This window comes from Papio anubis, chromosome 6, assembly GCF_008728515.1.
Source record: "Papio anubis isolate 15944 chromosome 6, Panubis1.0, whole genome shotgun sequence".
Classification (NCBI taxonomy): Eukaryota; Metazoa; Chordata; class Mammalia; order Primates; family Cercopithecidae; genus Papio; species Papio anubis.
Genome location: NC_044981.1, coordinates 29,899,774 through 30,043,952, shown reverse-complemented (window position 1 = coordinate 30,043,952; position 144,179 = coordinate 29,899,774). Strand labels below are relative to the sequence as shown.

General features: G+C 43.3%; 2 protein-coding genes and 1 long non-coding RNA gene across 12 annotated transcripts; 1 reads left to right on the top strand and 2 right to left on the bottom strand.

The window, feature by feature from the left end:
- Positions 1–68,127: 68,127 nt before the first annotated feature.
- Positions 68,128–70,842, bottom strand: RPP21 (ribonuclease P/MRP subunit p21). Of its 2 annotated transcripts, none has more exons than XM_009204716.3 (5): positions 69,744–69,868; positions 69,573–69,673; positions 69,398–69,480; positions 68,426–68,551; positions 68,128–68,270 (listed from the first exon to the last, which is right to left on the bottom strand). In XM_009204716.3, the coding sequence occupies exons 1-5, from the start codon at positions 69,798–69,800 to the stop codon at positions 68,173–68,175; spliced, it is 465 nt and encodes a 154-aa protein (XP_009202980.2). In that variant the 5' UTR covers positions 69,801–69,868; the 3' UTR covers positions 68,128–68,172. The 2 variants fall into 2 exon arrangements, with proteins under 2 accessions (XP_009202980.2, XP_009202981.2); XM_009204717.3 differs by having other exon boundaries at positions 68,210–68,272; positions 68,421–68,551; positions 69,744–70,842.
- Positions 70,843–71,210: 368 nt separating this feature from the next.
- On the bottom strand, positions 71,211–88,799 carry TRIM39 (tripartite motif containing 39). 8 transcript variants are annotated; one of them, XM_017957744.3, is made up of 8 exons: positions 88,271–88,799; positions 86,208–86,361; positions 85,477–85,936; positions 84,343–84,438; positions 79,282–79,512; positions 75,002–75,024; positions 74,309–74,424; positions 71,211–73,230 (listed from the first exon to the last, which is right to left on the bottom strand). In XM_017957744.3, exons 3-8 carry the CDS (start codon positions 85,927–85,929, stop codon positions 72,683–72,685), a joined length of 1,467 nt encoding a protein of 488 aa, XP_017813233.1. In that variant the 5' UTR covers positions 85,930–85,936; positions 86,208–86,361; positions 88,271–88,799; the 3' UTR covers positions 71,211–72,682. The 8 variants fall into 8 exon arrangements, with proteins under 8 accessions (XP_017813233.1, XP_009202985.1, XP_017813232.1 ...); XM_009204721.2 differs by having other exon boundaries at positions 86,208–86,341; positions 88,271–88,357; XM_017957743.1 differs by lacking the exon at positions 88,271–88,799 and adding an exon at positions 87,812–88,122.
- On the top strand, positions 88,115–129,940 carry LOC103883590. Of its 2 annotated transcripts, none has more exons than XR_001901679.3 (4): positions 88,115–88,914; positions 119,858–119,973; positions 121,154–125,701; positions 126,627–129,940. It is a non-coding gene; the product is annotated as an uncharacterized LOC103883590 (long non-coding RNA). The 2 variants fall into 2 exon arrangements; XR_001901680.3 differs by having other exon boundaries at positions 88,795–88,914; positions 121,154–125,671.
- The last annotated feature ends 14,239 nt before the right edge of the window (positions 129,941–144,179 follow it).

Genomic DNA, 144,179 nt, shown 5'->3' with positions numbered 1-144,179 from the left:
ATTTAGTTTTGCTCTGATCTTGCTAATTTTTTTCTCTTACTGGGTTTGGGGTTGTTTTGTTTTTCTTTCTCTAGTTCCTGGAGGTGTGACCCTAGATTGTCTATTTGTGCTCTTTCAGATGTTTTGATGTAGACATTTAATGCTATGAACTTTCCTCTTAGCACCATCTTTTCTGTATCCCAGAGATTTTGATAGTTTGTGTCACTATTATCGTTCAGTTCGAGGAATATTTTCTTTTTTCTTTTTTTTCTCTTGAAACACGTCTCGCTTTGTCACACAGGCTAGAGTACAGTGGCGGGATCTCCACTCACTGCAACCTCTGCCTCCTGGGTTCAAGCAAAGCAATTCTCCTGTCTCATCCTCCTGAATAGCTGGTACTACAGGTACCTGCCATGAGGCCCAGCTAATTTTTGTATTTTTAGTAGAGACAGTGTTTCACCATATCAGTCTAGCTGGTCTCAAACTCCTGACCTCAGGTGATCCACCTGCCTTGGCCTCCCAAAGTGCTCGGATTACAGGCGTGAGCCACTGCACCGGCCAGTTCAAGAAATTTTTCTATTTCCATTTTGATTGTATTGTTGACCCAATTATCATTCAGGAGCAGGTTATTTAGTTTCCTGTATGTACATGGTTTTGAGGACTCCTTTTGGAGTTGAATTCCAATTTTATTCCACTGTGGTCTGAGAGAGTACCTGACAAAATTTCAGTGTTCTCAAATTTGTTGAGACTTGTTTTGTGGCCTATCATATGATCTGTCTTGGAGAGTGTTCCATGTGCTAATGAATAGAATGTATATTCTGCAGTTGTTGGGTGGAATGTTCTATAAATATCTGTTAAATCCATTTGTTCAAGGACATAGTTTAAGTCCATTATTTCTTTGTAGACTTTCTATCTTGATGACCTGTCTAGTGCTGTCAGTAGAGTATTAATGTCCCCCACTATTGTTCTGTTGCCATCTATTTCGTTTCTTAAGTCTAGTAGTAATTGTTTTATAAATTTGGGAGCTCCAGTATTAGGTGTATATATATTTAGGATTGTGATGTCTTCCTGTCGGACTAGTCCTTTTGTCATAATATAATGCCCCAATTTGTTTTTCTTAACTGTTGTTGCTTTAAAGTCTGTTTTGTCTGACATAAGAATAGCTACTCCTGTTTGCTTTTGGTGTCCATTTGCATGGAACATCTTTTCCCATCACTTTATCTTAAGTTTACATGTGTCCTTATGTGTTAGGTGAGTCTCTTGAAGACAGCAGATGGTTAATTGGTGAATTCTTATCCATATTGCAATTCTGTATCTTTTCATTGGAGCGTTTAGACCATTTACATTCAGTGTTAGTATTGAGATGTGAGGTACTATTCTACTCATTGTGCTAGTTGTTGCCTAAATACCTTTTTTTTTAAATAGTATGATTGTTTTGGCCGGGCGCGGTGGCTCAAGCCTGTAATCCCAGCACTTTGGGAGGCCGAGACGGGTGGATCACGAGGTCAGGAGATCGAGACCATCCTGGCTAACACGGTGAAACCCCGTCTCTACTAAAAAATACAAAAAACTAGCCGGGTGAGTTGGCGGGCGCCTGTAGTCCCAGCTACTCGGGAGGCTGAGGCAGGAGAATGGCGTAAACCCGGGAGGCGGAGCTTGTAGTGAGCTGAGATCCGGCCACTGCACTCCAGCCCGGGTGACAGAGCAAGACACCGTCTCAAAAACAAAAACAAAAAAAAAAAAATTAAAAAAAAAAAAGTATGATTGTTTTATAGGCCCTGTGAAATTTATGCTTTAAAGAGGTCAAATTTTGGTGTATTTCAAGGTTTTGTTTCAAGATTTAGGGCATCTTTTAGCGGTTCTTGTAGTGCTGGCTTGACAGTGGCAAGTTCTCTCAGCATTTGTTTATCTGAAAAATACTTTATCTTTCCTTCATTTATAAAACTTACTTTTACTGGATACAAATTTGTTGGCTGATAATTATTTTGTTTAAGGTGTCTAAAGATTGGACCCCAATCCCTTCTAGCCTGTAGGGTTTCTGCTGATAAATCTGCTGTTAATCTGATAGGTTTTCCTTTACAGGTTACTTGATGCTTTTGCCTCACAACTCTTAAGATTCTTTCCTTCATCTTGACCCTAGATAACCTGATGACTATGTGCAGAGGTGAGGATCTTTTTGAGATGAATTTCCCAGGTGTTCTTTGAGCTTCTTGTATTTGAATGTCCAGATCCCTAGCAAGGCCAGGGAAGTTTTCCTCAATTATTCCCTCAAACAAAATTTCCAAACTTTCGGATTTCTCTTCTTTCTCAGGAACACCAATTATTCTTAAGTTTGGTCATTTAACATCATCCCAAACTTCTTGGAGGCTTTGTTCCTTTGATTCTTTTTTTTTTGTTTTGTTTTTATCAGAGTAATTTGAAAGCCTTGTCTTGGAGCTCTGAAGTTTTTCTTCTAGTTGTTTGATTCTACTGGTGAAACTTGCCAGTGTATTTTGCATTTCTCTATGCCTGTCCTTCATTTACAGAAGTTGTGTTTGTGTTTTATTTATGATATCTCTTTCTCTGAAGATTTTTCATCTATATTCTATATTATTAAAACATTTTTTTGGTAGTTTTCACTTTTCTGTGGTGCCTCCTTAAGTAGCTTAATAATTGACCTTCTGAATTCTTATTCTGGCAATTCAGAGATATCCTCTTGGTTTGGGTCCATTGCTGGTGAACTGGTGTGATGTTTTTGGGGTGTTAAAGAACTCTGCTTTGTCGTATTACCAGAATTGTTTTTCTGGTTCCTTCTCATTTGGATAGACTATGTCAGAGGAAAGATCTGGGACTCAAAGGCTCCTGTTCAGATTCTTTTGTCCCATGGGGTGATCCCTTGATGTGGTGCTTTCCCTCTTTCCCTTGGGATGGGGCTTCCTGAGAGTTGGACTGCAATTATCATTATTGTTCTTCTGGGTCTAACCACCCAGCGAAGCTATTGGTCTCCAGGCTGATAATGGGGAGTGTCTTCAGAGTCCTGTGATGTGATCCATCTACAGGTCTCTTAGCCATGGATACCAGCACCTGCTCTGGTGGAGGTAGCAGGGGAGTGAAGTGGAATCTCTGAGAATCCTTGGTTTCAGTTTTGTTTAGTATGCTGATTTTCTCAAATGCTGGTCATGCTCAGACTCTCCTTGGATGGGGCTTGCTGTGGTCATTGTGTGGGATGGAAGGCTGGTTCTCAGGCCAATGGAGTTATATTCCAATTGGGATTATGGCTGCCTCTGCTGCTTCATACAGGTCACCAGGGAAGTACGTGAAAGTCTGGAGTGAAAGGTCTCACTGTCACTGCAGTGACAGCTCCCATCTTGCCCCAGGCTATAAGCCTCCCTACTGAGAAAGCAAGCAGGGCTTTCAGGTCTCACCCCTCCCTGCCTGCCATGGCTTCTGTGCTCATATCTGCCCTTATCGTTCACCCCGTCCACACTTGATATTGCCCAAGAAAATTCACGCTTGGTCAGAACTGTTACAAAGTTTCACTGGAAGCCTCCTTCTCCCTGTGGCCCTTCCCCAATCCCACTGTCTGCCCTCCCAAGGGACTGCTGTGAGATATAGTCAGAAATGACTTCCCCGGGCTTCCTTGGGCCCAGGAGTGCCTACAGGGCTCTCCCCACTGCTTCTTCTACCTTTATATTTCACGGGGCTCTCTAAATTTGTTTCAGCTCTAGGTAAGGTTAAATACTTCTCCCCTGATCCAGACTTTCAGGTTCCCCAGTGAGGATGTGTGTTTGGAGGCAGACTTTCCCTCTCTCACCCTTTGGGAACTCACAGTTTTTCAGCTGTCTCACAGAGTTTGCAGCAGCAAGTCACTTATTTCAAAGGGTCTGTGAATTCTGTTGGTTTCCCTGATATGATCCTGTGGTGGTTCTTGAACCAAAAGTTCACGATGTGAGTCTCCACATGCTGTTCTGTCCACCCCAGGGAAGAGCTGCAGTCAGTCCTGCCTCTTATCTTCCATTTTTCTCCAGATCTGTTTGTTTACTTCTTACTATTAGTGAAAATCTAGGGGAGCAAACATCATTGAAGTAATAGGGTAAGCAGAAGAATGGGCTCCCAAAATGTCCATATCCTAAGCCTTGGAGCCTATGAGAATGTTCCCTAATATGGCAAACAGGACTTTTCCACTCACTCTGCAGGGCCAGACCTATAAGTCCTTCTGGTCTCAATTGCAAAGTCAGTGAAAATATCTTCGGAATATCTAAAAGCTAAACATCAGAATAGGGCTAATTCAAATCAAAATTGTGTGCTGTTCTAAATATATGTCTTACCTTCCTTTTTTAAAAAAGTATCTTTTCATTTCAGATGATATGAAGAATAATTTACATTCTTAATGCCTTATGGTCAATGACTAGAAAGTTGAAACTAAGTGAGTCAGTTTAAATGTTCATTACTCGATTCCGTTCAATTTCAATCACCTACTAGTTTGTAATCCAGTTATTCGCCAAAGATGAAAGTTGCAACAAAAACCAATCACAAAAGATAATCATTTGAAATTTATACAAAATCACAATGCCCGCCATATTCGAGTTTATACCTCTAAGTATACAACTTTTAGATATTAGTATTGTTGTGTCATCATTATTATTGTTTGAGACAGGGGTCTCACTCTATTACCCAGGCTGGAGTACAGGGGTTGTGGCATGGTCATGGCTCACTGCAGCCTGAGCTCTTGGATTTAGGTGGTCCTCCCACCTCAGCCTCCTGAGTAGCTGGAACTAAGGCATGTGCCCACCAGTCTGGCCCAATTTTCTTGTATTTTGGTAGACAAGAAGGTTTCTGTCGGGTACTCAGAACTCTGGTCTGTAGAACACTTCTGGGCTCAAGGGATCAGCCCACTTTGGCCTCTCAAAGTGCTGGGATTACAGGCATGAGCCACTGCACCCGGCCATCTTTAAGTGTTAACTGCTGCTTATGATGCAATTTGAAAGCAAACACTTTTTGTACTTTTAAATCAAATTGTGTTGGGAAATAAAAGGCAAAAATATTGGCAAAATTTGTTTTTGTTAACAGAAGACGATGCAATAAGGAATCCAAATGAAACGTAGGACCAGTGTTTACGATTTCTAATAAAAAGTGTAACTTTCAACTGTGGCCTCATAGCTAGCTAGCGGTTTTTAAACACATGTACAGCCTGCCAACAGTTCTCTAAAACATGTATATGCTACATTAAAAGATCTCTGCTTAAACATCAACGGTATTTCAATAGGTCTTACTGAAGTGGGACTTTCACGATACTTTAAAAAGCCAGTGGTTTAAAAAGTGAGTATGATAGGGCTACAGTAACAACATTACTATTAATAAAAGTTACAGAAGAGATTATTGCTGTACTTTTCCTCATAAACACCATCAAATTGTGTTGCAGTTACAAAAAGTACGACCATGTTACTTTTTCTCTTACCAAATTTCATTGTCTCCCATGTCTGTAAAGTTTTGATTCAGCAGAAGATAATTCTTACACTCTTCTGTAAGAAGTCAAAGTATTTAAATGTGTAACTTCATACTATATTACCATGTTTTGCCTTTTCTGTTTCCACAAAACATATATATCTTTTTTCAAAAATGAAACCAGATGTCCACATTTTAAAGAAACCCTGCATAGGTTTGGACAATTAGAAGAAAAAATTTTAAAAAGCCTACAAAAATGCTTGAGAGCTAAAAAAGATTTTCATATGGCAGGAAGTGATCCCTGCTAGTCCAGAGTTCAAAAACACTCTAATGAAGTTCATTTATATATATTTTGTTTGCTTTTCATGGAATACTACATTTATTGAGGTGAAATCACCTTTTTATAGTTCTTTAAGTCAACAAGTGTACCCAAGTGTTTTTCAATACATTTATTAAAAATAGACCAAGTTGAATGTGCCAAAGGGATCCCATTCAGTTGGGTTTCTAGAGTCATCAGGAAAAACATTAGAGAAAGGATTTCCTTGGTTGGTTTCCATAGCTTGATAGACCAAAAAACAAACAAACAAAACCTACCACAACAACAAACAGCAAAATTTTTGTCCATATGGAAAAGGCTCATTCTTTTTTTGTCTTTTCTGACTTGATATCTGCCAAGGGAACACACTTAGGAACATATTTAGATGTACAAGATTCTGCCATCCTGAACTCACTGAGTTCAAATGGCCTGCCTGTATGTAGCCCCTTTGACTGGTCTGCAGCCATTCCTGTTGGTGTAGATGCCACAGGGCAATGTTTCTTTACGAATATCCCTTTCTACTCTTCTTTTCTGTATTTTGTTTTGTTTTGTTTTTTGTTTGTTTTTTTGTTTCAATGGTCTCTTTGGAGTTTGGGGTATGTTTGAAAATTTACTGAATTGCAGAATAGGAGCTGCATGCTTGAAATTTCCAGTCACCTACTGACAACTAAGGCTTTGTGTCCTGAAGCCACTAGATTTTCAGCTGTGGGAGCACTCTGTGAAATTACTGCATGGTCTATTCGAAAATGTTCTGGTTTCCACCCTCTTCCTTGGCCTTCTCCTCAGGTCTCTGGTAGAGACTCTGCTCCAAGTCCCTACTGCAGGCCTGCAGAGCTCCGCCTTCCGAAGCTCCACTTGTGCGTTCAGCCTCAGTTATTCCGGCGTGAGAATAGCTCTATCTCAAGTCTTCTTTGCTTTAGTGTTACTGGAGTCTTTGCTCTGCCCTTTAGTGGTTCTCTCTTCTCAAGCTTGATCTCTACTTTGGTCTTCTTCATTGTCACAGTATCTACTAGAACTTTTATTTAAATTCGGTCTTCCATTTTCTGCTGAAGATTAAATTGTTAATCCTTAATCCGCCGAGATGGGCGGATCCCTTGAGCTCAGGAGTTGGAGACCAGCCTGGACAACACCGGGAAAACCCGTCCCTACCAAAAATAAAAAAAAAAAAAAAAAAAAAAAAAAAAAAAAAAAGCAGCCGGGTGAGGTGGCGCATGCCTGTGTTTCTAGCCACTCGGGAGGCTGAGGCACGAGAATCTGTTTAACCAGGGAAGCGGTGGCTGCAGTGAGCCGAGATCGCACCACTGCACGCCAGCCTGGGCGACAGATCGTCCTTGTTCCTTGGTTTCAAGGGTTTTTTTCTCACACCGCTTCCTGGTTGTTCTCCAGTAGGACTAGGTTTCTCTCCATACCTCGCAAGCGGGTCCACGAGATCTTCATTAGTGAGCGCGATTACCTCAAGATCAGCTTTATCTTTTGGTCTGGGTTGATCTGTTTTCTTTGTGGCTTTCCTGCTCCGGGAGGCCCGGCTCCGAAGCCAGGACCAGGGTGCACTCGCAGCTGCGAGTTCCTCGAGCTGGGGGAGGCGGGGCCCTCGCTGTCGGCGCCCGGGCGGGTAGAGGTAGCGCCCAGTGCTGCAGGCGGAGCTGTGCGTCCTGGTCTGCGCGCTGCTCCGGGCCGGGAGCCTCACTTTAATGGCGACCAACTCACTCTTCAACTTGTCCTTCGTCAGTTCCCAGGAGCCTTCCAGGAACGCTGGCATCACCAGGAGCTGCAAGTCCCGCTCCCCGCAGCCTTCACAGCCGCCGGTCCCGCCCGAGCTCGCCCCGGCCTCGCGGCTCCCGCCCCTGAGAAGCGCCGCGGAGCAGGGCAAAAACTCTGGAACACAAAGCCAAGCCAGACCCGACACAAAAGCCCCGGGGCTGAACCACGGACACCGGTGGCCAAGCCGGAAGCCCGCACCAACCCCAGCCCACACACTACAGGCCACTTATTTTATTTTACTCTTTTTAAAATGTTGATTTCTGGTCTGCGCAGTTTACCTCGGTGTGACTCAGGAAGGACACTGGAAGTCCACTGATCTGGCCAGGACAGAACCACATGTATGTTTAGGAAAAGTGGCCTTATTTTTCCAACCCTAGGGGCTCACGGGATGCCCTTAGAACAGACTGACTACAGCAATTCCCAGTTAAGGCAGAAGGTTGACATGACATCAGTGTTTTAGGATTAAGTTCTCACGAAGGGCAGAAAAGTGGGAAGCCCGTGCTTTTCCATGTTAATCAGTTGGCTCCATAAACATCATTTCATTTATGTTTTTGTGTTTTTTATTAATAATTCCTTTGAGCTTCACTGGGAGAGATGAGTATGACTGCGGAGCTCCGTTTTGTAAAGCATGGGGTGGCTAAGAAAGGGAAGTAACTGGCCCCAGAATCTCACAGTCACCCAGTGACCTTCAGCCCAAGAATCTGATGGCCACGCCTTCACTCCAAGGGAAAGGAGGCCATCCAGAGAGAAGAGAATTACAAGAATAAGAGTGCAGAGAGTGTCCCAAACACAGTCCTGAGATTCATAGAGAAGCACAGGAGGAAGCAAGTGTCCAAGTATCCAGAGTCCTATGAGGTAGGGATTTCAGTCCTCAAGGATACCCTCTCCCATCTGCCAAGTCTTCTGTGGACGAGCGTGGCTGTGGTTCCCTTCCCATTCCCTCAGGGCAGTGTGCTGTAGGTTTCCACGTGAGGACCAGTACTCCTTGCCTCTCCTCTCCCTCTCCAGTTTGCTGCAAATGCAAGGGACCCCATACTCGCCTTTGCCCCACCCCTTGCCTCTCCTGGGGACATTCTTCCTGCTCAGTGGTGGGCCTTGTGAGGACTTGCAGGACAGCCTGAGTGGGAGCTACTGCAAGGGCTCAAGGAGTTCCCGGAACCCCTCTGCACTCACTCACTTCCCCACCAAGCGCCCCTGCATTCTTCCTGCACCGAGCTCCAGGTGTTAACAGCTCCTGGGCAGGGTAGCGGGTTCCAGGCAGCCCAGGCTGAATGGAGCTTGGGAGCTGAGGTCCTCTGCTGGGGATTCACTGTTCCAAGAGGACAGGGTTCTGAGTTTATGGGGGAAGGACTGGATAGGAACTAGGAGACCAGTTATAGGCCTGTTGCCATCAATCCTGGGACCAGTTAATTGATCTGTGTTCAGTTCAGGGTAGCACAAATGAACTTGGCCTTTTCTCTGTGTAACTTTTTTCAGAAACCCTCTCACCCAGCCTTCCTTCCTGGGCATAGAGGAGACCTGCCTCATGTAGAGTACCTTTGCAGAATTAAAAAGTCTCTTGGGCTCAGCTCTCCCCAGGGGCCTTCAAAAGAACTCCGCAAGGATAAAGCTGCAGACTTCTGCTTGATCCACACAGCAACTAAAACCGATCCATCTACAAGTCAATTGTGAATCAATCTTTCCTCCTCTTGCCGCAGTGTTCCTCACTTAGTCTTGGATGGAAGCTTCAGTCCCCTCCTGGGCCCCAACCCTGAGGTCCCAGGTTCCCCGTTTTCACGTCAATCTCAATGGACCCCTCCTCCACACACTTTTGACCACCCAGCCCACAGAAGGCCCGGGCTTCCAAATGGAGTGGAGTCACCTCAGAGGCAGGCAGGTGAAGAGGGAGCATGGACACCCAACGCCTGCTGGGAATGAGCCCAGATCTGGAGCAGATTGAGCTGTCCGAAGGACCAGCCGGTGGCCTGGCAGGTCTTCTCCTGTCCTCTGCTGTAGCCCCAGACCCGCGCTCACAGCTATCCTGGTCACCAGTGCTGCCCTCTCGGCCACGCGGGCAGAGAGAGGGACTGGATGGAAGCTGCAGTATTTGGGCGCTGTCAAGATCAGCATTGTGAAAGCCGGGGAGACCTGATGTGGACCCCGGGGAGGGTCTGGACCCGGAGGCTTAGCATTGGCAGGAGGCCTGCCTCTGCCCCTCTTCCTTCAGGCCTCTCCTCCGGGAACCTCTGCGCGCCACCTCATCAAAGCAGAGTGGTTTCAAACAGACCACCCCAGCATGCCGTTAAGGGTTGTCGCCCCAGCTGGGGTGGGTGCTTGTGCAGGTGCTCAGGCACCAAGAACCCCACCCGCGCGGACCCGGTCTCTCCTCCAGGCTCGGCTGGGCCTCAGGGGCAGCGAGCGGAAACAAACAGGGAATTCGGCCATCTGGCGCTGCCAACGGGGCCAGAAGCCTTCCTGGCCCACCCAGGGAGAAGCTGAGTTCAAAGGCTTCCGGGAGGCCAGCGGATTCGGAGCGAAGTTTCTCAGGCGACGAGCTCGAAGGAAGCAGCCCTGGTTTCCCTGAGCCCGGGCCCCACCGCTGGGAGGAAAGCGCCGCTGGATCTTGCAGCCATAAAGGCCTGGCACTCCTCCTCGACCACAAGCCGCAGAAAACAGGCGGCGGCACTCTTGGCAGCGACACGCCTCTTTGGCGACACACTCTTGTGACACACTCTTTAAAGTTGAGGTTTTCAATTGTTTGGGGTTTTTTCAGCGGTTCGCTGTTTCAACTTATTTTGTCGTAATAACGCTTGTATTTCAGTTTAGTATTTCCGCTTAGTTTTTCGTAGTATAGAGAGAGAGGTTTCTTCCTCTTCTGGGGAATCAGTGTTTGGGGAGACGTGACTTCTGTAGTTCAGAGCCCTGCTTGGTCGTGAAGAGACGACTTTGAGGTGGTGATCCTCCAACCACATCGGATATCGCCACCCTGTTCCCCCGTCCGGTCTCAGCTCATCAGCAAAAGGGCTCGGTGGCTCTCTTCAGAGACTGGACAGGGGTCCCGTGTGGCTGGATCAAGTGTTGCCATGTCGGATGGAGCGGGTAAGCCACGATGAACCCTGAGCATGGTACCCAGCATCTGGGGTGTGGGGTGGGAGAGGAAGCTAGGGCCCCACAGTGTGAGGAAAAGGAGGCACATGATCCAAAACAGACAGGCAGAGCCCTCAGTGTTTAGGAATCTCTAAATACTAAATACTACATCTCATCACTAAATACTGAGCTGGGATGGAATCCTGTGCTGGAGGCTAGTGGAACAAAATACTTGAGGGAACCACCCTCAGGTTAGGCTGCGGTTTCTCGTCTGCAGGCACAGGTGACTGACTGCCTTCAGCATGGGCCCATCTGTCCATCTCTCCTCCTGACCCGGTCTCATTACAGGAGAGGGAACCGGGTGCTAGAGGGTGGGGAATCCAGGAAGTCAGAGGGGTCGCACCTGGATGAAGCATTTTGCAAACACAAGTCCCAGGGCTGACTGTTGATTTTACTACATGCAGCCTGTTTTTATTTATGAGTTTCCTTTCTTCTCCCTTAAATTCCAATGACAAACTATAACAAAAATCAACGTCCTTAAAACGTATGCAATCCTCTTCATTTAGCAACTATTCTGACCTCAAGTATCCATTCTCTAGTCAAGGGTTATACCTATTTCTCCTACCCCCAACCAGTGCTGGGTCTGGTGTACCCCTCCCGCAGTATCACCTCCCCCTAAACAAGCACTTTTCTCTATAATTTCTTCCTTTTTCTCTATGCCTTCCCATCATGTTTGCCCTTGCTGTGAAGTAAGGAAACGCTCCCCAATTCTGTTTTTCCTTCCTACCCCAGGAGATTTCTCCCTCTGCGCTGAGGATCTCACTGTGCACGTCCAGCCCTGGATCGTGGTGGACTCTGGTGGCCACTGGAGTCCTTGGAGCTGCCTCCCTCTGGTTCTGCTGGGTGAGTGCTCTTCTATCCTCTCTTTCTCCACTGATAAAAACAAATCCGAGAATATGTTCAGAATAACACTTCCAGAAAGGGTGGTGTTGAGGGGGATAGGGAATAGGGGAAGGAACTCCACTCCCTTGGATGAATTTGGAGACAATCTGTTACATTAATCTCTGGACAGGAGCCAAGACAGCCTAGAGTAAGCCAGGCTGCTCAAGTCAAAGGTTTGAAGGCCTCCTCTTGTCCCTCCCCACATTTCAGTAGACTCAGTGCCAGGGTCTTGTCCTGGGGGCAGGTGGCCTCAGCCACAGTAAGTTCCTGAGATCCTGGACTGCTGTGTGGAACCCTGTTCTCCGCATGAGGTGGGCTCCAGGTGCTACCTGCTTCCCTTTCATTTCCCCTGTTCCAAAACATGGTCTCCCCTCTACTCCCTCTCAATCCTTCCTAGCCACCAGCTTCCTGGCAAACAACCACACAGAAGCCTTTTCGTTCATATGTTGTTCTTTATCTTTATGTTTCTTGATAATATACATTTATGCCACTTCAAATGTTCCCATTTAGATGTATATTAAACTTTTCAATATCCCTTCGTCCATAGTACCTTCCCCAGCACACACGTTTTTATCCTCCTCGTGTAGGCAGGTAGAGATTTTGAGTGCACTGAGAGCCAGAGTTAAAATTATTGACTTATGTGAATGCTACTCAGACCTGAGCCACATGTTAAACTCTTTTAGTTTTTCTTTCCATACATGTTGATGTTTTCAGAGAATTGATAATTGCCTGGCATTTTCATTTTCTGACTTTCCATGAACCTTAATAAATGAATTCACCAACTGTCCCTTAGATGAGTAAATGTCTTCTCAACACCTTTACACTTATGGTGGCTGTTGTCAAGGTCATCTTCTTGGAGATGGCTTCCCCTCTGCCGTCCACCCACCCAGGTGACCCTCTTCCTTTCTGGTCCTGTTGCCCTTTCACCTTTTCATGGGTTGATGCCTGATTCTATACATTCCGCGTCTTGGTCTGCTTATTTTTGTTTTGTGTTCTTTTAACATATATTCCTTCCTTCTCTTCTTGCTATGTTCCCTCCTCTCCGAGTACATCCTTCAACTTTGCTATTGGGAGAAAATGTTCCATGCCTTACAATGTCTGAATTTCTTCTCATTTTACAGGGTTGGATTCGGGAGTCGAGGTCATCCCCAGCAGGAACAACTAGGGCCACTGGAGGATCCCCGAAGGCACAGGTCACCCTTCTCATGCAGGAAGAATCTGAATGGTTCTCACCCAGTTTCCTGGGCAGGCAGCAGAATCCAACACGAGGGGCTGCGGTCTTCTCTGACTCTTAGGGCCCTTGCAAGGTCCTGTTCTGGGTGATTTAGCTGAAGGGCAGGGTGATTTGGGCAAGCATCCTCAGGGCTCTGGGCCTCAGTTTCCTTCACTGGGTGATGGGTTGATCATATAGATGGCCTTCCTCACATAGCTAAAAATCAGATGTGGTGAAAGTGCAGTGAGACTGGAAACAATGTTATTGTTCTCAAATACATGCCCAGAGAGCACTAAATAAATTTTTATTCAGCAGGCATTTCTGTTCCTTTCTGAACTATGGGACTGATCAAAAGAGAGAGGTGAAGTGGGGTGAGTGTGGGTCCTGGCCAGGAGAATGTAGGAAGGAGGGAAAGGCTGTGAGAAGAAGTGGAAAGAGAGGTACAAAGGATGCAGGATGGTGTCACTTCAGGGAAGGGCCTGGGATTCCTAGTAAGTATAGAGGAGAGGTGGCACCTGGGATTACCTTTGGAAGCCCACACGTAGCTGATCCCACAGCTTGCTCCTCCTCCTGCCTGGATGTCTACGCCAATCTGACTAGACGCACAGTAGAATGGAACTGGCGCTTGATTCTCAGACTGGCACCGTCATCTACCCTCAAGAGTTTTTTTTCATTCCCTTCCTCCCTGTTTCCCCACCCCAACTGCCAAACCCATCGCTCCATTCTTCCCACATGACTCTACCAGGTGCCCACCTCTTGGGTTCTAGTCATGTTCGACAAAGTCTTTTATTAATTTATTTCTTGTAGAGATAGGGTCTTGCATTGCTGTCCAGGCTGGTCTTGAACTCCCGGCCTCACCTCACCCTCCCATAGTGCTAATATTATAGGTGTGAGCCACTCCTCCCTGTCTGTGTCTGACAAAGTCTTGAGTGACTAAAAGAGGCATTTTCTTTTACTTTGTAGTCTTGGGCTTCCTTCAGTCTGCCTCTCTCCTCTTTTCCTGTGACCCCAGGCAGGCTTTGTCCTTCCCTTCCTCCTCTGGGGTGCCCTCTGGGCTTCAAACAGCCCTGGTGAGAATCTGCAGGGCAGCCTGCACACTAGCTGGCTGGGCTTCTGAGCCCCTCCACACTCACTCATACCCCTCTCCCACCTCCCTCCAGTGATGAGATCCGGAACACAACTCACTGAGTCTCTGAGTCCAATGGATTTTCTGTCCCAGGGATGAGCATCTCCTCTCATCTTCTGTGAAGTAGAGGGAGGCTTCTGTTTCCTTGTGGGCTTCAATTCTGCACTTCCAGAGTTCCCCATTCTTCACGTTTAGTCACTGCACCTCCCTACACATATTTTTGGAATCAATCAACCAGGCTAGATGGACCAGCCAGTCCCCAACGTGAGAGCTGGCAGGGAAGTTCTTAAATAACGGTTTATTTTTCCTATAGTGTGACAAAACTCCAAATGCCAAATGAAACCCCTTTAGTGCATGCCCCATGTACTCAGAAATTTGCCTGATACTCCTTCACTCACACAGAAAAGCGAAGACAAAAACAAAATGACAAAATTCAATTTCCACAACTAAATTTCCCATGTATTACTTTTCCCAACAGAGTTAATCAACAAGCCTGCGATACCTTAGGATCTACTGTGTTCTGTAAATCTAAAACACCGCTTTACATTTGTAAGGCTAACATTTACAGAGCACTTAGTATGTCCAAGACTCTAGTCTAATATCCAAGTAGGCCGGGTGCGGTGGCTCCCAGCACTTTGGGAGGCCGAGGCGGGTGGATCACAAGGTCAGGAGATCGAGACCATCCTGGCTAACACAGTGAAACCCCGTCTCTACTAAAAATACAAAAAATTAACTGGGCGTGGTGGCGGGCGCCTGTAGTCCCAGCTACTTGGGAGGCTGAGGCGGGAGAATGACATGAAACCGGGAGGCGGAGCTTGCAGTTAGTGGAGATCGCGCCACTGCACTCCAGCCTGGGCGACAGAGCAAGATTCTGTCTCAAAAAAAAAAAAAAACAAAAACAAAAAAAACGACTACTAATAATAATATCCACGTAAATACTATCTGATTTGTTCCTTGTGATGATTAATTTGGCTTCTCAATGTGACTGGGTCACAAAGAAGCCCAGATATTTGGCCAAACGTTATTCTAGGTATTCCCATGAGTGTGTTCAAAAAATGATTTACATTTAAATCAGTGGAATTGACTAATGTACATTGCCCTCCATAATGTCAGTGGGCCTCATCAGATCAATTGGAGATATATGCCTCCTATTCATTCTGCTTCTGTGGAAAGCCTTGATCAATACACTGTTCATAACACCAGTGTTTTGGGGATTTATTAATTAATGGAGGCACAGTGTGGTTACTTGCCTAGTAAGCTAGAAGAACACTAAAGACGAAGTGTAAGAGCCAAAATTGCTTTTTAGTAGAACTCAGTTTGAAGTTTCCTTGCAGTGGTGAGTGTGAAGATGGGTTCAGCAGCGTAGTCTGCAGTGGGTTTGCCAAGAGTCTCTGGGATTCCACCGAAATTTCTCTCCACTGAAGGGAGAGGCCTAGAGGGTGCCTCCAGTGATCTCCAGAGGAAATTGGGTCAGCTTCATTAAGAGTTCCTCTCTGAAGAAGGGAACTGATGATTCTGACCCTGGAGCAGGCCCTGGAGTCTGAGGCATGAGGAAGAAGCCTGGATCTTGGAGAGGTGGAGGAAGGAGGAGAGGAATCATAAAGATGGGGCTTTGCCTTTGGCCAGAAGCATTCTGCAATCTCAGGGATGGATCTAAAGACGGAGGAGGGGGGTTCTGGGGATAGGAACCTCTGTTCAGTACCTATTTTGGGGGATGAGGTGGGGTCTCTCATGTTGAATCACAAGAAACAGATTCTATTTTATGATAGTATGATCTACTCATGGTCTTGTTTTTAAACCCTTGCAGATGCTGGGTCTGATAACAGTCATCAGAGTGTGTTCTCTGACGTTGATAATATTAAATTGGAAACTAATACCAATAAGATACTTTGGAAACTCCAAATATGTGGAATGAAACCACATATTTCTATATAAATGAATGGCCAAAGACAAAATCACCAGGGATTAAGAAAATATTTTGAATTGAATAATCACAAAAACAACATATCCAAATGTGTGGAGTACAGTTGAAGCAGTGCTCTGAGGCAAATATGAAACTTTAAGTGCTTACATTAGAAGAGAGGAAAGACCTAATATCACTTCCACTCTAGGAAACTAGAAACAGAAGAGCAAAAACAAACCCAAAGTAAGCAAAGGAAGGAAATCATAAATATGAGAAAAGAAATCAAATAAATAGAGAAAGCAGGTAGCAATAGAGAAAATAGAAAATCTTTCGACTCTCCATCTCCATGAGTTCAATTGTTTTAATTTTTAGCCCCACAAATAAGTGAGAGCATGTGAAGTTTGTCTTTCTGTGTCTGGCTCATTTCACTTAACATAAAAACCTCCAGTTCCATCCATGTTGTTGCAAATGATAGGACCTCATTCTTTTTCATGGCTGAATAATATTCCATTGTGCATATGTACCACATTTTCTTTATCCATTTGTCTATTGATGGACACTTGTATTGCTTCCAAATCTTGGCTATTGTGCATAGTGCACACCTATGACTTTCTTTAAAAATTGTTTCCTATCACTGCAACTTGGGCTTGGTAAAATTCCCAAGAGAGAAATGTTTCTACCAAATACATCCCTTGTCCCCTCAAGCAGCCCATGGGCCAAAAGGGGCGCCTCCTGACAGCATGGTCGGGCAAGTGTGTGAGTGCACGGGAGGCCTGACACCTGCTCCAGGCCGAGCAGGGAGGGGGCGATGGGAGAAGCCTGCTCCGGAGTGGAGGAATGATGGAATGGACAGGCGCAGTTGGACAATCCCTGGTGCAGAGGGCTGACTTTCCATAGACTGCAGCAAGGGAGCTGCTCCGCTTCCTGAGAGCCCTGACCCAGAAGCAGGTCCTCTACAAAGGTTCAGGACCAGGTTTCCCCACCAAGGTGCAAATTGCCTGATAGGCAAGGGAGAGGCCACCTTTCTGGTCTAGCCTTGTGTCTCAGGATGAAGGGTTTTTGCACCGAATTGGCTCCTGCACAATCATGGAGATGGGCACTGGCTACCCAGGTCCAACCAAGGCTCCCTGCTGTGGCTTCATTCTGCCTTGGTGGGATTCTGACTTAGAGGCGTTCAGTCATAATCCACTTGTATTGTTTAATGGTTAAAACCAGATTCCTTCCTTAGGTCCTTTAAAAGGTACCTTAGGGCCTAGTAAGACGGCTCAGGCTTGTAATCCCAGCTGAGACTTTGATTCGAGATCAGCCTGGGCAACATAGTGAGATTCTCCCCAACTCCCACACCCCAACAAAAATGAAAAATAGTAACTCCTCACCTCTGTAATAAAAACAAATAAATAAATAAACAAGCTGTTCTTGGTGGCACATGTCTGTAGTCACAAATACTTAGCAGGCTGAGGTGGGAGGATCACTTGGGGCCAGTAGGTCCGGGCTGCAGTGAGCTATGATCATGCCACTGCACTCCAGCTTGGGTGACAGAAGGAGACCCTGTCTCTAAATAAATAAATACATACATAAAGCTGCCTTAGGTTCCAAATGCACCATCAACTCTACAGGCAAGTGTTCTATTCTGTTAATTAATCTGTCCTCAAAGCACATTATATACTTTCTGGCACCTGGGCCATTAACTCAGCTTTTTCCTTTCACCTGGAATATCTTTCCTCTCTTCTGCCATGCACAGACTCATAAACACTCAAAGACCACTGAAGTGTCATTCCATGTCTTTGCTTTCCTTTGACCTCCTCATCCCTGCATCCCTATTGTAACGACAAAATTTAGTCCTCCCTCAGTGGTTTCCCCTTAGCAAACATCGGATGTACTTTTTTTCTTTCTTTTTTTCTTTTTTTTTGTTCCCCAGGCTGGAGTGCTGTGGCGCGATCTCGGCTCACTGCAAGCTCGGCCTCCCGGGTTCACGCCATTCTCCTACCTCAGCTTTCCGAGTAGCTGGGACTACAGGCGCCCGCCACCACGCCTGGCTAATTTTTTGTAATTTTAGTAGAGACAGGGTTTCACTGTGTTAGCCAGGATGGTCTCAACCTCCTGACCTTGTGATCCACCTGCCTTGGCCCCCCAAAGTACTGGGATTACAGGCATGAGCCACCGCGCCCAGCCCTGGATGTACTTCTAGGAGAGCATTTTTTTTTTTTTTTTTGCTAGGAGAATGCTAGCCCACAAGGCTAGTGTGATAGCTAAATAATGGCCCCCAAACATATCCATATCCTAATCATTTTTATGATTAATGCTTTATGTTGAAGGCTCTTGATGGGAACCCAGGAGGCCAGGTATAGTCTAAGCACTGTTCCCCCTGGAAATAGTTAATATACCAATTGCATTCAATAGAAGAAAGCGAAAACCACCTTGGACTTAAAAAAAAAAAAAAAAATTCTTGGCTGGGCACGGTGGCTCATGCCTGTAATCCTAGCACTTTGGGAGGGCTGAGGTGGGCAGATCACCTGAGGTGAGGAGTCCGAGACCAGCCTGACTATTATGAAACCCTGTCTCTAATAAAAATACAAAAATTAGCTGGATGTGGTAGCACGCACCTGTAATCCCAGCTACTCGGGAGGCTGAGGCAGGAGAATCACTTGAATCCAGGAGGCGGAGGTTGCAGTGAGCTGAGATCACACCATTGCACTGCAGCCTGGGCAACAAGAGCCGAAACTCCATCTCAAAAAAACCAAACCAAACCAACACACACACACACACACACACACACACACACAAATAAAAAAACCATTCTCAAAGACACTGTCACCCCCAGGCTTCTTTCCGTGGGCATGGGGGTGGCCTGACCTTGCCTTTTTTCATCTGGGCAATAGAGTGTTCTTCAGAGATTGCCCGCAGGATCGGAGATCCAAACCCCAGGGCCAACCAAGAGAGGTTTCCCACTTCTTTCTTGTGGCCCACACTGACACCCACACCCTGAAGCCACCAGTGAGGTCTGCTCCCTTGATCACCAAAGGGGAAAGAGGGTACTGGAGAGAGCAGCAGAATGAAAGTCCTTTCAAGTTCACTGTTGTGACAAACCTGGAGACCAGAAATAGAAATAGGGAAGCCTGGCCTTGATGCGGGGCTGACCAGAGGCCACAGGTCTCCCACTTCTCCTTCACAGTGCTGGAGGCTTCACAGGCTTTTCCCAGGGAAGCCCAGTGTCTGTCCTGGAAAAGAGACTGGTTCTCAAACCCTTGGAATGCGGATCCAGTACCCTAGGCACCCGATTGTACCTGGTCCCCAGGCAAAGCGTGAGGATGATGGGGTCTCCAGGCCCCTGGGAGCTGCACCGCCCTTCACACCTGGACACCGACTGCATCTTTCTTTAGGTTCTCCTCTGTTTCCGTGAGCCACAAGCAGCTGGGCCCTGCAGGAGATCCCAGCCCACCCAGCCCAACTCTGACGGCTCTCCTTGTCCACCTGGTCTCGCTGTTCCAAGGCTTCCTGAGGAGGCCAGCGTGAATTTGGAGTGGAAGTGTTGCTTATGCTGCAAGCCCTACTCAGCCTGAGAGAGAAGGAGCCCTGGTTCCCTGAGCCCAGGTCCAAATGCTGCTAGAGTGGCCCTCAGATCCTAGGTCTGCTAAATTGTCACCCACTCTTCCTCAGCTACCAACCGCAGAAGCCAAGTGGGCAGCTTTACAGGTGTTGAGCTTTTGGTTCCTCAGCAGATGGCTGCAGTTGGACCTGGGGCCTCCAAACTGCAATGTACAGCACATCCAGTGTTTGCCAAGGGAAAACCACTGAGGGAGGACTACTTTTTTTCATTACAATAGGGATGAAGGAATGAAGAGATCAAAGGACAGCAAAGACATGGAATGAAACTTCAGTGGTATTTGAGTGTTTATGAGTCTGTGCATGAGAGAAGAGGAGAAAGACACTGCAGGTAAAAGGAAAAACCTACAGGTTTCTTCTTGTTCTGGAGGCATCTGTGGTTAGAAAAGGACTTTGGTGTTTATTCTCAATTTTTTCTGAGGTCTCAGCTCAATTTCCCCAATCAGTTCAAGCTTATTAGCAAAGAGCACAACAGTAGGGAGACAGGGGTCTCCAGTGGAGTCTGGAGGAGATCTTGGAGAACCACTGGACCTGAGGTTTTGCCAAGTTCAAGACAGCGGTGTGCACGGAGCTTGATTGGCATATGGATCTTTCGGTCCGGAGTTGGAAGAGGAAAATCAAGGTTATTATATTTATATAATCAAAGTCCTTAAAACATGTATGTAAACTTCATTTAGTAATTATTCTGAACCCTCTATTATCCATCTCATAGTCAAGAGTTATACCTGCTACTCCCACCCCTCGCCCATGCCCACCCTGCCAGGGCCCAGAAGCCATGTGTCTCCCCATCACCACCTTCTTCCTTGCCCCTAAACCATCCTGACTAAGCCTGCTTCTGTTTAGAGGTAATTTCTTCATGTTTCTCTGTGTTTTCCCATGATGTTTGCACTCTCTATGAAACAAAGGATAGCTTTGTCATTCTGGCTTTTCCTTTCCACCCACAGAAAAATTTTTCCTAGGAGTTGACACCCTCACTGTGGACCTGGAGCCCCAGACGTGGTGAGCTCTGGTCCCTGGGGCAGTCCCTGATGCACTCCTGCTCTGGCTGGGCTAGGCGCCCTTGTCACCAATTGGTAAAAACAAACCCCAGAGTATGTGCAGAACAACATTTTGATGAAATGTTGGTGGTGTGGGTACGGGAAATGAGGGGAGGAATTCCACTCAAGGGGAAATGAATTTAGAAAGAATTTGTCACATAACGCTTGGAAAAGGAGCCGTGAGGGAGACTAGAGTAAGCCTTTCACCTGGAATATCTTTCTTCTCTTCTGCCATGCACAGACAGAGAATTTGGGATCTCAGGGACCCGCCAGCACTTCCTGGAACCCTGTTTTCTGAGGCTCCAGAGGCTGCCTGCTTTTTTTTTTTTTTTTTTCACCAGTTGCAAAATACTGGTTCCCCTCTACTCCCTCTCAACCATTCCCACCCACTGCCTTTCAAGTAGACAGCCCCTTTCAAGACTTTTGGCTTACGTTTTCTTCTTTCTCTCCATGTCTCTTAACAGCATACATTGGAGTGACTTAAAACATTTCAGTTTTAGGCACTCTGTACTGATTTTTCAATTTTGCTTTCACCCTTGGTATCTGGCCCCAACATATACAATTTCATCCTCTCAGTGAATATATGGTAATTTTGACTTGATTGGGAGTCAGAGATACAATTATTTATGCATGTGAATATTAGCCAAACCTGAGCTGCATGTTAAACTCCCTTCACTTATCTTTTCCATGCACACATACTGATGTTTTCCAGGGATTTAATAATTACCTGGTGTTTTCATTTTCTTACTTACCATGTTCTTCTACTTTAATAAATGCATCCCCCAAGTCTACCCTAGTTGAGTAAATCTCTTCTCGGTATCTTCAAACTCATGGAGGTTGTTGTCAAGGTCATTTTCCTGGGGAAGACTCTCTTTGCCTTCCCACCCACCCGGGCCTGCTTGTCACTTTCTGGGCCTGCTGCCTTGTCAACTCTTCTCCTACCCCCACCTACTTCTCTGGTGAGTTTCATCCCCTCTTACCAGTGCCGCAGTTCCCCAGATCCAAAATCTTCCTCTTTGGGTATAGGTCTTCCTTTCTGGAACATATCCCAAAATTTCCTGAAAAAGGATTCAATTCTTGATGTATTGCATGTTTGAATTTCTTCCCATTTTACAGATATGGATTGTAGAGATGAGGTCATCTTTGGCCGGAGCAACTGGGGCCACAGGAGAAGCTCCTCCAAGGGCGTAGGTGGCCTCTTTGATGCACAAAATATCTAAATCATTCCTATCCAATTTCCCCAGCAGGCAGCAGAATAAAACACCAGGGGCTGGAGTCTACTGTTTTGAGCTAAAAGTTGGGCTTTCTACTGTTAGGGTTCTTGCAAGATGTTGTTCTGGAGGTTCAGCTGAAGGATTGGATGAACTCAGGCAAGCGTCCTTAAGGCTCTGGGCCAAAGTTTCCTTCCCCAGGCATTGAGTCAATCTGATGGCCTTCTCATAGCTGAGGATCAGATGTGGGGAAAATGCTTTGAGACCAAGGACAATGTCATTGTCCTCAAATACACTTTCAGAGAGTACTGAGTAAATTATTAAAACACCTAACCTCAGCCTGCATCTGGTTCTTCCTAAGCTATCAGAGGGGAAAAGAAGGGAGAGGCATTATGAGTGGGGCTCCAGGCCAGGAGAACAGAGAGGGAGGGAAAGGGTGAGAGGAGAAGAGGAGGGAGGGCAGGTTGGTGTCAGCACACAGAGGCATCCCAGGATTCAGGATTCCGGATTCCTTGCTAGCAAGTGTGGCAGAGGAATGGGGCCAGGGAATACCATCATGAGCCCACATTTGGCTGGTCTCACAGCTTCCATTTCTCCACTTGCTGGAGTCTCTCACCAATGTGATTATAACCTGATGAAGCAGAACCCAGCACCTGGTTCTGAGACTGGTGCTGTCACCCAGCCCCTAGTTCTTTCTTTACTCCCTTCCTGTCTCCTCACTCCCAACCACTGACCCCTTTCCATGGTGATATTCTTCCCATCTTGTCATTCTTCCCACCACAAACTACGGGGAAGCTACCTCTTGGGCTCCTGTCATGACTGAGAAAACCTTGAGTGACTAAAACACATAATCTCTTTTTACTCTGTAGTCTGGGGTGTCTTCCCATCTCCACCTCCCTCTCTGGTTCGGCAGAATCCAGGTAACCCCAAACATGCCTTTCCCCTCCGATGCCTCTTCATCCTCTGCAGGACAAATCTTTTCACCTCCTGACTCTCTCTGGTGGGGACCTGCTGGACAGCCTGCATGCCTGTCCACCCCAGGGAAAAACCCAACTTCTGGTGTCTCTCTGTACTCACTCACCTTTCCCCAGGACACCTTTCCTGGCTCTAACTTTAAGACCCTCTCCAGCTGTTATAAACTCCTGGGCAGTGTTTCATCAATCAGAGTGGCAGGACACTGGCAGCTCAATTAGTGGCTTGGGAGCTGGTATCCTCTGCTAGGTGTTTGCTATTTTTCAAGAGGAGGAGAGACTTGCTTTTAGAGGAGAGGAGCTAGATAAGATCTTAGGAGGCCCATTCTAGTTTAGGCACCATCCTCCTGGGGAAAGTTTAACTGACAAGCTGGACTTTTTAGGGGATGGCACAATCCACCTTGACTTTTTCATTTTATTATTCTCTCCAAAGGCATCTTCACCTCCAGGTTTTCTTGGGGCAGAATGGTCTCGGCCTGCCCAGTGTTCATCCACTTTTCCTTCAGAGCCTCCTCCTCCCAGGGAAGCTCCCCGCGTGTCCTCAAAGCAGAGAGTGGTTTCCAAACGGACCCCCACCCCCAGCATCCGATTGGGCTATCCCGCCCCAAGCTGGAGGGTGGGGGCTCATGGGGTCGCCAGGCACCAAGGGCCCCACCCGCGTAGACCTAGTCTCTCCTCCAGGCTCGGCTGGGCCTTGGAGGGCTGCGAGCAGCTCGGCTCTGAGGGAGGCCCCGGGCCGGCGCTGCCCAACTTGGACAGCCTTCCTGGCCCACCCGGGAGTTGAGTTTCAAGGCTTCCCGGAGAGGCCAGCCCGGATTCGGAGCGGGGGGTTTCTCAGGCGGCGAGCCGCCTCGGAGAGAAGCAGCCCTGGTTCCCTGAGCCCGGGGCCACCGCTGGGGGGGAGTGCGCTTGGATCTTGCAGCCGCTAAAGCCTCGCGCTTCCTCCTCGACTACAAGCCGCTGAAACTAAGTGGCAACTCCGCACTATTTAAGTTGAGGTTCCTCTGCCATGGCTGCAGTTTGCTGTTTCAGCTTCGTGTACCACTTAGTACTAAGTTTAACACTTAGTGTACTTAATGTAACACTTAGTGTGTTAAGTGTTTCAGCTTAGTGTAGAGAGGCTTCTTTCTTCCTCTTCTGGAGGAGTCAGTGGTTAGAGACGAATTCCGTGGTTAGAGCCCACTTGGTGGTTAGAAGACGACTTTGGTGTCCATCCCCAACCCCATCCGAGATCGCAGCCCTGTTCCCTGTCAGTCCCAGCTCCTCAGTAAAGGGCTCGGTGGCTCTCTCCAGAGGAGACTGGACGAGGTTGTCAAAGCGGCTGGATCAAAAGTGTTCCCACGTCGGAGGGAGCAGTGTCCACCATGAACACCTGGTACCAGCCTGGTACCAGCATCCGGGGGTGTGGAGTTGGGAGGGAAAGCCACAGTGTGGGGAAGGAGGGGCGTGATCAAACCACACTGGGCAGAGCCCTCGGTGTTTAGGGATCTCGAGTTGGGATGGAAACCCTGAGCTGGGGGCCATCCGTGGAAACTCATTTCCGCATGAGGTCCAGTCAGGTTCGGCTGCGGTTTCTCCTCTGCAGGCACAGGTGACTGACTGCCCTTCAGCATTGGCCCATCTGTCCGTCTCCTCTCCTGACCCCAGTTCATCATAGGAGAGGGAACTCGGTGCTGGAGTGTGGAGAATCCAGGAAGTCAGAAGGCTCACACCTGGGTAAAGGGTTTTGAAAATTCAGGTACCTGGGCTGACAGGCGCCTGTTTTCACTTATGAAGTTTCCCTTCTTTTCCCTTTACTTCCCATGATAAAATAAAACATACATCAAGGAAAAGACACTGTAACTACTAGCATATTTCAAGATGTAAAGTGAGAAATTTATTCTAAGTATAATTTTTAATTTGCAAACATTTTACCCAATTTTATAATTATAATTATTATAATTATAAAATTATCTTATTTATAATTAAATAAACATATTTATTTATGTTAAATAATATATGCATATATTTATTTATGTTAAATAAATATATACATATATTTATTTATGGTAAATAAATGTATATAAATAAAATTTATTTATATACATAAATATATATCATAATTATCATATTTGGGCACTACAGTGTAAATATTTTCAAATTATCTGTAATTTAAAAATATAGCAGTGTAATTCTATGCTGTGTGGAAAAAAAGAATTCAAAAAAGCAAGCTTGTGTTAGCTTGGTAAATTATTTTTTATGATATAAGAGAATATTGTTGTATGCTGTACCAAGTTTAATGTAAAAGATGGACACCTCACACAGATCATTCAGTTATCCAGAAACATTTCACTGTGAATGTGTAAGTGGAAGTTGAACACAATTCTAAACATGTTGGGTGTTTCAAAGGATCAGGACCTTGAATTTAGCATCACTTTTGTATATATTTTATTTATTTAATAGAAGCTCTAGAACTTACTATGTCTCAGGCACTGTTCTAGGTGCTTTTGACGCATTAAAACACATTTAATCTGGCCGGACGCGGTGGCTCACATCTGCAATCCCAGCACTTTGGGAGGCACTTTGGATCACCTGAGGTCAGGAGTTCCAGATGCGCCTGGTCAACATGGTGAAACCTCATCTCTACTAAAAATACAAAAATTAGCCAGGCATGGTGGCAGGCATCCGTAATCTGAGCTACTCGGGGAGCTGAGGCAGAAGAATCGCTTGAACCTGGGAGGCAGAGGTTGCAGTGAGCCGAGATTACACCACTGTACTCCAGCCTGGGCAACAAGAGTGAAACTTTGTCTCAACAAACAAATAAACAAACAAGCAAAACACACAAAAAATGGAAAAACCACATTTACTCCTTCTAACAGCGCCAGGTAGAGGTGTGCCCTACCTTGTAACTTGGAAGTACCAGCCTGGGACCCTGTGTGCCAGCATTTACTCTTTTGTAAACCACCTGTGAAAATGAAGGACAAATTTATTACCTTGATGATTGTAGTGATGGTGACCTGATCTCAGCAGTCACAAGTTAGAGAAAGGTTCCTGCTGAGGACAGACCTCAGGAAGGCAGTTGGTCCAGGACCCACATCACCTTTCTTGATGTTTCCTGACATTGCCCTGGGTCTGCAGTCACAGTTCTGCAAAGTTCTCTGGGATCCAAGTCTAGGACTCATGGCCTAGGACGTCATGGCCCTGCCTCTTCCCTGGCCTCTCACAGGACATTTTCTTCCAACAGGTGGAAAAGGAGGGAGCTACTCCCAGGCTGCAGGTAAATATGAAGGGCGCTAATCCCTGAGATCCTTGGGATATTGTGTTCGAGAGCCCATGGGAGAGTTCACCCAACCCAAAATTTTTCCTTTAGCCACATCTCCTGTGGCCTCTGACTGGGTCCTATTAATTTTTTCTACTTTCTTTATTTTATGGAATTTTAGTGGTTTGTGTTTGGTTTTTGTTTTGTTTTGAGACAGGGTCTCACTCTGTTGCCCAGGCTGGAGTGCAATGGCGCCATCTCAGCTCAATGCAGCCTCTGCCTCCTGGGCTTAAGTGATCCTCCTGCCTCAGCCCCCTGAGTAGCTGGGACTACAGGAGCCTGCCACCATACTCAGCTAATTTTTGTATTTGTTTTTTGTGAAGATGGGGTTTCTCCATGTTGCCCAGGCTGGTCTTGAATGCCAGGGCTCAAGTGATCTATCTGCCTTGGCCTCCCAAAATGCTGGAATTATAGACGTGAGCCACTGTGCCCAGCCTGTCAGATTCTTTCAATTTTTGGTTTTTAACTTTTTATTATGGAAAACTTTAAACATAAAAAATTAGAAAGAATAGCAAAGTGTTTCCATCACTCAGTTGCAACAATCGTCCCTTCCTTAGAGAATCGTAGTAATCTGGACAGGAATGTGGATCAGCAAGGCCTTTTTAGGTGACTAAGGCAGTGAAAAATTATCAACATCAGTTGTGTGGGATGAGTTTTCAACAGCAACACCTATAGCAGAGAAGGGCAACAGCTTCCTTTCTTCTTTTCGGTTCTTAGGACTGAAGGAGACTGTGAGTATCCCCTTTGGCTGTAGGGTGCTTAGACATTTCACAGGAAGCCTCAAGAGGCATTAGAATGAATCACTGGAAAAATAAAGTTGTGAATACATTTGTATCTTGGAAGTTCACATTAGTTACAGTTATGGCACAATCTATCAATCTATTTTCTGTATACCCAGAGACTTTTTTTTTTTTTTTTTTGGTCACAAGAGATTTTCAAGGGGAATTAAAAAACATAAGAAACCACTTTTAGTCTGAGCAATAGTACACTGTGGTACATTGCCATAATCAGCTCCAAATAGAAGACAGTGCCAGGCCCTGCAGCTTGCTTCCTTGAATCAGGAGCACTAATTAGGGAACCAAGGCTGGGGAGCGTGGGGGAAGGCCCAGGCTGACCTTTCGTTCCTGACCTTCTTTCTCAGAGGTTGCTGGGAAATCTTACATGGGAGTTTCTGCTCTCCTTGTCTATTATTTCTCCCTTCTCCCTCCATGTGACTGAACCTTCCTCCTGCAAGGATGCTTTTCTGAGCACACAGTTGTGAAAATGTCATCAGGGTACAAGAGGAGTGAAACTGTCCAATCAGGTGGGCAAATTATACCTCTGGGGCCCTCAGCGGAGGTTCCCCTCATCTCAGTAGACCTCCTTAGTAGACCTCCTCAGGAATGATCCCATCATATTTCCTCACAGAGCTTGTCCCTGGAAGAAGGTATATGATTTTCAAGGATCTTGGCTTTCAGTGTCTTTCTTTGGAAAAATATTATTATTGAGACTTCAAGTATGACATAAGTAGGGAAAATAGTACAATGAACCATCACATATGTATCGACCATAAATTACCTTCAATAATCATCAACTCATAGCAAATCTTGCATCATTTATACCTTCAACTGGTTCCCACCCCCAATACATGCTGGATATTTTGAAGAACATTTCAGTCATACTTCATCAGTAAATATTTTTAAATGTGGCTCTAAGAGAACTTTATGAACTTCATAATTACAATAAATGACCATTTCTAAAAATGGATGTGTTTAAATCACAATCCAAAGGGATGCATTTATTAATTTTTGTCATTATGTCTGTTTAGTATCTTTAAATTCACTGTTTCACTCTTTTTTTTAGCCTTAACTTCTGCCACAGTTGACCACATCTTCCTGTTTCCTCCCCTTTGTGGTCACAAAAACATTTCTTAGTTGAGATACAGACATGTTCTCAACTCGAGTCTCTTTTCTCTGTAGAGAGAACATCAGTACACGCTCTAGATCTCAAAAAGAAATATTGATAATCTCATGTCAATAAGTTTGACAAGCAAATGAAATGAACCATTTCCTTTAGAGGGAAAACTTATGAAAACTGACCTGAGAAGAGATAGATAATGTGGTCAGCCATATATTGATTGTAGAAATTGAATTTGTAATCAAAATCCTTCTCATATAGGAAACTCCAGGAGGCTTTACTGATGAATTGTATCAAACATATAATTCAGAAATAACATCATTTTTACACATACCTTTTAGAAATTAAAGGAGGCAGCTTTTCTCAATTCAATCTATGAAGCCAGCTGTATTAGTCCAATTTCACGCTGCTGATAAAGACATACTCAAGACTAGGAAGAAAAAGAAGTTTAATTGGACTTAAAATTCCACATGGCTGGGGAGGCCTCAGAATCATGGCAGAAGGTGAAAGGCACTTTTTACATGGCAGTGGCAAGAGAAAATGAGTAAGATACAAAAGCAGAAACCCCTGATAAAATCATCAGATCTTGTGAGCCTGATTCAATACTACAAGAACCGTGTGGGGGGAACTGCCCCCATGATTCAAATTATCTCCCACTGGGTCCCTCCTACAACATGTAAGAATTATGGGAGTACAATTCAAGATGAGATTTGGGTGGGGACACAGAGCCAAACCATATCATTCTGCCCCTGTCCCCTCCAAATCTCATATCCTCACATTTCCAAAACCATCATGCCTTCCCAACAATCCCCCAAAGTCTTTCCTCATCTCAGTATTAACCCAAAAGTCCACAGTCCAAAATCTCATCCGAGACAAGCCAAGTCCCTTCCACCTATTAGCGTGTAAAATCAAACTCAGGCTAGTTACTTCTTAGATACAATGCAGGTACAGGTATTGGGTAAATACAGCCATTCCAAATGGGAGAAATTGGCCAAAACAAAGGAGTTACAGGGCCCATGCAAGTCCTAAATCCAGTGGGGCAGTCAAATTCTAAAGCTCCAAGATGATCTCTTTTGACTCAGTGTCTCACATCCAGGTCATGCTGATGCAAAAGGTAGGTCCCTGTATCTTGGGCAGCTCTGCCCCTGTGGCTTTGCAGGGTATATGCTCCCTCCTGGCTGCTTTCACAGTGTGGCCTGAGTGTCTGTGTCTTTTCCAGATGCACAGTGCAAGCTGTTGGTGGATCTACCATTTTGGGGTCTGGAACACGGTAGCCGTCTTCTCGCCGCTCCACTAGGCAGTGCCCTGGTAGGGACTCTGTGTGGGGGCTCCAGCCCCACATTTCCCTTCCACGCTGCCCTAGCAGAGGTTCTCCATGAGGGCCCTACCCCTGCAGCAAACTTTGCCTGGGCATCCTAGCATTTCCATACATCTTCTGAAATCTAGGTGGAGGTCCCCAAACTTCCATTCTTGACTTCTGTGCACTTGCAGGCTCAAAACCATGTGGAAACTGCCAAGGTTTAAAGCTTGCATCCTCTGGAGCCATGGGCCAAGCTGTACCTTGGCCCCTTTTAGCAGCAGTGGGAGCATCTGGGACGCAGGGCACCAAGTCCCTAAGCTGTACACAGCATGAGGACCCTGGGTGGGACCCACAAAACCATTTTTTCCTCCTATGCTTCTGGATCTGTGATGGGAGGGGCTGCCATGAAGACCTATGGCATGCCCTGGAGATATTTTCCCCATTGTCTTGGGGATCAACACTTGGCTCATTGTTACTTATGCAAATTTCTGCAGCTAGCTTGAGTTTCTCCTCAAAAAATGGGTTTTTCTTTTCTACTGCATTGCAGGGCTGTAAATTTTCTGAACTTTTATGCTCTGTTTCCCTTTTAAAATGGAATGCTTTTAAGAGCACCCAAGTCACTCGTTGAATGCTTTGCTGCTTAGAAATTTTATCTGCCAGATACCCTAAGTCATTTTAAGGAAAAGCTAGCATGGGGAAGAAGAGAGAAGAGAAGAAAAGAGCTCCCTGTTTCTAGTGAGCGAAGACTGCCGCCCCGAGCTTCTCAGCCCTTCATATTTATTGGGTAACAAGAGCAAGGAGGAGGATGCAATGATTGGTCAGCTGCTTAATTGATCACAGGTTCATATTGTTACTGGCAGGCTTCAGTTGTGCCTAATCATACGAAACATTCGTGTGGCCTCCAACATCTCCTCCTTTTTGTTTTTAAATTAATTGAGCAACGCAATTGCAGGCTGTGCAGCTTTTAATTGCCGGTTGGTGATCCAGCTTCATTTTTCTTAGCCCTTATTCAAAATGGAGTCGCTGGGGTTTGAATGCTTCTTACATATTTCCCCCTTCCCTTTTACAAGAGGCCCCTTAATCCTAAGGGTTGCAGAAGGATGAAGGTCTGTTTTCTGCAACTTCTTCATACTGAATAAGGGCGATGATATTCCTGCCTAACTATTAGGGTCTCCTGTATTCAGGGTAGAGAGGAGCTCAGTCAGAAAGCATCAGTCCATTAAGCATCGATGGTACTTCTGAGTTCCAGCAAAAGGTGAAACCCTGGCGCCCCAGCAGTTTCTCAGCTTCCTGTGTGGTTTTCTTGATCTGTCCCCATGTTATGGGGGTTGATGTCAGTGTGACTCCGGTCAGTCCTCATTCCATCTTCGCATTCAGATTCAACTGGCTCATGGCTCGTACTGGGGGAACCAGGTCCAGGGCTGGGATCCATGGGTGCCTCCAGTCTCCCGTTTCAAGACACACCTTGGAAAAAAAGACACAAACCACTACCATCTGTGGCCCATGCTTTTTCCTGAGAGGGTTTTGAGGACTTCAATACTTACAGGGGAAAGAGCAGGCAGAAGGGGAAAAATCTGTCAACTCTGCATTCATCTTTTGCTCAGTAAATCTGCATTTTACATAAGCTAAAGTAAATACACAGTAGTCAAATACGCACTTGTCTCCGGGTGGGTGGAGGGATGGTTTCTAGTCTTGTGTTTGTCCTGTACCTGTGAAGATAAGCTGTCAATTTACATTGTTGGGGGAAATTCAACAAAACTCTGTTTTAGGGTAAAGATGTTGGGGCCCACAAGGAATTACCTTGTGAGCAGTTTGTGAGGGAGGCCACCTGGGGAGATATGTGGTCTTCTATCTTTGCAGGTATTTGTTTAGGAACAAAAGAAAGGCAATTTTTCCATGACTCAGCTCCCAAACTTAACTTTTCCCTTTGGCATTGTGAGTTTGGGGTCCCAAGATTTTATTTTTCTTTCACACTCAGTATTGCAGCTTATTATTGTCATAGCTTAAATCAGCAGTAATCATAGCTTACCTCAACCTATTTTGGCACCAAGGACTGGATTCATGGAACAAACTTTTTCCACTGACCAGGGCAGGTGGCGCAAGTGGGCAGGGATTGGTTTTGGAATGAAACTGTTCCACCTCAGAATTCCACCTCAGGCATTAGAATCTTATAAAGGAGCGTGCAGCCTAGATCCCTCGCATGCACAGTTTACAGTAGGGTTCGTGCTCCCATGAGAACCTAATGCCACCACTGATCTGACTGGAGGCAGAGCTCAGGCTGTCATGCTTATGCTCTCTCCCCCACCCCTCACCTCCTGCTGTGTAGTCTGGATCCTAACAGGCCACAAACTTGTACCGGTCCACTGCAGGGGAGTTAGAGATCCCTGGTTTAAATTATGCCACTATAACAGAACACCTGAGACTGGATAACTTACAACGAACAAAAATTTAATTGGCTCTTGGTTGTCGAGGATGGGAATTCCAGCATCAAGGGACTGTATCTGGCAGAAGGGAGAAGTGCAAGAGATGGTGAGCGCTAAAGGGAGTAAGAGGTCGAACTCACAGGCTCAGGTCCTTTATGATCAGCCTTAATGAGGGCAGCCTTAATCAGTTCATTAATGAAGGCAGAGCTCTGATGGTCCAATCACCTCTCAAAGGTCCCATCTCTTAACATTGTTGCATTGAGGATTAAGTTTCCAACAGATGCTTTTCTGGGGAAACATTCAAACAATAGCAGTTTTAAAGGATACAAATGAGCAGCCAGATGAAGTGCAGGGGGTGACGTCTGGAAGCACCCTGAGCACAGAACCCTCTGTCCCCATGGAGATGGGGTGCACCATCACTGTCAAGAGACAGTATCATCTCTTGCTTATACCTCTTTTTTTTTTAGGAGTTCATGTAACATTGGATTTTCCTTATTACACAACCAGTTTATTCATTCATTTACCCTCAGCTACTAATCCTCCTTCTCTTCATTTATACCAAACATTTCTAGTTTTGGAAGGAACATTAGGTTCTGCTACCGTGCTGGCCTAGACTGAAGGGAACAATACTGTTCTAGCAAGTGTCTCCTGTCAGTCCATGCCAGTTTGTAGAGGTTAGGGTTATGCAGGTGGAGAACTGAGCGGCTATCTGACCCCGGGCAATACAGCTGCACTCAGTGTTATCCCCAACTTTGCCAGATGCAGTGAATGCACAACCTACTCCTCCAGGCCCTTAGGAATTCTTGCATAATGGTTTTAAAATATATTTACAGTTTCTTGCTTAGGAATAATTCCTGTTTCTGGAACTTTTATTTGCATCCCTAGTCGTAAGACCACTGCTTCAGGTATGAGAAAGGAGAGTTGAGGTGAAGTATAGTCATCACTCCAGTGTCCTCTTGCCATGGGAAAAGTTGTATGTAGAGTCACACCAGCACCTTTCCCTGATCCAGCAGGAAAAAAGAGGACACTCTCTAGTGGGGACACTCCTTTGTCCACACTTGTGTCCAGTGTGAGCACACTCATGAAGGTGTGTAAGCCCACCCTTCATGCTTATGTCTCCCCACTCCTGCTTTATAAAAGCAATGGGTCAACTGACCATTTTTATTCTCTATGAAACTATTCCTCTGAGCAAAATATTTTTCTGAACACTGTTGGACATTTTGGGCAAGTGTGTTTCCTGCTGTGAAGAAATGTGACTCAGTGATGCAAATGGTTGCAGTATCTTCCATCCAGGTTCTATAATAGTACTCGAAGCATTTGCATCTGAGATGAAGTAGGGATTTCTCTTAGAAGCCTGCCAGGCTTCCCTAACATGGAAATAAAGGAAAATGTTGAGTTCCTTCAAGAGAAATTCCAGGCATCTAGCCAGCCCTAAAAAGCAAGTGAGTGAACTTGTAAGCAAGCAGGTAAAAATAGCTTAAAACAATAGCCAAGGGAGCTAGAGTTACAAGATGTTTGATTCTTTATAGAAACTAAAGAGAACATCTTAACATCTTGAGTAGTTTTTCAAGAATCCAGCCTCTCACCAAACAGAGCCAGGGATGAGGAGACCTCAGAAAAGGGGAAAATGAGGACTCAATGCTGACTGTGATTCTTTGTTCTAAATTTGTTCCTGAAGGGCCTGGAGACAGTCAGGCCCACAGACCATACCTGAACATTCCTCCCTTTTGCCCTCAAGTGTGTAGACAAAGCTTTAGCTCCTTATCCAATCACAAATCAGAGAATCTTTCAATCCACCTATGACCTGTAAGATCCCTCATCAGGATACCCCACCTTTTTAGGCCAAACCAGTGTGTAATTTCTATGCATTGATTTTTGATGTTGCCCATAACTCTGCTTTCCTGAAATTTACCCCAGTCTTAAAAACTCCTGCTTGTAAGCCATTGGGGAGGTTAGGTCTTAAGTGTGAGCTGCCCGATTCTCCTTGCCTGGTGCCTTGCAAATAAATGCTTTCCTTTCTCCCACTACAAAATTTCAGTGTGGGTGTTTACCTTTGTTGCACCAGGCGAGTGGGCCCCAGTTCAGTTTGATAACATATCTACCACCAGCTGATCAATGCTCACTCCAGGGTCAGTATCTATTCCTGCCAAGACCCATTTGCTGCCTCCTAGGGATACTGGTATCAGTCTAATTTGCCAGCTATCTATTTCCAAGCCCTTCCCATGAGAGAATCTGCCACATAGCCATATGCTGTCTCTCTCTCTTCTTAAACAGAACAGTCCTTAGGGGTATTTCGTGCCTGTGAGGTGGAGGATGTAAAAGGAATATGTCTTGATTCAGCCCATCTCTGCATTGCTGCAGCCCTCAGTGTCTACTTATTTCATGGAATCAGGTGATCACCACAAGCAAACGTGGATTTTTTTTGAGATGTGGTATTGATATTTTCCCTGGTTGGACTCAAAAGTTGCTGAGGCAAAACTAAAACTCCTGGGCTCAAGAGATCCTTCTGCCTCAGCTCTTCTTGTAGCTGGAATTACAGGTACACCCGGAAAGCACTTAGAAATAAATGCTTGTTGATTTCAATCACCTTCCAAACCTGGAGGGAAGTTATTCTGAGGGGCATTGAACAGCACTGAGGGGATGGTACTAAACCATTCATGAGAAGCCACCCCCATGATCCAATCACCTCCCTCCAGGCCTCACCTCCAACACTGGGGATTATATCTCAACATGCGATTTGGGTGGGGACAACATCCAATTTATATCAGACATCAACATGTCTTACATTAATGCACCCCTCAAATTACCATAGTGATTTCCATAGGACTGTGTCCTATGTGGGTTTTCTTTTCATGGGCCAGTTTTTCATTGCTCTCTTAATTATATGGCCAGGTCATCAGTCACTGCCCATAAGTCAGAAAAACTAAAACATAGGCACTTCTGTCATTGTTCAATTCTGTCATCACTTCTCAGAAAACATCATGCAATTCAACAACAACAACAAAAACTGTCCTGTTTTTAACTTCTTTGATCAAAGGGGTGGACTTCCAAACAGGATGTTGTCCGCTCATCTTGCAAATGCTGTACACAAACCAACCAGCTCTTTGTGGGTCAGGTGACTGATATTGCAGTTCAAATCCCAGGATGTCTGCTGCAGAGTTCTATGTTGTTTGGGGAGGGTCACATTATAGAGGTCAATCTACTTTACTCAAAGCCTAGCAATTATCAGGTTCAAGCGATTCTCCTGCCTTAGTCTCCTGAGTAGCTGGGATTACAGGCACCTGTCATCATGCCCAGCTAATTTTTTTGTATTTTTAGTAGAGATGAGATTTCACCATGTTGGCCAGGCTGGTCTCGAACTCCTGACCTCAGGTGATCTGCCCACCCCGGCCTCCCAAAGTACGGGGATTACAGGCATGAGCCACCGCACCTGGCCACTCATCATTATATAAAATATAAGATGGTCTGTCCTCTATGTCTGCGTGTTCCACATCTGTGAATTCAACTGCCTGAGGATTGGAAATGTTGTGTTGCTGCTGATGTGTACTATGTAGTTAGGACTACCTACAGTGGTTACATCTGTACTGAAGATGTACAGACATTTTCTTGTCATAATTTCCTAAACATTATAGTGTAACTATTGTTTACAATCATGGACATTGCACTAGGTGTTGTAAGTAATCTAAGATGATTTAAAGTATATGGGATGATGCACATAGGTAGTAGGCAAATACTAGGCCATTTTATACATGAGACCAGAGCACCCATAGATTTTGGTATCCACAGGGGTCCTAGAACCCATCCCAAAAGGATACCAAGGGATGACTATATAAGACTGACATTTCTTTTTTAAGTTTTTGAAAGAATTGATGGGAAGAAATGTGGTCAAGAAGTTTTTCTGGTGGGAAGGAATTTAATTAGAATTCAATTTCTTAATGGATAGAGGACTATTTATATTTTCTATCTAGTTTTCTGTTGGCTTTATTCGGCTGTGTTATTCAAGAATTCATTTCATTGCACCTAAATTTTAAAAGGTATTGTCATGAAGTTGTGTCTAATATTCTCTTATTTTTGTTTTAATAAAATCTGTGGTTTTATAAGTTGTCCCTTCTCACAGTGTTCATTCGTGTTTTCTCTTTTTGTGATTGATCTTTCTGGGGATTGTGAAATAGTTTGCTCATCTTTTCCTCTATTATCCTTAACATATTAATAATAAATATTTTAAAGAATGTCCTTGCTCGCTGGCTTCAGTATCCAGATCATCTGAGTGTGCTTCTGTTGATTATTTTGTCTCTACTTGTTGCATTTTTCTGCTGCTTGGCATGCCACATATTCTGGGTGATGCGTTATAGAGGTTCTGGATTTTGCTATCTTCCTCCTAAGACTGCTAACTGCTTGACAGTTCATTAATTATCATAAAAATCAGACCCACTTTGATTCTACTTAGGCTTGATTTTAGCCTTTGTTAACATGAGTCTAGTTCAGTGTGGTCTTCCTCCAAGGCAAGGGTCCTCACTCATAGTGCTTCACCACCCTGTTGGCTCAACCCAGGTTTGGCTGGGCTAAAATTCCAACATCTCCTCATACTCCAAAGCCTTTGGCATTTCTACTTAGCATGCAATCTCCAAGCAACTGTTCTCTGGTGGGCTTCTTAGAGTATCACCTGAAGCATATGCAGCTTAGGAGTGCAGATTTTGGGGGTTTCTTCTCTGTAGTGACATTGTAGGTGACATTGTATGTCATAGTACAATGCATTAATCATATGTTTGTGGTAATGCTGGTGTAAACAAACCTACTGCACTATCAATCCTATAAAAGTTTAGCACATACAGTTATGTACAATACATAATCCTTGATAATAATGACTGTTACTTGTTTATGTATTTACTATACTTTTAATTGTTATTTTAGAGTGTGCTCCTTCTAATTATTAAAAAATGTTACCTTAAAACAGCCTCATGCAGGTCCTTTAGGAGGTATTCCAGAAGGCATTGTTATCATAGGAGATGGCAGCTCCATGCATGTTATTCCTGAAAATCTTCCAGTGGGATAAGATGTGAAGGCTGAAGATGGTGATATTGTTGATCCTGACCCTTTGTCAGCCTAGGCTAATGTATGTCTTTGTTTTTAACAGAAAAGATTTAAAAGTAAAAAAAATTGAATAGAAATAAGTTTTTAGAATGAAAATATAAGGAACAACATTTTTGTACAATATTTTTGTACAACTTTGTAACATGTTGGTCTTTTAAGCTAAGAGCTATTACAAAAGCTGAAAAGTTTAAAAAATTAAAGTTTATAAAGTTAAAAAAGTTACACTAAGTTAAGGTTAATTTATTATTAAAGAAAGAAAATGACTTTTAAAATCAATTGAGTGTAACCTAAGTGTACAGCATTTATAAAATCTACAGTAGTGCACAGTAATGGCCTAGACCCTCACATTCACTCACCACTCACTTGCTGACTCACCCAGAGCAACTTCCAGTTCTGTAAGCTCTGTTCATGGTAAGTAACTTATACAGGTGTGCCATTTAAAAAATCTTTTTGCTGCATTTTTACTGTATTTTTTCTGTTTGCATATGTTTAGATCCACAAATACCTACCATTGTGTTACAGTTGCCTACAGTACTCACTACAGTAACATGCTATCCAAGTTTGTATCCTAGGAGCAATAGGCTTTATCATGTAGCCTAGGTGTGCAGTAGGCTATACCATCTAGCTTTGTGTAAGGACACTCTATGATGCTCACGTAAGATCAAATCACCTAAGGACACATTTCTCAGAACCTATCTCATCATTAAGAAAGAATGACTATATATGTAATGTAAGTCCTTTGAAGTTTAAGCATTTTCAATTTCATATATTTGTCTCATTTAAGAAACATTTTCCATTCCAGCAGGTGTAGCTAAAAAAAAATGAAAGAAAAATTTTCTTACTGAAATTTTTTTTTTTTTTTTTTTTTTTTGAGACGGAGTCTTGCTCTGTCGCCCAGGCTGGAGTGCTGTGGCCGGATCTCAGCTCACTGCAAGCTCCGCCTCCCGGGTTCCCGCCATTCTCCTGCCTCAGCCTCCCGAGTAGCCGGGACTACAGGCGCCCGCCACCTCGCCCGGCTAGTTTTTTGTATTTTTTAGTAGAGACGGGGTTTCACCGTGTTAGCCAGGATGGTCTCGATCTCCTGACCTCGTGATCCACCCGTCTCGGCCTCCCAAAGTGCTGGGATTACAGGCTTGAGCCACCGCGCCCGGCCTGAAATGTTTTAAGGTTATCCTCCTAATAACATTGGTAGTAGTTTTATTTTTTCATATTTTTCTTTACTGCTTAAATAATTTTTTGTTTATCTCAAAGTGTAGAGATATAATTTAATCATGGGATGTTTACTAGAATATCAATGTGGAGAAAGGGCTTAGGAGATAATGATGAATCAAAACACAGCATAGAGGCCAGGTACTGTGGCTCACTCCTGTAATCCCAGCACTTTGGGAGGCTGAGGAAAGTGAACCACTTGAGCCCAGAAGTTTTAGACCAGTCTGGGAAACATACTGAGACTTCGTCTCTACAAACACATGTCAATCAATGCAACGTAATAGAGAATCTGGAAATAAATCCACATATTTACAGCCAACTGATTCTTGACAAAGGTGCCAAGAACATACATTTGGGGAAAGGACACTCTCTTCAATAAATGGTGCTGGGGAAATTGGGTATCCATACGCAGAAGAATGAAATGAGATCCCTGTCTCTCACCCTATATAAATATCAACTCAAGATGGATTAAACACTTAGATGTAAGATCCAAAACTATAAAACAACTGGAAGAAAACTTATGAGAAACATTCTAGGACATTGGTCTGGGCAAAGATTTTTTGGCTAAGACTTCAAAAGCACAGACAACCCAAACAAAACAGACAAATGGGACTATAATAAACCAAAATGCTTCTGCACAGCAAAGAAAACCATCAAAAGAGTAGAGAGACAACATCTTGAATGGGAGAAAACATTTTCAAACAATTTATCTGACAAGGGACTGATATCCAGAATATATAAGGAACTCAACTCAAGAGTTAAAAAAAAAACCCAAAAAATTCTATTGAGAAGTAGACAAAGGACATGAATAGACATTTCTCAAAAGAAGACATACAAATGGCCAACAGGTACTTGAAAAATGCTCAACATCACTGATCTTCAGGGAAATGCAAATCAAAACCACAATGAAATATAATCTTACCCCAGATAGAATGGGTACAACTAAAAAGACAAAACAGAAACAAAAACAAAAGCAAAAACAGATGCTTGTGAGGATCTGGAGAAAAGGGCACTCTTACACACAGTGTGTAAATTAGTACAGCAACTATAGAAAACAGTATAGAGACTATTCAAAACACTAAAAATACAATCACTATATTATCTAGCAATTTGGGGGTGGGGCTGCAGGGTCCTGGAGTTCAGGTTGGCAGAGAGTAGGGCCTGGAGGTGCTTGGGTAGCTGGAGGGGAAGGAAAGAGGATGCCTGGGTCCCAAGGTATCAAAGTGGGGAGGATCTGGGGCAGAAGGTAAATAGGCAAATTCTTGAGATTCATTGGGAATAGGGAATGATGAGCCCTTGAGATCCAAAGAAAGGGGTCAGAAGCTTGGGCCAGGCTCACCACTGAGCTCTTTGTAACCCATGACCACCTTCAGACTCCCAGCTAAGTAAGTCTTTGACGCACCCATGACCACATTCAGACTCCCAGCTAAGTAAGTCTTTGACGCACCCTCCAAGAACAACATCTCCTTGGCTGCCAGTAGAGGGACCTGCTCTCTGCCCCTGACCCCAGGGCCCCTGGGCCTGGCCTGGCAGCTCCTGCTGTCAAAGGCAAAGAAGAGGCAGCCGTCCAGCTAGCCCAATGCTATGACTGCAGGCTTCCTGGGGGTGGACTCTGATAGGGCCTTAAGATCCTAGCGAAGAAAGTGGGACCCTGAAACTCCCAGGGCTGGGCCCTTAGCATCTGTATAGCAGCTCTCTTTTCCTCAGAACCCTAGAAGCTCTCCTGGTCTACACACACACACACGCACACACACACACACACGCACACACACGCACACACACACTCCTAATAGGATGTTTTCCATTTTTCTCCCCTCCCTGGCTCCTTTCACTCTCTTCCTTCCCCCCTGCCCTCTTCTCCTGTGATCCATTTTTTCTCCCTTCTGCTCTCTGGAGGCTCGCTTCTTCCTGGACGGAGGCACCAGGAGCTGCTGTCCCCGGACCCCAGGGTTGGAGGCTCACAGGCTGATCCCTGGGATGAGCAGCCTCCACCTGTAGGAACAGCAGCAGGAACAAAGGAGGGGACGGGAGGCCAAGGCCCCACCTGGTGGCTGAGAGACTGGGTCCTGTGGTAGCAAGGGTTTGGGGTGGGTCATCCCCAAATCTGATCCCACTGTTTTGCCCTGGAGGCCTCTCTCTTCCCTGAGGCAAAAGTCCATTCACTCAGTGGTGAGAGGAAATGTCATTGTCAACATGGATTTTGGGAAGCTGAATGGACTCAGAGCCTGACTTGAGACCCGGAGGTCCCTTGTGTGCAGAGCCCTGTCCAGGTGCTGGGAGCAGAGGGAGAGCCTTGGAGGTCCCGGCTGGTGAGAAAGGGGAGCGGGGTCCTCTGTCCTTGGCCCTGTGGCCACACGGGGGCGCCGCCGTGCTGCTCTCGGATTCTGAGCGCTCTCGGGCACTGGGTGAGGGCTGAGTGGGGCAGGGGGGTCGGAGCCTGCGGTCATCCACGCTGGAATGGAGGTTCCTCCTAAGCAGCTCTGGAATCCGCAGACTCAGGCTAGATTTGCTTGTCTTGCAACGTGAGGCAATTGTGGAGAAGCAAGATCTGGCTCTAGAATTCTCACCGCGAATACGGTTCTCATAGAATCCAATCTGAATGAGAGTCCAGGGCCTGAGTTGACTGCCCTGGACACACCTGGCTTTGATGGGGTTGCCAAAATGTAACTGGGGCTTACAGAAATTTCAATGATTGTCGAAAAGTCCATATAATTATACACAATTTCATTTCTGATGTCTCTGGCTGTGCCTTTGAAAGGGCAGAAACAGCCGTGGAAAGAGGCTGAAAGGCTCCTCTAGGAATTATCAAATCCCTTTTCATGGCAGTAACTCGGACTAGCTCAGTGCTATGACTGCAGGCTTCCTGGGGCTGGACTCTGATAGGGCCTTGAGGTCCTAACTCTGAAAGTGGGACCCTGGAACTCCCAGGGCTGGGCCCTGAAGAACACAAGGAGAAGGATCTGGAGGCGCAGCCCTCCCTTCTGATCAGCACGGGCACGGCTGTCTGAGCGCTTTTCCCCTCTGTGTTCAGCAGGATTGACTCTGCAGTGAGGTGCAGCCCCTGTCTCCCTGGGGGCCTCAGGTCCACACATCCTCCCACTGCCCCATGTCCGAAGCATCTGTTTCCCTTATTTTGTTTTCCACAGACTTCTTTCCTTTTTCTGTCCTGTGACTACTAATACAACACAGGCAAGATCCTGTAAGACCAGGTAAAAGATGTTACTGAAATAATGAAGGCATGATTGTGAAGGGACAATGGCAGACACAGACAGAGCCAGAGACAAAACAGAAAGGCAGAACAGCGATAGAAACACACACAGAAAATGAACATCCATCCATCCATCCATCCATCCATCCGTCCGTCCATCCAACCTTCCATCCATACATGCATTCATCCATGCATGCATCTGTCTGCTCTCTACCTTTCTATCTCCTTACAAGGGAGGTACCTCAACACTTTTACATTCATCCGCCAACAAAAATCACAAGATTTTCCTTGTCAGCTCACACCTGTCCTCCTTCATCCAGCCAACTGATGTATTTGCTGAGGTCTTGCCACGTGCCGCACGGGGTGCTGAGCTTTGGGGTCAGAACAGTAACAGACCTCTGTGATGCACTTCATGTTTGTTGGCTGTTTGTATATCTTCTTTTGAGAAATGTCAATTCATGTCTTTTGCCCACTTTTTGATGGGATTATTTGTTTTTTTTTCTCGCTGATTTCTTTGCATTCCTTGTGGATTCTGGATATTAGTCCTTCGTTGGATGTATGGACTGTGAATATTTTCCCCTACTGTGTGGGTTGTCTGTTTACTCTGCTAATTATTTCTTTTGCTGTGCAGAAGCTTTATCATTCAACCAGGTCTCATTTATTTATTTTTATTTTTGTTGTGTTTGTTTTTGGGTTCTTAGTCATGAATTCTTTGCCTAAGCAAATGTCCAGAAGGGCTTTTAAATGTTATCTTCTAGGATTTTTATGGTTTTAGGTCTTAGGTTTAAGTCTTTGATCCATTTTGAGTTGACATTTATACAAAGTGAGAGATGGAGATACAGTTTCATTCTATATGTGGCTTGCCAGTTTTCCCAGCACCATCTATTAAATAGGATGTGCTTTTCCCAATTTGTTTTTTTTGTATGCTTTGTCAAAGATCAGTTAGCTGTTAGCATCTGGCTTTATTTCTGGATTGTCTATTCCATTCCATTGGTCTAAGTGCCTATTTTGTTTTATTTTGAGATGGAGTTTTGCTCTCGTTGCCCAGACTGGAGTGCAATGGCACCATCTCGACTCACTGCAACCTCTGCCTCCCAGGTTCAAGTGATTCTCCTGCCTCAGCCTCCCGAATAGCTGGGATTACAGGCGTCCATCACCATGCCTGGCTAATTTTCTGTATTTTTAGTAGAGATGGTGTTTCATCATGTTGGCCAGGCTAGTCTTGAACTCTTGACCTCAAGTGATTTGTCCGCCTCTACCTCCCAAAGTGCTGGGATTACAGGCGTGAGCCACCGTGCCCAGCTGAAGTGCCTATTTTATACCAGTACGATGCTGCTTTGGTAACGATAGTCTTGTAGTATAACTTGAAGTCCGTTAATGTGACACTTCCAGATTTGTTACTTTTGCTTAGTATTGCTTTGGATATGTGGACTCTTTTTTGGTTCCATATGAATTTTGGGGTTGTTTGTTCCAGTTCTGTGAAGAATGACAATGGTATTTTGATGAAAATTGCACTGAATGTATAGATTGCTTTGGGCAGTATGGTCATTTTCACAATATTGATTCTATTCATCTATGAGCATGGGATGTGTTTCCATGTGTTTGTGTCATCTATGATTTTAGTTTTCCTTGTAGGTATCTTTCACCTCCTTGGTTAAGTATATTCCTAGGTTTTGGGGGATGTTGTTTTTTCGGAGGTTTTTTTGTTGTTGCTTTTTGTTTTTGCAGCTGTTGTAAAAGGGATTGAGGTCTTGATTTGATTCTCACTTGGTCGTCGTTGGTGTATAGCAATGCTCCTGATTTGTGTATATTGATTTTGTAACCTGAGACTTTACCAAATTTGTTTATCAGTTCTAGGGGCCTTTTGGATGAGTCTTAGTATTTTCTAGTTATACGATCATATCCTCAGTGAACAGGGACATTTTGACTTCCTCTTTTCTAATTTGGATGCCCATTATTTCTTTCTCTTGCCTGATGTTCTGGCTAGGACTTTCAGTACTATGTTGAATAGAAGTGGTGCACATGGACATCCTTGTCTTGTTTCAGTCCTCGGAGGAATGCTTTCAACTTTTCCCCATTCACTATGATGTTGGCTGTGAGTTTGTCATATATGACTTTCATGACTTTGAGATAAGTCCCTTCTATGCCTATTTTGTTGAAGATTTTTTATCATAAAGCAATGCTGGATTTTATCAAATGCTTTTTCTGCATCTGTTGAGATAATCATATGATATTTGTTTTTAATTCTGTTTATGTGGTGTATCACATTTATTGACTTGCATATGTTAAACCACCCCTGCATCCCTGGGATGAAACCTACTTCATCATGATGTATTATTTTTTTGATAGGCTACTGGATTTGGTTAGCTAGTATTTTGTTGAAGATTTTTGCATCTATGCTCATTGGGGATATTGGTCTGTATTTTTCTTTTTTTGTTATGTCATTTCCTACTTTTGGCATTAGGGTGATACTGGCTTCATTGAATGATTTATGGAGGATTCTCTTTTTTTTCTATCTTTTGGAATAGTTTCAGTAGGATTGGTACCAATTTTTTGAATGTCTAATAGAATTTGTCTGTGAACCCATCTGGTCCTGGACTCTTTTTTTTGTTGTTGTTGACAATTTTTTTATTACTGTTTCAGTCTCACTGTTTGTTATTTATTGGTCTGTTCAAGATTTCTGTTTCTTCCTGATTTAGTCTAGGAGGGTTGTATGTTTCCAGGAATTTATCCATTTTCTCTAGATTTTCTAGCTGGTGTGTGTAAAGGTGTTTATAGTGGCCTTAAATTATCTTTTGTGTTTCGTGGTATTAGTTGTAATATCTCCAGTTTATTTTCTAATTGAGCTTATTTGGATCTTCTCTGCTTTTCTTGGTTAACCTCACCAATGGTCTATCAATTTTGTTTACCTTTACAAACACCCAGTTTTTTGTTTCATTTATCTCTTATATTAATTTTGTTTCAGTTTCATTTTGTTCTGCTCTGATCTTTGCTATTTCTTTTTTTTTTTTTTTTTTTTGAGACGGAGTCTCGCTCTGTCGCCCAGGCTGGAGTGCAGTGGTGCGATCTCCGCTCACTGCAACCTCCACCTCCCAGGTTCAAGCGATTCTCCTGCCTCAGCCTCCTGAGTAGCTGGGACTACAGGCGCCCGCCACCACGCCCAGGTAATTTTTTGTATTTTTTAGTGGAGACGGGGTTTCACCGTGTTAGCCAGGATGGTCTCGATCTCCTGACTTTGTGATGTGCCCGCCTCGGCCTCCCAAAGTGCTGGGATTACAGGCGTGAACCACTGCACCCAGCCTGTTATTTCTTTTTTTATGCTGGCTTTGGGTTTTATTTGTTCATATTTCTCCAGTTCCTTGAGGTGTGACATTAGGTTTTCAGTTTGTGCTCTTTCAGACTTTTTTTTTTTTTTTAAAGATGGAGTCTTGCTCTGTCGCCCAGGCTGGAGTGCAGTGGTGCGATCTCGGCTCACTGCAACCTCCACCTCCCAGGTTCAAGCGATTCTCCTGCCTCAGCCTCCTGAGTAGCTGGGATTAAAGGTGTGTGCCACCAAGCCCGGCTAATTTTTGTATTTTTAGTAGAGATGGGGTTTCACCATGTTGGTCAGGCTGGTCTCAAACTCCTGACCTTAAGTGGTCCACCAGCCTCAGCCTCCCAAAGTGCTGGGATTACAGGCGTGAGCCACTGCACCCAGCCTCTTTCAGACTTTTTGATGTCAGCACTTAATGCTATGAACTTTCCTATTTTCACTGCTTTGGCTATACCCCAGAGGTTTTGATTACATTGATAACTGAAAAATCATCCAAGAATAGATTATTTAATTTCCATGTACTCATATAGTTTTTAAAGTTTCCTTTTGGAGTTGATTTCCAGTTTTATTCCACTCTGGTCTGTGAAGATACTTGATAGGATTTCAATTTTCTTAAATTTATTGAGACTTGTATTGAGGCCTATTATATGGTCTATCTTGGAGAATGTTCCATGTGCTGTTGAGAAGAATGCATATTCTACAGTTGTTGGGAAGAAATGTTCTGTAAATATCTGTTAAGTCCATTTGTTATAGGATACGGTTTAAGATCGTTGTTTCTTTGTCGACTTTGTGTCTTGATGATCTGTCTAGAGCTGTCAGTGGAGTATTGATGTCCCCTGCTATTATTGTCTTGCTGTCTATCTCATTTCTTAAGTCTGGTAGTAATTGTTTTATAAAGTTGGGAGCTCCACTATTAAGTGCATATAAATTTACGATTGTGATATCTTATTGTTGAAATGATCATTCTATCATTATATAATGTCCTTTGTCTTTTTTTTTTTTTTTTACTGTTGTTGCTTTAAAGCCTGTTTTTGTTTTATATAAGAATAGCTACTCCTGCTCACTTTTAAGAAAATGTAGTGCATATACATCATGGAATACTATGTGGCCATAAAAAAGAATGAGATCATGTCCTTTGCAGGAACATGGATGGAGTTGGAGGCCATTATCCTTAGCAAATTAATGCAGGAAGAGAAAACCAAATACCACTTGTTCTCACTTATAAGTGGGAGCTGAATGATGAGAACACATGGATGTGAGCATAGTTTGTATTCAGATTTTGAATCTGAATTCTTCAGCAGATCTCTTTCAAAATTGTCTTTTACATTTTTAGCTTATTTTGACTTTTAACTCTATAAACTGCCCTCTTGAGCCATTAGGGCTGCAGTTACCTGCTATGAGGTTGGAGTGAACTCATAGGTAAGGAGGAAAGGCCACCAATTTACAGCTTTTACCCAATAGAGTAGTCTCTCAAGATCAAAGCGCTATTACATTTCTGCTTGCCTTTTCTTGTTTTCCAGTGACTTCAAATAATTATTTTTAGTATTTTGTCCAGTTTTCATATTGCTATTTAGAGGAACACTTGCTGATCTATCTCTTCATGTTGCCATTACCAGAAGTTCTGTCCCAAAAGAGACTTTTGGGAGAAAATGTCACAGCTCACAATTCAGTTTTGTGAGACAAATAAGGATCCAGGCACCAGATATTCCTTGTTTGGGTTTTTCAAATTGAAGTGAATTGAGGCCTTGTGTTTGTAACCCCAAATTTCTAAAGGAATCACTGACTTTATATGACCCCCAATGATAAAGAAGGACAGTCTATATAGATTGGCCTCGTTACTATTTAAGACAGCACATTCCATACCTGAGAAATTTCTGACTCTGTAAATCAAGTCACCAACGCTGCAGTTAAATTTGAATGGAGACCAAGGAAGTAGTTCAGTTAAGTGTGAAACAAGCACTGCCCATGTCCCCTACCCTCTCTTAAAACCATGCAATCACATGTGTCTTCATTCAATCCTAAGCTGATTGGAAGCTGTTGGAAATGAGACTTCCTTATTATTCAGGCCCTGGGCTTTTCAACTTAAGGAATTCCTCCAAGATTGGAGTACAAGCTCTTTGAAAAATAACCGCACCGGTGTTATTAAACGTTAATGAAGATAAATAATTTCAACAAAGAAAAATTGTGATTTCTTATCTTGTGAGGGGATTTCTCTGAACCAAAATCTGGTAAGTTAGTACAAGTGCAAAATGTTCCATAAGAAATGGAAATGTCATTCTGATCCAGGCAGGCATCAAACATATCTGCCATTTGGCCTAAATGCTTCCTTGGATGTGTGTGTGTGTGTGTGTGTGTGTGTGTGAGTGAGAAACAGGCATAGAAGCTCACTACTCAAGTTCACTACTACTTCAAAGCTTTGCAGAAAAGCTTTATTCTTTATTCTTCCACTAAATAACAGTTCTTGGCTTGCTATTGGGCCCTGGTAGATTCTGAATGCCATGATCATGATACAGCAAGTAACCAAGTGACTTGAGATGTCCATCATGACCTGGATTTTATTTATTCTCTTATGGTCGGTCACCAGCACTCAGTCATCAGGAGGCAGTGGATAAATATACTGTATATACATACAGTATCAGACTTGAGATGGTCCTTAGCAAGGCCAGCTAAATTGCCTCATAATGTGTACTATATTCCTAGTATTCTTATTACCACTGGTAAATCCATTCTCCCTTGTCTCATCCTTGAAGTCCTGAGGAGTTCCCTAAGGACTGTTGACTATAGAAGAAGAAATTTGAATATGCTTTGAATACCCAAAAGTGTACTTTGCAGCATTACAGCCCTTTTCAGGAATTGTCATAAAGAAGAGTGGAAAGGAAAGTACTTCCAGCAGGAAGATTTTCAATCAGACCATCTGGAAGTTCATTTTGCCTAAAGAAATGTCTTATTGTTAGATCCTTATCAATGCATGGGTAGTGGCTAATAGTTTGCTCAGATATTCAATGATTTCAAAGGAACAAGATGGGAAGGTTTGTGATAAGGAGCTTTAAGAATAAGGTGTGAACCACTAATGTGGCGTATTAGGTATCCACACCTACTCTCATGCTAACAAAAAATGGGTTATCAAAAGATAAAATACATCATAAAAGCACTGAGAGGCTTTCACGTCAGTGAAAACTGTCTAATAAATATCAGGGAGCTCTGAATTTACTTTTGTCCTGAGCTCATTTGCTCAATGTAGACAAGTTAAGCTTTAGTTTCCATGGCCTCATAAGGCATTTGGAATAGGAGGCAAAGCTCAAATAGCACTCAAAGTGGGAAATCTCCTAGGATGAGCTCCTCCATTTTGCTGGGACCCCTGAGGTCATTTCCTCAGTGTAAGGGAAATGCCCCATGCTCAAAGGACTGCAGGGACAGCCGCCTTGGTGCTGAGTGGAACTGGGAGTAAACACAGTGGCCCTGCACATACATGTACTTGCAGCCCAAGTTCTCACTACCTGGATTGTCTGACAATCATCAGGTTGTGAATTCAGTTTATAGTGGGCCAGGCTCCAAGGAACCTGTCAGAAAACAAATGCGAATAATACGCGAAACAAACACAAACCCTCTCTGGAGGAAGATGCCATCATCCACACTTCCAAAATTCCCTAAAATTATTCCACAAGCAAAATGAGCACTTACTACGAAAACAACAACAAAACTCTTCACAAGGTACAAGTCACCATGAAAGACCAAGCAGAAACACCATACAGCAGAATAATAAGAATAAGATATAAAATAGCTCTGCTTACTGAGATTAAAAAACAGGATTTAAAAGACTTTCAGTTAATCAGAAACTACAAATAATGTTCAGGAAAATTTGAAAAGACAAATATACAACATTTAGAAATGAAAATATAATAATATAAAAATCAAGTCTCAATGGATTTTTTCCAAAGACAATTTGGCACAAACACGCCTTTACTGAAGGGAGTTCTAAAGAATATGCTTCAGGCAAAAGGGGAAATCTTGGTTGGAAGATACAAGATAAAAGAAAATATAAATACAAAACAAACAAAAAACAAAAATGAAAGTAAATGTGTGGTTAAATTAAGGTGAGGTTAAAAAGGATAGCATATGTGTTTTGAGGGAATATATAGTTAGTTAAAATCTATATCCATTCTCTCTTGTCCATAGAATAATGCTGGATTTCTTTTCTTTACATTCTGATCTAAAATTTCAAGATAAACTTCTAACTCATAGTGTCGTCTAATTTGATTTTGTTTTGCATATTTTAGTATAGGGCATATAAAGGGAATATTCTGTGGGTCTTTCTGTGTCATCTTTCCAAAGATTGCTGAATCCTTGTAAGTGATGCATGTACAAAGTCATATGTAGAGTTTTCACCAGTGCAGTTTTCCACAGTAAGAATGCCATTTGTGAAGGTGGTGGAACCTGCTAGTTTGTCTTTCAGAACCATGGACAGTTCTACACGTCCTGGGATGTAGAGAGCCAGATCTTCTTTCACCTGGATACCGTGAAACATGAGGGAGAAAAGTTTAAGAGGAATCTTAATAGTCATGAAATTGTGATTTTAAATATGGTCAGTGACCATAGTCTCAAATACTGCATTCTTCTCGCCCCTCTTCCTGCCCCTAATACTTTATTAGCCATGTATTTCATGATCATGACCATAGAAGGGCCTGTTTGAGCAGAAGAGAGACATGAGTTTAAACCCAGTCGGCATGACACTATAAAGTGGCTGAGCAATGAATCTTAAATTAAAACTGCCTGGAACTCAATTCTGGCCTCAGATCTTCATAATTGTGTTACCATGGGCGAGTTACTTAACCTTTCTGAACCTAATTTTCTTGAGCAAGTTACCTATACCTTATAGACTTCCTTCCTTCCTTCCTTCCTTCCTTCCTTCCTTCCTTCCTTTTACTTCCATCTTCTCTTTCTTTCTTTCTTTCTCTCTTTCTTTCTTTCTTTCTTTTCTTTCTTTCTTCTTTTCTTTTCTTTCTTTCTTACGCTTCTTTCTTTCACCATTTCTCGCTGCTCCTCTCTCTCTCACTCTCTCCTCTTTTCTCTTTCTCTTTTCTCCTCTCTCTCTCTCTTTTCTTTATTTTTCTTTCTTTCTGTCCTCTCATCTTGTTTCTTTCTGAGTTTGCTCTTTTTACCTGTAGCCTGGGTCTGATGGTGCAATCTCGACTCATACCAACCTCAGCCTCAGGGTTCCAGTGAGATTCTCTCTAAGCCTCGGCCTTCTGAGTAGCTGGAATTCTGAGTCACTCCTCACCCATACCTGGCTAATTCCCCTTATTTTAGTGAGAACCAGTTTCATCATGTTGGCCAGGCTTGTCTTGAACTCCTGACCTAAAAGGTGATCTGCCCTCAACCCAGCCTTACCTTACCATGTGTGAGCCACCACACCCAGCCTAAACTTCATTTCTTTATTGTGGATGAGAACATTATTTTCATATGGTTGTGATAAATATTCTTTTGAACGAAATAACTATGTGGTGCTTAATGATACTTATAGATACTGACCAGTGCCCTTGCAAATGCAGCCACTATTGTGTGTATAGTTGTTGCTTGTTACCTCTATGCAGCCACATTGAGGAGTTTCTTTTTCACAGGTTCCCATGAAGGCTCTCCAAGGGCTTGTTGAATGAGCAAGATTTGTTAAGATTGTGAAAATTCTCCAGTCATAGCCCTACTAACATTTTTCAGAAGTTCCCAATATCTTATCCACAGATTTCCTTTGATGTCAGAATATTAGTCTTGGTTAGGGGCATCTTCTGGAGTTTTAGTGTAGTCCTGGTTCTTTGGGAAAAGAATTATTTCAATAATAATATGACTTAATAATGTTAAAACTGAGAGTTTCAAAATGTTTAATCTCTGAAGCAAGGGTAGAGCAGATACTTCCTCAATGGAAACAGGAGAATGTACCAATTGCAAGGCAGCTAAAGAAATATGTGTTTGCTTATTGTCAGTGTTAATAACAGTGTTTTTTTTAGTCAAATGCCCCATGTAGTACACTCTTCCCAATAAATATCTTTAAAGGCCTCTGCAAGAAAGGGCCTCTGGCCAGCACCATCCTCCAAGTCAAATGGGAAGAAAATCAATTAAGCAGAGGATACACCAATCAGTTCATGAAAAGTTCAAGCCTCAAGTTTTACAGAATTAAGTCCAATAATGAGAAGAGAATTGGACATAGAATTCAACATATATCTTGAACATAGAAGGTGACATTTTAGCTTTATAGGTCCCTGAGAATGTTTTACACTTTGCTTCGATGAGATGTGGTGAGCACATGTTTGATGTGCTGGTAGGAAGGAAAGAAAGAAAGAGAGAGAGAGAGAGAGAGAGGGAGGGAGAAAGAAAGAAAAAGAGAAAGAGAAAGAGAGAAAGAAAAAAGAAAGGAAGAAGGAAAGAAGGAAAGAAAGAAAGAAAATAAAACATAGGCATAAATCTTCATGGCTTTGGATTAAGTAAAGACACCTAATCTTAAATGTGACACCAAAAGCATAAGCAAAAAAAGAAGAAAAAGATAAACTGGATATCATCACATTTAAAAACTTTTGTGTGTTTACAGATGCCATCAAGAAAGTGAAAAAAAAAAACCCCACAAAATGGGAGAACATTTTTGCAAATCATACATATGGTAAAAGAGAAACTTATGTCTATAATATATAAAACTGGTTATAACTCAATAATAAAAAGTCAAATAATCAAATTTTGAAATAAAGGATTTTGATTTACAGCTCTCCAATGAAGACATACAAAAGGCCAATAAGCACATGGAAACATGTTCAACATCATTAACCATCAGGGAAATGCAAATCAACCCTACAATGAGATAGTATTTCACACTGTGAGACAAAGTAGTAAATGTCAGAAGCTGATTTTTACTTGCCAGCATAATTTCACAAAGTCCCTGACTGTGAGGATGTGCACCTCTCTGGAAAGATGCTTTGAGGACAAAACAGGATAGAGCACACAGCTCCCAACGCCTCTTGCCTAAGCCACTACATTCCTTAAAAGATGAATGCCCTTGCCTTTCCCTGCACATAACATAATGTCTGACGGGCATAGTGATCATGCTTCTGTTATCTACACTGGATGAATTCCTGCTTCCAAACTTTGGTGTGATTCTGCTTCAATGTAACTTCTCACCAAGTGTGATGTGATGTTGCAATACAGAACACCTATAATATAAGCAGTGGGCTGAAATACTGAGCTGGTACAGTCTGATAGAGCCTCTCTAAAGGGCTGCTGTTGGGTTGTAGGCTTCAGTCTATAGTCCTCAGTAAGATTTCCAAATAAAACTAAGTTAATTCTTTAAAATTTGTTTTTTTTTTCCTTAGTTGTAACCACGCACTAGAATGGCTACCATAAAAAGATAATAGTGAACACGGGTGAGGATGCAGAGAAACTGGAACCTTCACACACTGCTGGTGGGAATATAAAGAGGTGTAGCTTCTTTAGAAAACAGGCCAGCAGTTCCTCAAAATGTCAAATGCTAAGTTAGCATATGACCCAGCAGTCCCCTCCTAGGTATACAGCATACCCAAGAGAAAAAAATCTGTCCACACAAACACCTATACACAAACGCTTATAGCTGCATTATTAATAATAGTACAAAACAGAAAGAACCCAAATGTCCATCAACTAGTAAATGAATAGGCAAATTGTGATATATCCATACAATGAAATATTATTCAGTAATAAAAAAGACGTGAAGTCTTGCCACATGCTACAACCCAGATGAATCTTGAAAATGTTGTGGTAAGTGAAAGAAGCCAGACACAAAAGGCCACATACTGTATAATTTCACTTACGTGAAATTTCCAGAATAGGCAAATCTGTAGATGTGGAACACAGGTTAGTGGCTGCCTATGGCTGGGGGAGTTGAGAGGAAATGAGGAGTGACTGCCAATGGGTACGGGGTTTTTTGTAGGGTGATGAAAATGTTCTGGGATTGATTATGGTAATGTTGGCACAACTCTGTGAATATACTAAAAACCACTGACTTGTATGTAATGAATGTGTGAATTTTATGGTATGTAAATTATATTTCAAGTTGTTGTAAAATGATTAAACTACAAGTAAAATTTGAGGACTTTTGCTAAAATAAAAAAGCTACAAGGTAAAAACACTCAACATTCAATATAGGTGCCTATGTTTGTATGAAAATGGAGAAAGTAGGCACATAGAGGGTAGATTGATAACATAAATTACCTTAGTAAAGTGGGCATAGATTTAGAGATAGAAGATATTTTAAAATGTATTTATACATATTGTGATGATTTCATTTCTAACTCTAAGCATGTATTATTTTTACACTAAAATTTTAAAAATAGAAAGTTAAGAATCTTGAAAGCTCTGCAGTCAAATAAAAAATAGTAACAAACAAACAAGCAATAAAGAGCCATCTGGAAATTCTTCTTGGAGAATTGGCTTAAGCATACACAGGGTGAAAAGAGGACAATGGCTGAAGAATCAAGGCAGGACTACAGCAGCAGATGAGAAGAAAAGGTAAGTGCGGAGCTATAAGACAAGGTGGAGAGAAGATCATAGATCCAAGAAGTGCATATGAATCTTACAAAAAACTCTTGGAGACTCAGAAATGACTGCGTTTACGTAGGAGAGAAACTGCAGCCTAGAGTCCAAGATGGCCAGACACCAGCTCTTTAGATTAACTAGATCCCATTTGTCAATTTTTGCTTTTGTGGTAATTGCTTTTGGTGTCTTCATCATGAAATCTCTTCTCATTCTTTGCCCTGAATGGTATTGCCTATGTTGTCTTTTAGTGTTTTTATAGTTTGGGGTTTTACATTTAAGTCTTTAATCCATCTCGAGTTAATTTTTGTATATTGTGTAATATTTATTTATTTCCTCTAGAGACAGTGATAGACTGTGACAATGTAATGCTCAAAGAGACTTGGATTTAATTACAATCCAATTCTAATTGGGATTGTGACCACAGAGAGCCTGGAAGCAGTGTGTACTGGACCACATATACTGATTTATAATTCAGCTTTATACTGGTTTCCACAGTTCGCACTGGAGCTGCTATCGTGTCCCTCAATACTGAAGGGCATGTCCTGGCCCAGGTTTTTCTGGCATTGAACAGGTACTGGCTACTTCTGGGTTCCCCTCACTTGCCTACCGCCTCATGGTCTCCCTGAGTCACTGACAACTATGCCCTGTAGATGCCACTCTGTGGAGCCCAAAATCAAAAGACACTGCGAAGACTACAAAAGAGAAAAGGCCAGCACTTCGGGAGGGCGAGGAAGGCAGATCACGAGGTCAGGAGATTGAGACCATGCTGGCCAGCACGGTGAAACCCCATCTCTACTAAAAATACAAAATTATCTGGGCTACTCAGAAGGCTGAGGCAGGAGAATCGCTTGAACCTGGGAGGCGGAGGTTGCAGTGAGCCAATAACCCCAAGATTGCACCACTGCACTCCAGCCTGGCGACAGAGCGAGACTGTCTTAAAAAAAAAAAAAAAAGGGAGAGAGAGAGAGAGAAAAGGAAGTTCATGTTGCCTGGTCTAGTTCCAACCAGCAGTGCAAGGGAAAGATACCATGTTGACCAAATTGTGCTGCTGATTTTCTGAATCTTGAGTGAGCATGGATCCACAATGGAGTCACAGTGGATTCTTCCTATCACCCAAACCCAAAGAGAAAATGATTTCATGATCAGTGACTTCAGCAAACGCAGACCCTGGGAAGTCATGGTTTCTCATACACCATCATTTCTTTGTAGCAACTTCACATCTGGTTCTATCAAGAGGAATCCTTGCGGGTTAGGTGCCTTTGGAAAGATCTTTGTGTACTTCAGAGGATGGGAAATCTATTTTAAAGAACACTTCAAAGTTCTGACTGTATAAGGTTCTTAAGTATTGCCGGTTCCCAAACACTGCCAGTTGATACATAGAAATCTAGATATTAGATTCAGCTTTATACTCTGGATATAATATGACAATTGTTAAAACTTTTCTCGCATCTAACAATGATGTGTAAAATGATGACATACCAAAGTAAAGCCTTGAGCAATTTTGAGAGAATCCCAGGGGCATATTTTACTCTGTTGAACATGTACTCTAACATTGAGGGACCAATGTTGAGTGCCGTTCAAGAAAAGTTTGGTGGGGTCCATCCGTTTCCTTAATGAACAATGTTTCCTCAGTTGAAGGTGGTCAGTTTTCCTATGGAGAAACTAGAGAACATTACCTAATCCCTGGTTTCCATAACAACCGTTGAGCACCACCAGCACTGGGGGTGACACTCACAGGTCCTCACAGGACAAGTACTGTTGCCCCCAAGTAAGGGCCTGCAGTGGAAGGGATGCAGAGCTTTAGCAGCAGGCACCTGAAACCTCACCACCAGGCACAGCATATATAATCTGCCACTTAATGAGAAGTTTAACTTAATCATTGATCCACAATTGTGATACACTTTGAACCATGTCAAAGCCTAAACGGAAACAGAGGTCTCATTACAGGTTAAACATAGTTTACAAACATCAGCCACAAAGACCCAGACTTAGGGATTGCTTTTGGCCTGGAGGGATTGGAGATGGGTATGCATTGGAGCTCTGCAGAGAACAATGTGACCATCTGTCACCCTGGAGGAAACAGAAGTTTCAGACCAGGCATCACAGAATGTGATTTTGTCAACACATACTACAGGTTCCTGAAGGAGAAAGTTCTCACCTGTACAAACTCTAAAAGTTAGTTTTCAGGAACAAATAGATCTGTTTACTACAGAGAAATTTTTGAATCAAAAAGCAAATTTATAATGTCTAATAACAACATAAGTGGGTCAGTAGGATCTGTGGAAGTTTTGGAATACTGCACCATAGCAATGTTTCTGTTTTTTAAAAACAAAGTTATTTAATTTGTATAATGTTTCACAAATACTTAAAATAATACAGTGTTACATTTTGAGCTTTGCATTGTCTTATTAACATATGGTGATGCAGATAGAATGCAATTTATACTTTTAGATGCAAATAATTGATTTTGCATTCAAAGAACTTGTTTGAATCAAGTACTTCTTTGGCATTTAATGAGATTCTTGCAAACAGGTATCAACTTTTAAATTTGAGATACATAATTTTGCCTTGCAACCATCCAAATAATTGCTTTTTAAACATTAGATTGTGATAGTTGTATTAGTTTCCTGTGGTTGCTGCAACAAATTGCCAAAAATTTGATGGTTTAAACAACAGAAAATCTATCTTCTCACAACCTTGGGGGCCAGGAGCCCCAAATCAAGGTCTCAGTAGGGCTGTGCTCCTTCCAGAGGATCTAGGGGAGAATCAGTTCCTTGTGACTTTCAGATTCTGGTGGCTGCAGGCATTCCTTGGCTTGTGGCTGCATCACTCCAATCTCTGCCTCTATCTTCACATCACCTTCTCCTCTGTGTGTCTGTGAACCTCAAACTCTGTATGGGTACTGGGTTTAATACCTGGGTGATGAAATAATCTGTACAACAAACCCCCATGACACAGGTTCACCTATGTAACAAACCTTCAACGTGTACCCTCAAACCTAAAATAAAACTTTTTAAAAATTCCCTCTCCTTTTCTTTTATAAAAATACATGTGATTGCATTTGGGGCTCACCCAGATACTCCAGGCTAGCTCATCCTCTCAACATCCTTAAATTCATCATATCTTTTGCCATACAAAGTAATATTCACTCTTTTGTCATATAAAGTAATAGTTACATGTTCCACGGATTTGACATGGATATCCTTGGAAGGGTCATCTTCCAGACTACCAAAGTAGTATATTAGTTTCCTTTGTCTGTTATGACAAATTACCACAAATTTGGTGACTTAATATAAAACATATTTATTCGCTTACCGCTCTTGAAATCAGCAAATTAAAATAATTTTGAGTGGACTTTAGTGCACTCAAAATTACTTTCAGTGGACTAAAATCAAGATGTCAGATGGGCTGGTTCCTTCTGTGGGCTGTAGGGGAGAACCCATTCCCTAACCCTGTCCAGCTTCTAAGACTGTTTATGTTCCTTGGCTGATAAGCCCTTCCTCCACCTTCAAAATGAATCACTCAGTCTCTCCTGGCATCATCACATCCCCTTCTTCTCTGACTCTGACACTTCCTGCCTCCTCTGATAAGGACCACTGTGATTATATAGGGCCCACCCAGCAAATCCAAGATAATCTCTCTGCCTCAAAATTCTTTTTTTTTTTTTTGAGACGGAGTCTCGCTGGGTTGCCCAGGCTGGAGTGCAGTGGCCGGATCTCAGCTCACTGCAAGCTCCGCCTCCGGGTTTACGCCATTCTCCTGCCTCAGCCTCCGGAGTAGCTGGGACTACAGGAGTCCGCCACCTCACCTGGCTAGTTTTTTGTATTTTTTAGTTGAAACGGGTTTCACCGTGTTAGCCAGGATGGTCTCGATCTCCTGATCTCGTGATCCGCCCGTCTCGGCCTCCCAAAGTGCTGGGATTACAGGCTTGAGCCACCGCGCCCGGCCTCAAAATTCTTAATCACATTTACAAAGTCCTTTTTCCCAAATAAGGCAACACTCACAGTTTCTGGGAATTAGGATGAGATTAGGGGCCATTAACGAGATTACTCAGGTAGTAGTTTGTGAGTAAAATTATTATAGAGAGGCAAATTATTTATATCCTACAGTTAGAAGAGCAATGTTGTTTACTGTGACTTTGGCATGTATTTTTAGCAATTAAAATGCTTTAAGGATTTATACTACATATTGATGGCTTTTGATTCTTTTGTATTCAAGACTATGCAGATTTGGGGCTGTGTTTTCTAGAAACCTACACAGTAACAGAGTATCTGAGCAGAACTTAGAAATACTGTATTACTATGAGAAAGTACACTTCATCAATCTAACACACATTATGATTTATATTTGTCTCACAAGTTGATATGCCTTCTCAGATTTTTTCAGCTGTTTCCTTCTTTCTCTTTCTAAGTCGGTGCTCTAACCTGGACTGGGTCAACTTGCCTCTTTAGGACTAGAAGAAACACCATGTTGCAAGGCATGGTATACAAATACAACTGACTGCTACATGTTGATTTTATATCCTGCAACTTTGCTGAATTGGTTTATTAGTGCTCTCACTCTGTCTCTGTCTCTCTCTGAGTGTGTGTGTGTGTGTGTGTGTAATCCTTAGGGTTTTCTGCATATATGATCATGCTATCTGCTAACAAAGATAATTTTACTTCTTCCTTTCCATTTTGGATGTTTTACTTTGTTTTCCTTGCCTAGTTCTCTGGCTAGAACTTCCAATACTAAGTTGAACACATGTGGTGAGTAGGTATCTTTGTCTTGTTTCTGATGGAAGAAAAAAAAGCCTTCCTTATTCTTTCACCTTGAGTGTGATGTTAGCGATGGGCTTCCCATATATGGCCTTGATTGTGTTGAGGTAGTTTCCTTCTATTCCTAGGTTGTTGAATGTTTTTAGCAGAAAGCGTGTTGAATTCTGTTAAATGCTTCTCTGTGTCAATCGAGATGATTATGTGGACCATGAAAGTTTTGAAGTAGGGGAGAGACAGATGACATTTTCCTTTACAAAGATCTCTCTGGTTGCAGGCAGTCTTTGGAGGAGAGCAAGACTAAGGCAAAGAAATGTGTTGGGAAATGTTGGCAGCAATCCCAGGGACAGGCAATGATGATCTGAGCTAGGGAAGTGGCCGCACTCTGTGATTCGCACCCTAGACAAGAGCAGAAGCCTGACATGGAGTAGCTCCACAGGCCTAGGTGGGAGAGAAGGCTGAACCAGAGACCAGGAGGGCGCTGAGCTGAGTACCAAGCCCACTGCTGCAGGTCAGTTAGAGGTCCAGAGGGAAAGGAGAGGCCGGTCTCCCGGCTTGGGGCACTGTCTACGCAAACTAGGTTTGCAGGGATTAAGCTCTAAGTATTCGTGCACTTGGAAGGAGCGACAGCAGATGGGGAGCACTGAGCGAGGACAGGGATGTGCAGTCTGCAGAGAGAACAGGAGCTGCCCTCAGTCGGCTAGCAGGCTGCACTGCAGTGCCAAAGGAGGGACTCTGGGAAAGCAAAGCTGAGATCTGCGGTGAAAGTGACAGCAGAAAAACTTGAGGGAAAATACATTCCTCTGCTTTTTTGACTGTATTTGGTCTCTCTTTTCTAGCACTGGAGCCCATCTTCCTCTTTTCTTCCTTCTGGCCCTTTCTTCAATTGGATCGTGTTTTCCTCCTATTGAGAAACCCTCCTATTGTGATACTGCAAACCTCCAATAAATCACCAACACTGTCCCTTGAGTCCATCCCACTCTTTCCAGACACGCTGGTGATTATTCATCTGCTTCATCTGCCTCCTTCCTGAGCTATGGCTCCAGGTGGAAGTGGTCAGCCTTCCTACATAGAACCTAGACACACATTACCTAATCCATGGCCCACAGCAAACTTCCAGAGCTCAGCTGTAGCAGCAGCAGCAGCTGGGTAGGAGGCGCCCTCAACACCAGCAGCCCCCACTAGAGTCTTACTGCATCATATAAAGGACATGGAGTGAGCAGAGTAAACAACGTCTTGCAATAGGTAACTGAAACCCCACAGATTACCCACAATATGTAGCCCCTGCTCCACAAGAGCCACGATGCACTGAGAATAGAGAATCCTGAATTCGGGGCACAGTTGCAGAATTCTGATATTCTCTCAGCCCTGACACACTTTGGTGGATTTCACTGCCCTTAGCCACAGGAGCCTCTAAGCTCATCTTGGGGTTTACTCCTGGTCAGGGATTAGGTGGGAGTGAGGGGTGGGTTGGGAAGCAGTGAAGTCTCTACAGGGTGATGTATCTAGGTACACAATTGTCAAAAGTGTAAGTCTCTCATCAGGCACCACAGAAACAGTTTTTTCAGCCAGTGCTGCAGACTGCTGCTGGACAGGTGAATCCACCTCACCTACAAAATTCACGAGTCAGTTTTGCACACTGGGCTGTTGAACTCTGAAGCAAACTGGGAAGTTCTAAAAGCAATAGGAATTGAGGTTACTTAGTAATAAAGATATAGCAACTTATTCCTGGAAAAAAATATTTTCTATAATAGTTCTTAAATCATTAAAACGTCTGCTAAATTTTGAGTTTTGATGCATTTCCTGCTTAAAGCGAACACAATAAATTCTAAACTGAAGTGCAGCAAGTGGGGTTTTTGTTTTGTTGTATGGTGAGAAGAAATGCTGTTTTACTCGGGGTGGTTGTTCCAATCACGCACTTCTCTCCTGCATTTATTTAAAAAAAAATTACAAACAAATCTTAAACTTCACATGATGATAAATAGGGTTTCTTCTACAGCTCTCCAGTTTTTTTTTTTTTTTTTTTTTTTTGAGACGGAGTCTCGCTCTGTCGCCCAGGCTGGATTGCAGTGGCGCAATCTTGGCTCATTGCAAGCTCCGCCTCCCGGGTTCACACCATTCTCCTGCCTCAGCCTCCAGAGTAGCTGGGACTACAGGCGCCCGCCACCACGCCCGGCTAATTTTGTTTTTGTATTTTTAGTAGAGACGGGGTTTCACCGTGTTAGCCAGGATGGTCTCGATCTCCTTACCTTGTGATCCGCCCACCTCGGCCTCCCAAAGTGCTGGGATTACAGGCGTGAGCCACCGCGCCCGGCCTCCAGTTTGTTTTTAAATATAATATTTTAAGTATGTAATTTATCAGAGTAAAATTTATTAGAATAATTAATTAGAAGCCAGTTGTTTAGCTCCATATTTGTTCAGCAATGTTGCATATTGAGATATTGGAATACTTTTTGTGTAAGCAAAATCCTTTATATTTGTACCTGTATCAACAGCTTCCACTTTATTTGTGTACTGCATAGCTTGTGGTTTTGTGACTCTGCTTTGTAGGAAAACACATGTCAACAGAATATCTCCCGCTGATTTTATAGTTTCTTACAGCATTTTTAAAAAATATCACTCTGCAAACGTCCTGCCTCGGTACTGTCCTTGAAAACATAGTAGAAAATCTTAATTTGGCTAATTTTTTGTCATTTTTAATGAGAGACGCGCGTTGTCACTAGTGTCTAGCCAGGATGGTCTCAGATCTCCTGACTTCGGTGATCCGCCCGCCGTCGGCCTCCCAAAGTGCTGGGATTACAAGCGTGAGCCACCGCGTTTCCTCGGCCTCAGCCCCTTCTAAGATACAGTTTGACTTCCAATGCGCTGGGACTTCTGCTTTCTTTCACAGATCAGTAAGGGTTTTTTTCTAATATTTGTGGAAATTTTTCACCACTGGACTCATCCTTCTTTACAATTTGGATTTCAGTTCCCCTAATAACGTTTTAATAATATCTTAAGAGGCAAGGAGGAAAGCTTTTGTGTCCAGTTGGCCACCTGGAGGCCAGAGGCGTCTGTCATAGTCTTTCTTTTTCTTCTTTTTTTTTTTTTTGAGAAAGGGTCTCGCTCTGTCGATCCCAGGACTGGACGTAGCAGTGAGTGACCGCTCTGGGCTACACTGCAACCTCCAGCCGTCCCGGGTTGGCGGAAAGCGATTCTCCCACCTCAGCCTTCCAGGTAACTGGGACTACAGGTACACGCCACAATGCCCGGCTAATTTTTGTGTTTTTAGTAGAGATGGGTTTCCATCATGTTGGCCAGGCTAGTCTCGAACTCCTGACCTCAAGTGATCCGCCCTCCTCAGCCTCCCAAACTGCTGGGATTACAGGTCTGCAATACCACTCGCACGCTGGATCACACTCTATAGTCTGATTTAGTAGCAGTATATTTAAGGGGCAATCTTTGCAATAGTAATAGGAGAATTGAACTTTTAAAGTCAGATAAGTTGTGTGAGAGTCTCAACTAGTCCGCTGTCCAGTCATGAGATCTTGGACACGTCATGTAAATTATCTAAGCATTAATTAACTTATGTATAAAATGGATGTAATCATGTTACCATCCACACTGGGGTTTTAGAAAGGACCGATGTAATAAAGGGAGGGCTTTATTAATAACCTCTTTATCTCACTAATCATTAATTTCTGCTGTTTCCTAGGTATCTCAAAACTAAACTCATGCCTCTAGCAGTCATTTATGGAGCAAATATTATGTGCCAGGCAATGTTCAAGTGCTGAGAAAAATATAAGGCATAAAACACATAGTTACAAAACATAGCTATCAGACACAGCCCCCGCTTTCCAGGAACCCACAGTTGTAAAGAGGAGAAAATAAATGCAATGATATTGCAGTGTGACAGGAGCTAACACAGCAATTTATGCAGGTGTTGTGGGTATTACAGGGAAGGAAACCTGCCTGGAGCATCAGGCTCCGAGGATCTGGGTAGAGCAGGGATTCTCAACCTCAGCATTATAGTGAGTACTTGATGTTTCAGGCCAGATAACTCTTTATTGTGGAGGTTGTCCTGTAAATTGTAGGATGTTTAGCAACATTCCTAGCTTCTACCCACTAGATGCCTGTAACAACACCACCTTCCTGATTGTGACAACCCCAAAATATATCCAGACATTGCTACATGTCCTGAGGGAAGGGGGTTCACTTGAGAACTAATGTGTAGAAGATAGCTGAGACATCGCTCACAGTTGGATTTCCCAGAGGCATCTTTATTTGGCAGAATGACAGATTAGTTTTTCTTATTTTTAAAGACAGGATTTCACTCTGTTGCCCAGGCTGGAGTGCAGTGGCAAGATCATAGCTCACTGTAACCTGGAACTCCTGGGCTCAAGCGATCCTCCTGCCTCAGCCTCCCAAGTAGCCGGGACTATGCACCCAACAGGCCCAGCTGATTTTTTTTTTTTAATTTTTGTAGAGATAGAGCCTCAATATGTTGCCCAGATTGGTCCTAAACTCCTGACCTCAAGTGATTCTTTTGCCTCAGCCCCCCAAAGTGCCAGGATTATAGACACACATGGCCCAAGTTAGTTTTTAATTTAGTTTTTTGTTTATATTAATACATAATTGGTTCCTTATTTTAATGTGTTAGAAAAATACTAGTTTTAAATTGAAAGTAGAGATACAATTCTTTAAATATATTTGGGCAAAAGTGATAACTGCAGAAAACAGTGAATGAAAGAAAATAAAAACAATAGCATCCCACCACATACAAGTCCTGACAATTTTGTAACTATCATGCTGTTTCACTCGCCACTGCAAACTCAGCCTCCTGTTTACTTGTTTGGATTAGGACCTGGAGAGTGCAGAGTTTGGGGCAGGGCGCAGGCAGAGCAGTTCAAGGCAAACCTACCCTTCAGCGCAGGGCCCCCTACTCCTGCTTAGAAATACCCAGCATTCCAAAGAGAATGTTCCCCTTCTTCTCCCTAGGCCTTGACTTCTCCTTGGGTCTCAGGCAAAGGACTTCAAGACTGAGGAATTCTTACAAGTTTTCCTTAGGCTGCACTGCCCTTGAGCTAAGAAGCAAAATTACGTTTGATGCCCAAGAACATAGGAGGTGAGAGTGAAGGGAAGAGATGGGTGCAGCTGCTTTTACCAGAATCGGCGGTGCTAAGAGCCTGAGCTGGGGAGCTCGCTGCCATCTCTGCCTAGAAGTCCTCTGTCTCAGGAACTTTAATCTTCCTAAAACATGATTTGCTCACTCACTGCACACATTTTCAGTCCATCTATCCCTGACCCACATCCTCGCCTAGGGTCCCCTTGAAGCACAGCAAGGACAATTTGGGTCAGAGAAGTTAAGCCTCGTTTATTTTAGGAAATAAAAAAATAGACAAATCAGGATGGGGCAATCCATTTGTTAAGTAGAGATGGGACAGTTTGGGATACAATACCCATAAATCACATTTGTGTAGTTCTTGATTTTTTTTTTTTTTTTTACATTAAGCTGGAATAAGACTACCAAATTTCTTGATTTTTTTATAAAGGTGTTTCCCACCCATTTGAGCCTGACCACTTGAAAGAGTTACTTCTGTACACATTTACACAAATCATGATTAGGGCCCTATAACAGACACACACACACACACATAGAAACTGTTATTTATCAGGTGGTCAAAACCCAGAGATTTGATGATGCCTTATTGTGTTGGTGAAGGTAACGTAATCAGACAATATTTTGTGTGTTGTTTTGTATGGGGAGTAAATTGATGTAATTTCTGTGAAAGGCAACTGGTATTTTCAATCAAAATGTAACTGCAAAAGTATTTGATCTGGCAATTTAACCTTTAGGAATTTATCATGTGGATACAGACCCAGGTGTAAAATAAAATGTGAGCAAAAATATTAAGCATAGTACTCTTTTCACTTCACTTTAAAGTTTTCATCGTGAACAATAACATAAATGCAAAAAAGTACAGCTAAATGAAGCATACATGCAATGTACCTACTATCTTATTTGAGAAATTAAATGCTGCTGGCAGCGCAGGTGCCTCTACTCCAGCAATCACATACCCTCCCAATTGGCTACTACCCTGAATTTTCAGGTGATGTTTTCTTGTTTTATTTTCAAAGTTTTCCCACCTAAGTAGAGATTCCTAAACAGTAAATTATATGTCTGTATGTATATTAATATTTTATTGTTTTTGAACAGTACATAAATGGAATCATACAATATGTGGAGTATTTTTTTTTGGTTTGTTTTTTCTTTTTTTTTGAGACAGAGTTTCACTCTTGTTGCCCAGGCTGGAAAGCAACGGCGTGATCACGGCTCACCGCAACCTCTGCCTCCCAGGTTCAAGCAATTCTCCTGCCTCAGCCTCCTGAGTAGCTGGGATTACGAGCATGTGCCACCACACCTGGCTAATTTTTATTTTTAGTAGAGACGGAGTTTCTCCATGTTGGTCAGGTGGGTCTCGAACTCCTGACCTCAGGTGATCCACCAGCCTCAGCTTCCCAAAGTGTTGGGATTACAGGCGTGAGCCACCGCACCCAGTCACTGAATAGTATGTTTTGAAGACTCATCCATGCTGGATGTATAGCCATACCTAAGCTTTACATATTGTTTATGGGCAGAACACTTGAAAGAATGTAAATACTCAACAGGGAGCAGACTAAATAAATTATGGTATATCCACATAATAGAATATTATGCAGTGATGAAAAATAATGAAGCTGATGTTAGATACTAAAATGGTAAGAGCACTAAGCTTTTTTGCTAAATAAAAAGCAGTATATGACCCATATAATAGTATTCTACCATTTGTATGGAAGAAAAATTTAAATCAAGACCAACTTGTTTATATATATTTATAAAAATATCCATAATGTTTTTACAGTATTCTCCTCTGGGAGATAAAATGGGTAGCTGGAAAATTAATTCCCCTATCTATTTGCATACTTTCTGAATTTCCTACTACTTGCATGTATTACCTATTGAAAATGAGGCTAGAGAGTGAAACAAAATATTGCCCAGTCGCACAGCTAGCCAATGTCAGAGCCTGGACTCAGCCCGTCCCAGTTATAGGGATTTTAGGCCAGATCTCTTTCTACAACTGTAAAGCCAAGAAAGAATGAATCAACAATTAGCTTTATACTCCATAATCTGGGAAAGCCTAAAAGCATACTCCAACTGAGACTGAATGTTGGTTTGTTCATTTTCCCCACAGTTCCTCTTCAAGAGACAGTTTCAATCCCACAGTTTTGGTGAAATTCCACTGGGCCGAAACAGGTAATTTCAGAATGACCCACCACAAAGCAGGACAGGATCCCTAAATGACAGGCTTTGGTCAGGATGGCACAATACGTTCACGCTTGGGCAAAGACTCTCTGCCCCAAGTTACATGGCAATAAGAAAAACATAAAAAGAGAAAAGTTATAGTTTAGTTAAGGACAAGAGAAACACCACTCTCCATGAAGAATGGGTCATCAACAGAAAGCAAAGGCAGTGGGAAGGGGTGACACTTCCAGCATGCTGTCTGTCAGGACTGACTGAAGGCAGGCTCTCTCCTGAAAGAAATTGCCATTGACCACTGCTTGGAGATGAGGCTTCATAAGAAGCTCCAGGCCCAGGCAATTGGGAGGACTCAAGTACAGCTTGGGAGAGAAGGCATTCACTCAAGCCTTAGTGAACCAACAAATTACTTCACACAATCTGTAGAAATCATCTCAAAATGTATTAAAGGCACAAATGTGCCAGGTAAAACTCTAAAATAATTCTTTTCCATTATAAGAAAAAACAAAAACCAAAAACCTTAGGTCTTACTCAGCTCTGGCTGCTATAACAAATACCACAGACTGGGTGGCTTATACAAGACATTTATCTCTCACAGTTTTGGAGGTGACAGCAGATACAGTTCCAGTGAGGACCCTCCTCCTGGTGTACAGATGACTGCCTTCTTTCAGTGTCCTCACAAGGTAGGGAAAGAGAGCTCCAATCTCACTCTTCTTAAAAGAGCACTAATCCCATCACGGAGGCCCCACACTCCTGACCTCATCTAAACTTAATTACCTCCCCAGGGTACCCCCTCCAAATACCACCACACTGGGGGTTAGGGCTTCAACATATGAATTTTGGGGGAACACAAACATTTAGCCCATAACACCCTTCGAATCAAAAGAAAAGAACACCATGAAATCCAGTAGAAAAATAGGGGAAAACATTTGAATAGGCAGTTCAAAGAAAGAGGAAAATGACTTATTTGAAGACTTATTTGAAGCTATGCAGTATCACTGGCAATAAGAGAAACTCAGGTTACAAGAAAGGGAAACAATGGATACTGATTAGATTGTGACAAAGATGAGGAAGTCGGTTAAAATCAACTGAGCATGTAAAGAAAGATGAACTTGGTATATTGCTGGGGAGTGTAGACTGTGGAAGCTGAAGGAAAGTTTGTCTTTCCTCAGGTAATTTCCATATACAAAAACCCAGAATCCAATTTGTAATTGTGTATAAGTACTCCAGAGGCCCACTCTCATAGGTCCACGGTCTAGAATTCTACTACAGAGATATATATGGTAACATATATTGGAAGCAAACTAGTTGACTATCCATAAGAGATAAACAAAATGTTTTAAAAGCATAATCTATGACAGTCTGAAACACTGAATTAGATTTATATATAGTACACAGAGCTTAAAAAACATTGTCAAAAAGATAAAATGGTCTCTGCAAGCTCCATGTCCTTCCTATCCTGCTGCCAGATCAGTGTGATCTCTGCAGGGTGGAAGCCCAGGGCCCAGCACCTCAGGGTGATATTACAGTCAGAGATGGGGTCATAGTGGGTGCTGATGGGGAGTACCTTTGGGGATCTGAAGAAAAGGGTCAGAGGAAATTTAGAACATTCATTTCCCTTCCATAGGCCATTCAACAGGGCTCACTGATCGCCCTAAGAAGGAAAGGATTTTAGGAAGAGAAACCCAGACACCAACATCTACTCTAAGAGTCCAGGGGGAACATTTTCCTTTTTCAAAGCAGAGTGAGGCAGGATATAGTTGTGGGCACCAGGTCTGAAAGGAGGTGAGGGGGTCCTAATTAAGTAGTGTCAAGGTCACACTGAGCAGGGCCAGGGTTAGAACAAGCTCCAAAAAGAATCAGGATGGAGGCAAAAGATAAGGTCTGAGAGAGACAGTTCGGTTCTTCAGGAAGTAGCTGCAAGATCATGAAAATTAAAAACTTTTATGCATCAAAATATACTATCAAGAGAGTAAAAAGACAATCCATGGAATGAAAGAAAATGTTTGCAAATCATGTATCTGATAAGGGTCAGCGGCGCAATCTTGGCTCACAGCAACTCTGCCTCCTGGGTTCAAGTGATTCTCCTGCCTCAGCCTCCCAAGTAGCTGGAATTACATGCACCTGCTAATTTTTTGGTATTTTTAGTAGAGACAGGGTTCCACCATGTTGGCCAGGCTGGTCTCAAACTCCTGAACTCAAGTGATCCACCTGCCTTGGCCTCACAAAGTGCTGGGATCACAGGCATGAGTCACTGCGCCCAAACACTTACATATTGGGATGCTTTGGCAGAAGCCAGAGGGGATGTAAGAAATACAACTACTCCGAGACAGCCATGCTGTGAGAACATCAAAGCTAGCTAGGGAGCAAGGATACCTGGAGAAGCAATGAGGTGCTAAACATGCGAGTGAAATTTCTTGGGTCTTCCAGACCACCTACCAGACACCAGCTAAATGCAGGTATGTAAGCTGATTTCATATGGAACAGAAGAACCACCCAGTCAAAGTCTTTCAGAATTCCTAGTTCACAGAACCAGAGGAAATAAATCATTATGTTTTAAGCTCCAACATGAAGTGATTTTTTTATACAGCAATTGATAAGCAAACACAGGGTTTGTAAGAGAAATAAAACTGCATTCTGGGAATAGTAAATTTGGTTTGTACGCTTTTGGCATAACCTGATTAGCTGGCAATTAGCAAAAAGGTCAGTCTAGGAATTCTGTACTTCAGTAGGCTTTCTAGGGATATGGAAGAAAACATTTTAGTTGCTTATTAAGAAAACTCTGAGAGTTTACCTATGGGACACAATTGCGAAATGTCTGTTGGTGTCCTTTGTTAGCACCTTTGACTTTGTTAGTTCAGGTGTGGGCCATTTCTTTATTAGAATTTTATTAAAGATAACTTTGAGATTGGGAAAAAACTTGAGTCTTTTCTGACTCTGAATGGGCCTAGAGGATATGAACATTCTCTGCTGCCCCATATTTTTCCCCTTGTTTAAAAACAGCAGCAGTGGCATCATTCTCTCCAGCTCTTCAGTCAGCAGTTATGGCTGCCCAAACATGGAATGCCCTAAGGTGGCTCAGGACATGGATAGGGAACTGGGGGCATGGCCTTGGAAATGCAAGCTGCTGAGTGAGGCCAAGTGGTCTATGGAAATCATGATCTCCCCGCATGGTGGGATTACAAAGGTGACCAAGAAGCACAGACAGAAACAGAAGAAAAGGGAATTAAGAGTTGAAGTACCCACAGAACAGACTCATGGAATGTAAAACAAGTAAACTTTATTTGGGAGACTAGGTGAATCCATCACTGGTCACTGGAACCCTGAATCTGCATTTTCTCCTCAGGAAGGTGGTCTGAAATGGAGTGTGCTGTGTTTGGCAAGGGCTGTAGTGGTTTGGAATCTGGGTAAATGAGCAGAATCAGAGGAGCGGAATTAGTTTTCTGACTGTGGTACCTCTCACACCAACCCAGAACCTGTCCATGGGTCCTCTTCACTCTATGTTCTCCGTTGTCCCGATCCTCTGAGGTGTCCTCCATTTTCTCCCTCATCTCTCACCTGCTTGGTTCCCGAGCTGGGCCTCAGGCCGGTCTCCCCAGAGTAAATGCCCGGGATCATTGAGGAAGCGTTGGCTGCGCTGGCATGTTAGGCAGGTCTGTACTGTCCAGCGCTGTCCCCTGCAGCCTAGGGTGAACATGGGAAAAAGCGTGTCCAGGTTCAGAAGTAACGGTCTCTTGCTGCCAGTTTTGCCTCCAGTGTTTTTCAGTAGGTATCCCCGCTCCCCCACCACACCCCCAATTTGAATGCACATTTGATGGTGTCAGGCCCGCATAAGCTCCATCAATTTCCTGGAACCCGTTAAGATAAAGTTCAAACTCCTTAACTAGACTTCAAGAACCCGCCTGTTCCCCTCTCCAGTCTCATGTCTTGCCCTCCTATCTCAAACTCCAGCCTCCTGAACTCTCATTTCCTTGACAGCACCACAAGCTCTCTTGTCTCAGAGTCTTCACACATGCCTAGAATTTCCATCTCTCACTCCCTTTGCTTATCATGAACTTCACCACTGGCATGAGTAAGTGAGCATTCTACTCCCCCAGTTAATTTTTTTCTACACCATTTTGTTTCTTAGTCTGTCCCATCAATCCATAATTTCAATGAGAATAATGAATCTAGCACAGTACCTGACACATTTTAGAAAGTAAGTATTTGCTTAATGGTGATGAATGGTGATGGGAATCATGTCATCCACAAAGCCAAATAACATCTGTTATTGTGCATGGGTGGGGATGCCTCTTAAAGTAACAGCTATTCTCTACTGCCCACATTGGAAAGAAAAAAAGCCAAGCCCAAATCCTACTTTGTGCAAGTGGAGTTAGCAACTTAATTCAAACCCGAAGAAGGAAGACTCCTGCGAATCCCACACCCAACATCCATCAAGAGCGAGAAAGGCGCTGTTGGCCTCCAGTGGGCCCTCTCCCCCTGCCCCGCCCCCAATGCTCCGCAATCGTCCACCTCGGCTGGAGCACTCACGTCTCTGGCGCTGGGTGCAGGTGAGGCCCGGGACGAGGAGGGAAGAGCAGCCTCGACAGAGAGTCCTCTTCACCGAGGGGTCCCTGGGGGCGGAGGAGGACAGTGGTCCGGCGTCCCCGCTCCCTCTCGAGTTCCTCCCGCGTCCCGCCCGCCGCCGACCCCGTGAATGTCTCACCGCCGCAAGACGAGCCGCTTCGCGATGGTCCTCTCAGTGTGGCAGTAAAACCTCGCTAGCGCCTGGTTCTCGGGGTCCTGGGCAAGGACACAATGGGCGGCCTGCGGGAGGGGAGCGGTCACTCTGGGGCGCCAAGCACCGTCCCCTTTGGGGCGCTTGTCGCAGACTCACCTGGTACAGAAAATTGAGCCTCTGGAAGGCCTCGCGGTCCTTCACCGACCCCGCCATCAGCGCCGCGCTCCAGGGCCGCCCGCAGACCCGCCCCTCGCACAGCCCCGCCCGGGCGTCCGCGCGAGGCCTCCTGGGAAGCGTAGTCCCCGCGCCCTCGGGCGCCTCCCCCAGGCCTCACAGACTCATCTGTTCCGAAATCCATCCCCAGCAATCCATGCCCAGGGTCCCTTTATGAGTTTTCAGTGCTTTTGTCTTCCTCAAGCTCATGACCAATTATATCACGTAGAGACCTAGTGCAGCAGGTGAGGATCTTACATCGGCTAGACATTTTCAGGACAGAAGGCTGGTCTCTTTATGTAGCTAGGTAAGGGAGATGGTTGTGTGCAATTTATACCCAGCTAGAGCTTCTGCTCTACTCTCCTGAAGTCAGAGGCAGATAGATGCCTGTAAGATCTACAGAGGGACAGCACAGAGGTAATACATTTAAAAAAAAAGCACTGGTGCCAGTGGGGGTGAAAGTGGGAAGGATCATAAGGGTGCTGGAGGGAGGGAAAAGGACTCCTGGTCCTCAGAAAGCAGTTTACTCCTACTATTCCACCTACCAAAGAAACACACTTCCTGTTATGCAGTGCTGGACACACAGTCGGTGATCTTCACTTTCTGAGTGAATGGTTTCTAGGCTTAGGTACAGCACAGAAATCTGTCAACAGCATCCCCTGTCCCTGAAACTTCACCTCACACCCCTCCCTCTGACCTCTTCTATCTTTCATTTCTTCTGTCTGGTGTCCTGTGACTCACAGTGACTATCAGTTACTGAAGTGAGAAGCAGAGGGACGTGAATTGGAGAAGATGAATGAACCCTGAGATGGGGAGGGCAGCATAAGTCAGGAGAGGATAAGACTTCTCTCCACTCTCAGACCCGGTGCCAGGCGGGGGCAGACAAGCAGGGCTCCAGCTGGGAGGAAGGACAGGCTGAAACCTCCTCTGGAACTAGTTTCACAAGGGTCCTCAGACTCAAATGAGAGAGGTGTGTTTAAAATGTAGATGTAGGCTGGGTGCGGTGGCTCACACCTGTAATCCCAGCACTTTGGGTAGTGGAGACAGGCAGATTACTTGAGTTCAGGGGTTCGAGACCAGTCTGGCCAACATAGCAAAACCCTGTCTCTACTAAAATTAGCTGGGTGTGGTACGGCATGCCTATAGTCCCAGCTACTCTGGGGGCTGAGACAGGAGAATCGCTTGAACCTGGGAGGCGGAGGTTGCAGTAAGCTGAGATCACACCACTGCACTCCAGCCTGGGTGACAGAGTGAGACTCTGTCTCATAAATAAATAAACTGTAGATGCCCAGGCCCACCCCAGACCTTGACTAACCACTAAGGGTGAGACCCAGGAACATGCATGTGAACACCCAGTGATTCTTACACATCAGTACAAGGCTGTCACCAAATTACCACACAACACAGAGATCACTTCAGTGGATCCTTTGTTCCATATTATTTTAACCAACCAAAGTATCTTGCCACAAAGAACCACAGTCAAGGCACAAAGGTAAGAGGAGGAGAGTCTGGACAAAGTCCTGTTGAGGTGGTAGGAGGAACTGAAATGCCCTCAATAAACTGCAGATTCTTCTCTCAGTCATTTCTGTGAAGATTACCCGAACAGCAGATAATCCAAATTGGTTTAGTTTGGTTTGGCATGCATCACTTTTACCTTTTATGACAACATATGTACCCTATAAGTTGTTTATTTTGGCCTAACATGAAAATCATTTACATTCTCTGAAAAGGGAAATGGCAAAGGGTGAGGGATGGCAACAAACAAGCAAAAACCTGGCTTTTGTTAACACCAGTTCCAGGCCAGATGCACACAGGCCAAAGGAAGTTGCCTATCTGGCCCTTCCCTATGTACCACCCTCTCCCACTGTCTTAGGGTGAGAAAGACTCCACTACCTTTCTTCCTTTCTGGCTTGGACACCTTGGCCAGGTAACAAGGCTGACAATTTGGGGGTAGCTACTTAGTAACATTCTTTAAGGCCAGGGCTTTGGATACAAATACCCTTCTCTTTCCTCTAATACCTGACTCTCCTTTCCAAGTTCCCTTGGGAACACCGTGAGAGGATAGATGTGTCTTGCAGGATCTCTTCCACCTTGCCCCTGGAGAGGAGCAAAGTGACTGACTTATTGGCATAAAGAGGCAGGCAATAAGCCAACTCTGCGGAAGGCTGAGGCAGGGACCTGGGTTCTCTGCTTTCCTTTCAACCTCTCCTTCTCCCCACATTCCCACCTCTGGTCAGTCCTACCCATAATGGCAATCTTGCCTTTAAAATAGAAGACCAAAGAAACCTCCCTCCCTTTCATTAATCTCTAGGAATCTATTCCTTTAGCCCACTCCCCTGACCTTCCTTCTAGCCTTGTTGATGTCCAATCTCTGCCCTCAGAAAAACTCCTCAACATCTAGACCCATGAGAGCATCTGTCATTCATCTTTCTTGAATTTAGAGGTACACAGACCCCTGTAATCTACCTCAAGAAGCAAGACTATCCTGGGTCAAAGAACTCCCTAAAAAGATGTGCAGGGGTTTCTGTTTCCTCCTCTGGTTTGAGCAAGTCAGACCCTCACAGATTTTGTTTCTGGAAAAGCCTCTCCTTCCTTTCCAACCCGTCCTTGTGCAACAGAAAACCTGATGGACTTCAGGGTAGACAATCGTCTGGGAACCAGCTCCCCACCCTGACAGTTAGGAGGGAGTCACAGCTGTGCTGTCTCATCCAGCCCAGTCCTACCTCCCCCTCCACACAAAACCATCCTAGAAACCGAGGTGTTTCTCCATGATGATTCAGGACTGGAACCAGGTGGACACGAAGACGTTCCAGCAGGACACAGGAAGGAGGCCCGTAGCACTTGACCCTGCCTCACCCCAATTATTCCCACATCCCAACCTGTCACTCCCAATCTGTTGGGGGCCTGATGGTAAGTGGTGCAGCATTCTTCCGTCCAGCCCGGATGCCTGGGTAGAAGAGGGGCCAAAGTTTCTCAGTAAAAGTATCAGTGAAGGTGTAGATATGAGAGCGGTCTGTGACATTGTAGAAAGACAGTGTGCCGGCCTCATAGTCTAGGAATATGCCTACCCGCTTGGGTTTCACTTTGATGTGCAAAGGGGTAAAAGGTGTGGTGGTGGCCGCATATTTGTCCCCATTCCATAGCCGCACCCGCCAGTAGCCAGTCTCAGGGAGTGGAGTCAACTCGCCCTTTCGGCTCACGGAGTCCCGGCATACACCCACTGCCCAGTGGGTCTTGTCGCCCACCTCCACCTCCCAGTAGTGTCGACCTGAGGTGAAACCCTCAGTAGCCAGGACGCAAGGGTAGAAGGTGAAACGCCTTGGTGTGTCAGGGAGATCCCGGAGTCTTGTCTCCACGAACTTGACGCTCTTACGATCCTCCGACAGGACTAGGTTAGGATGAGCTGTCTCAGGGTCCAGGGTCACATCCGCTGGCGGGAGAAGCCAGAGTGGGGAGCTAGATGAGGATGGGAATAGCTAAATGCCCCTGCCTCACTCTTCCAGCCTGCCTTTACAGAGCCTGGTCCCTTAAAGGTCCCCAGAACAACACGGTTTGGTTAACTTTCTCAATCCATGGTGTCACCTAAGGGAGGGGAGAAAGCAATGGCTCACTTCTCAAACTGACCCTAAAGTAAACAATAATCTCTTGAGTCTGCAGTGGCTGGTAATGTAGGTTCCCGCCTGGTCCTCTCTTCATCTCCCTCTGATATTATCATTTATCTAACTACATAGAGAAGTACAAGGTGTAGTCTGAGAGGCAGAAAAAACAAAGTGTTAAGAAGGATGCAGAGCAAGACAGCATATGGTCTAGGGATAGGGTGACCATGTGTCACTGGCCTGGTTTATGACTGTTTATCCCTGCATATTCACCTTAATATAATGACACTCCCTTTCAGTTTCTTTCTTTCTTTCTTTTCTTTTTTTTTTTTGAGATGAAGTCTCACTCTATCCCCTAGTCTGGAGTGCAGTGGTGCGATCTCAGCTCACTGCAACCTCTGCTTCCGAGGTTCAAGCAGTTCTCCTGCCTTAGCCTCCAGAGGAGCTGGGATTACAGGCGCCCACTACCACATCTGGCTAATTTTTATATTTTTAGTAGAGATGGGGTTTCACCATGTTGGCCAGGCTGATCTCAAACTCCTGACCTCAAGTGACCCACCAGTGTTGGCCTCCCAAAGTGCTGGGATTACAGATGTGAGCCACCGCGCCCGGCCATTCAAGGTTATGCAAGTTTACATGGTAAATTATATAATCACTCTACCCGATCTTTGGCAAATTATTTAACCTTTCTGGGCCTTGAAAAAGTATGCACCTAAGAGTAGGTAACACTTAAGGCTTCCTCTCACTCCAAGTTCTGTGACTCAGGGTGAGACTAAAAGCCAGATAAAGGGGTAGGTGTTGGTGGGAGTAAGAAAAGTGAGAGATGAGATAACTGAAACCCATATAAGGCAGGACCTAAAAGCTTTCTTCTCTCTAGTGGTTCCTTCTAGTTTCCTTTTGGGAACAACTCACCAATTAGCTGTTTAAGGATTTTCCTTAGGGCAAAGTACTGTCGGGGGAAATTGCTGAAGTTCTTTTCCAGCTCTATGGATACTGAAGTCACCTCCATGGTCTTCACCTTCTCACATCTAGGAGGGATAGGGAGATAGGGGAAGAAAGGGCAGGGTTAGGGAGAAGCTCCAGCCAAGTGACTATTCAGATGTTAACATCTTTAGGGAGAAATGAAAATTCTCCATCTTTCCACTTTCTTCCTCCTCCCTGAAGAGCTCACCTGTTGCTTTCTTTTACTAATCCAAGGAGAGCTTTATGATCCCGTGGACAGATCCTCATTTTGAGAGTGAGCCTCTAAACTTTCTAGGAATATTCCTATATTTCATGCAAATGGATGATTGCCCTCCCTGTTCTCCCAACCCCTTCCTCCTTCCATCTTGTTTGGACATAATTCCACCCACTGGCACAAGCAGAATCTGGTTCTGCTTTATCATTCTCCTTCTCAAGAAGTCCTGATGTTCAAAGGGGAAAAGGGATTGTTCTTCCCAATAATTTGTTCTCTACCTGGCATCATGGGCATAATGAACATTCTCCCATACCCTGCTCAGACACTACATGACTTTCCCAACCTTACCCCCAACCCAAACTCTTGACTGTACTCCTCCTCTCTAAGCCAGGACCTAACTCACTCAAAGAGATACAACAATCACTTACTTTTCCAGGGTACTTTTGACATCCTAGAAGGAAGGAGAAAAGAAAGCAGTATTGGTCCTGGTATTCAGTGGTCCTGAAGGCAAAAGGTTCCCCCTCCTCCCAAAAGTTCCACAGCTATAAAATAGGCATAGGATAAACTGAGGGTCACACAGTGCAAGAAGAGCTCCAGGGGGACCTAAGAGCACTTCTCCCAACCTAATCCCTACTTTCAACTTTCGGTCATCATGAAGCCTGGTCATTTATATCACTTCCAAATGATTTCTTTTATGCTTGTCTTTGCTCCTCAAGGATGCTGGGAGCTCCCTACCGGGGACAGGGATTGTGACAGTTCTTTACTCTGGTCCCCCAAGTACCAACCACATATCTCAGTCTCCTTGAGGATCAGTATAGAGTTCCAGACTGGTGGCATAGGAACAAATCACACATTCCTATTACGGTTTGGTATTCCCTGTCTTGCATTAGTTAATAAACATTAATAACTGGCCAGGCACAGTAGCTCACGCCTGCAATCCAAGCACTTTGGGAGGCCAAGGCGGGTGGATCACTTGAGGTCAGGAGTTTAAGACCAGCCTGGCCAACATGGTGAAACCCTGTCTCTACTAAAAATACAAAATTGGCCGGGTGTGGGAGTGTGTGCCTGTAATCCCAGTTACTCAGGAGGCTGAGGCAGAAGAATTGCTTGAACCCGGGAGGCAAAGGTTGCAGTGAGCCAAGATCGCACCACTGCACTCCAGCCTGAGCAACAGAGCAAGACTCCATCTCAAAAAAAAAAAAAAAAGGAAGAATAAACACATTAATAACTGTGTGCTAATACTGATTTGTGAATATTTGGGATCCAGAAGACAAAGAAGACAAATCTCTGTCCCACAAGGATTTCCCAGTTTAATGTGGAAGGCAGAACACACATACATGAAAGGACACAGGAACAAACACCAAGCAATACGTAACACAAAAATAAGTGTACAATGAAGCCTCACTGATTCAAATGCTGGTAATCTAATCTCTAAGGTAAAAAATATGTTCCCTACAGTTTTGCTAACACCATTCATTTACTGAAGAGAACAAAGTATTTCAAATATTTTAGAGGTATTATTGATATATACATAACAAAAGCAATATATTATTTAAACATAATTTCAGGCATACCTCATTTTATTGCACTTCATTTTATTGTGTTTTGTTAACACTGAGTGTTTTTCAGCTAGATGGTTTGTGGCAACCTGTGTTGAGCAAGTCTACTGGCACCATGTTTTCCAACAGCATGTGCTCACTTCGTGTCTCTGTGTCACATTTTGGTAATTCCCACAATATTTCACACTTTTCATTATTATATCTAGTATGATCTGTGATCAGTGATCTTTGATGTTACTATTGTAATCGTTTTGGGGCACTGTGAACTGCATCCATATAAGACAAACAACTTAATTGATAAATATGATATTTTATGTGTTCTAACTGATCCACTACCAGCCATTCCCTCATCTTTCTCCACCTCCTCTGGCCTCCCTATTCCCTGAGACACATACAACAATATTAAAATTATATCAATTAATAATCCTGCAATGGCCTCTAAGTGTTCAAGTGAAAGAAGAGTCACATGTCTCTCACTTTAAATCAAACCTAGAAATGTTTAAGCTTAGTGAGAAAGGCACATTGAAGCCAAGATGGGCTAAAAGCTAGGCCTATTGTGCCAAACAGCAAGCCAGGCTGTGAATGCTAAGGAAAAGTTACTGAAGAAACTTAAAAGTGCTACTCCAGTGAACACATGAATGGTGAGAAAGTGAAACAGCTTTATTGCTGAGATGGAGAAAATTTTAGTGATCTGGATATAAGATCACATGATTCTCTTAAGCCAAAGCCCAATCCACAGCAAGGCTCTAACTCTCTTCAGTTCTATGAAAGCTGAGAGAGGTAAGGAAGCTGCAGAAGAAAAGTTTAAAGTTAGGTATTAGTTTGAAGGCAAAAGGTTCAAGAAAAGAAGCCATTCTGTAACAAAAATGTGCAAGGAGAAGCAGCAAGTGCTGATGCAGAAGCTGCAGCAAGTTATCCAGAAGATCTTGCCAAGATTATTGATGAAGGTGGCTACACTAAACAACACATTTTCAATGTAAACAAAACAGCCTTCTATTGAAGGAGGTGCTATCCAGGGCTTTCACAGTTAGAGAGAAGTCAATGCCTGGCTTCAAAGCTTTAAAGGACAGGATGACTCTCTTATTAGAAGCAAGGGCAGCTGGTGAGTTTAAGTTGAAACCAGTGCTCACTTACCATTTCAAAAATCCCAAGACTCTTAAGAATTATGCTGGCCGGGCGTGATGGCTCAAGCCTGTAATCCCAGCACTTTGGGAGGCCGAGACGGGTGGATCACGAGGTCAGGAGATCGAGACCATCCTGGCTAACATGGTGAAAACCAGTCTTCACTAAAAATACAAAAAATTAGCCAGATGCAGTGGCAGGAGCCTGTAGTCCCAGCTACTTGGGAGGCTGAGGCAGGAGAATGGCGTGAACCCGGGAGGTGGAGGTTGCAGTGAGCTGAGATCCGGCCACTGCACTCCAGCCTGGGCAACAGAGCAACACTCCGTCTCAAAAAAAAAAAAAAAAATTATTATGCTAAATCTACTTCCCCTGTGCTCTAGAAATGGAACAACAAAGCCTGTTTACAGCATGGTATACTGAATGTTTTAAATTAAAAAAAATTACTTTTTGTACAGATGGGGTCCTGCTATATTGCCCAGACTGGTCTCGAATTCCTGGCCTTAAGCAATCCTCCTGGCTCGACCTCCCAGAGTGCTGGGATTACAGATGTGAGCCACTGTGCCTAGCCTTTACTGAAATTTTTTTTTGGGGGATGGAGTTTCACTCTTGTCACCCAGGCGGGAGTGCAATGGCATGATCTTAGCTCACTGCAACCTCTGCCTCTCGGGTTCAAGTGATTCTCCTGCCTCAGTCTCCCAAGTAGCTGGGATTACAGGCGCCCGCCACCATGCCCAACTGATTTTTGTATTTTTAGTAGAGATGGGGTTTCACCATGTTGGCCAGGCTGGTCTCAAACTCCTGACCTCAGGCAATCCACCTGCCTTGGTCTACCAAAGTGCTAAGATTACAGGGATAAGCCACTGTGCTCAACCCTTCACTGAAAATTTTAAGTTGAGACCTACTGCTCAGAAAAAAGATTCCTTTCAAAATATTACTGCTCATTGACAAGGCACTTGATCACCCAAAAGTTCTGATAGAGATGTAAAATCAGACTCAAGTTGTTTTCATGTCTGCTAATACAACATCCAATTGGCAGCCCATGGATCAAGAAGTAATTTTGACTTTCAAGTCTTACTTAATAAATATATTTCATAAAGCTGCTATAAATAGTGATTTTTCTGATAGAACTGGGCAAAGTAAATTGAAGGCTTTCTGGTAAGGATTCACCATTCTAGATGCCATTAAGAACATTCGTGATTTGTGAAAAGAGGCCAAAATATCAATATTAACAGGCATTTAGAAGAAGTCTATTCCAACCCTTATGGATGACTTTTAGGGGTTCAAGACTTCAGTGGTGTAAGTAACTACAAATGTGGGTTTTCAAAGATTTTCAAAGAAGTTCTACTGTGAGTAAAATGCTATTAAACAGCATCACATGCTCAGAGATATCTTTCATAAAAGGAAGAGTCGAAAGTAAACTTCGTTGTTGTCTTATTTTAAGAAATTATCACAGTCACCCCAATCTTCAGCAACCACCACCTTGATCAGTCAATATTGATACAAGACCCTCCACCAGCAAAAAGATTATTATTCCACTAGGAAACCCAACAAATTAATGTGACTTGCTTTATCAAGATACTCGCTTTATTGAAGTGGTCTGGAACTGAACCCACAATATCTCTGAGGCATGCCTGTATCCTTTAAACTATGTTTCTGTTCTTTGTCAGCAGTACATAAATCAAATTTCAGGACTTAAAAGTAATGGTAACTGCATTTACAAAATTTTTAATGCATAGTTTTTCACTAACTCAGGCTAGACTTCCCTCCTTTCAAAAGAATGAATCTTTTCTTTGGAACAGATTAAGCACATAATTGCTGACAAGAGATAAGAACACAAAAATGATTAGAAGGGGATGGGAGAAATCAGATCAGCTTTTCTGTAGCAAAGACCCTTTAAGTACACCTGGCAGAAAGAACGGGATTTAGGGAAGCAGAGCAGAAGAATGAGTATCCCAGGCTGACAAAACAGCCTATGCAAAGCTACACTGCACTCGGCCTGAGGGGCTATGCAGGGGCAAAGGTCGAACCTTAAGCATCTCGAAGCCCGACTGTAAGCACTTGCCCTCCACCTCTGCAGCCAAGTGGGCCAGGTCCCGGCGCTTGTCCCCAAGGTGGGCAGCATTTTCTCGGAGTCGCTGCAGAATGTCCTGTTCCTCTTCTTCTAGTCGTGAAAGCAACACCTGCTGCTCTTCATCCAGCCGCCTATGAAGCTCTTCAAACTCCCTTAAGATCTGCTGTCGGCGACTTTCCACTAGTCTCTGAGAAGAGGGAAGATGTTATATCAGCAGGGTCAGTGTGGTATAAGGAAGCCTTTCTCTCACCCACCATACGTATGAATTAACACAGACTTCCAGTTTCACTGAAAATGGTTTAACAAAGGCTGGGTGTGGTGACGCATGCCTGTAATTCCAGGCTAAGGGAGGTGGATTGCTTGGGATCAGGAGTTCGAGACCAGCCTAGGCAACATGGTGAAACCCCAACTCTACAAAAAATAGACAAGACAGAAAGGCAGAAAGAAAGACAGAAAGACAGAAAGAAAAAAGAAAGAAAGAAAGAAAATGAGAGAAAATGGTTTAACAAGACAGGGAAGACAAGAAAGACAAAGACAAGAAAGACAAGAACGACAAGACAGAAAGAGACAGAAAGACGGACAGACAGAAAGGAAGAAAGAGAATGAGAGAAAATGGTTTAACAGAACACTCATGTTTTATTCCACTGGAATTTCCTTCTGTAAAGAATGGCTCCATCACTATCACTCCCCTACTGATGACTTGGTAGTGAAGACCACTGGGGACATATATATATATATATTTTTTGTTTTGTTTTGTTTTTGAGACGGAGTCTTGCTCTGTTGCCCAGGCTGGAGTGCAGTGGCCGGATCTCAGCTCACTGCAAGCTCTGCCTCCCGGGTTCATGCCATTCTCCTGCCTCAGCCTCCCGAGTAGCTGGGACTACAGGCGCCCGCCACCTCGCCCGGCTAGATTTTTGTAGTCTTTAGTAGAAACGGGGTTTCACCGTGTTAGCCAGGATGGTCTCGATCTCCTGATCTCGTGATCCGCCCGTCTCGGCCTCCCAAAGTGCTGGGATTACAGGCTTGAGCCACCGCGCCCGGCCATATATATATTTTTTAACCTAAGATAAAAAACTCAATAATATGATGACATGCACTATTACAGATATCAGAGATATCTGTGTTATTATCAACTGTAAAGTTCTAGTTAATTCAATCGGTCGAGAAAAGGAAAGTACAGGCTGAGCATGGTGGCTCATGCCTGTAAACTTAGTGCTTAGGAGGCCCAGGTGAGGGGATCACTTGAGGCCAAGAGTCCAAGACCAACCTAGAAAACATAGTGAGACTTTGTTTCAACTAAAAAGAAAAAAAAAATTAGTCGGGCGTGGCAATGCACATCTGCAGTCCTAGCTACTCAAAAAGCTGAGACAAGAGGATGGATGGCTGGAACCCTGGAGTTTGAGTTAGTGTGCTGTGATTACTACTGCACTCCAGCCTGGGTGAGATTCTGTCTCAAAACAAACATGAAAAACAACGAAACGAAAAGGAAAGTACAAATACTAAAAAGTTAAAAATAAGATTGTCATCTTTTGCATATTGCAACACATCCACCAGATAAAAACCAGAGAACTGTGAAAATATAAGAATCAGTAAGAATTCTATGGGTTATTATAAAATATACATATGTAGGTTTCAGGGCTGAACTTGTTAAATTGTTTCAAGTCACTTCAGAGAATTGGCAATTCCTACCCCAGGAACAGGTTACAGAAGTTTGTTAGTAATTTAGTTTCTTGAAATTTGAAACATGCTTTCTTTAAGCCAGCACATAGACTTGAGCCTCTAACATTCCTGAAATTTGGTAATATAGGATTCAAACACCAGCCATAACACTTTCTGAGAATTATCAGTACATTCTCTCTTCTGCATCTACACTACAACAAATAGTGATCTCCCTAAAGAAAGAATTCCCCAAGCATCACGTGATTGATGGTGAAGCAAAGTGAGAAGCAGAGACTGGGACTCTAGAAGGAAGTGGATAGGAAACGAAAGGCAGGCCTGAGGGTGAAGAGTGGGTGGGGACGCAAAGCCAGGATGGGCCTGACAAGCGTGGCATTTGTGGATTCAAGCTAGTTCCTGGCAGAAGCTGACTAGCTCTTCTAGTTTAGGGCTACTTGCTGCTTCACTTTCCATCACTGCCTTCTCAGTGTACATCTGAACAAAACATATTCTCACATTTGCCCTCAATAAAACACAGCCTTTGTGTGTGTGTGTGTGTGTGTGTGTGTGTGTGTGTGTGTGTGTGTGTATGCATGTGTGTTTGTTTAGGTAGGGGTGCAAGTTTAACATTCATGACTGTGATAAATAGGAAGCAAAAAGGCTCTTCCTGTTATAAACCAGTAATCTCTTCTCTTTTTTTCACTCTATATTTTAGGGCAGTGGTTCTTAATGAAGGTGTTATCACCCTCTGAGGATATTCTGGAAATGGGCACATCTTCTTGTTTTGCATAGTTGGGGAAGCTCCTGACAATGACACTAGCACTCCTCCAATGACAATCCAGCATAGTGAACTGACCTGCAACATTTTCTAATGTTCTGCTGGGTATTCAAAAACATAGGCCTGGGCTTGAATACTATTTTATGTAGTATAAACACAGAGTAATTCTTACATGGTTTTACCATACATAAATTTTTCAGCAATAGCTAAATAAAACACAAGATTATATTCTGTTATACTTAGAACTTTACCAAAAGTTATTATTATGAAAAATCATATCACCAAGAGCTAAGCTACTTAGTGTTTCAATCACATTGGCACACATCCATCTCAGTCTGAATTTGTATTTATGTGTTGCTGATAATGACACATATAGGTGCAAGCATATAACCAGCTACACTGTAAAGTCTTTCAGGGTAGTCATGCCCAAATATTACATACTACATTTTATCATCAATTATGTTTCATTATATTTGGACATGATAGACTCTTTAAAATTTAAAATTATGCACATAGGTTATTTTACCTGCAATTTTCAGTTCAGCATAATTACAAATTATTTCTAAAAGGGGCATTGAGTCTGATGAGGGAGAAGGAGGGAGAATTCAAATGGTCACAAGAGGAATGTTGGTGGTAGTTTTGGAGATCACTGACATGACAATTTACAATTTTAAAAAACACATGACATTTCTGTTTAAGCATTTAGAAGGTTTTAAAGAAGTATATTTCCATCTCTATTCTTTACCTTCAAGAAGGTGACCAACATGAAGAAGAAAGCTAATGACTAGCGATAAGCACCATTTTCATATTTTTAGATTTCTCAGAAGGCCTCTAAAAGAACAAAAAACTAAAAGTTCACATTTGTAACCAAAATTGGTTCAAATTTTAAAAATTTCAAATGCTTACTTTGCTAAAATGTGTAAGGCACTAAGGTAATAATACTTGCTTTCTGATGAAATGTTGTCATTCATTTAAAAATTCATGTTTCTATGAATCAAAACTTGTATTTAGCTTCTGGTGATCCCTACGTCAACTCTTAAAAGCTCATCACTTCTTTGGGAAACCTTTAAGGAGGCCAAATTTCTATGTTGTCTTCTTATGCACTTGCACCTGTGCATTTTGTGCCATTACTAATTTTCTCCACTTAACTTTAAGCTCAAGGAGGGCAGGAACTGTGTTTTGGCTCATCATTGTTCCCCAGTGTCAAATACAGGGTTTGGCCTAAACCAGGAGCTTAACAAATATTTACTGATTCACGAAGAACTAGCATTCCTGGTTTTGCCACTTACTGGCTTCATGATCTTGGACTAGTCACTTACTCAAGGTCCATTTCCTTCTGTGTAAGCTGAAGGTAATAATACCTACCTTAAAGAGTATCTAAGTTTACTCCTACATCTTACTAAAGATGGCCTCAGGAGTTCCTTCTATCTCTTTCTCGTAGCTTCTCTATGTCTCACTTATCCCAATTTGGCCTGAACTTCAAGACCCTAACAACCCTATAAATCCGGAATGTCATGGATATCTAATGAATTAATGCATAGGACTCAATTCTAGTTATTTTTGCTACAAATGATAATTGTTCACTGTTCAACAGAAGAAAGACAAGACACTAAAATACCATGCTAAAAATAAGGCAATGCTATAAAAGAGGTGCAAAATTGTATGAAAATTAAGAACGTTAATTTCTGAAGTGTCAGGAAAGGCTGCATAGGAAGTGGCTTTCATCCCGTCTGAGAGATGAATAGGATCCTATGGTGGAGGATGGGGAGGGGAAGAACATTTCAGGACCAACATCATCTAGCATACTTAAGCTTACTTGAGTTTTAAGAATGTGGTCCTAATGTCATTGGATAGTTCTTCTGAGACTCTTGGTCAGCTCCTTTTCCCTTTCTCCCCAGTGAATCTTCCACATTCTCCTCTCTTCAAGTCCTCTAAGAAACTCCCATCCCTGCCTTCTCAGCAGAAAGCCTCCTTTGCTGCTTTAACAAAAAAAGGAGACCAAGAGGCACGAACTCTCTCAGCTCACCAGATGTAAGATATTCTGTCTGTTCTTCATCTCTTAAATCCCTCTTAGTACTTAATTCATGACAAGTAATTTAAGTACAATGTTTAATGACAATCAAGCCTAATAAAATACCATCATTTTTGAGAGAACTACATTGTTCTTTCTTTCTTTCTTTCTTTTTGAGACAGAATCTTGCTCTGTTGCCCAGGCTGGAGTGCAATGGTACGATCTCGGCTCACTGCAACCTCCACCTCCCAGGTTCAAGCAATTCTCCTGCCTCAGCCGCCCAAGTAGCTGGGACCTGTACACAGGTACGTGCCACCAGGCCGGGCTAATTTTTTGTTTTTAGTAAAGACAGGGTTTCATCACGTTGCCCAGGGTGGTTTCAAACTCCTGAGCTCAAGCAATCTGCCCACCTTGGCCTCCAGAATTGCTGGGATTCAGATGTCAGCCAGCATGCCCGCCCAAGAACTGCATTTTACTAATGAACTGGAACTGGTGGATTAAATAGTGTATAGTTAATACCCTCATAGACAAATACCCTTCAGAGCAGCCTACATGGGATTGCCTGCCTTTACCTTGAGCTCACCGGGCTTCTTCTCCTCAGAGGACTTGCAGCGAGTGATCTCCTGCAGCTTCTGTTCCAGGGGCTCCAGACACTTCTGCAGTTTTTCCTGAGGGGTAGGGAAGAAGTGGGAGAGGTGACATTTGGGGTTGACTGGTACATTTCTCATTCAGAGATTAAACCATTTGTTTTAAACCATTTATTTGCTTCCTAGCCATCTTACTGCCTCTTGATCTGACTTCCTTCCTTGCCTGTCATTTGGGATGTCAATTTCCTACAGTCTGTCCACATCACCTTCTCTGCTCACCCAACTGTCCTCTTACTGAATTTGAGATAGCTGTCACCAACTCTATGTCCTTTCTCAACTCTTTCCACTTTCTTACTGAGACAACTGCCTATTACCATCAAAGCAACCTTCTGTAACCTGATATTTTTCTTTAAACCTGTCCTCCCATCCACCTCTATCCACCTAAAATAAAAACATGCTCATTATACTGTAAAACATGGTTATTATACTGTAAGTTACCTGAAACCTTGTTTTCAAGAGTAACATAATTAAGCAAAGTATATGATAAAATGCTAACACATTAATCTCTGTTCCCTTTATTCAAACATTTTCCTTTGTCTCGGCAGTGAGTTAAATGATATGCCATGTTAACCATTACCTGGAGAAGCTACAAACAACAGAATGGTTCAGCTTAGTCTGGCAGGTATCAGTCTCAAGCGATATTACCTATGCCCAATAACCAATGTGAAAGCAAGGAGCATTCTGAGCAGGCAGGCAGAATGAAGAAATGAGACTTTTCAGTTCCTCCTAAGTTTAATCTTTTCCATGTGGTTTCATTCATTTATGAAAAATATGATACCTTCCAAGACCACACATACCAATATTCACCCATAAGACTCATAATATTCACCCATAAGACTCATATGTATTGCAAAAGTCAGACAGAAATTTTAGGACACTTCTCACCATTGTTCTTTTTCAGGCTAGAGGACAACTGATCACACATACTGTGTGCCCCTGCATATGCAGCTCTGAGAATACAAAGTGAGTAGTAGGAGCTTAAGATCTCTACCTAGGGACTATCTCATCCTCTGCCACTCCTCTTTTACCCACACTGACATCATGTGTCTGCTTCCCCACCTTGTACTCCTGTGTAGCGTCATCCAGTGGCACAACGGTGTGGGCCCGGTGGGTGTGGGAAATTGCACAGATTAAGCATACAGCCTCCTGGTCCTCATAACAGAAAAGGCTGAGGGCCTCATGGTGTTGGGGGCAGAGGCTCTCATCCCGGATCTTCCGCTTGACGGCCTGGAGCTGCTTGGCAATTTCCACCATACTGCCTAGTTGCCGATTAGGTCGGAGACTGCGGTAGCGGGATGTCTTTCGACAGACAGGACAAGGGAAGTCCCTCTCTAGGTCTTCCCACCAGCGGGTGATGCAAGCTTTGCAGAAGTTGTGCCCACACTCAATGATGACAGGTTCCTTCAGATACTCCAGGCACACAGAGCAGCTTGCCTCCACCTGTAAGTTCTCCAAAGCCGCAGCTGTAGAGGCTGCAGAGGCCCCAGCCTCTAACAGACTTGTCTCTGCCATAATTTAACTTGGTAGTGGGGAAGAGGACAGAGAAAATAAAAATATTAATTGGAGGTTTTTTTTTTTTTTTTTTTTTTTTTTGCATCCCTGGCCCAACATTTATCCCTGTTAAGTCCTAACTCCAGATTTGCCCAATCTTGTTAATCTCCATCTTCTCTTTCAATCAATTCAACCTCTTTGTTTCTCCATTTCCAAAACTTGTGACTCCCAGCCATCAACCTTTTTTTCTTGTTAGTAAACTGACACACAACCCCCAATTTATCTATCTTGTCTCTTACCTCTGCTTTCTCTTGTTAGAAAGAGAAGCTTCTTTCAACTCTAGCTCAGCATACTTCTCCTGATCCAGGTTCATTCCACTTGTGTCTTAGAACCAATAGTTCCAGACCACTGTATCCTCGTTTGACATACGTTTCTAATAGATAAGAAAGGAATCTGAGAAGTAAAAAATGTCATAAAAATATTAACATTTCTTAAATTAAGCATATTTTAAAGTTTAATGTTATAAGGGCTTTATGATGAATCCACTGGAGTCTAAGCTTGATTCTCTGACACTGTTCTCTCATTCTTCTAAATCACAATATCCAATCTTTTGGCTTCCCTGGGCCCATTGGAAAAAAAAGTATCTTGGGCCAGACATAAAATACGTTGACACTAATGACAGCTGATAAGCTAAAAAAAAAAAAAAAAAAAGTCCACGCATAACTTTTGTTCTATCAGCCACCACAAAAGGTCCATGCATAATTTTTGTTTTACCAGCCACCACAGATAAGTAAAAAGAGTCCTCCCATTCAAAAGGTTAGATACCAGTGTTCTAAAGGCTAACAAATGGAATGAATGAAGCAAAGGCAACCTTCTCTTTCCAGGAAAATCTGAAATTATTCTTCCTTTTATCCATCAGACTAGCCTAAAGGAAGTCTGCTCTCTTCTTGGAATGACATATTTCATGCAACATTCCATTTCTATTGTGTTCATTTGGACACTCAGAACTGCTGAAAACTGATAAATTATGGCAACTATATTAAATAGTACATTACTGAGCTCAGGCCAACAACTTCTTGTAAAGAGAACAAGAAGTCTATTTATAGTGACTGGAATCTTTCAATATAGCTATTGATAACTAACATCCTGGGCATACTGTGTCTCCAACTAATAGGTTCTGGAGTGGTTGGGAATTAAGAGACAGAAAAGAGGCAATGAAATCTCCCTCAAGTGCAGCCTCAGAAGAATTGGAAATGCATAAGAGAGATTTATAAAACACAACGCTGGTCCCCCACTCCATCTTAAAACGTCGTTACTTTTAGCCATGGGTAAGTTGATGTATCTATCTCCATAACCCTTTCTCCTCCTGACCCCCATCCTTCTCTAGGGACCTACTGGAAGGAAGGAAATTTGGTAGATCTATGTGCTGAGAGATAAGTGGCCATGTAATGAGGTAGGTTAACAACAATTGTTCCTGTATATATTGTTGGCACACACAAATGTGTTTGGAGTAGGAGCTGATAACTTCTTTGGACTTGAATTTTTTCTGTCAGCAATAGGAGAGAAGTTCAGATGATTTCACTCTACCTGTGGGAATCCAACTTTGACTTGTGGTGACCCTACCCCTTCCTCAGTCTTTTACAAATTAGGTGGTCTCCTCACCTGAGATGAGTAGAACTGTATGCACAGTAAGGCACCAGGACAGATCTAGACTGGCAAAGAAGTGGTGAAAGAAATGGGGAAAAGGTTAGGGAAAAATGGAGAGGACTCTAAACTACAGTCATAGTGAGACCTTGAGTGCCTCTGGGTTAGTCCTTCGTCTCCCTCTACTCCTTGTGTCTCAGCTGAAGGGCAAACTTCAGGGACGATCTCATTTTGTTTCAACCACTGTTCAGGGTCCCACCTTGCGACCCTCTCCTGAGAGGTTGTCCACAACTCTGTCCCACCCCCGTCTCCATCTTCTTCCGCCAGATCTGGGGCAGGGGGATTGGAGAGGGGAAAGAGGAAACGTCGTGGATAGCAGGGTAGGGAGGGATGCGTGTCCAGGTGAGGAAGAGGTGTGACGTGAAGGTGGGATGCCCGCCGCTATGACGCAGCTGAGACCCGCGGTGACTGCGTCAGAGTTTCACCCGGGGAGGTGAGCAGCAGCGGGACGGGGGAACGGCGGGGTAGCCAAGCAACGCCGGACGCGCTGACGTCGCCGGGGCGGCAAAACGTCCGCCCGGGCCCGAGGCGGGCGGAGGCAGCTGTGGTTACGTGCGGGGGGCCGGTGACGCAGTCGCGGGGCGCTGGGACGCGACTTGCGGAGCCGGCCGGCGGGGGCAGGCCCCAGGCTCGGGCGCGGCGGCGGGACAGCACCTACCTTCCCGGCTTCGGGTCCGGGAGTGCGGGGCGCGGAGCCGCCGGAGCGCTGCCTCCCTCCTTCCTCCTCCCCTCGCCCCCGCCCCGCGGCGCGACACACAATACTCGCCGGAAGCGGAAGCCGCGCCGAGGCTCGTGTCAGTGGAAGCTGGGGTGTCGGCAGGCGGCAGCGGCGGGGTCTAGCGGTGGCTGCGGAAGGAGGAGGTGGAGGAGGGCTGGCGATGAGAACCAGCAGGAGGAATCAAGGACAAGAAGGGACCCAGAGGGGCAGGTGGCTGAGATGCTGGCGTCCAGGTGACCCGAGGAATCCTCTGGAGATAGAGGCCCGCGCATGCGCGTGCTCGAGCGCTGAAGCCCATGGCCCGCAGGGCGCTGGACGGGCGCCCCGGCCGGCGAGGCTGTCCCGTCCAGGCTCCAGGCCCCGGCTCTGGCCAGGCGCCGCCGCTCCCCGGTGCAGCTGAAAGTCGACGAAGAGGGCGGGGCGAGGGCGGCTTGTGGACTTCCACACTTTTCCTCTCTTCGGGCCAGTCCGGGGAGAGGGTGGCTAGCTGTGGCGGCGGCCAATTACGTGGCGGACCTGCGGGGCTCAGCTGGCACGTCACTTCCGACTAGTGGAGTTTTAGCCTTTTAACATTCAAGGATTAGGTAAGTTCTCCCCCGGGTAGACTTCAAATACTCTTTGTCCTGCCCCTGCTTGGCGAAGTTTACCGGAATTATCTACCTACCCCGCTGGAGTGGGAGCCGGGAGAGAGCTGGAACCGCGACTCTGCTGCTCACCTTTGTGTCCTTAGCTCCTTCGCATGGGGTCCGACCGCAACACGTGCGCTGGATAAACGCTCGTTAACTGGGTGAGAGCCCAGGCCTGTTCTTTCTTCTGGGGCTGTGACTTGAGTTTCTCAGCAGGAGCAGATAGTGTTTGTGTAGGGACTGCGGACTTTTGCATTACAGCCTCCCTGCTTTGCTCGCTTGCTGCTGGAAGCTTAGCAGGTCTTGTGATTTTGGAGGAAGTGGGTGAGGTGATGAGGCCGGGAAGAGTATGCTGGGAGAGGTGTCAGGGGCCCGGGAAGCGGTGATGGGGCTGGGGAGGGGTTAGTAGTGGGTAGAGGTGTGAAGAGGCTGAGGAGGAGGGTTTAGTGCTAGGAGGGGTGTGACACGGCTGGTAGAAAAGATAGCTTGCTCCGCCTCCCCGCCCCCAGCACTAGTCCTGGAGAACATTGATTGAAAGAGATGAGCAAATTTTGATGTACTCTCCTTGGTGAGAAAGTGCCCTAATTTCCGGTGTAAGTTGTGCTGCTGTTTACAAACACCCTGCATTATTTAACCTCTCATCTTGGGAGCCAGAAACTATTTACTTGTAGAAAATATCCAGTATCTAAGGTATAAAGATTTGGGATCACACATGCTAATTCCAGTTGTCTACCTTTACTGTTCCTTTTTTTGTGCCAACAATTGAAGATTAAATTTGAGAAAATTACATTTGATACCTTTTTTCACGTTGCTATGTATCCATTAGGGATTTTAGCAGCAGCACTTGTTCTAATTCACAAGATGCCTCACTTGTAAGGGTAGTTTGAAAGCCACTAACTGGGCAGTGAGCCTCCTTAGCCTTGGCTTCGGAGGGAGAGTGAGATTTGGTTTTGATTTGTTAATTTGTGGCGCTTAAGATGTTGATAACCCTCCTTTCTGGCGTTCGGTTTGTAAATGACCAGGAGGATTGTGATTAGACTAAGGAAATTAACGAGAGGAGGTCCAATTCTAAGGATTATGAAGAATGAGCTTGCCTAGAGACTGATATTAAGGGGATTTTACGCTGAATATGGAAGGAAAAAATGGAGACTGCCTAGGTAAAACTATAAAATTATGAAGCGCAAATAGTATGACATATAACAGGGCTTGGCAAATCTTTGCTGTAGAGCCAGAGAGGACATCTTTTTGGCTTTGTGGTCCATACTGAACTTTCTTCTTGCAGTATGAAAACATCATTAGACAATACTAAATGAAGGCTGGGCGCGGTGGCTTACGCCTGTAATCCTAGCACTTTGGGAGGCCGAGGCGGGTGGATCACCTGAGGTCAGGAGTTTGAGACCAGCCTGGCCAACATAGCGAAACGCTGTCTCTACTAAAAATACAAAAATTAGCCGGGCGTGTGGCGCGCACCTGTAATCACAGCGCTTGGGAGGCTGAGGCGTGAGAATCGCTTGAACGCAGGAGGCAGAGGTTGCAGTGAGCCGAGATGGCGCCACCGCCCTCCAGCCTGGGCAACAGCCATACTCTGTCTCCAAAAACAAAAGCCAAATGAGCATGGCTGTGTTCCAGTAAAACTTTATTATGGATGCTAAAATTTGAATTTAATAACGTTTTCAAATGTCATGAAATACTCCCCTTGGATTCTGGCCCTCCCTCCCCAATCATTTAAAAATGTAAAAACCGTTCTTAGGTTTTGACTCATACCAACACAGGTAGTAGACCGTAGTTTGCCGACTCCCAACAGGATAATAATGAAATATCCAGTATTTTTCAAGCGATAGTAATTGGGAAAGTGAAAACAAACTATAATCTCTTAATTTCATCTGTCTGTTTACTACAGTAATAAAGGGGATCTGAGTTCTTACCACAAATTTGTTATGGCCTTTCAAAGTTGCCAAGATTTATGAATGTGCTTACATTCTCTAAACAAGAAAGGCTATATTCCTTGTTTAGAAAGGATTACAGTTCAAGAAAAGTGGAATAACACTGAGTTTTGATGTTGATTTATACCAAAGGATTTTCAACACAGGAATATGCAAAAATGAACTGTAATAATGGGATGTAATTAAACAAATTTTAAATATACATTTTTAATATTGTTTTTATATCAAGAAGGGAAAACAGAAGCAATCTTGAAATGACTGAGTCATATAGAGCAAATGGGCATATAAGCAGTGTAGGTAGGAAACTGGTTGAGGTCAGATATGATGAGATGGGAGGGATGAAGGCAGGGTTTAATTGTCCAAGACTTGTGAGATTCTTACTCATGAAAAGGCAATATATCTAATCATCCTCCATTTTTTTTTTTCATTTTTTTATTATGAAAAATTTCAAACATAGAGACAGTCTTCAGCTTGCTTTTTATACTTTATAGTGGCTATCTTTCATTGTTCCAGTTTGGTGACATAGAGCTACCTCACTCTTTCAAGTCTGCATTATTCATTTTGTAGACGTGATTTATTCAATAATTTTGAGTAGACATTTAAGGTTCTTTCCACATCTTATTAAATAAAGGCTGTGGAGAACATCCTTGCAAATATATCTTTAGATCGTCGTGCCATTATATTAGTAGGATAAATTCCTGGAAGTTTGACTGCTGGGTTGGAAGGCATGGAAATTTAAAATTCTATTAGATTCTTCCAATTATCTTTCCGTAAGTGCCTGGCAAGGTGTCAGAGCCCTGGCACCGGGAAGTGGTCAACTCACAGGTTGGTAAAATGAATTTACCATACATACAAACAGTATAGGTTTGAAAAAAGGAAAGTTTATTAGAGAGGAAGAACTGAAACCGCCTTTGCAAAATGATGACCGAGACAGTGAAAGAGTTCTAACTTAACCAACTCCATCTTGCTTCTAACCTCCAAGCTGTTTTTGTTCATTCCTGGGCATAGGCTGAACTAACTTTGGGAGAAACTTAGTTTATAGTTTAAACAAAGAGGATAACGGCCCTTTCCCAAAGCAGACTTCCTTCTTACCTGAGGACTAGACTAACATTAGCCACAAGATTAGAATTTTTGGTTTAGGAATCATGCAGCTGGAGACTACAAGATTCTGACCCTCCCTAAACTGCTCCTGTCATCAGTGCTTGAGGTATTTTGCAGACCCTGTACTTGATGGGTCAGCTGGCACTACCCAGATCAATAAACTGGCTCATCTTTTTTTTTTTCTTTTTGAGACGGAGTCTTGCTCTTGTCGCCCAGGCTGGAGTGTAAATGGCACGATCTCAGCTCACTGCAACCTCTGCCTCCCAGGTTCAAGTGATTCTCCTGTCTCAGCCAAAATTTTGAGTAGCTGGGATTACAGGCACCTGCCACCATGCCTGGCTAATTTTATTTTTTTATTTTTATTTTTGTATTTTTAGTAGAGACAGGGTTTCACAATGTTGGCCAGGCTGGTCTCCAAATCCCGACTTCCGGTGATCCACCCACCTTGGCTGCCCAAAGTGGCTCATCTGATCTGTGGCCCCTACCCAGGAACTGACTCAGTGCAGGAAGACGGTTTTGACTCTCTGTGATTTCATCCCTGACCAATCAGCACTCCTGGCTCACTGACTTATCCCCACCCACCAAGTTATCTTTTAAAACTCTGCTCCCCCATGCTCAGGGAGTCTGATCTCCCACACTGCTGGTTCTGCGTGAATTACGCTTTCTCTGTCACAATTCCCCTGTCTCGAAGAATTGACTCTGTCTAGGCAGGGGCAAGGTGAACCCCTTAGGCGGTAACAGAACACTGCAGAAGAGTGTAGTGGCACGTCTCAGCAAGAGGACTGAGTATGCTGCCGTGGATTTTTCTTTTCTTTTTTTTTTTTTGAGACGGAGTCTCACTCTGTCACCCAGGCTGGGGGCAGTGGCACGATCTCGGCTCACTGCAAGCTCCGCCTCCCGGGTTCACGCCATTCTCCTGCCTTAGCCTCCCGAGTAGCTGGGACTACAGGTGCCCGCCACCACACTCGGCTAATTTTTTTTTGCATTTTTAGTAGAGACGGGGTTTCACCGTGTTAGCCAAGATGGTCTCGATCTCCTGACCTTGTGATCCGCCCGCCTCCACCTCCCAAAGTGCTGGGATTACAGGCGTGAGCCACCGCGCCCGGCGTTGGATTTTTCTTTAGAGGTATTTATGAACCTTAAGGCAGGAGCTTAGGATAGTAAAATGAGTTTTGGCACGGCATTTCAGAGATATATGGAAATTTTAGTTACTTGTAAAAGTTGAAAGAGGCCTGGAACCAGACTTTAGATACTAGGAAAGTTTAATTACTTCTGAATTCCCAGAAAAGGAGTTTCACCTCGGTCTGGCCCATTTGGTGGTCACTAGGTAGTCTTTGTTCTCCTCGAAATTCCTCAGATAAGGAGCTTTTGTCTGTGGGGCCTATTCAGTGGTCAACAGGTGATTTTCCTTGCCTCAGTAAGGTTGCACCTATTTTGATCCACACCAGCATATCATGAAATACAGTAGTCCTCCCCTTATCCTCGGTTTCATTTCTTAAGGTTTCATTACTCTTGGCAACCACAATCTGAATATTTTAAGTGGAAAATATCAGAAATAATTCCTGAGTTTTAAATGGGCACCTAAACAATTCCTGTTTTAAATTGCACACTGCACCATTCTGATGAACATGATTAAATCTCATGCCATACCACTCCATCCCTCCCCAGGATTTGCATCATCCCTTTGCCCAGTATCCACACTGTATATACAACCTGCCTATTAGTCACTTAATAGCCTTCTTGGTTATCAGTTTTACTGCCTAAGTATCACAGTGCTTATATTCATGGAACCTTTATTTTACATGATAGTGGCCCCAAAGTGCAAGAGTACTAATGGTGGCAACTTGGATATACAAAAGAGAATCCATAAAGTGCTTCTTTTAAGTGAAAAGGTAAAAGTTCTTGACTTAATAAGGAAATTTTTTAAATGCTGAGTTTGCTAAGATCCATGGTCAGAACAAATCTTCTATCCCCGAAATTATAAAGGAAAAAGAAATTTTTGCTAGTTTTGCTGTCACACTTCAAAATGAAAAAGTTGCAGCCACAGTGCATGTTAAGCACTTAGTTAAGATAGAAACGTCATTAAAATTGTGGGTGGAAACATCACCAAAAAAAGTTCCTATTGACAGCAGTCGGGTTCAGTACTATCAGTGGTTTCAGACATCCAGGGATCTTGGAACCTATCTCCCAAGAATAAGAGGGAACTACTGTAGTCTGTTTTCCTACAGTGGTGCTATTGCTGATATTTTCATATTTTTAAAAATTTGCTAATATTTTTATTTATAATCCTTAATAATTCCATAGCAGATCTTGTTTTGCAGGTAATTTTTTTAACCTTTTGTCAGTAGATAGGCATTTACTTCATTTCCTATTGATACTTAGTTGCCTCTTTTTTCTGCTACACAGTATTACAATAATAACTTTCTGAAGACATGTCATATGCTGGTAGATTTTTGTGAAAAAGGTTTCTGGGTTGAAGGATATGGCATATTTCTAATTTGATGGATGTTGCCATATTGCTTTCTCAGTAGGCTGTTAACCTTTACACTTCCTTACAACAATGTATGATCCTGCCCCCTTCCCACTTGCCCAGCAAAGGTACATATTATTTATGTTATTTTTTCCAGCCAGTAAAGAGAAGTCTTAGTTACTTTTAATTATGTTTTCTCGGCCGGGCACGGTGGCTCAAGCCTATAATCCCAGCACTCTGGGAGGCCGAGACGGGCGGATCACGAGATCAGGAGATCGAGACCATCCTGGCTAACACGGTGAAACCCCGTCTCTACTAAAAAATACAAAAAACTAGCCGGGCGCGGTGGCGGGCGCCTGTAGTCCCAGCTACTTGGGAGGCTAAGGCAGGAGAATGGCGTGAACCCGGGAGGCAGAGCTTGCAGTGAGCTGAGATCCGGCCACTGCACTCCAGCCTGGGCGGCAGAGCGAGACTCCATCTCAAAAAAAAAAAAAAAAAAAAAAAAAAAATTATATTTTCTCTTCCTTTAGTAATTTTGATTATGTTACTGTTTGCCATTCAGATTTGTTTTTCTGTGCATTTTCAATTCTATCCTTTGACCATTTTTCCTGTTGGATTGTTGATTTTATCAGTCTGCATACATTTGCACACATGCATGTGTGCTTGCCCTATCCGTGTGTCCATGCATGCAAACACACACACACACACACACACACACACCCCCACCTGTCCTCATTAAGAAATCCATCCTGACCTCCAGATTCTAATTTGCTTTCTTGGGTTTTCTTACAATATTTTTTATTCCTTACATTTAAATATTTGTTTTTTAAAATATCATATAAAAGGAGAATCTTAATTTTTCTCCAGAGCAGTGCTGTCCAATAGAAATACAATGGAAGTGAGCCAGGTGTGGTGGCTCACATCTGTGATGCCAGCACTTTGGGAGGCCAAGGTAGGTTGATCACTTGAGGTCCAGGGTTTGAGACCACCCTGGCCAACATGGCAAAACCCCATCTCTACTAAAAATACAGAAAAATTAGCCAGGCCTGGTGGCTTAAGCCTGTAATTCATTCCAGCTACTTGGGAGGCTGAGGCAGGAGAATCACTTGAACCCAGGAGGCAGAGGTTGCAGTAAGCCCAGATCGCGCAACTGTACTCCAACCTGGGTGACAGCGAGACTGTCTCAGAAAAGGAAATATAATGCAAGCTGCTTATGTGATTTTAGGTTTTCTAATTATAGCTGCGTTAAAAAAGGTAAAGAGAAACAGGTAAAATTAACTTTAATAATATATTTTACCAACCTAACCCATTATATTTAAAATATTATCATTTTAACATGTAATCAATTTTAAACAATTACAAATAAGATATTTTATGTTCTTTTGTATACTAAGTCTTTGAAACCTAGTGTATATTTTATACTTGCATCACTATGTCTATGGTTAAGTGCTATTTGTGGGGCTCAGAACTCATACTCAGAAATATGGTGCTGTGGCATAGTGAACTGAAGAAACCCAAAGTTCTCTGGGACCTCCCCATCCCCTACCTCCTCTCTCAAATAAGTTGAAGTTTCTTTATCTGCCTGAGATCTACACCCACCAAGGGGAACTGTTGTTTTTTCTTGCCCTCCTTTGTAAGACTCAGAACGTACCCACACTTGAACAGACCCTTTCACTGTCAAAGAGAACTATTTACATGTTAATCTTTATTCCCAGATCCATTCATTCTCCCTAGTGTCGGCTCACAGCAGCTCCTCCAAGCAGCGCAGAGTCCCCATTGCTTCACATTCTCTCAGTTCTTGGTGTTTTCGGACTTGAATTTTGACCATTTTTACTGAGTATTTTCCATGATTACAAATAAGATAGTATATATTGTCCTATGTTTATAGGCCATTTGGTATTCTCTATTTGGTATTCTGAAACATCTGTTTTGCTCACATTTTTCCATTGAGTCATCAACCTTTTTCTTATGAAGGAGTTTTTTGTTTATTTTTTAGAAAAAAAATAACATTCATTTCTGACAGTTCCGGAGGCTGGGAAGTCCAAGATCAAGGGGATGCATCTAGTCAGAGCCTCCTTACCCATGGGAACTCTGCAGAATCCTGAGGTGGTATGGGGCATCACATGGCAAAGGAGTAGAGCATGCTGGCTGAAGTCTCTTTTCCTCTTATAAAGCCACTGGTCTAACTCCCATGATAACCCATTAATCCGTGAACATCTCTTAAAGACCCCACCTGTCAATACTGCCACATTGAAGGTTAAGTTTCAACATGAGTTTTGGAAGGGACAGACATTCAAACCATTGCATTCTGCCTGTGGTCTCCCAAACCCATGTTCTTCTTACATACAACTACATTTATTTAATCCCCATGTCCACAAGGTCCTAACTTGTTTCAGCATCACCTCAGAAGTCCAAAGTTCCATCTGTGAAATCAAAACAAGTTATCTACTTCTAAGGTACAATGGCAGAATGGGCATAGGATACACATTCCCATTTGAAAAGGGAAAAGTAAGCCAAAAGAAAGGGTTAACAAGCCCCAAGCAAGTCCAAAGCCTAAGAGGGCAGACATTAAATCTTAAAACTGGGCAATAATCACCCTTGACTCTGTATCCAGCATCCCCTGTACCTGGAGGCGTTCCTTTTTTTTTTCCTTTTGTAGAGACAGAGTCTTACTATGTTGCCCAGGCTGGTGTCAAACTCCTGGCCTCAAGCACTCTTCCTACCTTGGTGTCCCAGAGCCCTGGGATTACAGGCATGAGCCACTACGCCTGGACTGGAGGGATTCTTTATACAGTCTGTAATACAGATTTGTGTCCCTTCCCAAATCTCCTGTCGAATTAAAATCCCCAATGTTGGAAGTGGGGCCTGGTGGGAGGTGATTGAATCTTGGGGGTGGATTTTCCCCTTGGTGCTGTTCTTGTGATAGTGAGTTCTTGTGAGATCTGGTTGCTTAAATGTATAGCACCTCCCCGCTCTCTCTCTTTGTCCTACTTCTGTCATTTAAGATGTGCCTGCTTTCTGTTCACCTTTGGCCATGATTGTAAATTTCCTGAGGCCTCCTCAGAAGCAGAAGCTACTGTGCTTCCTGTATAGGTCGCAGAACCATGAGCCAATTAAACCTCTTTTCTTTATAAACTGAACTACCCAGTCTCAGGTATTTCTTTATAGCAGTGCGAAAACAGACACATACAGTCTGGATATGAGCTCTTTGTCCTTTGTATGTGAATCTGGATGTAGTAGTACAGTGCATTTAGTTTTGCTTCATAAGCATTTATTATGATTCCTGCATCTTCCTGTATATGCTTTACTTAAGTAAACAGATCTATAAAAATGTTCCTTAGAAGATTTTTTAAATCTTCCTTTCCCCAACGCATAACTACTATAATAAACAGCTACTTGCCTTAGAGACTGCTGCAGGTTTTACTATTTTACAACCTGGCCTTTAGTACTGACGTTAGGCAAACTCAGTGTTGTTTAATAGTGTCAAAGAAAATACTGAATGATCTCCTCATAATCACACCAGAGATTTTCCAATTTGTATTGATAGTAGGGAACTTCTGGTGATCTGGGCTAAGGAGTAAGAGTATGAAAATAGAATTTAGAATATTTTGCTTAGGAATAGAAGTCCAAATGGATAAGACAAAAAAAGGGACCAGAGACAAGACTATCAGAGAGGAAATGGATACTTAATGTGAATTGAAGGAATGTCTGAACTAGACTAAAAACCAAAACTACAAATGAGAAGTACAGGGAAACCAGGTGTAAGTGTGTGCTGAGCAGTAGCTAGAAGCTTGGTGTGGCTGTGACTGGGGTGCCTGAAAGGGCCTGGGCTTTGCAGAGGTGTGTTGGAAGGTGGCGGGCTAGGAGGTCCTCTCTTCCCTGCCCGCCTTCCGTCCTTCCATGAGGTAATGCATGCATGGGGTTGGGGACTGGCAGACAGGTAAGGACTTTGTCTACTAGGAGAGAAGAGAGTGAATGGGAGGGTGGGAGTGGAACAGGAGGAGAAAATTACTTAGATATGAAAACCCTGAAAGGTAATATAGCTATATCATGATATACACGGTGCTCCATGCTATAATTTTAAAAATAAGAGATTTTTGAAGTCAGACCATCAGAAGTTCAAGTCTAGAAGTTTAGTCCTTTACTAGTTATAACTTAATTCAATTTATTCTTAAGTTATAACTAGTAATTTACTAGTTATGTGACTTCAAACAAATTACCTTTTTAAACTTTTAAACAGTGTATAATACTAGTGTCATAAAAGTGATTTTCTGTAAAGCAATGGTTTAGTTAATGCCATATTTGTAATATGAAAGTTATTTATAAAGAGCTTGATAATACTTTTTATGATTTAAAAAAATCACTGTCACTCATATGATTAGTATATTTTATTTAGGCTAACTGCAGCATCCAAGATGCATGGTGATGAAATTACAATTGGATTATGTCTATATTTCTTCTGGAAAACAGGACTTGAATGCAAAGGCAGCACCAAGCAAATCTAGAGTGAAGAGTCTCAACAAGTAGTTTAACAAGATAGTTTCAGGCCAGAGATGATGTGTTTAGTGGAATTTCGAGAATACCCGATTATTTGAAGTTTTCCTATATTGTTGTACTGGAAATGTTTCACTGTATTCAGTCAACTGAGTGGGTACATGGAATTTTGATATTGCACCTGATTTTGTCCCATAGAACAATTTATTCCTCCAACACCTCACTCAAATTCAGGAATTTGCATGGGTAGTCATTCTGATGCATATCTCCAAGCTTGTATCTTCCTCCCACTGGCAATGATTCGTTACAGTCTCTGACTGTATCTACATGTGATGTGTAAGATGTCTGACAAAAGTCAGAGAAGCCCGTTGTTGAGTTTTGTCTCCAAATCTAAGGATCAGTACTTTTGCCACATTGGGCTGCTTCTGTTTGAAAAAGACAAGTGTCGGGGTGGGAGAGATTGCTGGTTATCTTCCAATACCTGCCTTCCTCTTCTTGCTGAATAAAAATTTTTAGCTGGGCACATGGCTGGATGAATACAAGTTACATTTTTCAGAATCTCATGCAACCAGGTATGGCCATGTGACTGGCCAGTGAGGGTGAGCAGAGATGGTGTGTGCAGCTTCTGGTTCATGCTCCTTGCTTTGTCCCACTGTTTGGAGTGCAGTGCAGGTATGGCGGTAAGCCCTCTCAGTCCATGTGGTGGGCCCAGTTCCTTAGGGTAGTCATCTCCAGACTTTGCTGCATGTTAGAATTACCTGGGGAACTTTAAAAATCCCAGTTCCCAGGTCACACCATGTGTACCAATCAAATGAGAATGTCTCAGGGTGGAAGCCAGATATCATTGTTTTAAAAAATCAAGTGATTTCAGTGTGCAGCAGAGTTTGGGAACCACTGCCTTGGGAGTTCCAGAGCAGGAACACCGAGGAAGTCTATGTTGCTGACAGAATTTTAGTCCAGGACTACTTACAACAAGACCATCACATGTCAGAGAAACAGACTTCTACCTTGCCAAGCTAGACACTATTTCAGTGTCTCGTGGAGTGATCATCTCTAAATTCCTAAGAAGTCATAAGATTTAGTTTTCAGTAGGCCCATTGTGATACCATCTTTAGGATACAAGTTCTTCTTTTGATTTTGCTAAGTACTCCTTGGTAAAAATCAGTGGTGGATGGGGCAGCATTGTCAGTGCTTCGCGTTCCTAATTTGGTCTTAGTATCAAAAAGAGCCATCAGTTCCCGGTGCTCATCATTGGTCCCTTGGCCTTCTTTATTTCCCACTCCTTGCTAGTTAAATTTAGGGGCTCAATGGGTAGGTGATCCCAGTACTTGTGGCCACTTATGCAACACAGATTGATTTATTCTTGATAACTTAGTGTGCTTTCTCCATTTTGGTCAATGATGTGGGTGGTCATTCAGGTAGATATCCTGTCCTATTTACCAGTTGCGAGTTTCTCACTTCCTAATTGGTTTTCCTACCTTCAGTCTTGCCACCCTTTGATCCACTTGTACATTATGGAAAGAAGTAACTCTAAAACGAATAAGACACTGTAACTGCTGGTTAACAGCCTTCATTAACAGCTTTTTGTCTCAAAGTCCAAACACAGGTCTTTCATCATTCAGATTTGAAGAGCCACCACTTTCCTTGCCATGGTGAGGACCAATGTTACTATATTACATTCATTCCTGTTGAATGAGATGCAGCTTTAGATTTTTTTCACTGTACTGTATTCCAAGTTAGAGTTGGCTCAAAAGATGAAAGATGTCATGGTTTGGGTTTACCAAGAAGCAGATTGTGAGATAAGAATGTGAGTATAAGTAGTTTATTTTAGAGGTGATTTTAAGAAATCTCCCAGTTACACTGTGGACATTTGTATCTCAATCCCACTGAAAAACTCAACACTGGAATAGTTCTCAGTTATACCATCCAAGGGGGGAAGAAGCTGGAGCATTTATTTGCCAACTGCCATTTTGCCGTTGGTTGAGTGCTGCTTTCAGGGATATTAAGCTTTCCTTTGGTGCAAATTAAGCATCCCAGTCAGCCAGAAAAAAGTTTACTGAAAGAGCAGTTAGTAGCCTTCACACAGAGGTGAATGCCTGAGGCAGGGCTAGCTCCATGGGCATATACCTGTGGAGTTGGTTTCCTGGTCTACTGCTATCCGCTTGAAATTCTTGAACAAGGGACCCCACGTTTTTGTTTTGCACAGGGATTCACAAATTCTGTAGCCAGGATTCACAAATTCTGTAGCCAGATCTTGGTCTAAGGGAATATAAATGGTAGCTTCTGTTACAAAACCTATTTAAGCAGTAGCTTCTGTTACAAAACCTATTTGTCATTCCTGTGAATTTCTAAGCAGGGACCATTTTTATGCCTGCTGTCTGGTACTATGCTTGCCACTGAATATACTCAATGAATGTTTGTTTTAAATGATTAAATTTTCTTTCCTACTTTAATTTTTTTCACAGGCACAGTGAAAAACCCGAGGACCCTTACCTCAAGTGTCCTTTGCTCCCAGCTACTGATACTGGATTCCACTCATGATTCTCCCTTTCTTAGCGCATTCATGATATGGACGTCAGTGTCTGAGCTGGAGGAGGACAAAGGCAGAGGTTCTGTGAATTCTATGCTGTAGCTTGGATTAAGGGATTTGGAATTGCACTTGTTCCAGAGGTATGTTAGAGGCAGGAAGAAATCACATAGTGGGTATCTTGTAGGCAGGAAGAGTACTTACAAGGACTTGAAGACTATGTTAAAGGTTCTTGTGTTAGTTATCTGTTGCCCTGTTTTTCTCCAAAGATTAATGGTTGAAAACAATAAACTTGTCTCACAGTTTGCGTGGTTAGGAATCTGGAAATGGCATAGCTGAGTGGCTCTGGCTCAGAGTCTAATGTGGTTCCAGTCGATATCAGCTGGGGCTGCAGTTCTGAAAGTGTGAGCAGGGCTGGAGGATCCTCTTCCAAGGTGGTTCACTCATGTGCCTGGCAGTGTGCTGGGTGTGCCTGAGGCAGCAGGTGTGTTTCCTGTCACATAAATCTCCTTTTAGAGTGTCTTCATGGCATGGCTGCTAGCATCCTCCAGAGCAAGTGATTTAAGAGCGAGAGCAGGGAGAAAGCTACAGTGTTTTTAATGACCTAATTCACATCTATCACTTCTATTTGTTAGAAGCAAGTCATTGAGCACTGACCACACTCAAAGGGAGGGGAATTAGGCTCTGCCTTTTCAAAGGAAGCATATCAAAGAACGCGTAGATGTATATACAAAAACCACAAGGTTTTTAAAGAGTGTCATATTATAGAGCCTTCAGAAGTAAATTCTCATGCCCTTTACCTTACCTGTGAAGTTGCTAATCTGATACTAATTGTTCATTCTCCTGCTGTTCTGCTCAGTGTCCCTTCCCGTGTGTTGATACAATAACTAGGGTTTATAACCATCCTCTGAGAAGATAAAAAAGTTGGGCACATAGAAGGAAAATAGATGTACTGTGGAGTGGTGGTGGTATACATTCATTTCCTAGGGCTGCTTTAACAAGCTACCAAAAACTGGGTGGTTTAAAACAACAGAAATGTATTCTCTCAAAATTCTGGAGGCCAGAAGTCTGAAATCCAAGTGTCAGCCAGGTTGGTTCCTCCTGGAGGGTCTGAGGGAGCATCTGTTTCATGCCTCTCTCCCAGCTTTTGGCATTTGCCGGCAATCTTTGGCATTCTTTGGCTTGTAGACTCATCACTCCAATCTCTCCCTCCATCTCTGTGGGTGTGTCTCTCTGCATCCAAGTTTCCCTCTTACAGGGAAACTAGTTGTTGAATTAAGGGTCCACCTTTAATTCAGTATGACCTCATCTTAACTTGATTGTATCTTCAAAGACCCTATTTCCAAATAAGATTACATTCTGAGGTTCTGGGTGGACCTGAGTTTGGGGGACACTGTTCAAACCAGTACAGGGTATAGATATTAAAATTCATGGGTGTCTCTAGATACTCTTCACCAGAGAAGAGACTTTCTGTGACACTACAATAGCCAGATGTCCCTGATGCAGGCATGGAGTTGGGCATGAACTAGTCAGATTGTAGGACTGTGGCTGCTACTAGCTCATGTGTACATACCTAATTATAGGAAACTAAGAAAATTAGTATTAAGTACAAGATGCTGAAAATGGTAATAGCGTGAAGATTATTCCTCAGACCACTTTTCTGTGCCGTTATTGTCAAGTGGTCCTGGGAAATGGACTTTATCAAGTCTGACTCTTACGTTACCACCTTGCTTGAGTGCTCAGTGCCATGAGATCGTCCCAGAGGTGATCCCTTGCATACCCTGGTCTATAGGCAAAGCCTTGTTTTCAAATCACACAAGTAAAAGATGTGCTCCACTAATTGACATTTCAGTAGAAGAATCAGGATATGGATAGAGGAAGCACTTTTACCTCTTGACTGGTGTTTCATAGGCTAGGAAAGTATGGAACTTGATTTCCCTGTTTTTCAAACTGGCTCTATTTCTTTAGGAAGGGACCGAAAGGAGCTGCCCCTAGTATAGTGAGCAAATAGGTTTTCTATAAATATTAAATTAAGAAATTTTTTTCTCATAGGGATAGCTGTTGGCATAATAGTAGCTAATGATTATCTATAGTGACTTGTTTCATTTGACTTCCACAACATCAGTATATGATAGGTTTCATTACCCTGTATCTCTCCCCACCATTGCCATCCATCAAAACTAAATTATTGATGGTTTCCTAAATCTAATGCCCTGTTGCACCGCTTGATGCTTTTACTTTCTTCTTCCTGGATTTCCCTTTGCTTATATTGTGAAGCCCTCCTAATCTTGCTCTAAACGTCAGGTTGTTAATGTTTTTCTCTATACTACTTTTATATGTTTAACTAGTATTGTTGGATTATTGATATTTTCATGTCTGAACTGTGCTACACTGGAGAGCTACTTTAGCATGGAGATTGATTTTGTTTTTCATTCTCTAACAGTGCCTAACACATGGGGTGGGGGTGGGGGCTCAGTTCAAAGAAGGAACCCAGCATGATTGAGTAATTTGCCAAAGGTCACACATCTGGTGTGTGGCAGAGCTAGAAGAATCATCCAGATCTTTAGCCACTCATCAACTATAAATTTAAAAAAACTGTCCAAGGACTAATCCTGGGTCAACAACTCTTGTGTTACTCTACCTTGGTGAGATATTTTACCTTTGTGAAATTTTCTTTATCATTTGTAAGGCTATTTCTAGATCCATGAACTGCAAGTTCTGTTTTTATGCATTTTTCCCTAAGGAATTTGAAAAAGTCTCAATATTCTATTCTATATATTCTTTTAAAAATCAATGTCTGAAGAGGGAAGTTGGCTGTAATGTAGGTGTAGAGAATGTCCTTCTCTGGCTTAGAGTATTAGGAAGTCGGACTAGGCATTCTGTAGGGCCCAGGGGTCCTCTTGACTGTTGTAGCCTGAGTCTTCATACCTCCCCTGAACACTCTCCATTGATGACTGTATGGCCCTTTATTCGTTCTTTCCCTCATCAGCATGTTGAGATGTCACATTTCCTCAGCAGTCTTGCTGGTGTGAGTGTCCTGCTTTGGGCTGGGGCCGCTATTTTTTTTTTTCTTCCTGCTGTCCAAGGTCCTGAAGACGTGTTTCTGTGTTTCCTGAAAGTTTCTCAGTTTCCCAAATGCAAGTTTGAGATTTTGTTTTTGAAGAAATTAAAGAGATGATAGGTGACCTGCTAATGACTTATTGGAAGTCATAGGAGAATGGAAGGAACTACCCAGGTGATGGTGATAGAGTTTGATTTGATTTGATTTGATTTTTAGACAGAGCCTTGTTCTGTTGCCCAGACTGGAATGCAGTGGTGCAGTGGCGAATTCTTGGCTCACTGCAGCCTCCGCCGCCTCCCACGTTCAAGTGATTCTCATGCCTCAGCCTCCCAAGTAGCTAGGACTATAGGTATGCACCACCATGCCCAGCTAATGTTTTGTATTTGTATTTGTATGGGGTTTTGCCATGTTGCCTGGGTTGGTCTCGAACTCCTGAGTTCAGGCGATCTGTCTGCCTCAGCCTCCCAAAGTGCTAGGATTACAGGCATGAGCCACCACACCTGGCCCAGATTTTCTATTCTTTTGTATTTCTCTCTCTTCTAGTCCCTTTCCTTTGGCTTTTTTTTTTTTTTTTTTTTTTTTTCAGATGGAGTCTTACTCTGTCACCAGGCTGTAGTGCAGTGGCATGATCTCGGCTCACTGCATCCTCCACGTCCTAGGTTCAAGTGAGTCTCCTGCCTCTGCCTCCCAGTAACTGGGACTACAGGCACATGCCACCATGCCCAGCTAATTTTTGTATTTTTAGTAGAGCTAGGGTTTCACCGTGTTGGCCAGGATGGTTTCAATCTCTTGACCACGTGATCTGCCTGCCTCGGCCTCCCAAAGTGCTGGGATTACAAGCGTGAGCCACCTTGCCCTGCCTCCTGTGGCTGTCTTATTGAGTCATTTATCTCTGCTTTGCTTGTTGCTCTGGTCTCAGTCTTGTGATTTACTCCTAGAGGTGCTGGCAAGCCTGAGCTCAGATTTAGGAATAATGGTGTTGGGATAGGAGAAGGATAAGATAGGGACCAGCAGTTGATGAAAAGGAAGGGTGGACATATTCATCATAGGGGTTTCAGGAACTCCATTATCTTACACTCAGCCCCTTTGTTATCTCTGTGATCAACACGGTGTTGTCAACAATCAGCCCCCAGATTCACTTCAGTAAATCTGTAAAGAATAACCATGTCCTCCTCATTCCACGAATTCTCGTGCTTAGAAAGCCACCTGAAAGTGATAGCCCTTAAAGTCCTCAGTCTGCCCCTTTAGAGCACCACAGAAAGATCCGTGAATGGAGATCCTGACCCTTCAGTTATGGAACTACTGGGAAGAGATATTTGGAGATTACATGGAGGGCTAGTAACATCACTTTCTTTTCCCTTTATCCTCATTTTTTTCCCTTAAGAAAAACACACACACACACAGCAATTTCTTTGCTATTTGCTGTTGGTATCCAGTATGCCAGTGCTTTGTTAATTAATGAGATATGTTTTCCCTTCCTGTATGCCTATTTTAATTGTCAATTTCTGATATCTCTAAACATGTCTTTGTTGTCCCCTCCCTCCATTTCCACTTCCACTGTCCTGTTTCAGTTCTGGACTATAACAATTGCCTCCCTACCTTTATCTGAGCATTTGGTCTCACTCCCTTGTCACACTTCCAGTCTTTGGCCTCCTCAGTGATATTCTAACAAAAAACTCTGACTGTAGTATTCCCCTACTTATCTTTAATGATTCCCCTTCACCTCTTGAGTAAAATCTAAATCTCTTTGGAAAGGCGTTTGAGGTTCCTCATGGTCTTGTCCATTGGACTGGACTAAGGTTATAGATTAGAGACTTGTGAGGAAGAAAAACCAGTTCTAGAGAAATAAAGGCATGGGATCTTTGCGCACTTACAAATGCAGAAAGAGAAGGTTTAAAACCATCTTTCTAGAATCTGCCCTTTGGCTGGTGAAAAGAGCAAAGTTGATCCTTCTGTTTTGTTGACCTGAGACAGCACCTTCTTCAGAAACCCAGATCTTTACAAACTCCTCATGGAAATTACCCTGTAGCTCTGCAATAGAGGAAGGGCGTGGAGCATTGAAGATACCCATTAAGAGTTCACTTTCCAAATATTGAAAGAGTTCCTAAGAAACAAGTTTTATTAAGGTTCTGTGTTAGACATTGTGCTAGTTCCCATGGATATAGGGTAATCAAGACCAACATGATCTCTTGTTGTAGGAAGCTGAGCCCATATCTGGGAAGACAGACAAATGATTCCAAAATATTTCTCTAGGAAAACAGCCTATTCCACACCAACTATAGTGTTGATCATAACTCTTTTTAAGTTGGATATTTTCATATTCCTCTTTTTTCTTAAAATCATAAATCTCTCTCCATTTCCTTCTCTTTTGCTTTCAAATCAGCATTTTTAAAAGTCATTTCTTGGCCAGGCACGATGGCTGATGTCTGTAATCCCAGCACTTTGGGAAGCCAAGGCGGGTGGATCACCTGAGGTCAGGAGTTTGATACCAGCCTGCCCAACTGGCAAAACCCCCATCTCTACTAAAAATACAAAAATTAGCTGGTGCGGTGGTGTATGCCAGTAGTCCCAGCTACTCAGGAGGCTGAGGCAGGAGACTTGCTTGAACCTGAGAGGCAGAGATTGCAGTGAGCTGAGATTGCACTGCTGCACTCCAGCCTAAGCAATAGAGCTAGACTCCATTAAAAAAAAAAAAAAAAGCCAGGCCGGGGTGGTAGCTTACGCCTGTAATCCCAGCACTTTGGGAGGCTGAGGCGGGCAGATCATGAGGTCAGGAGATCAAGACCATGCTAACCAACATGACAAAACCCTATCACTACTAAAAATACAAAAATTAGCCAGGCATGGTGGCACATGCCTGTAATCCCAGCTACTCCGGAGGCTGAGGCAGGAGACTTGAACCAGGGAGTCGGGGGTTGCAATGAACTGAGATCACGCCACTGCACTCCAGCCTGGTGACAGAGCGAGACTCCGAATTAAAAAAAAAAAAAAAGAAGCCATTTCTTGATCCTGTTTACCTGTGTAACACCATCTTCTCTTTTGCTGCAGTGAAGTTGTCTGTGTTTGTCTTCATTTCCTCAATTCTCATCATTCTTGAACTTCTGTAGTCCTCCTTTCTTTTGCTACTCAATTTACACTATCCCCATGGTCATCAGAGGTTTTTCCCTTGGTCTCCTTTATGGCACCTGACACCACTCAAGCTACTACTTCCTCACGTCTACATTTGCTCTCTTTCGTCCCAGAAAATTATTGGATACGGTCTAGGATATAATTGCTCCCCTTGTCCCCACATACACCACACACACCTTGCCTCTTCTACAAACCTATCCAGAATCTTCTTAATTCCCCTCACATTCCCAAAATGAGCTGAGCAGTCTTTGAAGTAAAAATTAAGCTATAGTTAAGTTTTACCTCCATTTCACTTGTGCGTTTTGCTCCTTTTTTTTTTTTTTTTTTTTTTTTTGACCTCTTTCAAATGATCCTTGGGCTTCAAGTACCATGATCTACCCAGATTTGCATTCCCTGGGCTGTGTTCTAGTTCTGGTCATGTCAGCTTTTCCCTTCTGATGAATCCTTGTAATTACTTGAGACTCATTCTGTCAGGCAATATCCACAGTGAAGAAGCCAGTGTGCATTGTGGCAAAGCCCAGGAAGACCTAGGTGTGGATTTTTGCTTTACCATTTCCTGCCTGTGTGACTTATGCCATGGGGCTTCACTGGTGTGGGCACCAGTTTCTCATCTCTTAGCTGATATCATTTTGTTGGGAGGATTACATAGAGTAATATGTATAATATATCTGATAACTAAGCAGTTTCAGTTAGTGGTAGTTGTTTTTATTTGACATAGTCTTGGTAAGTATTAATTTCTTCCTAAGCCCAGGGTATTTGTATTTTGACAACAAATAAGTTTTAAAGAAATCAATCTATACATATTATGGAAATTTGGACCCCTATTTCCTAGTTGAGGAAAGGTATCTGGCACCCATCACCACATAGGAGCCCCTGGGCTCCAGGACACCAGGGAAAAGAGGTTAAGTAGGTCCCACTCCTCTGACATGATACCCAGTGATTCAGTCGGGGTACAATTGGGAAAACAGAACCCATACCACAGGGACTGGTTACAAAAGTCTTGAATAGCTAAATGCAAAACAGGATGGTTAGGTTGCATTATGTTGACAACAGTGACTCAGGTGGGCAGGCCCTACCTCCTTGAGGTGTTATCTGTGGACAGATTTTTGTGTGATTGTGGCTCAACCCTGGATTTCTTTCTTCATGTGCCTGTTCTTAATGGGCCCAGGAGAGGTAATTCAAGGGAGCAAGGGACCTGTAGAATGATCATGTCCTCTTATTTCTAGCCATAAGGTTATGAATCGTGTATCTCGGGGGTCTGATTCTAAAGGAAATAAGTGTCTGCCATAGCAGGAGAATGGAAGGCAGACAGCTGTTCCTACTACTGGAGTTTTAGCAGCCCCCATAACTCAGCTAGCCCAGACTAGGATCTCAATATCTCACTTATTTCTTTACATCTGTCTGATGAACAGTATAAGAAAACAAATGATCACTTAGAGGATTCTGTTTGGTAGTTAAAACCGTATTAAAATAGAGAGGGTAGAAACTAAGCCTCCTTGATGGTGAAGAGATTGGGAACCACCACTCCAGTGTTAGAAAATATCGAATGACAGAAGGTGGGCTATATTAAGTGGGAATTCCCAAACCCCACCCCCTGGAAGGAATGCTTGGTGACAAGCCTTAGAGGAGAGAGATGCTTGTCTAGCCCATTGTCTGTGTGCCCAGAAAGAGATGTGCACACCTTGAGACACTGAGAGAAGACCCTAGCGAGGAGAAGCCCCAGGCCAGCTTGTCAGCACAGGGCATTGGAGGCCCCCAACCAGCTCCAAGTTCTGAACAGCACACAAAGGCGTGTACTGCTTCTTCAAAGGCGTGTACTGCTGCTCATACCCAGCAGAGGCCTTGCACCAGGCCTCCCCATGCAAATCAGTGTCTCTGCAGGGTAGGTAAAGGACCTCTAGCTGTGCTCCCTATGGGGGAACAAATATCCTGTGGGTCACTGAGAGTCTGGAAGATTGCCCAACATTTATTTACTGATCTGTGTTCACCACAGAGCCTAAGGTATTTATTAATATTGTTTCAACCAGTACAAGTGATTCCTTCATTTAGTGGTCATCTCTGCCCTCCACCACAGACTTTTGGGAATTACAAGATGAAAAGGGCCAGATCCTCACCCTGGCATAGCTCAGAGAATTTGATTGGGAAAGTAGGGACATAGACGTGATCACTACACCATAATTTACTAAGCTGTGAGAACTGGAGGTGCATCAGTGACCAGAATGCATGTGAGCCAGAGGTAGAAGGTACTGTAGACAAAAGGAACAGCATGCGCCGTAGGCTGTATCATTAGGTACAATTTTCTGTCCTTGGAGGAGTCTTTTTAACCCTAAGACAAAAATTATGAATATAGAAAGAGGTCACGGTTCATCTTTGCAGTTCTTTCAGGAGAAAGCTTGCTGCAATTCACTTTCTAAGTTAAAAGAAAACAAAAAACAAAAAAAGAGTAAATGATATGAATATCACCTGAAAGAATCTGAGGTCTCAAACTTGGGAGGATGTTTGAACAACAATCTTGGGGAATGCCTAACAGTTCATACTCATTTCTTGATGTCTACAGATGGAAACTCTACAGCCTCACATATGTTTCTTTTTTCTCTTAACTACTTTATACTCACAGAAAATCAGTGTTCAGCACTTCTAATAGCAGGTCTAGTGGGAGCTTGAGATCAGAACAGAGTTCCATAGAGGGAAACTGAGGACATACAAGGCAGAGCAGTACCCCCTCATCCATGGGGACCTGTCTGACTGGAGGTAAGGGAGGAGATTCTAGTCCACAGATAATCGGGGAAGGTTAAAACTATGTGTGTTTGTGACATTTTTGCTCTCTTAGACCCAGATACAGGCTGGAAATCCTTTGGGTTTTGGTGACACAAAGTATGGCCAAAAGAACCAGCAGCTTCAGCTTCTCTGGGAGAACATATGAGTGCAGAATTTCAAGCCCGCACAAAGTTTTTAAAGGTCTGCATTTTAACAAGCTGCTCTTAATTTGCTTACATATTAAAATTTCCAGAAGCACTGTTCTAGGACCATCTTTAAGTGTTATCCAAAAACATGTAAGATCTTTTTTCAAAGCAAATTCTCAAGCTCTACCCTAGAGGGGTTGCTTCTGGTTCTCTGGGGTTGGTGCAGGAATCTACATTTTCAGCAAGTGCCTTAGATCCTTGTACACACTAGCATTTGAGGATTGCTGCTTTAGATGGTGGGAAATCTGAGCAGGGGAGGGATGTGGGCTGAAAATGAAATGATGGTGTTTAGGAACTGGCACAAGCATGCTTCTGCTCTTGCTGGGAAGCAGTGGGACAAATCCAGTTGATTGTAGAGAATGCAGACCTCATGTCATGCTCAAGTGTCACCTTAATGTGATGGCCGGAGACAGCCACATATGACCCTCTTATTGTCCAATCAGTAAGCTCAATCAATGATAGGAACCACTGACTCTGGTAATTAAAAACTTACTGCAGCCAGGCACAGTGGCCCATGCCTGAAATCCCAGCACTTTGGGAGGCCAAGGTGGACAGATCACCTAAGGTCAGGAGTTCAAGACCAGGCTGGCCAACATGGTGAAACCCCTGTCTCTACTAAAAATACAAAATTAGCCGGGCGTTGTGGTGGGCACCTATAATTCCAGCTACTCAGGAGGCTAAGACAGAATCACTTGAACCCAGGAGGTGGAAGTTGCAGTGAGCCGAGATTGCATCATTGCATTCCAGCCTGGGCAGCAAGAGTGAAACTCTGTCTAAAAAACAAACAAACAACAACAACAGCAACAACAAAACACTTATTTCTGGGCAGGTTCTCATAAGAGGCCATGGGAAAGCCATGTCTAATCTCAGGGACACATGGTCATCTGGGCCTCTGGCTAATAGAGGCCAAAGAATGGGACTGTTTTCGCTGTGAAATTCTGAAAACCAAAAATGGTGGCCTCTTTATCTGCATTAGCAGAGGTAATTTGCTCCTTCTTGAAATCCAAGGTCACTTCTACTGTCTGGGGATTTTGATCCAGGGTCAGTGTGGTTTCTCCTTTACAGGAGAGCTAAGTCTCAGAAGGGCGAGGTGGTTTGTGTTGGTCATTGGCTACCTCAGATTTTAGAGCAGCTCTACCTTGATTGTGGGGTTGACCTTCTTTTTTTGCTGTTTTCTTCCTTCTCTGGGTGAGGAAAGAGGACTTCCTGTACATCTCTATCCTTTAATTTCCATTACTCACTTTCTGTGGCTGCTGCTGCAGAAGCCGCTGCTGACTGATGTGGATACCCCAACCTTTGAAAAAAGCCTAGGTGTTTTTTGGCCTCTCTCCAGGTCTACAGCCATGGCTCCTGAAAGAAATAAAAGATGATCATCTTTCTAAAAAGTCTTAAGTCTGAATTATTAGTAACTTAACGGGAGAATCTCACTTTTCCTACTCTCCTATTTTAACCACAGTTGCTCTAACACAGACCTTTGAGGATCTTTTCATGACTTCATTCACTATTTATGCTGTACAGATGCTACTAGGAAGGAAATAGGGCTGTCTGTTTTGACTGGAACTTAACTTGGTCTCTTATCTTTGTGCATGCAGCCCTGTCCTTGGGATAGCCTTCTTGAGCATATCTACTTATGTTCAAGAGGTTAATTGTCCTGAAACCCCCATTGCTATAAGTATTTATTTTACTACTCATAATACTCTTAAAGTTGGGGTATTTTTATTTTTTTGATACCTAAACGTCATTGAGATACTTTGAACTATTTTTAGAGAAAACGGAACCTTCTAATACCTGGCTCCTATTTCTTAAAATGTTATGATTATACATGGCTTAGGGCTTTATGGCCAAATAACTTCACCGAACCCAGGAAAAAGAATAGATCCATCTGAAGCAGACCCGTAGCTTTCAGTGACCTAAATTTTTGGCTCCATTTGTATTCTACATTTTCAGTGAGGAAAAGAAGTGGAAGGAGACAAGCCTCAGCCCCTCCCCTGGCACCTTTACTCTTTACCCTTCCTCCTGGCATGGTGGAAAGTGCACTGGAGGAGGAGTGAAGGGCCCTAGGTTTGCATCCATGTTCTGCCACTTGACAACCTTAATGGCCCTTACAATTGATTTACCCCGATTATGAAATTTGGAATGATTTCTAAAGTCTTTCCTCACCCTGATATCTTAACATTTTCTGACAGTCAGGACTTTCTGTAGCTTCACCTTCCTTATCTAGTGTTATTTTTTTCTCAAGACTGAAGAGAGAATGAAGCTGTCAAAGTGTGCTGAGCACACACCCTGCAGCGGAGCAGTGGGCAATTCTAATCTCAAATCATTAGGCTGCAGCAGCATGACCACTGCCTCCTGTCTACGCCCAGAGGGTAGAGACAGCTGAGCTCCTGTAGTTGGGGGCAGGCCCAGCCACTCTGTGGGGACAGTGATTAGTGTTGTGTCACCAATTTGGGGAAGGAGTCACCTTGTCTTATTTCCCTCTTGAATTATCTTGATATGACCCCATTATAAATTTCCTTCTGTAAACCTCTGTCTCCCAGTTTCTCTTTTTAGCTTACTTTCTATTGAAATAGAGAAACAGAGAGTACAACTTCCATCTTCTTGCATCAGCCTTGAGAGCAGAACACAAGCCCCATTACTGGGAACTGTATCCTTGGCTCCCTGGATGCGGCTGTTAACTTCTGGCCTGCCACTCATATCACATACTCACATGGAGATGATCTCATCCCTGTCCCTTACCTCCTATTTACAACTTCTATCACCCACAATGCCAATGGCCCTGATGGTCCCTCTGGGAGGGAGAGAAGAGTAAGCTGGAGTCACCCCTTCCCTGTACTTCCCACCTTGCCAGGCCTATTGGTGCTAGTGCCTGTTCTGATCTTGGCCTGACCCCTGTTCCCTGGGCACTGGGCTGCAGGTTGGAGAGGCAGCATGGTGGAGTGGGGATAACACATACTCCAAAACCAAACAGAAGCCAGACCTGGGTTGGGTCCCGGCTAAACAGTCTAGAGGCTTGGTGACCTGAACCTCCTAATTAATCTTCCTAAGCATAAGTTTTCTTATCATAAGTTGTGTATTATGATAAAATTTTCCTTGGATGCATTCATTTTAGCATGACTTGAAATTATGCGTGAAGGAACCTGGCCCACAGAAGTTGCCCTGTAAATTTAGGTTCACTTTCCCTTGGATATATGGATGACATTAGCTCAATACAGTTATGACTTCCCTAAAACTCCCAAATATTCTCCTTTAAGTTCTTCTCTTATTTTCCCTTTAGTTAGTTTGTAGTCATATTTCTTAGTTCTTATATCAGGTGAGATTCCCACATCTTCTAGTTGGACAATATTGGAGAAGACACCACATTTTGACTGAGTTCCAGTGATATGACAGCCTTTCAATTCTCTAATCTCATAGAAGTTAGAAAAAAAAGTTGATAATCAAAATCCACAGAAAATACAGAAGATTCCATTAACTCTGAGAATGATTATCAGGTATCCTTAGGACCTCAAGAAAGCTGTTTTCTCCTGGGCCTGTGGAGAGCTCAAGTGCCAGGAACCTACCACAAAGTTGGTGGCGGTAGCGGGGGGCTGGGGGGGAGGATGGGGGGGAGGGTGAAGTGCTGAAGGGCTTCTCAGTCTTCTTTAATTAGAGTGGGAAGAAAAGAGCACCTCCTCATTTTAGAGTACAAGGTGTGAACTCACTCTCAGCTGCTAAATGAGCTTCACCTTGGGCTGTTCTGCATGCTTTCTCCTAGTGCTTTAAGCCACCCTGAGATGTACAGACCATTACTGGCCGTCATAAAAATACACTTGAGTACATAGACCACTGACACTATAAGGCAAATGAACAATGAAGTCTACGTAGCAGCCAACTAACAACATGATGATAGGATCACATCTGCACCTATCAATATTGACCTTGAATGTAAATGAGCTAAATGCCTCAATTAGTAGGCAGAGAGTGGCAAGTCGGACAAAGCAGCAAGACCCAACTGTATGTCTTCAAGAGACCCATCTCATGTGCAGAGACACCAATAGCCTCAAAGTAAGGGGATGGAGAAAGATCTATCAAGCAAATGGAAAACCAGAAACGGCACTCTGTATCCAACAAAAACAGAATATACATTCTTCTCAGCTGCTCATGGTGGTACATACTCTTAAAACTGACCACAATTGCTTTCTTGGCCAGAAGGCAATTCTCAACAAATTCAAGAAACCTGAAATACCAGCTGAGTGTGGTGGCTCACATGTGTAATCCCAACACTTTGGAAGGCTGAGGTGGGCAAATCACTTGAGGTCAAGAGTTCGAGACCAGCCTGGCCAACATGGTGAAAACCCATCTCTACTGAAAAATATAAAACTTAGCCAAGCATGGTGGCATGTGCCTGTAATCCCAGCTACTCGGGAGGCTGAGTCACGAGAATTACTTGAACCTGGGAGGAGGAGGTTGCAATGAGCCGAGATCATGCCATTGCACTCCAGCCTGGTTGACAGAGTGAGACTCATCTCAAAAAACAAAAACAAAACCTGAAATACCAACCACACTCCTGGGTCACAGTGCCATAAAAATAAACACCAAGAAGATCTCTCAAAACCATATAATTAAGTGGAAATTAATCTACTCCTGAATGACTTTTGGGTAAACAAAGAGAAATTAAGGCAGAAATCAAGTAATTGTTTACAACTAATGAAAACAAAGATAAAAACATACCAGAATCTTTGGGACACAGCTAAAGCAGTGTTAAGGGAAAACAGTAGTGCTAAATGCCCACATCAAAAAGATAGATCTCAACCTCTAACATCACATGTAGAGGAACTAAGTAAACAAGAGCAAACCAACCCCAAAGCCAGCAGAAGAGAATACCCAAAATCAGAGCTGAACTGAACAAAATGGAGATAAGAAAAATCATACAAAAGATCAAAGAAAGCAAAAGTTGGTTCTTTGAAAGAATAAATAAAGTTGATAGGCCACTAACTAGACTAATAAACAGAGGGGGGAGAAAATCCAAATAAACACAATCAGGAATGACAAAGGGGACGTTGTCACTGACCACACAAAAATACAAAAAACGCTTGGAGACTATTATGAACACCTCTATGCACACAAACTAGAAAACCCAGAAGAATGGATAAATTCCTGGGAACATACAACCTCCCAAGATTGAACCGGAAATTGAAACCCCGAACAGACGAATAACAAATTCCAAAAATTGAGTCAGTAATAAAAAGCCTACTAACCAGAAAAAGTCCTGGACCAGATGGATTCAGAGCCAAATTCTACCAGACATGTAAAGAGGAGCTGGTATCATTCCTACTGAAGCTATTCCAAAAACATTGAGAAACAGGGACGCCTCCCTAACTCAGTCTGTGAGGCCAGCATCATTCCGATACCAGAACCTGGCAGAGACACAACAGAAGAAAAGAACTTCAGACCAATAACCCTGATGAACATATGTGCAAAAATCCTCAACAAAATACTACCAAATGAAATCCAGCAGCACACCAAAAAGCTAATCCATCATGATCAAGTAGGCTTTATCCCTGGAATGCAGAGTTGCTCAACCTACCCAAATCAATAAATGTGATTCATCACATAAAGAGAACTGAAAACAAAAACCACATGTAGATGCAGAAAAGGCTTTTGGTAAAATTCAACATTCATTCATGTTAAAAACCCTCAAACTAGGTTTGAAGTTACAGTCCTCAAAATAATAAGAGCCATCTCTGACAAAACCAAAGCCAATATAATATTGAATTGGCAAAAGCTAGAAGCATTCTATTTAGGAACTGGAACAAGACAAGGATGCCCAGTCTCACTACTACTATTCAACATAGTACTGGAAGTTCTATTCGGAGCAGTCAGGTGAGAGAAAGAAAGAAAAGGCATCCAGATAGGAGGGGAGGAAGTCAAATTATCTCTCTTCACAGATAATGATTCTATACCTAGAAAACTCCATGGTCTCTTCCCGAGGGCTTCTAGATCTGAAAAAGAACATCAGCAGAGTTTCAGGATACAAAATCAGTTTACAAAAATCTGTAGCATTTCTATACACCAGTAACATCTAAACAGAGAACCATGTGAAGAATGCAGTTTCATTCACAGTAGCCTCAAGAAGAATAAAATACCTAGGAATACAGCTAACCAAAGAGGTGAACGATCTCTACAATGAGAATTTTACAAGACACTGCACAAAGAAATCAGATTACACAAACAAATGGAAAAAATATTCCATGCTCCTGGATAGGAAGAATTAATATCGTTAAAACCGCCATACTGGTCAAAGCAATTTACACATTCATTGTTACTCTTTTCAAACTGCTAATGACATTTTTCACAGAGTTAGGAAAAAAACATTCAAAAATTCATGTGGAACCAAGAAGGAGGTCAAATAGCCAAAGCAATCCTAAGCAAAAAGAACAAAGCTGGAGGCATCACACTACCTGTCTTCAAATTATAAGGTTACAGTAAGCAAGACAGCATGGCACTGGTACAGAAACGGACACACAGACTAATGGAACAGGTTAGAGAACTCAGAAGTAAAGCCACATACCTAAAACCATCTGATGTTCAACAAAATTGACAATAACAAGCAATGGGGAAAGAACTCCCTATTCAATAAATGGTGCTGGGATAACTGGATAGCCATAGGCAAAAGAATGAAACTGAACCCCTATCTTTCACCATATATAAAAATCAACTCAAAGTGGATTAAAGGCTTAAATGTAAAACCTAAAACTATGAAAATACTAGAATAAAACCTAGCAAGTACCATTTTGAACATCAGCCCTGGCAAAGACTTCATGATGAAGACTCCAAAAGCAACTGCAACAAAACCAAAAATTGCCAAGTAAGCCTTAATTAAACTAAAGAGCTTCTGCACAGAAAATGAAACTGTCAACAGAGTAAACAGCCTACAGAATGAGAGAAAATATCTGCAAACTGTGCATCTGACAAAGGTTTAATAACCAGAATCTATAAGGAACTTAGTAAGCAAAAAGGAACTCCATTAAAAAATGGGCAAAGGACATGAACACTTTTCAAAAGAAACATAAGAAAAAAAATGCTTAATATCACTAATTAGGGGAATGCAAACCAAAACCACAATGAGATACCATCTCACACCAGTCAGAAAGGCTATTATTAAAAAAGTCAAAAACTAACTGATGCTGGTGAGGTTGTGGAGAAAAGAGAATGCTTATACACTGCAAATAGGAATGTAAATTAGTTCAGCCATTGTGGAAAGCAGTCTGGAAATTTCTCAGATAACTTAAAACTACCGTTTAACCCAGCAATCCCTTTACTATACCCAAAGGAATATAAATAGTTCTACATAAAGACACATGCACATATACGTTTACTGTGGCACTATTCACAATGGCAAAGATATGGAATCAACCTAGAAGCCCAGGCGTGGTGGCTCACGCCTGTAATCCTAGCACTTTGGGAGACCGAGGCAGGTGGAGTTCGGCGAGGTCAGGAGTTTGAGACCAGCCTGGCCAACATGGTGAAACCTTGTCTCTACTAAAAATACAAAAATTAGCTGGGCATGGTGGCGGGCGCCTATAATCCCAGCTACTCAAGGCAAGATAATCGTTTGAATCTAGGAAGCAGAGGTTGCAATTAGCCAAAATCATGCCATTGCACTCCAGCCTGGGCGACAGGGTGAGACTCCGTCTCAAAAAAAAAAGGAAAAAAGAAAGAAAATGTGTGTATACACCATGGAATAGAATACTACACAACTATAAAGAATGAGATAATGTCCTTTGCAGCAACATGGATGGAGCTGGAGGCCATTATCTTAAGACAATTAATGCAGGAACAGAAAACCAAATACTGTATGTTGTCACTTTTAAATGGGAGCTAAACATTGAGTACACATGGACATAAGGGAGCAATAGACACCAGGACCTGGTGGAGGGCGAAAGGAGGGTAAAGACTGAAAAACTACCTTTTGGGTATTATGCTGATGACCTGGGCGACAAAATTATCTGTATACAAAACCCCCATGGCATTGTAGTTTACCTATATAACAAACCTACACATCTACTCCTTGAACCTAAAATAGAAGTTGAATAGTGAAAAAAAATTTAAAAATATATTTTTAATGAGGGAGAAGGGGACTGGGCATGGTGGCTCATACCTATAATCCCAGCACTTCAGAAGATTGAGGCAGGAGGATTGCTTGAGGCCAGGAGTTTGAGACCACCTTAGGGAACATAGACCCCATCCTTACAAAAAATTTTAAACAGCAGGTGTGTTGGCATGTGCCCATAGTCCCAGGTACTCGGGAAGATGAGGAGGGAGGATCACTTGAGCCAGGGGTTTGAGGCTGCAGTGAGCTGTGACCATGCCACTGAAGTCCAGCCTGGATAATAGAGCAGAATTGTATCGAATGAAAAAGAGGGAGAGGAGGCAAAAAATTTCGCCTTGAGCTAGCCCTGCCATTAGATGAACCCATTAAAAGCAATTTCCTGTTTGGTAAACTCAAAGTTCACTGATGGATGCTGTCGTTGTTAGATCACTTTAAAAACTGTACAGTGTGGTCCAGCACAGAGCACAGTCTTTCAAATGAAAGAAAGCTGGATTTAAATTCTGACTCTGCCTCCTAGGGTGTAGCCTTAAACCAAGGACATTCCTTCAACTCTTGCTTTGATCATAACTAAAATGAAGGATAATCAGTAATGTGAGTATACTGAAAAAAAGGAAAGTACTGAGCATGGTGCTGGCATCCAAGAGAGGCTCAATAACTTTCTTTATTTTTATTTCATAGAATTCATGACCTCAAAGAACATATCTATGAGTGATTTCTGATAGGGAAACATGTTGACCTGCCCCAAATACCTAGTGCTTTAAAAAAATAGTCACATGTCTAATAGTCTATACAAATTCTCTCTTGTCAGGTAGAAGTGAGAGCAAGAGTCTTAACAGCAAACAAATACCCTTGTGAACTCCAAAATACTTCAAACTTTTGATTACAAAGATTTTGTCACGGACAGGGGACATAGCTAGGGGTGTTGGAAACCGCACCCACTTCCACCTGAAGGAAAGACAGGATAGCAACTGAGTGACCACTAGATATCCTCTCTCAGAGTTGAAGGGTCCTTAAGCCTGAGAGGTCATTATTGTCATCATCTGTGCCCTGTAATGAGGTATTAGCAGGGGTGATGTGTATTTCTTCTGGACTGGGAATTTAACTGCTGGTTTATGTTCTTCCAGAGCTCCCTCTTTGCCCACTAGCAGGGTAATAGCTGGTGCTGAAAACAGTGGCTGCTTGGCAAGCCTGGATCTCCAAGTGACTCCAAGTGACCCCCTCAGCAACTCCTGATGAACAGGTAGCATGAAAAAGAAACCTTTTTGGTTTATACCAGTGAGATATGGGAGTTGTATATCATTGCAGCATAATCTAGGCTATAGATGATGCAATACTGCTACATTAGGGTTTTTGATTTCTAGGTCAGGCCCTATGCCTAGGATAGCTTACTGCTGACACACTCTTCAGCCAGTCTCTCAGCTCTGCACAGCACCAGATATGCCAGGATTTTGGCCTTTGACTCAGAGCTCTTTTCTGGAATTCTCTTCTTCATGACCAGAGAATAACTCTGTCTTGCTTTGCTGACAAGAGATATTAATCTAGAAATGGCTATAGTTATAGTTCATACAGGAAATGTGTAAAAAATTGGGCTAATCTAGAGAAGAGAAAATAAAAGGTGGGGAGTCTTAGTTGCATTCAAATCCCTGGTTCCAGTTGTACCTGAGATGCAGTTACATTCTTACTGTTCCTTTAGTTTGCTGAATAACATAATGAATCCCCATGTTGACAAGGTTAAGTTAGATTTATATCATTTTTCTAGGAATAACGTAGTGTTTTTATTTGCCCAGATGTTATAGCTCACCTAAAAAAAAAAACAAAAAAAACCCTTATCTATCCAGGGCTTTTGTTGCCTGTTTTTTTTTGAGACAGAGTCTCACTGTGTTGCCCAGGCTGGAATGCAGTGGTGCGATCTTGGCTCACTGCAACCTCTGCCTCCAGGGTTCAAGCAGTTCTTCTGCCTCATCATCCCTGGTAGCTGGGACTACAGGCATGCACTACAACACCTAATTTTTGTATTTTTAGTAGAAACGGGGTTTCACCATGTTGGCCAGGCTAGTCTCAAACTCCTGACCTCAGGTGATCCTCCCGCCTCAGCCTCCCAAAGTTCTGGGATTACAGGCATGAGCCACCATGCCTGGCCTATTGCCATTTTCAGTGTTGTGTCCAGTGATGCTTCCTTTACACCTAGAAGTCTTCAGGGGATTTGTATATGAATTGTGAAATCCTCTAGTGACATGGAAGTTTCTATGTCATGCAGAGAGAGAAATTGTGATGCCTGGATGCCTGAGGTTTTTTGGAGTGAGGTACTATGCATTTGCAAGTAATTGTAAACTGTATAATACAGGATTAAAAGATAAACTATTGTTGCATTTAGAACTGTGTTTAGAATACAATAATTTGTTGTTGTTGTTTTGTAATAGGACTGAAACCAATAATAAGGCAAGTCGACCAAAGGTTCTGTGGTGTAGACAAGACAACAAAAGGACAGACTACCTGTGGAACCTAGCATTGTTCTTCTGCAGCACTACGTAACATTTGTGCTCCATAAGATCTTTGCAAACCACACACAAGAATTGCTGGTCATCCTGCCAATAGATGCTGCTCACAGAACCAAATTTCCTGTGCTGGATTGTCACTCATGGGCTTGAGAGTAGGAGACTGGAGACCAAGATGGCTAGAATCCAGTTGGGCCTGACGTCTCCCTGTTGAAAGAGCTCCTTGTGGAATGGACAGCACATGGCTCCCGTGGTGGATCTGATAGTGGTACAGCACCAAGTGATGCAGGCCTGCCTGGGCCATGGCCACAGAAGATGCTCCCAGGGTCCCCCGTGTACTCCAGACACACTGCAGGCCACCTCTCCCAGCAGGTTCCTAGTCATGGGCCCCATCATCATGACTTCTGTCCAAAGTGTGCTCAGAAATCTCTTCCTTAACACCTGTGACTTTCTGACAGGTGGAAGATGTTATCAGGAATGGGAAAAGGATTCAAGACGGGAAGAGGGAGGGGTTCAGGATGAAGAGAGATAATCTGTGCCACAGATGCTGGCCCTGCAGTTACCTCCCACCTAGTCCATGCACACACATTCTAATCCCCTCCCATTCCTCTACATGCTGCGGCCAGAGAGGCCTTTCTCAAAGTGGAAGTCTCATCCTCACTTCTCTGGTTACAGTGCTGGGCCGTGAATGACTTAAAAGGCTAAGCAGGAACTGTCTGCACACTCCCCGCTCCTGCCTGCTACCTTGTTTCCCTCCAGTCGTGAGAGCAAACATTGATTGAGCATTAACAATGTGCCAGGCTTGTCCTATGTCCTTCATATGTATTCACTCAAACAATCCTCACAACATTCCTGTCACATCTCCTGTTTCACAGTGAGGGTTCTAAAGCACGCAGTGGGGGAGGAACTTGTCCAGGGTCACACAACGAAGTGGGGGTGGAGAAACATGAAATCTAGGTGGTCCAGGTGGTGGCCAGAACCCATCAGCAGCTCACTACAGCTGCCTCCAGCTTCTCCCTCTAGGAAATACTCTTCCCTGTCAACTCCTGTTGTCCTCTGGGCTCAGTTGACATGTCATCTCCTCAAGGAGGACATCCTGAGATGCTCCCCGACTAGGGTGGGCACCCACTTCCACACTCCAAATGCATGTCTATTTGACATGTGTATTGCTGCATCCCCACTGCATGGCAGATAGCAGGCCCCTAATAAGTATGATTTGAGCAAATAAATATAGTTATTCAAAAAATAGGGAGGACTTCTTGTTTCTAGTAATGGTGGGCTAGGACATTTGGACCAACCCTCCTGCAGAAAATAGCCATTTATTTTGATGCAACATACCTGGCTACGACTATAGAGATTTCAAATATTTGGAGGGCTATTATGTGAAGATTTATACTTACTCTTGGTGACATAGAGGTTAGAAATTGGTCGTTTCCATAGAGTATGAGAGAGACAGAATTGTGCTCATCATAAGGATCTTTTTTTAAAAATTAGACTTAATAAAATGGGCTGCTTTGGTAGGTGGTGAGTTGTTTGTCACGAAAGAGATTCAGCCACTTGCTCTGAGAAAGCTGGAGAATATCGACATTGCAAGGGTCGGCCACCTCATCTCTGAGGCCCCCTCCTCGCCTTGGGTGTCATTGTATGTGGAACACTGGGCTGAGTGTCAGAGAACTTGGGTTCCACAAGCTATGCGATCATGGCTGGTTATTTTTGGATCTATTCCTAATATCTGTTAGTTAAGCTGACCCATCAGTACTGACCCACTTCACAGAGTTACGAAGGGATTAAATTTGGTATTACATATAAATTTTTATTTTGTTTGCTTTTTGTTGTTTTTTGTTTTGCTTTTTTCTTTGCATTATGAAATCCCAAGTCAACTTTTTCCATTCTTTTATTTCTTAAAAAATTGACATCATCATAACAAAATAATTAAAAAAAAAAAAAAAAAAACCCTGCAACCCCACTATCTAATACAATAATCATACTTTTTTCTCTCTATTCTCTTTTATTGTGACCAAGGATGACTTCGGGCATTGATGTGAGGAACTATTTCGTTTAACACTCTGCTATCTGAACATGATTCACACTCAGCCTTTCACCACCCCCCAAGTAGCTACACATGATATGATAATAGGATTGGTGGTGGTTTTAGAGAGTTGGAGAGAAAACTGAAGTTGGATTTGGGTAAAAGAAAAAAGAGTGGGCATTATGTTTTCTCCATTCTAAAGCCCATAGAGCAATGTTAATTGTTCCCACCCCTCTGCTATTCTGTCTCTTCAGGTACTGTGTGCAGAAATGTGATTGAGATTCAAGTCAGGGCCTCGGCCCTTTTCCCTCCAGAAACAAAACCAAGATAATTTATCCTGAACACACACGGTAAAAAAAAGGAAGGAAGGGAGCGGGGAGAAAAAGTCCAGGTCTTACCTGGGATTCTCTGTCTCCTGCAACATGAAGGGTTTAGCCTGGGAGGAGGCGGTGAGAACTCTGGGAGAGAAAAAAGAAGGAAAGAATAGTTTTACCCATGCTGAAGTTAAACCTTTACCTAGAGAAGCAAAACAAACAAACAAACAAAAAAACACTGTTCCATTTTGTGCCTCCCTTCCTAGAGTTTTGGCCAAAGGTTTAACTAAGTAATTGGTTTTACCAGGGCACTCACTCCTCTTATCCCGAGCCTGTTTGCCTCCCTCCCCATCATCCTCCTCACCTCTTTCAGGCAGGGTGGGGATAGCAGCAGGAGGAGATTCTGGGAGCTTGGCAACTCCTGTAAGGACCGCAGGACAGCCCCTCTGTGGGGATGCATGGTGCTCCATCTGCCGTCCTTCTGAGAAGAAGAATGCACTGCCTTCACTTTACTGTGTTAAGAGTCCATCCAGACGGTTCTATCCAAAGAATATTTTCTTTTTTCCCCAACAGGCAATCAGGAAATGATTCCTTTCCCGACTACTTTTGTCTAGTGCGTGGGAATCTTGAGTCAATCCCTCAGTAAGTCAGTGACTAAGGAAATCTCCCCTCTCTGAGCCTCCCAGTTCATGTTGCTTAGGGAACCTGATACTTTCATGAAATCTGCCTACACATGGGCAGCCCAACAGCAGAGCTAATGGTGGTGACCAAAGTGAACAAAGAAGTACAGTTGTGCCAGCTTCCTAGTTGCCCATGTGGACAAGTCAGCAGGATCAGGACACGAGGAAGAGTAAATGTGAGACAGTCATGTGACTTCTGCGATAATATTCTAGATTTTTAAACCCTGAAATTTTGCTAAAATTTTGGTGAAACCCTGAACTTTCTTCATTGCATATACTGGCCCTATCTGTACCATCATACAGCTATCTCACATTAAAGCTATTTTTCTTGAGCACTGACGAGTAAGGTTGGTATGTTTGAGTTCCTCAGATCAACAAAAACCCATTTTCCTGTAAGTCTTATGTTTAGTATTTAAGGAACTAAAACTTAAATACATTGTGTGAAATGGTTGACACTTCACTGATAATGATTTATTGCTTGGATTAATAAATTTTCCAAAAGTTGTCTTATTATGTAGAATATGGTTTGCAACCAGCAGAACCATTAATCTATACTGTGATAAAATGCACTATGTATAATTGTTTAAAAGCTTCTACTTAATGATGTAACATGCTGTATTTAATTACACATTTGGCTAAACTGTATACTAACATCTGATGGCATTTTTCCAGTGTGTTGCTTTTTTCAAATACTTTATTGTACAAAGCTGTTCTTAATATTTTTCAAGTTTTTCTCTTTGAATTTTGCTAATGTTTTCCTTGAATTATGAGCACTGACAGAATGTGCTTAGCACTTTTGGCTATTCACACAGCTTTTGAGCATGATTTGCATCCAGTATTGACATTACTAGCAATAATAAGCCATCTGTGAGTTTTGTCAAAAGTTATTGGGGATTTTTTAAATTTTAGAAATGCAAATTAATTGTTTCCTTGAACTAACTTATGCAGTTGCAAAGGCATTTCCAGTTGTTATGCTTTTTGTACAATATCAGGTGTTCCAGATTATGATTCATTATTAATGTCATTGCTTCCTTGTTCCCTCTGAGATCCAGAAGATTCATATTTACAATATTCAGAAACAAAAAGGTATCCAAAGCTTGTCACTTTATTACTACTGTTCCTAATATTCTGTTTAAGTTTTTGAATTCATAGATATCAAAACACTGCACAATTATGATTTTCACAGGAATAACAACACACCAACAATAAGAACAAAAGAAAAGCAAATAGGCTATCTAAATTTTTGACAATATTAGGATAATGATAAATTGACGGTTTTTCTAAATCTCACAGTAAAGAATGTGCAGCAACCCAGCAACACTGCTACCTGTGACCTCAGGCTGCAGCGTCAGCTCTTCCCTGGATCTCCAGCCTGCCAGTCTAACCTGAAAATTATGTACTTGCCAGCCCCTACAGTCATGTGAGTGAACTGGCCCAGACTGGTCACCAGGTCAGTTTCTGTGTGACATTAATTCATTCCATGTTCAGCAGTCTTTTTGGAGCTGAGATGTACCTATCATCTGCCTTTTGGGTGCTCAGGGTGGAGAACCAGAAAAGTATAATCTAGTGTGTATCCTCAAAGAGCTAACAATATGGGGTGGTACCCATAGGTCTGGGAACACTTTACTGACTCTGTGAGGCATACCAAGAGACGTCAGAGACCAGTCCCTCCTCAAATGCCAAATGAAATGCAGAGAAATAGTTTGCTGAAGTTCATAGGCCAGATATCCCAGTGGTCAGGGAGTTTCATGAATGAGATGGAACTTTGCATGGAACCTGAGGGATGTGTACCATTTGAGTGGATGAAGAAAATGAAAGAAAGACATTCCAAGCAGCTAGAAGTTAGGAAGCAGCAGGGTGTGTGGTGGGATTGAGCACAGTGGATTCAGAGGATAGACTGCAGTTCAATAAGTTTTAGTAAATATCTCCCAACTGTTTGGCACTATTGGAACAAGTTCTTGAATGCCAAATGAAGGTATAAATCAGTGAGAGGCATAATAAAAGCTGAGCAGTGCTTGGCTTTTTATGAGCTGATCCTGACAGGAGCAGCTATTCAACAAAATTGCCAGGCCATTGTTACATAGTCCCTGCCTTCTAGGGGCTCACTGCCTACTAGGAGAGAGAGTCTGAAAGTTGGTGCAGCGTGTAACTGTTGGATCAGGAGTTTTGAGCCTGTGAACTGTGGGACCCCAGAGGAGGGTGTGACTACTCTAGACAGAACAATTCCACAGTTTATATTTAACCTTGAAATTCATTAGAGGATTTTTCAGCAGAGGGTTGGTACTTAAGGTTTGCATTCTGTAGAACCTCAAGGAAAGCTGTACTGTGCATAATGTACCCTCTTGTTAATGTTGTGTACTGTGATCCTGTTTCAGGGATTTGCACTTAGAATCTGTTACACTGAGCAAAGAAGCAGACCTGTGGGCTCAGTCTTCACCCCCCGACCCATATATACAAGATGAACAGAGCTGTGGAGGTTAGACAACTTGCCCGAACAACACAGTTCATGGTAAAGCCCAAGACTCTACCTGCCCGTCCAGTGCTTTTTCATTGTATCCTGGAACTAAGCATAGACCACTTCCCAGGCACAGCTGACAGCAAGTAAAGGAGATCATAATCAGGGCACCAGACAACTTTGTCTAAGTGTGAATGTCACCTAAGGAGCAGCTGTGAGAGCAGAAGGGTGGGGTAGAGGAGCAGACACCATGAGGGAGAGTCCTTGGGGGTGCATCTGCCAGACTGACACTGCCTGGCCTGGGCAATGGAGGGGCTGGCAGGAACCACAGGTACTGGTGGTGTGGCTACTACAGTTAACAACTGCCTGTGCTTGGACGTGGACCCTCTGCAATACGCAGTCTCATTCATTGCCCCCTACATTCTACACCAAGTAGAAATGGAAGGCGAATGGGTACTTCACAGACAAGATCTAAGTGGAGAAGGAATGCATCCTGTGGCTGCGGAGATCCTTGGAGCTTGGAGGGGAAAGCTTGAGCCCCACTGGTGATGACCTCCCACAGCTCCCCAACTCAGCCCTCCCCAAGTCCCCATTGGGGGCCAATTCTCCAGATTGGGGGGACTTCCCCATAGCTCATCCATCATAGGGATGTTGGTATCTACTGTTGGTTGGGTAGGGCCGATGTGCTGAGGATGGCTCCCCCACAAGCAAGAGATGTGGATTTGGGGAGCTTCCCAACTTGCGTCCCTTGGGCAGTGCTACCTGCCCCATTTTTTAAAGTGTTTGATGAGATGGAACTGCTTCCAGGAGACCACTGGGCTTTTTTTATGGACTCTTAAAGGTTTCTCACACTTCTGACCTTTCCCACTGGAGATCCGGCAGCTATAAATCTCAGTAACTAACATTTATCTAGAAACACTGACTGGTGGCTTGATAAGAGAAATTTTGAAGAGGTTCTTACTCTGAAGGAGAATGTGTGCACTGAGCTCCAAGGCCCTTTCCTTGCATCCCTGCTAGGCTTCGGCTGTGTTCCTTCAGGCATGCTGCCTGCCTTGCCCTGGCAGCAGCCAAAGCATCAAGAGTTATGGTGCCTTTGCCTTTGTCATTGGAGTAGACACCATTCAACAGGTCTGTGCCTGGGCCCTTTCTGCTTTCTCTTCCACAGAACCTCCCGGTGCACAGATGAACTCTAGGGTTCTGGGCCCTGTGGAAATCACACTGACCTGGTAACATAATGAATTGGGACCACAGAGCTTGTGGACACCAGGCCTGCAGGAGATGGAACCTTCTAGAAGGGAGTGGCTGTGGTGGTGCCTTCTGGAGAATAGCAAAGATAAACATGCCATGTACAGCACGAGGGGCTCCTCACCCTGAGATGGGGTAAGGAGATGGATGTAGGCAGAGAGCCACTTCTCAGGGAAAGGAGAGGAGGGGCCCTTCTGGAGATTTTCAGCAGAGTTAGGGCTGAGGCTGGGGGGTCAGCACCCCTCACCTATCCTTCCTTTCTGAGAGCCAACTTCTGAGCCCACCATCCCTATCAGGGGAATATTTCCCAGCCACAAGTAACCACTGACCTGTAGTCACTGGCGTTGTGCTTGCTGGAGTTGTGATCACTGGGGCTGTGGTTACAGGAGTTGTGTTCTGGAGGAACAAGAGTTCAGATGCAGAATGTTACTCTGGGTTTTCTTATTCTCACCTACGGGTGCCTCACCCGAAGGGGTTAAACTTCTGCCCCTTTTCCTTCTGGAGCCCCTGTGGAGACTCCTCCTGTGCAGCAAAGCCTGGAAGGGGCCCCTGGCTATGGAGGGGAGGTTGAGCAGCCACAGGTTTGGTTGGAAGAAGGAGACCTGGACTCCCGGATCCTCAATACCCAGGGAAAGTCAGTTCCTGTGGCTGCCCCTGACACTAGGACCTGGATCTGAGTTAGCATTTTTTCTGCTCCTCCATGAGCTTTCAGGCACAGGGCTACATGAGGCTCAGGAACTCCCAGAGTCCTGGGGAAATGGGTCTGTTTCTCATGGGACACAAATTCTCAGGTCCTTCTCTTTCAGATTCCTAAGTTGCTTATAAGAGATTAAGTGGGAATAAGCCAGTGCTTGAAATGGCAAATCTGAAGGGAGTGTGTAATGTGCATGTGTCTCTGTGTGTACATGTAGATGTATAAGGTATACGCATCTGTATGTATGTAGATTTGTATATATGTGTGTGTTTATAAGCATGTATGGGTTTTTGTATATGTATGTGTCTGCACATTGATGTATATAAGCATAGCATGTGTGGGTGTGTTTGTGTGTATTGCTCTGTGACTTCCTCATACTGGCACCACCCTGGCCTTTTCTTGGTTGCCCCCACCCTGTGGGTTGTAAGGGGCAGAACAGCGCTCCACCTGCAGGCATGGAAGGGGGGTCAGGATAAGTGTTGGGGAGAGCTGGTCCTCTTCACACTTGGAATAAGGAAACAGGAGCTAAATGGATGGGTCCCTCCCTTTTACAGAATTCTGCATTAATAAAAGTGTCAGTCACTTTCCTAAGGGATTTACAGGAATTAAATCATTTAAACTTCACAAGAGCCCCATGACATAGGGACAACTTTCAACCCCATTTTTCAGACAAGGAAACTGAGATCAGTAGGAGATTCGTTGACTCTCAGTGGGCTGATTCATGATTCTAAGGAAACTGACTGCTAAGCCCAAGTAACCATGCTGTCCTGCTGACCCCCATATTTGTCCACTGGCCACCTATGAGTCACCTCCGGTGGGCTCTGACCAGCTTCCCTTTCTTCTCCAGGCACAGAGACTGAACTGGAGTCTACTGCATTTGCCACAGTCCTCATGAGGGCAACTACAGGGAGCTGAGGGGCTTGAAGTTGATAGTGGCAGGAGGCAAATCCCTAGGCAGATAGGGGCAGGTGCCCAGTGAAATTGCACCTTCAAGCCAAAAACAGCCTGAAGCCTGAACACTGGGCTGCTTGTTCTGGATGAAACCCACAACTCAAAGTGAGAATTTCTGTTCCTGTTTGCCCACTCTTTCCCAATTGGTTCTTTCTGAATAATGCTTTTAAGCCAATTGAATGATGCCCTATGCAGTGCTACCTGTGCCTATAAAAGTCCAAGATTCAGATACACAGAGGGACTCCCCAGCCTTCAGGTTGGGGTAAGAAACCACCCTCGCATCCCCTCTCTGCTGATGGCTGTTTCATCACTCAATAAAGCTATTCTTTACCCTCTTCACCCTACAACTGTCAGTGTAACCTCATTCTTCTTGGACAGGGGACAAGAACTGGGAACCCACTGTGGCCCTCTGCCCGCTGAGGGCAGCCACCCCTTATGATGGGAAGTGGCAACAGAGCTGACAGAGCGGTTAATGAGTGGGACTAAAAGAGCTAATTAGCATGCTGTAACACCTCCTTGGGGGCTTCAGAGTTGCAGGCACCACTGCCTGGGCACCACCCTGTATGTACCCCCTCACCTGGATGCCAGGGGGATCCAGCTGCAAGCCCCACACAGAGCCCACTCCTGTGCCGGAGCTTGGAATGGCTGGCTGGGTTGTGCACTTGCTTGCTCAGACACTCCCTCCCATCAGGGGCTGAGCACACAGTTGTGGCGGCCACAGGATCCACGCTGGAGTGCAAGCCAGGCGTGGCCCAATGGGCTGAGTAAATGGGGCGTCTCCTGTGGTGACCCCCACCCTAGTGAGGCCTGGGGTGGGGGGTGGGGAATCACCAGCCTCAGAGGTCTTGGACTGGCAATTGGCTGAGAAAAATCCTGTGTCAAAGTGACCCATAGTCAGCCAGGTGTGGTGGGTCATGCCTGTAATCCCAGCAATTTGGGAGGCTGAGGTGGGCAGATCATGAGGCTCAGAGTTCAAGACCAGCCGGCCAACATGGTGGAAACCCCGGCCCTACTAAAAATACAAAAATGAAGGTGTGGTGGCATGCACCTGTGTACAGTTCCATACCTTGTGAGGCTGGGACAGAAGAATCGCTTGAACCTGGGAGGCAGAGATTGCAGTGAGCCGAGATTGTGCCACTGCACTCCAGCCTGGGCAACAGAGTGAGACTCCATCTCACAAAAAAAAAAAAAAAAAAAAAAAAAGGTGACCCATAGGCTGATGGGGTGTTCTTGCTGCAGGTGGGGAAAGGATGGGTTATATCTGCCCTGGAGTCAATGTGTTTGCATCACGGTGTATGAGGTGCACTATCCAGAATGCTGAAGGGTAAAGACCAGCAGTGGCCATGCAGAGTCTATTCATCACCTTTTATTTCATAGTCTGAGAACACAGCCCATGTGGGCCTGAGAGCCTTCGGGTGTTCACTCATCAACTTCCAATCCCTGTTGGCCCCTACTCTTCTTCCAACTGAACCCCTGGTAATACTGGCATTACAGAATGAACCGTGATGGGGAGTCTAGCCAAGCCCCTGCTGCCAGTTCCTCCATTCTTCCTGCCACTTCCTAGTGGGGTCTCCTGGATGATATGAGAGGAGAGCAACTGAGATAGTAAGAGAACTTGACGTTTACACTGGTAAAGAGAAAGCGGGTTGTCAACCTAGGAGAAAGATAAGGGCTGCCATAGGGAAGGGATGAGAGAAGTTCTAACTGGCCCTAAGGGTCACTTAACTCAGTGAAAGCTGTGAAATGTTTCTTCAGTTACTTATTGCTATGTAAGAAATTACCACCAATGTAGCAGCTTATAGTAATGTGTATTATCTCACATTTTCTGTAGGTTAGAAACCCAGGCATAGCTGTGCTGCTTCCTCTGCATAGAGTTTCTTACAAGGCTTTAATCAGAATATCTGCCATGGCTGGTTTCTATCTGAAGGCTGAACTGGGGAAGGATCAACTTCCAGGCTTAGGTGATTATTGGAAGGATTAAGTTCCTTGACGACTGTTAGACTGACATCCTCAGTCTTAATGGCCTGGTGGCCAGAGGCTGACCTCAGTTCCCTGCCATATGAGCCTTTCTGCTGCATCAAAACTTGCAAGCAAAGAGGGAAGAAGACAGTCATCTAGCAAGACAGAAGTGGGGTCAGAGACCCCAAGAAAAGCGGATAGCCAGGCCTCTTCCCTGGACAGTGTCTTGCACAGGTTGGACCAACACTGAGGTCATTTTAACCCAGGTCCTGAGTTGGACCAGATGACCTGCAGACGTGTGCTTCGTTTATGAAAGCAAATCCCTGGATACAAAAATCAAACATGTTACTGGAAAGGCTCCTCTTGAGTTCTCTGTGAACCTGGGAGGGCACGCTCTTTTAATATTTCTCCCTGTTACTTTTCAGACCTCCTGCATCTCTAAAGAACCACCATCACTAAATCAACTTTGTAATTCAAAATTATTATTTTGAGACAAGGTCTCACTCTGTTGCCCAGGCTGTAGTGCAGTGGCACAATCAGAGCTCACTGCAGCCACAACCTCCCGGGGCTCAGGCGACCCTTCTGCCCTCAGCCTCCCAAATAGGTGGGACTACAGGTGCACACCACCATGCCCGGCTAATTTTCATAGTTTTTTGTAGAGACAGGGTTTCATCATGTTGCCCTGGCTGGTCTCAAACTCTGGGTTCAAGTGATCAGCATCCCTTGGCCTCCTAAAGTGCTGGGATTACAGGCAGGAGCCACAGTGCCCATCCTCAAAGTTATTTTTGAATATCTATTAGATGCACAAAGTTTAAAAACTTAGTGTAATAAAAATATGTATACAGTGAAAAGTAAATTCCATCCTCTATCCCACCAACAGCTTTTCCAAATTCCCTGCCTGGACACAACCACGGTTACCAGTTTCTACAGTATTATAGATGGTGGTTTCCCTTTTTTCCCAGATATTTTACCACACTGAATCTGCACCTTTATGTTCACTTAATGATATGTTTTGAGATTATTCCATTTTTAACATCCAAATCTGGTTCTGTTTAAGATACTGATAATGATAGATAAAAAGATAGTGATAATGACAAGATATTGATAATTCTATTGCCCCTGATTTTTTAAAATTTGCAAATTATAGCAAAAATTATCCTTATTCCACACCACTGGTAGCACACCACTGGTGTTTTGCATTGCTATGCAGAAATACCTGAGACTGGGTAATTTATTTTTAAAAGATGTTTATTTGGCTCACAGTTCTGCAGGCTGACACAACGCATGGCACCAACATCTGTTTCTGTTGAGGGCCTCACAAAGCTCTCAATCAGAGTGGAAGGCAAACAGGGAGCAGATGTGTTACACGGCAATAGAGTGAGCAAAAGAGAGGAGGTGGAGCCAGGCTCTTTTTAACAGTCAAATCTCGCAGTAACTAATAAAGTGAGAACTCACTCATATTCATGAGGAGGGCACCCAGCCATTCATGAGGATACACCTTCATGACCCAGACACTTCCCACTAGGCCCCACCTCCAACCCTGGGGATCACACATCAACATGAGATTTGGAAGGGACAAATACATAAACTATATCACCAATGGAGTTATTTGGGCACATAGCCACCCTGATTAAAAGCTGTATTCTACAGCCTTTCTTGAGGCTAGCGCTGTTTTGGCCAATAAGATGAAGCAGATGTGAAATTGTAGGTTTTGCCCTTAAAAGTCCAGGCCTTTTTCTCCTTCCCAGCTTTCCCTGCCCTCCTCAAGGACCATAGACATGGTCTTGGGTGCTCCAAGTCATGCTAATAAGGGCAATACCCTTCTAATTATTATAATAGCAGAGAAGGAAGGCCAAAGGAGCCCTTATGCCTAGACAACTTCATAATGCAGATGCCCTAGTGGCCCTGGACTATCTGCCTCACTGTCATGGGAGACATACACACTACTTTCCTATTTGACCATCTGGGTTGCTGCTGCACACAACTGAATTAATATCCTATCTAATAAGAATAGAGAGATTAGGACTTGCGGGGAGTAAGGAGCTGTGATAATCTGTTCTGGAGATGAGCAAAGACATATTGACAGTGTTTGCCACTCGGGGCTCCCTGGGATATTTATTCTGAGTTGAAGTAAGGGAAAGCTGGGGCACAGGGGACAGCACAGCGAGATTGGAGACTGTTATTTTCCCCATTTTTCTGGCCATGGAGGATTCCCTGGGGGAGTATTTGTACGTACCAGGTGTTAGATTTGTGTCTCTGTTTCTTCACTTCCTTTCCTCTTTACCACCAGATCCCTCATTTATCCCAGCTGAATCAGACTCACTGCCTCTCCTTATCTTCCTCCTGCTGCTGCTGCTATCTGATGACAGATGCAGAGCACTTCTTTAGGAGGTCATGGACTGACACAGTTCTCCTTCATTCTTGCTTGCAGTTCTCAAGAATAACTTTAGAATGTGCTGGAAATGCAGTAAATATCCTGAGATGCACAGGAACTACCTGAAACAGCCCAGACTTTGTTCCTGTCCCTCCTAGGGAATGCAACATTTTGAGTTAGGGAGGAACTGCCTGGGACAGCCTGGGCTTTTGTTCCTCTCTCCTGTGGAAGCAGGAAGTCCTTCAAAGCTTTTTTCAGTGATTCACAATGCCCCTGAGGCATATAACCCTGGTCAGGCTACCTTTTGGGGACCTTCAGCTGTTGTGCAATTAGGGCACATGCAGTTGAGACTCCATCCATCATTGGCAACTTTCTTGAACCTGACGGGACTGGCTCATAGTGCTTCTAGGCTTCTGTTGTCCCTTGCTGCCTATCTGTGTGTAATAAACCTGCTTCATATAGCTGGTTGGGTATTTGTTCTCTCACGGTACTTGGCAATTGGTAAAACTGCAACCCAGGGTGCAGTGGGTGGAAGCATTCTGACTCCTAATTTTGGTGGTTAATATAATGATAGTTTTCCCTATCCTCTATACAGTGTGAGTCCTTTCTTGGGATTGGTTACTTCTGAATCTGCATCACAGCAAGGACTGTGGAGGCTGAGGCTGAGAGGAACAACCCCTCAGGTCAAAAAAAGGAATACAGGGCCATTTGCCATCAGTTTCGTGGGGTGTCTATGCTTTCCCAGCCTGGCTTGGACAGTAACCTGACACATTTGACCCCTGATGTCTCCAAAATACATATTCCATCATAATTAGAATACTTACCATATTGTATTTATTATAACCATTGCATTAGGTCCAGCTTATACTCCAAGGCTAAGGATTACATAAGGCCACAAATATCAGGAGATGAGGCCCTTTGGGGGCCATCTTTGTGTCTGCCTACCACAAAAGTGACCTTGAGAACAACCTACTGCATAGATTCCCACAGTGCTGTAGGAAGGGATGCAGAGATTATAAGGAGATACAGACCCGAAGTCGAGGATTTGGTGCTGAACCCTAGTAATACAAATCAAAATTATGATCCTAGAAAGGTAGTCCACAATTTCTGGTAATATTGGTAATAAAGGTGAGGAAATGAAAAGAAGGCCAGCTGTACTAATAGTTAATGTTCTCTGTGATTTTTCTCATGGACCAGAGAATCTGCCAACCTCTTTTTGTTTAATGGTTATGTGGTTTAATTATAATCACACACAGGCTGAACAAACTTGTCCTTCTCCCACAGCATAGATCATCCAGCTGCCCCACTCTCAGGGGAGGAGCACTTAAGTTTGCACAGCCCCACAGACCTCTGCAGCCCAAGCCACTGAGGCACTCAGAGACATCTCCCATGTTGAATGCAGCTAAATAAACTACACAGAGTTTACATTACTACATCCACCCAGAACAAGGCCAACACATCCTACCCAACTGACACTTCAAACCCATCTCCAGGTGAAACGTTTTCTGCATGAAAGCTACTCTACACAACTGGAAGGAGAGACTGTTCCAGAAGATGCACAGATAACAATGCAAAAACATGAAAAATGAGGAAATATGATAACACTAAAACAATAATTTTTTAGTAGCCAATCCAAAATAAGTGAAAATTTATGAATTCTCTGAAAATAAATTCAAAATAATAATTTTAAGGAAACTCAACTAGATACAGGAGAATACAAATAGACAACTTCAACAAAACCAGAAAAACAATTCATGATCTGAATAAGAAATCCAACAAAGGGTGGATATCATAAAAGAACCAAAGAAGCCTGGGTAATCATGCCTGTACTCCCAACACTTTGGGAGACCAAGGTGGGAGGATAAGTAGAGCCAGGAGGTTAAGACCAGCCTGGGCAACATAGAAAAAAGATAAAATATTAAAGAAAAAAAATCAGATCTTACAGTTAAAGAAGTTCAGTGAATGAGATAAAAAATACAGTCAAGAGCTTTAACAACAGACTAACGTAAGAAAAAGGACTCTCAGGCAGCATTAATAAGAAAATTTATAGCACTAAACGCCCACACCACAAAGTTAGAAAGATCTCAAATTATCAACCTAACATCACAACTAAAAGAACTAGAGAAGCAAGAGTACACCAACCCCAAAGCTAGCAGAAGATAATAAATAATCAAAATCAGAACTAAACTGGAGACTGAGACATGAAAAAACATTAAAAAGATCCACAAATCCAGGAGTTGTATTTTAAAAAATTAACAAGGTAGGCCACTAGCTACACTAATAAGAAAATATCCAAATAACACAATTAGAAATGACTAAGAAGATATTACCACTGACCCTACAGAAATACAAATAACCATTAGAGACGACTATGAACACGTATCTATACACAAACTAGAAAATTTAGAAGAGATGGATACATTCCTGGACATATACACCTTCCCAAGACTGAACTAGGAAGAAACTGATTTCCTGAATAGACCAATAATGAGCTCCAAAATAGAATCAGTAACAAATAGCCTACCAACCAAAAAAAAAAAAAAAAAAATTCCCAGCACCAGATAGATTCACAGCCCAATTCTACCAGATGTACAAAGAAGAGCTGGTACCATTCCTACTGGAACTATTCCCAAAAATTGAGGAGGAGGGACTCCTCCCTAATTAATTCCATGAGCCAGCATTATCCTGATACCAAAATCTAGCAGAGACATAACAACAACAAAAAAAGACAACTTTATATCAATATCCTTGATGAACATTGATGCAAAAATCTTCAACAAAATACTTGGAAACTGAATCCAGCAACATATCAAAAAGCTAATCCACCACAATTAAGTAGGCATTATCACAATGCGAGATTGGTTCAGTAGACCCAAATCAATAAATGTGATTCATAAACAGAACTAAAAGCAAAAACTATATGATTACGTCAATAGATGCAAAAAAGCCTTTCAATAAAATTCAACATCACTTCATGTTAAAAATTCCCCATAAACTAGGTGTTGAAGGAACATAACTCAGAATAATAAGTGCCAACTATAACAAACTCACAGCCAACATCATACTGAATGGGCAAAACTGAATGGGCAAAAGCTACAAGCATTCCCCTTGAAAAGCACAAGATAAGGAAGCCCTTTCTCACCACTCCTATTCAATATAGTGTTGAAAGTCCTGATCACAGCAGTCAGGCAACAAAAATAATAAAAGGCATCCAAATAGGAAGAGAGGAAGTCAAACTATCCTTGTTTGCAGACAACATGATTCTATATCTAGAAAACCCCATAGCCTCAGCCCAAAAGGTCCTTCAGCTGATAAACAATTTCAGCAAAGTTTCAGGAGACAAAATCAATGTACAAAAATCACTAACATTCCTATATACAATAGCCAAGCCAAGAGCCAAATCAGGAGCACAATCCCATTCATAATTGCCACAAAAAGAATAAAATACCTAGGACTACAGCTAACTAAGGAAGTAAAGGATCTCTACAATGAGAATCACAAACACTGCTCAAAGAAATCAGAGATGATGCAAACAAATGGAAAAACTTCCCATGCTCATGGCTAGGAAGAATCAACATCATTAAAGTGGTCATACTACCAAAAGCAGTTTATAGATTCAATGCTATTCCTATCAAACTATCAATTACATTTTTCACAGAACTAGAGAAAACTTTTAAAATTCATATGGAACCAAAGAGCCTGAATAGTCAAGGCAATCCTAAGCAAAAAGAACAAAGGTGGAGGCATCACATTACCTAACTTCAAACTACAAGGCTACTGTGACCAAAACAGCATGGTACTCATACAAAAGCAGACACACAGACCAATGGGACAGAATAGAAAGCCCAGAAATAAGGCAGCAAACCTACAGCCATCTGATCTTCAACAAAGTTGACAAAAACAAGCAATGGGGAAAGGGCTCCCTATTCAATAAATGGTGCTGGGATAACTGGTTGGCCATATGCAGAAGATCATAACTGGACCCCACCCCTTTCTTTCACCATGTACAAAAATTAACTTAAGATGGTTTAAAGAGTTGAAACCCAAAATTATAAAAATTCTGTAGATAACTTAGGCAATGCCATTCTGGACATAGGATCTGGCAAAGATTTCATGATGAAGACAACAAAAGCAATCGTAGCAAAAGCAAATATTGACAAATCAGATTTAAGAGCTTCTCCACAGCAAAAGAAACAATCAACAGGGCAGACAATCTACAGAATGCGAGAAAAGTTTTGCAAACTGCATCTGACAAGGGACTAATATCTAGCATCTATAAAGAATTTAAACACAGTTACAGGAAAAAAAAAAACCCCACTCCATTAAAAAATGGGCAAAGGACATGAACAGACGCTTTTCAAAGAAGACATACATGCAGCCAATTAGCATATAAAAAACTCAATTATCACTGATCATAAGAGAAATGCAAAATCAAAACCATAATGAGACATCATCTCATGCCAGTAAGGATGGCTATGAAAAAGTAAAAAAATAATAGATGCTGGTGAGGTTATGGAGAAAAGGAACACATACACTGTTGTTAGGAGTGTAAATTAGTTCAAGCACTGTGGAAAGCAGTGTGGCGACTCCTCAAAGAACTAAAAATAGAACTACCATTTGACCTACCAATTCCATTACTGGGTATTTACCTAAAGGAATATAAATCACTCTACCATAAAGACACATGCAAGTGTATGTTCATTGCAGCACTATTAACAATAACAAAGCCAGGCGCAGTGGCTCACCTCACACCTGTAACTCCAGCATTTTCAGAGACTGAGGCAAGCGGATCACCTGAGGTCAGCAGTTTGAGACCAGCCTGACCAACATGAAGAAGCCCTTTCTCTACTAAAAATACAAAATTAGCCAGGCATGGTGGTGCATGCCTGTAATCCCAGCTACCTGGGAGACCGAGGCAGGAGAAGTGCTTGAACCTGGGAGGTGGAGGTTGTGGTGAGCCAAGATCATGCCATTGCACTCCAGCCTGGCAAAGGAGTGAGACTCCATCTCAAAAAAAAAAAAAAAAAAAAAAAAAAAAAAAAAAAAAAAAAAAAAAAAAAAAAAAAAAGAAAAGAAAAGAAAAGAAAATACACAGTCAAATAAAGAAAAGGGAAAAATACACATTCAGCAGAGACAAAAAATAAAAAAACAATGATGCATACCTATGGGATCTAGAAAACAGCTTCTTAAGGGCAAATCTAGGAATTATTGGCCTTAAAGAGGAGATAGAGAAAGAGATAGGAATAGAAAGTTTATTGAAAGGGATAATAACACAGAACTTCCTAAATCTAGAGAAAGATATCTATATCCAAGTACAAGAAAGTTATAGAACACCAGGTCAATTTAACCCAAAGATTACCTCAAGACATTTACTAATCAAACTCCCAAAGGTCAAGGGTAAAGAAAGGATCCTAAAAGCAGCAAGAGAAAAGAAACAGATAACATACAATGGAGTTCCAGTACATCTGGCAGCATATTTTTCAGTGGAAACCTTACAAACTAGGAGAGAGTGACATGACATATGTTTAAGTGCTGAAGGGAAAAAACCTTTTACCCTAGAGTAGTATATCCAGCAAAAATATCCTTCAAACATGAAGAATAAATAAAGACTTTCGGCCGGGCGCGGTGGCTCAAGTCTGTAATCCCAGCACTTTGGGAGGCCGATGCGGGTGGATCACGAGGTCAGGAGATCGAGACCATCCTGGCTAACATGGTGAAACCCCCTCACTTCTTACTTGGGTAAATACAAAAACTAGCCGGGCGCGGGTGGCGGCCTGTAGTCCCAGCTACTCGGAGGCTTTGCAGGAGAATGGCTGAACCTGAGCGAGCTTGCAGTGAGCCGAGATCGCTACCACCGCACTCCAGCCTGGTGACACAGCTACGACTCTGTCTCAAAAAAAAAAAAAGACTTTCCTGGACAAACTAAAGCTGAGGGATTTCATCAACACTGGACTGGTCCCATAAGAAATGCTTAAGATAGTACTTTGGTCAGAAAGAAAAGGATATTAATGAGCAACAAGAAATCATCTAAAGGTACAAAACTCACTGTTAAGAGTAAGTACACAGAAAAACCCAAAGTATGATAACATTGTAACTGTGGTGTGTAAGTAGAAAGAATAAATAATAAACCAATCAAAAATAATAACTACAACAACTTTTCAAGACATAGTAAAATCAGATAAAATTAGAAACAACAAAAAATTAAAAAGTGGGGGGATGAAGTTAAGATGTAGAGTTTTTATTAGTTTTCTTTTTGTTTGTTAATGCAAACAATGTTATCATGTTAAAATAATGGGTTATAGAGTAGCGTTTGTAATCTTCATGGTAACCTCAAACCGAAAAAACATACACTGGATACTTAAAAAATAAAAAGCAAAACCCAAATCATATCACCAGAGAAAATTACCTTCCCTAAAGAAAGACAGGAAGAAAAGAAGAAGACCACACAATAACCAGAACATAAATAAATAACAAGGCAGGAGTAAGTCTTTACTTATCAATAACACATTGAATGGAAATGGACTAAACTCTCCAATCAAAAGATGCAGACTGACTGAATGAATCAAAAAAACAAGACCCATCAATCTGTTGCCTACAAGAAACACACTTCACCTATAAAGACACATATAGACTGAAAGTAAAGGGTTGGAAAAAGATATTCCATGCCAATGGAAACCAGAAAAAAAGAGGAGTAATGATTTTGATACAAAAACATAAGAAGAGACAAAGTCACTATACAATGATAAAGGGGTTAATATGGTTTCCATTTCTGTGTCCCCACCCAAAGTTCATGTTCCACTGTAATCCTCAGTGTTGGAGGTGGGGCCTGCTGGGAGATGATTGGATCATGAGGATGGATCCTTCATGAATAATTCAGCACCATCCTCTTAGTTCTGTTCTCATGATAGTGAGTTCTTCTGAAATCTGGTTGCTTAAAAGTGTGTAGCACCTCCCCACACCACCCACTTGCCTTGGTCCTACTCCTGCTATGTAGATGCTTGCTTCTACTTTGCATTCTTCCATAAGTAAAAGTTCCCTCAGGCCTTCCCAGAATCAGATGCCGCTAGGCTTCCTGTACAGCCTGTGGGACTATGAGCCAATTCAACCTCTTTTCTTCATAAATTAACCAGTCTTGGGTATTTCTTTATAGCAGTGGAAGAACAGAATAATACAGAAAATTGGTACAGAGGAGTGAGGCATTGCTAGAAAGATACCTGAAAATATGGAAGCAGCAGTGGAACTGGGTAACAGACAGAGGTTGGAAGAGTGCAGAGGGGTCAGAAGACAGGAAGATGAGGGAAAGTTTGGAATTTCTTAGAGATTTGTTAAATTGTTGTAACCAAAATACTGATAGTGATATGGACAATGAAGTCCAGGCTAAGGAGGTCTCAGATGGAGATGAGGGACTTATTGGGACCTGGAGTGAAGGTCACTTTCATTATGTGTTAGCAAAGAGGTTGGATACATTGTGCCCCTGCCCTAGGAATCTGTGGAACTCTGAACTTGAGAGTGACAATTTAGGGTATCTGGCAGAAGAAATTTCTAAGCAGCAAAGCATTCAAGAAGTGGCCTGGCTGCTTCTGGTAGCCTATGCTAATATTTGTGAGTAAAGATATGACCAGAAACTGGAAGTTATATTTAAAAGGGAAGCAGAATGTAAAAGTTTGGAGAATTTGCAGCCTGGCCATGTTATAGAAAGAAAAACCCATTTTCTAGAGAGGAATTCAAGCTAGCTGCAGAAAACTGCAAGTAACAAGGAGCAAAATGTTGATAGTCAAGAAAAAGGGAAAAACAACTTGAAGGAATTTCAAATACCTCGGGGGCAGCCTCTCCCATCACAGACCCAAAGGCCTAGGAGGGAAGAATGGTTTCCTGGGCCAGGCTCAGGGTCCTGCTGCCCTGCACAGCCTCAGGAAACCGCTCTCCAAATCCCAGCTGCTCAGCTCCAGCTTCAGCTCAAAGGGCCCCACATACAGCTCAGGCTGCTGCTCCAAAGGGTGCAAGCTGTAAGCCTTGGTGGCTCTATGTTGTGTTAAATTAAGCCTGTAGGTGCGCAGGGTGCAAAGAATTGAGGCTTGGGAGCTTCCACCTAGATTTCAGAGTATGTGTGGGAAAGCCTGGATGTCCAGGCAGAACCCAGCTGCAAGGGCAGAGCCTTCTTGGAGAACCTCTACTAGGGCAGTGTGGAGGGGAAATTTGGGGTTGAAGTTCTCACATAGAAATCCCCTCTAGTGTACTGCCTAGTGGAGCTGTGAGAAGAGGGCCATTGTCCTCCGGATCCCAGGATGGTAGATCTGCCAATGACAGCTTGCACTATACATCTGGAAAAGCCACAGGCACTCAATGCCAGCCCGTGAAAACAGCAACAGTGGCTCTACCCTGCAAAGTCCCAGAGGCCGAGCTGCCCAAGGCCTTGGGAGTCCACCCCTTGCACCAATGTGCCCTGGATGTGAGATATGGAGTCAAAGGAGACTATTCTGAAGCTTTAAGATCTAATGACTACCCTTCTGGGTTTCAGACTTGCATGGGTCCTGTAGCCCCTTTCTTTTGGCCAATTTCTCACTTTTGGAAGGGGAGTATTTACCCAACTCCTGTACCCCCAATGTATGTTGGAAGTAACTAACTACATTTTTATTTTATAAGCTCACAGGTGGGAGAGACTTGCCTTGTCTCAGGTGAGACTTTGGACTTTTGAATTAATGCTGAAATGAGTTAAGACTTTGAGGGACTGTTGGGAAGGCATGACTGTATTTTGCAGTATGAGAAGGACATGAGATTTGGGAGATGCCAGAGGTGGAATAATATGGTTTGGATCTGCATCTCCACCAAAATCCCATGTTCAATTGTAATCCTTAATATTGGAGGTGGGGCCTGGTGGAAGATGATTGGATCATGGGGATGGCTTCTCTTGATTTAACACCATCCCCCTGGGTGCTGTTCTCATGACAGTGGTGAGTTATTGTGAGATTGCGCCACTGCACTCCAGCCTTGGCAACAAGAGCGAAACTCTGTCTCAAACAACAACAACAAAAATTGAACTAATGGACATAAAGAGTAGAAGAATAGTTACCAGAGGGGCTGGGAATGGTAGTGGGGGGCTGAAGGGAAGGAGGAGATGGTTAATGGATGAAAAAAAAATTAGAAGAATAAGACCTACTATTTGATAGCACAACAGGGGGAATATAGTCAATATAATTGCACGTTTTAAAATAGTGTAATTGAATTGTCTGTAACTCAAAGGATAAATGCTTGATACCCCATTCTCCATGATGTGCTGATTTCACATTGCATGCCTGTATCAAAACATCTCATGTACTCCATAAATATATGCAGCTATTATGTACCCACAAAAATTGAAAATAAAAAATAAAATATATTTTTAAATGTATTATTATTTGTCCTCTGTGAATATAACTCACTTCTGGCCCTCCTTTTTATAGGTATTTAAAAGAATGCATTTAGGCAGATCAATAGCCTTATATATCAAAACTACAAATCTGCCTTTTTTTTTTTTTTTTTTTAAACATATCACATTCAGCACAGCTACTGAAGTTGGGGCTAATTATAGGTTACATTTTCATTAATCCACTGTCATCTGTTATCATCCATCCAAGTTTTGCTAGAACTGGAGTGGCGAATTCAATAGTTGATGATGAAACCACAACCCCTGCATCTTTTATGTCTTTGAGTGACGTTAGTTTATTTCATTGCCCCTCTAATACTACATTATTTTAAAATTTCTATTTTGGTTGATATTAGAAGTTCTCTCAGGTGCATCCACTTGGCCTTTCTTACAACAAATCCTTTACCCCACAGGTGAAATGACGGATGTGTGAGTGAAATAACTAATGTACAAAATAAATCCATCAATTACGTATTTGGAAACCAGAAAAATAACCACCAAGCGGATGTGTGGACACAGAGAATCTACTGAGATAGGGGTGGACCTGAGACGGGAAATTATTTTCCATTCCCCATGTGCCTCTCCTCTAATGGAAGTTCATGAAGGTGCTTTGGTTCCCCAAGTATCAGTGTCAAATTGGACCCTGTATCCAATAGACCTAAAAATATCTGGGCATTTCCCTTTATCAGTGTATTGATACCTGAGTAAGTGGCCATTGATCCCTTTAGGGAAGGGTGTAGGGAATGTCTACTGTACACACTTGTCATGGTGTTGCAGATACTTCATCAGGGACGTGACTCTCCTTCAATGAATGGATTCTGGATCTAAGAACTGGTTCATGTCTGGA

Excerpts from the sequence above, each read along its gene's own strand:
- RPP21 (XM_009204716.3), bottom strand. The coding sequence starts at position 69,800 with ATGGCGGGGTCGGTGAAGGACCGCGAGGCCTTCCAGAGGCTCAATTTT. Across the intron at positions 69,674-69,743 it reads GGCTCAATTTTCTGTACCAG|GCCGCCCATTGTGTCCTTGC; the intron begins GTGAGTCTGCGA and ends CCCCTCCCGCAG. Across the intron at positions 69,481-69,572 it reads AAGCGGCTCGTCTTGCGGCG|GGACCCCTCGGTGAAGAGGA; the intron begins GTGAGACATTCA and ends CTCCGCCCCCAG.
- TRIM39 (XM_017957744.3), bottom strand. The coding sequence starts at position 85,929 with ATGGCAGAGACAAGTCTGTTAGAGGCTGGGGCCTCTGCAGCCTCTACA. Across the intron at positions 84,439-85,476 it reads ACGCTACACAGGAGTACAAG|GAAAAACTGCAGAAGTGTCT; the intron begins GTGGGGAAGCAG and ends CCTACCCCTCAG. Across the intron at positions 79,513-84,342 it reads AGAAGCCCGGTGAGCTCAAG|AGACTAGTGGAAAGTCGCCG; the intron begins GTAAAGGCAGGC and ends CCCTCTTCTCAG.